General features: G+C 56.0%; 2 protein-coding genes across 5 annotated transcripts in view; one reads left to right on the top strand and one right to left on the bottom strand.

The window, feature by feature from the left end:
* The first annotated feature begins 30,953 nt into the window (after positions 1–30,953).
* On the top strand, positions 30,954–95,353 carry CRMP1 (collapsin response mediator protein 1). 2 transcript variants are annotated; one of them, XM_079153623.1, is made up of 14 exons: positions 30,954–31,457; positions 49,962–50,050; positions 54,610–54,794; positions 59,116–59,280; positions 71,464–71,525; positions 73,174–73,254; positions 79,795–79,863; positions 81,155–81,275; positions 81,599–81,755; positions 83,915–84,056; positions 84,668–84,838; positions 89,908–90,087; positions 92,298–92,463; positions 95,234–95,353. In XM_079153623.1, exons 1-14 carry the CDS (start codon positions 31,077–31,079, stop codon positions 95,323–95,325), a joined length of 2,061 nt encoding a protein of 686 aa, XP_079009749.1. In that variant the 5' UTR covers positions 30,954–31,076; the 3' UTR covers positions 95,326–95,353. The 2 variants fall into 2 exon arrangements, with proteins under 2 accessions (XP_079009749.1, XP_079009750.1); XM_079153624.1 differs by lacking the exon at positions 30,954–31,457 and adding an exon at positions 35,637–35,933.
* Positions 95,354–100,639: 5,286 nt separating this feature from the next.
* Positions 100,640–139,497, bottom strand: part of EVC (EvC ciliary complex subunit 1) — a 60,833-nt gene continuing 21,975 nt past the window's right edge. For 2 of the 3 annotated variants that reach the window (XM_079154332.1, XM_079154333.1), the window contains 15 exons: positions 137,343–137,480; positions 134,782–134,940; positions 131,439–131,655; positions 130,677–130,825; positions 129,092–129,190; positions 117,708–117,917; positions 112,798–112,907; positions 109,773–109,983; positions 108,811–109,017; positions 108,332–108,476; positions 106,949–107,060; positions 104,044–104,170; positions 103,030–103,123; positions 102,252–102,363; positions 100,640–101,803 (listed from right to left, as the gene is read on the bottom strand). In XM_079154332.1, the coding sequence (XP_079010458.1) occupies positions 101,722–101,803; positions 102,252–102,363; positions 103,030–103,123; positions 104,044–104,170; positions 106,949–107,060; positions 108,332–108,476; positions 108,811–109,017; positions 109,773–109,983; positions 112,798–112,907; positions 117,708–117,917; positions 129,092–129,190; positions 130,677–130,825; positions 131,439–131,655; positions 134,782–134,940; positions 137,343–137,480 (2,172 nt within the window). In that variant the 3' untranslated portion in view covers positions 100,640–101,721. Of the gene's footprint in view, positions 101,804–102,251; positions 102,364–103,029; positions 103,124–104,043; positions 104,171–106,948; positions 107,061–108,331; positions 108,477–108,810; positions 109,018–109,772; positions 109,984–112,797; positions 112,908–117,707; positions 117,918–118,762; positions 118,826–129,091; positions 129,191–130,676; positions 130,826–131,438; positions 131,656–134,781; positions 134,941–137,342; positions 137,481–139,497 lie in introns of those variants that run through there. The other variant, XM_079154334.1, reaches the window with a different exon arrangement.

The following is a 139,497-nucleotide window of genomic DNA, read 5'->3' as shown; positions in this document are numbered from 1 at the left end:
GCATGTGGCTACAGAGGGGTGTGGGTGTCCCAGACCTTGGGGTCCACAAGGGAGGGAGGAAGGGGATATGAAGACTCAGGTTGGGTTGTGTATTCCTGCAAGGTCATGAGAGGAACAGCAGAGGAGTCTCGGTGGAGGCGCATGGTGGGTGAGAAGGAAATAGAGGCACCCAATTTGGTTAGGAAGTCCCATCCCAGGAGGGAAATGGGACACATAGGAATTGTCAAAAAGGAATGAGTGGAGCAGATTTGTCCAATATGGTAACTTATTGGAGGGGTTTTAGGGGGTGGTATGGTTTCCCTCTACCCCAACAATAGAGGATCTGGCAGGAGAAGGGGTCCCCAAAACCTCTGCAGCACTGAGAAGGTGGCTCCAGGAAAGGGAGCTGCCTGCCTGCCACCGTAAGGGTCAGCCAGGGCTCCTGAGTGGTGATGGTCGTTGAGTGTAGAAGTCCCTTCAGTCGTCCATTGCCAATCCCAGTAAGTCACTGGGGGAGGGGGCGAGGGTGACCTGGCACTTCTGTGAGCACTAGGGATTTCACTGCCCAGTGTTCCAGTTGGTGGCATTTTGGACAAGGACCTGGGGGTTGCGGGGGGGTGGGGCAGGCTCGTGCCCAGTGGCCCTCTTTCTGCACTTGAGGCACGGGCCTGGAGGGCTTCTGGGAGCGAGGGTGTCCCTAGTAGTGGCCGGCTGGGCAGGTCTAGCTGGCTGAAAGTCTTTGACCAGCATTTGGTATTTTAGTTCTTTTCCTTCCCTTCCGTCTTACACCCTGAATGCCACCGCTAGAACCTCTGGCTGTGGGGTAAGGGGCCCCCCTCCAACTGCCTCAATTTAGCCTTTATGTCCGAATAACTTTGAGAAAAAAAAGTCATGAGTAGCTGTTGTCCCTCTGGAGTTTCAGGGTCCTGATTGGTATGCTTGAGCCTCGGGAGGCGACTCAGAAACGTGGGTGGGTTTTCAGTTTTGTCCTGTGTTACTTCCCAAAGTTTGTCATAGTTAATGGGCTTAATGGCAGCCTTTTGGAGACCTGCAAGGACACAGGTTTGGAACTCATCCCGCTGTGGACGCCCCGTCCCTGTGTTATAGTCCCACTGGGGCTCCCTATCTGGTACTGCTTCAGCCCCAATGGGGTGGGTTGGGGCCGATTGGTGAACCTCATCTGCATAATTGCGCACCTGTTCCCAGCCTCTCCTATGCTCCTCAGGGGTCAAGGTGTTGGACATGATCATGTAAATGTCATAAGTAAGATCGTAAGACTGAGTAAGATATTGAAATTCCTTGATAAAGTTCGCGGAGCTGGAGGTGAAGGAGCCTAGCTGCTTCTCTGTCTGGGAAAGATCAGACAGTGAGAAAGGAACACGGACTCTGATCACTCCCTCCACACCAGCCACCTCCTGTAAGGGGGCCAGAACGTGTGCCCGGGATCGTGTGACAGGAGGACTGGGCTGAGCGGGGCTGAGGGGGGACATAAGCAGAAACAGAACGGGCAAAGGAGATGGAGGAGCGGGGGCCAGGGGGGCCTCTGCCGCAGGAGACCGGTATGGGGCTGGGTCGCCAGCCAGGTCCCAGTCGGAGGAGGAGGAGGGATTAGGAGGGGGAGCAGAAGGAGGTGTTCGGGCTTACGGGAAGAGCAAAGACCAGATTTAATGCACAAGAAAGAAAAATGTTGAAGATAAAGAATTTCTTTCCACTTGCCCCCTCACTCACAGAAGTTGTGCAAGTCCGGTAAAACATTAGTATCCAAAGTGCCATTAATTGGCCATCTAGATTGATCATCCAAAGGATACTGTGGCCAAATAGCATTACACAAGCAAGTAAGTTTCGGTGGCTCTGGGTCAGGGATCAGGTGAAGGGATTTAAGACTTTCTAGCAGACATCCCAAGGGTGAAACTGCCGGAACGGAAGACCCAGATCCCATGGTGGAGGCTGATGAACAGCCTAGTCAGTGTCCAAGGCGTCCCAAGGTCACAGACTAGTTGGCTGGAGGCGAGGAGGCAGCACAATGGTGGGAGTGGTCACCCCCGTCAGTGGGTCCTGGGCATAAGCCGAGGGGGTTGAGGACCTGACAGCAGAATTTTCGAGAGGGAAAGTGAAGAGGAGCCTCAACCCAGAGAGGGAATCTCCACCATAAGGATCAGGGACCCGCCCGTCAGATAAGGTCAGCTCAGGGGCAGCCGTGACTGTAAAAGTGGTGGCTGGGGACCCCCACTCAGCAACCGCCTCGAGGGCGCTGGATGATCAACGGTCAGCAGAGGAGTGTTTAGTCGGCCAAGGGGAAAACCCCCAATCTGAAGCCCAGTTCTGGGTGTGGAGGAGAGCATGGGGCGAATGGAAGGTGCGAGCAGCGCCCGGGGGTCGGGGAGACAGACGGGATTCCGCTCGCCTAGGTGGTGGTAGAAGAGTCCATCCGAGTCACGGCACCAATGGAAGCACCCGGAAGCACAGCCGGATGCGGGAACTCACACGAGATTTTAGTAGGAGATGAACAGAGTGCCGCCCTTAAGGGTGAGAGAGAAGAGCGCTCATAGCAGGGAACCACCCTTAAACAGGGGGAGCCCACCGACTAATTAGACCAATGACTATGGGGAAGTTAACAATTCAGATTGAAAAATAGTGTGTGCAGAGGGGGCGGAGTCAGGGGAGCAGTGGCTACGGCCTGGTTCCTTTCAGGGGGTTCCCATGAGGGAACTCTGGGGAGAGGCTGCTCAGATGCACCACGTGATTAAAATTGTTAAAATGGGGAACAATTCAAGCCAGTGCTGGGAGCCAGAGTCCCTCTGGAGCCATAGAAAGATGGCAACAGGAAAAGAACCGGGAGTGAGGGCTGAGCCCCAGAGGTTTTTCTTTTTTCTTTTTCTTTTTCTTTTTTTTTTTTTTTTTCTGTGGTGCTGGGAATTGAAGCCAGGGCACTCTACCAACTGAGCTATATCCCCAGCCCAAGCCCCAGAGTTTTAATGAGCAGCTGAAATTAAAAAACAGTGGTGATATCTCTTATGGTCAGTCGCTACTTTCCAAAGAAATCAAAGGTGCCGTCCTTGAAGAGCAGAGGAGGGACCTTTGGCCAAGGCTGCGAGTGAGGTCCTGGGGCACGTCAGTGGTACAGTTGGGACATGACACCTCATTCTGGTCCCCTGATTCTCAATTCTGTGCCCCCCAGTGTCCAGGGCAACTCTGTCCAAGATCTAGCATTTTCCAAATCACTGTCTGGTTGTCATTGTGGCTGAAGTGTCACCAGAGTCCTGCAGACACCGGAGCAAAATTTAAAGGCCATAAATCTTCATGAGGGAGTCAACCTGTCATGTCAAAGCCATTGTATTGGCCCCTCTCTGGGAGAGCCTGGGAAGATTACCCAGGGTGGGGTGGCTCATAGTTAAAGCTGGCCACTGTCACAGCAGCTCCTAATGATGCAGCATCTTCCACACGATTTCCCTGCTTAGATAATAGCAGAGGAAGGCAATGGGGTTGAGAGCCCGCACGTCTGCTGACCCTCTCCCATCTGCGTGGGGGCATTTACAGGAGAATTCTGGAAGCACCTTTAGGCTGGGCTCTTGGGGGCTTCTGGGCCGCCCACAGCTTGTTGCCATGGACTCACTCCTTCCATGCATGCTTCCTTCTCCTGTGGGCCGGGTCGTGGAACGTCCTACTTCCATGTTCTGCTTATGGAAGTGAGATGTAGATTTCCTTTTCTTCCTTCCTTCCTTCCTTCCTTCCTTCCTTCCTTCCTTCCTTCCTTCCTTCCTTCCTTCCTTCCTTCCTTCCTTCCTTCCTTTCTTTCATTCTTTCCATCCATCTATCCATCCTATCATCTATTTTTGATGATACTGGGGAGTGAACCCAGGGTCTTGTGCCCGCTAGGCATGCACAGTACCACTGAACTGCATCCCCTTCTTTGAATTTGGTTGAGGCAGGGGCTCACTAAGTTGCCCAGGCCGATCTTGTGACCCTCCTGCCTCAGCCTCCTGAGCAGCTGGGACTCCAGGCCAGTGCTCTGGCTCCTTTGGTCCTTTTGCTTCCAAAACATGTCTCCTTTATCTGAAATGGGAATCACCACAGAGCCGGTTCTCCTGTTTCTCGAAGCTCACATTTCACATGGGGTGTAAGTCAAAAAAAACATAACGTTATACCTGGAGGAGATTGCACTTGCTTTAGCAAAGCAGAATGCAGATTCTGCCTGCTTGTGTTGAGTTCGGGATAAAGGAGTATTTTCATAACTTCCAGCCCTCAAAGTAGTGTAGATACTGCTTTGAAAAAAACACCTGCTAGCAGATGAGTCAGAAGCCAGAAAACGTCCACACCCTCTGAGTAGGAAATAACTCCTGTGGGGGTTCTGGTTGGTCATTGACACAGACATGACAAATTGCACAATTTATCATGGTGTGATTTATAATAGCAAGTGATCAGGAAGAGGGAAATGTTCAATTGCCTTAAGTAAACGATATGCCCACTCAGGGAGAGACTGGCCATTTAGCACGCATCCAGCACATCTACACTGAGCGCCTACTGTGTGACAAGGACATCAGGAGGTGCTCATTGAATGATGAGTGGCTTGCTGTGCCCTCTCTACAAGGCTGCTGGGAAGACAGCGCTGAGGGAAAATCCAACACTGCTGAGTCAGAAAGCCCGCGGAACCCTGCAATCTGTTGAAAACACACACTGGGAAGATCGACTAATTTTTTGTTTTTATCTATTTCCATAATATCTTTAAGGGGCATGTAAAACTTGTATAGTGGGGGGAAATAAGAAAGTTTTTAAAAAAAATTCCCAGCCAGGCATGGTGGTACATGCCTGTAATCCCAGCAGCTTGGGAGGCTGAGGCAGGAGGATGGCAAGTTCAAAGCTTCAAAGCCAGCCTCAGCACCTTAGTGAAGCCCTAAGCAACTCAGTGAAACCCTGTCTCTAAATAAAACATAAAAAGGGCTGGGGATGTGGCTCAGAAGGTTAAAGGACCCTGGGTTCAATCCCAGGTACCGAAAAAAAAAAAAAAAAAAAAAAAAAGAAAGAAAGAAAGAAAGAAAGAAAGAAAGAAAAAAACATTTGCCATACAGCTAGAGGCACTTCTACAAGGTTTTGTGACACTGAGTGACACAGGCATCCTCCATGGGAAGGATGGCTGCTGGCCCAGGGAGATGTCTCGTCCCCAGGCCGCAGGCAGGATGTGGGTGCTGTCAGCAAGAACTGGAGCCCACGCTGCTTCCTCAAACTCTCAGAGAGCCCTGGACACATCCACATTCGCCCTGCACTGCCTTCCAGAGGCTGCTGGAGCAAACGAAGGTGCTTCTCCGCCTCCCAGCGCTGCCCTGAGACTGGACTCCCCTGCTGCCAGAGGCCTGTGCACGGGGGAGGGAGGGCGAGCTGGCCAGCTCCCCGGCCTTTGTTCCACTCTGCCTGGATGCAGCAGGAGGACGCACTTCGCGGAGTGTACCCCAGGCCCTGCCTGGAGTGGGCACTCAATAAAGACAAGATGAACGTTGTTTGGGGGGAATTCTGTGAAAGGTTTTTATTTTTTTACCTAATGAGCTCTACCTAAATTAAATTAAATCATCGTGTGTATTATGAACACTTACAGTTTATAGGAAGCTATAAACGTTAAATTTCTTAATATTGCAAGTTCCACACAGTAATTTCAGCTCCATAGTAGCAGATGCCTCTGGGGAGTTGCAGTTGAGGCCCAGAGCGGAGTGGGCCAAGTCTCCTGTCCACGCAGGGATGCATGGCAGTGTCCACAAGCAGGGAGCCCTGGGGAGGCACCTGGCCTGGTGGAGGCTGGGGTGGGGAGGGACGTGCAGTTGAGGACGGTGTCCTGGAGGAAGCTGGGTCTAAGCTGAACAGGGAAGACTGGAGGAGTGGACAAAAGGCAGGGACAGAAAGACTGGGAGGAGCTGAGCGTGGTCAACAAGGAGTGGGCAGTGGGCAGTGATGGCTGGCGGAGGGGCAGGGTCTGGGGACACTGCCTTGGAGTGTGAGGATACCAGTGGTGGCCCCGGGCACCGGTGGCAGTCAGATCTCTTGCCACAGGACCTGTTTCTGCGTGCTGGTGTGTGGCTGCCTTCTGATGACCTCTGGCTGCCGTGACTGGGCTCCCAGGCGTTCCCTGCCAAGTCCTGACCTGCTTTGCCGTTGTTCTTGGTGTCCACTGCTTGCCACCTGCCTGCCCCTCCCCTGGTGTGGTCCCGCAGTGCCCGGGAGATGAAAGCAGGCATGTGTGAGTGTGAGTGCCTGCGTGCCTGAGCTGCAGGCACTTGGTTCTTCCTCGGCCAGGGACTGGGTGTCCTGGGGCCACGGGGAGCAGCGGGCAGGGCGGCCTCTGCATTTATAAACTGTTCCAACTGCCATACTAGCTTCCATCTGGCTCTGAGATGGGGTGGCACAAGCCCAGGGTGCAGGGGCCCCGCTGGGTCATCCACTCATTTAAAACGGAGACCACCAGTGCAGCCACTTCTGAGTGTGCCCGGCGGTGGCCTTTGGTATGTTCACAGTGCTGAGCACCTGGCGCTGTTCATTTCTGAACACTCCTCCCCCGAGGAGCCCTGCACCCTCAAGGCCCGCCCCGACCTCGCCCTGCTTCCTGTCTGCGTGGATCTGCCTGCTCTGGACTCTCAGGTAAGCAGAATCCCATTGGTCCCGACGCTTCCCTTTTCTGGCAGTTATGAAAATTTAAGCTACCAAATTAACGTGTGCTCCTTATAAAAATCTAACCCCTACGGAAAGACAGGTACACACAGGAAAGGGGACACTCCCTGGGAGCCCCCCAGAGGTCATCACGTTGGCCCGCCAGGCAGGATCTTCAGACTTCTTTGTGCTGCCGGGGACTTTCCCTAAGGAAAACTACTTTTCCTTTGCCTGTGTCGAGGACCAGGACCCGGGGCACCTGGGGACGCCAGGTTCCCTTCTCTCTGAAGCAGGAAAATCCCGTCCACCTTCAGGAAAGTGGGTCGCGCGTCCCTCCACTGTTCTGTGGCTCCCAGGGAGATAATGTGTGGAAAGTGGTTTGTAATTGCTGAAGTGCCATAAAAATGTTTATGACAATTATTGCTGATTAAAATTTAGGGCAGCCGGGAGAGAGGCGTGGGGAGCTGAGGCTCTGCTCCTCCTCCCAGGCCTGTCAGAAGCACAGAGCAAGGAGCCGGGGAGCCGTGGCCCTGGAGGGCCAGGGAGTGTGTGGTTTCCCCCCATGCCACCCCATGTCGTCCGGCTTTGCGTTTCCTCTGGCCTCTTCTTACTTCCCTGTGCTGCCAGGAGCTGGCACGCGGGCAGAGCTGGCTGCTGTCACTCAGCAGTGTGGTTCTGGTGGGGACCTTCCCAGGAGGGGTCAAGTGGAACCAGAGACACCCATGGCTGCCACTGGTGTCTACGGGGGGCCGAGCCCCTGCTGCACCCTCAGAACCATGCTCATGTGCCCGACCACCTTGTTCTCGAGGGCTGGCAGTCCGGGACCTGGGGGAGAATGGACCCAGGCCCTGCCTGTCAGCGGCTCTTTCTTCAGGAAAGCAGCGCTTTCCCGTCACTCCGGTGTGCAGGGATGCCGCTCCTGCTTTCCCCACAGAATCCACGCCTCACCCCTTCCCCGCGCCCTCCTCCTGCCCCAGCTCCACACAGCTATCCACCCACCCGAGGCTGATCTTGGACACTCTGATTCCCCTCGCCTAAACCCCTGCCCTGGTCGCGGTGGCCGGGCAGAGGACAGCAACTGGAGCCTCTCAGACGCCTCCGCCCAGGGCCACAGGCTCCCCCGGCTCAGCCAGCTCCTCCCTGGGTTCCTGGCAGGAGCTCACTCACACGTAGCACTAAGTCACACGGAATGCCTGGGGTCCGCCTGGGGATGGGAGGGGAGACACCACCTGTGCCACAGCAGGCCAGGCCGCATCCCTGCGGCACATCTCTCCTCTCCTGTATCCCCGCTCCGGGAGGAAGGCCCTGTACCGACAGGGAGTGAGCTGCTCCTGGGGTGTGGCCCAGCTCTTCCCGAACCGCCCCAGATGCTTGCTCAGGTCTCAAGGTCTCAGGTCACCCAAACGGGCAGGGCACATCCCTCAGAGGTCCTGGCTGTGAGCTCGGTCCTCAGGCCTAAGAGGACCTCCAGCCGCTCCTGCGCTTCCCCAGGTGGGGCTGGCTGGGACCCAGCCATTCTGCCCACCTGGTGGGCCGGCATTTTGTCACGGTGGGGCTGAGAGCGGTCTTTGCAGTCGGTGATTGCTGATAAGGACAAAGTTGTTCTCTGTTGTTCTGCCATCTTGGATGGAAGATGTTCTCTTCCCTCAGCTGGAATCATATTCACAGCTAATGCATAGTGTGTGCTCAGAATACCCCCAGGATCCCAGGATGCCAAGAGCACTCTGCCCACGTCAGTTCAATCATCACAGGCCATGCTGTGAAGCAGGCCTTGTCACCATCCTCTAGCCATACAGTGAAAACAGAGGGGTTTATTAATTTACCCAAGATCACACAGCCAGTGAGTGGGGTGGGGGAATCTGTACCGCACGTGGGCTCCAGACCCGAGCTCCCAACTGCTGTGCAGTGAGTAATAACGGTACAACTTTCCCTGCTTGGAGCTGACTCGTCAGGCTGCTCTGTAAGGCAGCGTTTCTGTCTCTGTGCACTCCACCCAGCAGCACTGCACCTGGTGTGGTCCTTCCAGAGCCGGCTAGGTGCCAACCAGGGTTAATGACATGACCCCTCAGGTCACGGTGGTTTGGTTCAGCAGGAGGCCCTGGAGACAGAGGCTGCCCTTGCTGTCCTGGCCTCCGTGCCTGGGACTCGCCTCCAGCTGGCCTCCTACAGGGACCTGCAGCTGCTGGAGGCAGGTGTGTCTCCTTTACGAAGGATGCCCACTCCTGTGCCTGCTCAGTCCACTGCTTCTGAGCAGTGTGGAGGTTCTGTGTGTCACCAGAGAAGCGATACTCACTCCAAGTCAGTCCATCCAGATTTCCAGAACCTTCCTGCACCCTGGTATCCATGGAAACTGGCATGGGACCCACCGACCCCGCATCCCTCCACTTCCTCTGAACTGCAAACTGGCCCTGAGTCAGGGCAGCACATTCAGCTCTGGAAGTGGCACTGTGGAGGGAGCAAGAGAGGAGTGCTGGCACCCCCCACGCCCCCACCACTCATGCAAGTCTCCCTCTGGAAAGAGGGAGGGAGGCATGTCCATCCCAGCAGGAGAGTCAGGAATTCTCCGAGAAGCACCAAGCCTTACGCAGGGCCTGAGCTTCCCAGGGTCTGTTTCCCTCCACACAGAGAGGGTGCTCACCCTGGCTGCCCACCAGGAGCCCTGGGGAGCCGTGAGAGGCAGCCCTGCTGGCCCCAGCCAGACTCTATCCGCTCCATCTGTGGAGGTCAAGGACTGACACTTTTGGAAGCTCCTCACATTGGGGGTTTGACATGTCTCCAGCTGAGAAGCATCAGCCAAATTCTGGGGCCAGCGTCCCCCAGGACCCGCTTGTAAAGGGATCAACTGAAGGCAGCCAGCCGGGAGAGGCGTGTGCTTCCCAAGTGCCCAGGGACCAATCGGGAAAAGCTGGTCTGTGTGCACCAGCTGAGCCGCCTTTGGACGTCTCCTTCCCCCAAAGCACCCTCGGAAGAGCACTAGGGTGAGCCCAGAGCTCCACTGGGCGACCTTGGAGGCGGTGCTGCCAGGAGACCTCTCCTCCTTCCTCTCTCATGGTTGTTTTGGGGTCGCGTTTCTGGGCTTCCTGACAACAGAAGTGACAATGTGTTTTTTTTTTTTTCTTCTTCCCAGCATGGCCCTTCCCCTCCACGCCTCACCCTTGGGAACGCAGAGTCGTTTTTCTTGACCTCACTTGTGACCATCCGCCCTGCTCTGATGAATGGCCACTGTGTCTCCCTGCGCGGGGCGGATGGCGCTAGCCGCCTGACACCTGGGCCTGGGGCCTGCGGTGATTTATGGGAGCCCAGGCTGGGCGACTCCTGGCGACCTGAGCAAGTCAGGCCTGGGCTGGGCGCAGCCGAAGTGCTGCAGCGCTGGATAATCAGATGCCTCTGGGGTGGTGCTTTCAAGACTCAAGAATGCAATGCGCTTGCTTCCGCAGAAACACGGGAGAGGCCCTCACACCCCGCACTGCCGTCCCGGGTGGTTACCGGAAGGTCCCTTCGTTTTTCAGTCATGCTTTCCTGCATGCTGTGCGTCCCAAACACACGTTTATTTTAAATGGCAAGAAGCTTTGCAGCCCAGGCGGGCTGAGCAGGGCTGGGTGAAGGAGGCCCCTCCCCGTGGCTCCCAGGGACCTGACTTCATTCTGCTGGCCCTCGCTGCTGAGGGTCTCTGGGGAAGTCCTGGTGTCCTTGCGGCCACCCGGCTGAGGAGCAAGGCAGATCTGGATTCGAATGGGATTCTGTTGCTTCCAGCTGGATGACTGTGGGCAAGTTATCCAGTGTCTCTGAGCCTCAGTTTCTTTATGTGTAACATGGGGTCATCGCAGGATTAGAGAATCACACTGGGAACGTGTGGGTTTGGCGGTATAGGCAGGATGCGGGTGGTCCGGAATGCCAGATCCACTTCTGTTAGACAGAATCTTTACTTGGGTTGGACTAACAGGGGCCCTTACATCTTCCAAGAAAAGCTGAACTTCTTGACCTGCAGTCCACGCCTTCGCAACCTGAGCCTGCCAGGAGACGGGGCATCTGGGCTCGCGGCTGCCTGTCAGCAGGCCCAGGCTCCTGGGCCACCCAGGCTGTGGCTCCTGCCCACGAGGCCAGTGTCCAGGCCTCTGCACACTTCTCTGCGGTGCTCTTGGAGTCATGAGCCACGGGTACAGGAGGGACCCCAGGACCCCCCTGGACCCTGGCTTCTGCTTCTGGGCTCACTGCCCAGCTCTGCTGCTTCCTCACCTGCACCCACCTCCTGATCTCAGGTTCTGCATTCGGGGAAGCCCTTCAGCTTTTACGAGCTGTAGACTTGCCCTGCCGCCGTCCCCGCCCTGAAGGAGACCTAGTTCTCCTCTGCGCTGGGAGGCAGAGGGTGATGACTTGAGGGAACCACACAGGGTCTTGCTGTGGGCCTGGCTCCCCCTTCTTTGCAGTGAGTGGAGCCCGGAGGTGCCAGGTGGTACAGCTCCGCCCCCACAGGTGACTGGTTGGCAGTCAGACACCCGGCTGAACTTTTTTCAGAACCTTAAATCCTAAGCTCAGGACTCCAGAATGATTGCAGGCCTGTTAGTGTGTCTGCCCACGGCAGAGAGGAGGCCAGTGCAGAGCGAGAGGGGGAAAAGTCATGGCTGGCCACAGGCAGGAAGATGGGCTGGGCCCGGCTCACCCTGGGTGGTTGCTCACCCTTCCGCTCAGGTACAGGAGATGGTCCTGCCAGGAAGTCCTGCTTGGCCCAGGTGAACTCAGTTTGGTTTCTTTCACAGGAGCTAATTAAATGCAAAGTAAAATACAAGTTCTATGTACAGTGTATTCCCGACAGAAGATGCAGAGAGAAGAGGAGAGGAAACTATCATGGCCTGAGCTTGGCAATTGTTCTGGGCACTGAACTCACCACTTCACACACATTTCCCCGTGTGAGGAAGAGGGAGTCAAGCAGGAGACAGCTGCCTGCAAGAAGTAGAATACCTTACACTGGAACAAACACACATGCTTATGACCTCTCTGCTCAAGGAGCCGAGATACTTGGCTTAGGTCTGGTCTAGCATCTCAGTGATGCCGTCAACCACTGAGCTGCTTTCCACCCTTCAGGTCTACTGTCTTTGACTTGTTGGCATTTCTTCTTAGGGGTTATTGCCTCAAGGTCACAAGGTGACTGCTGCAGCCCCAGGCTTCACATTAATCTTCCAAGAGGAAAGGAGAAGTCTGTTTTTTCTAGATGACTCTAGCAGACATTGCATTGTATCTTGTTGGCAGGATCTGCCCATTAACATGTCCCCTGGCCATTCCCAACTGAGAGTCAATAACTACCTTTCCAACTTCTGGAGTAGGAGGAAACGAGGGAAAAGTGGGTTGGGAATACCTGTGGACATGATGTCACGTCCAAGCAGAGGTGTCCATGATGGCATGAGGAGCCATGTTGGAGATGGTGAGGGCTGGACACGACTGGACCCTAGGGTGTGGGGACAGGGTGGACGCGAGCCTGAGGTGGCCGTGGGACCGTGGGTGGTGGAAAGGGACGTCTCAGGACGGGCTCTTGCAGAAGTGACCTGGAGAGGCTGGGGGGAGAAGGAGTGGAAGCAGGTGCCCTTTCTGTGACTCGAGGTGACGTCGGTGTAGAACTCAGGCGCTCCTTCTGAGCTGCCTACTGGATCAGGGTGTTGATCAGGTGGACAGTTGAGGCTGAACCGAAACCGGAAAGGGAGGAGAATTTACCCGCGGGGACAGGGACTCTGGATGGCATCCATAGCTGGTGAGTGATTTGGTGGGAGATCCGCACAGGAGGTCGCCGAACCCGGCGTGTCCAACGGTGACAAGGGGGATGCGATCCTTACACCCTCTTCTGCATTTCCAGGAGGGCGCCGCCGTCCACTTACAGCTGTGGGAAAACTCACATTATGGAAAGTGAGTTTACGTGAGGTGTGCTTGGCAGAGAAAAAACAGGAAGCAGAAAAGCAGTTAATATGAAAGCATCCAAGTCCTTAAAAACAAAAGCACTGTTGCCCTTGGCCCGTGTCTTTTTCTGTTTATTCCTACGGCTGTTTCCTGAGGACATTTGTGGTCATCGATACACGATCTCAGGCCCTCCTCTTCATCCGCTGCTGGCGTGGCCTTCGCAGCCATCAGTCTCCACCAGCTTCATTTTCATGTCACACAACAGGAAGCTTTCCCGATGCCTGCTGCTGAGCATCCGGGCGGCTTCCGTCCCCTTTTTTCCCTAGAATAAATAACTTGCTGATTATCTTTGGACGTGAATCTTTGCCTCCCCCCATGGAAGACTAGTTCTGGGAGAGTGAGTCTCGGGAATGGGATCGCTGTTTCAAAGAGATGAACATTTTCAGAGCCATCGATACCTATTGCTGGTTCAGACACTTTTGATGGAAATCAAACTGGAAACAGAGAGCGTGCTGAGAAAGCCTGGCGGCTGGCCCCTCCCTCTGTGACTTGTGGGTCTGCTCATGACGTGCGGGGACGATTTATTGCCTTATTTCTGAATCAGATCGATGCTCCCAGGAGCCCCAGTGTAATGAGATCCAGGGCCCCCGACTGCAGAACAAGCCCATCAATTAGGCCAGGACGTTGGAGGAGGGTGCAGACGGCCTCGGGAATCTTGAAGCACAGATTAGGGCGCACGGACAGCCAGCTTCGACCTCGCCTGAGTTTCCGCTTCCATGTGACAGGAAGCTGCGGAAGCAGACCCAGCTAGCTGCCGTGTGTGCTCTTCCCACACGCCAGCAGGCATGCCACCCGCTGCCGGCACCTGCTCGATTCCCAGGGATCATGCACACCACGGGGGACCACCTTGTGCCCAAGGAGCTCTGGGGCCTCAGGCGCCAGCTCCGCCATCTGCTCCGGTCCGAGCATCCACTTCTTCACACCAGGCCTTGGGGAGATTATCCTCGTCCCGCTGATGGAAAACAGGAAGAAAGCGCCTTGTAACTTGCCTGAAGCTGGCGGCAGGAATCACTTATTTTCTGCATTTTACTCTGATTTGCCTTCTTGGGCCATTGGCCAGAGACAGCCACCCTTGTCGGGCTGTCTGACCCCTAGACAGGGGAAGCACTTCCTGTCAGGTGCAAACTAGACCATCAGAGCCGGCACCCGGCCACCCCTTCTGAGCCGGACACACCAAACCAGCACTTCTGTCACCCCAGAACCAGGCACAGACAGCGGGAGGCAGCCCTGGAGCCCGGCATCCCTGGGACTGTCCAACCCAGGCTTGCTCACCTGGCCCGCCCTTCCCACCCCTTCCCGCAGAAGCTGTAGAGGCCCTGGGCAGCCTCCGCTGGCCCCTGCCTGCTGCCTGCCGGCAGGGCCTTCGTGCTGCCTCTCCCTGGGCAGCCGCGAGAAGTAAGCTCTCCTTCCAGGGCAGCGGTCTCCGTTGACGGTGATATTTCCACATCTGATTAACACAAAGCCGGGTGCCGGGAGCACACTGGTGCAGTGCTCGCACACACCCGCGCACGCGCCTGTGCTCCTGTGAATGCCTTGCTCCGCCCGTCAGGCCTCCACCATAAGGATACACACATTCCCTTGAAGGTAATTTGGAGTCACAGCTAAAAATGCTCCTTGTATCTATCCCAGATGGTTTTCTTCATAACATTGTATCTACTGTAGTTATAAAAATATTTTTTTGCTCATTCTGGTTTTCTCATATCACTTTTGCAAAATTAGTATCCGGCTCTCATTCATGAACTCCTTCACTCTCTCACACGCACACTCTTACTGAAGCCCCACCCACGGGCGCACTGAGCTGGCCCCGCCTGACTTGCGAGACCCCAGCTTCTCCATGACATCATGACAGTGGCTGGCACTCACCCATAGTGAGAGTGTTTACACCACAGGAATCAGCAAATATTAAAAACTCAGGTCTTGCTTCTGTCTGAGAGCCAGCTGCAGTTTCCTCTTCTGTGCCCGGCCAGGGCCTGAAAGCAGCAAGTCACCTCTTTATATTTTAACCCGTGACAGACAAGCAGGTCATGCTGCTTTGGGCAAAGGACACAGCAAAGCTGGCCTTTCTGTGCATTCTCTCCTGATCCTGGGGAGTCACAGGGCAGCCAGGGAATCACGTGGACCAGGCTCAGCATGTCTGTAGAAAAACCCTCTCCATAAATGGACCCCAATTGGCATGTGAAACATTTGTTCTGGGGGCCACACATGTTCCTATAAGTCTCAATTCATGGATCAATTTCCCAACCATTACAGCTGCCAATGGAACAGGCCTCCCTGGCAGGGTGCTCCCCGCCCCTCAGAGACATATCCAACGGTAGATCAGCAACCATCTTCATGGAGCCTCCAATGGGGAGAGACCTCACTTTGAGAAGGGCCAGAAAACTTCAAACGCTTGGTCGACACAGAGGGGAAGAACCCACTGGTTTTGCAGAAACATCTGGAAAAATAGGGACACTGTCATGCTGAAGCTGGGAGAACCAGGAAGCTGTTCCACGCTCAGCCATGATTGCACTGGGCAATCCCGGTGGGATCGCTTGCTTTCCGGGGGGCGTCTGTTTCCTCATCTAAGTACGCGATGTGTTCTGCGTAACTCTGTAGGAGCAGCCAGCACGCTAATTAAAACTCTGAGATTCACACCAAACGTGTTTACAGCACAGCAAGAATCGCAAGCACAGACAGCATTTGAAACATAAAAATTAGTGACCAGATGGAGCAAACTGAGTGGATTCTTAAATTTTGAAGGATTTTGTTTGAAAAAAAAAAAAAAATCATGAAGGTCACACTTGATTCCCTTTACCTGCTGAAAGTGCTGACTACCTGCAAGAGCACGCTGGAGCAGGGTGCAGTCGATGAGTCACGTTAGGTCGGTCCGCAGCCCGCCTGTCCCTGCTCAGGACGCGCCCCGCTCTCGGGCTCTCATGGGCAGTTCCTGCCGGCACGGGGCTATTTTCACCCTCTTCCTCTGGACATGGGTCTGGCAGGTCTCTGTAAAATCCCATGCCACCACCTCCTCCAGTGGGACCTTGGGGACATTTCCCTGTGCATCTCAGCATCCTTGTCTGTAAATGGGACCTTGATAAATATGCATCCTAGGGAGCCACGAGGATTCCGTGTGGCTACTCCTGTCCAGGGCTGAGGCGGTGGCCCACACGGGGCAGGTACCATCCAGGGCTCATCCTGTAACTGGTGACCTGTCCTGCTTGCCCCCGCTGGTCCTCCCTCCTAGAGCGCTGGGCTCACTCTCTTCGGGTCTGCCTGGGGCAGGTGCCTCCTGGGGCTCCCACAGAACCCTCCTCAGCCTGCACCTCCAGGCTCCCCTGGCGGTTCTGGTCGCCTGGCTGTCCTCGGTCCTCAGGGCTGCGAGCTCCAGGGAGCACACACGCAGCCTGCTTCTTGATCCTGAGCACTCAGCAGTGTCTACAAGCCACTTGGAGCTGCTGCAGGCTTAACTGATCAACTGGATTTCACACCTGGATGCGGGTCGCTTGGAAAGCACAGCTATTTTTGGCCCGGAACTGCCCCTGGTGCCGTCATGGAAACGGAAGCTCCCAGATCCCGGATGCCAAGAAGAGAACGACGCTGGAGATAGCCCGGGAGCCTGCCACCCTTGCCAGGAGTGCTGCCCTTGGTGGTTGGCATGTGTGCCCATCCATCCCTGGGTGCCTGGCATCTCTGCTGGCAGGTTGGCGGCTGTGCTGGGTGTCCAAGAGCCCCTGTGTCTGCTGCAGGATGTGGATGGGCCTGAATTCCAGAGACCAGCTGGGAGAGGCAGCCTGGGCCAGATGTCACAGGCTTGCTGGCGTCTGGATGCATCCTAAGAGCGGAGAGAGACCGAGGTTTGAGGCAGAGGAATGATGTCATCCTCTTTCTAGTAACTGGTGGCTGTGTGCATGGGGGTGGGGCCAGCCCCGTTGGGAGCCTGGTTAGGAGGCTGTCCCTGTGGTTCGGTAAGAGATGGTGGTTGGCAGCTGGTGGGATGGCAGTGCAAGAGAGAGGGCCGGAGCCCCAGCTCCGCACATGCAGGGGTTTCCATCTTGTTGTGGGTCAAGTCAGCTCCACTGGGACCTACAGGTCGGAGAGGGAGGAAAGGTGGTGATAAAGCAGTCCCCAGATGTGCCTTCCCCGTCCCCCGAGCTGCCTGGCCTGAGCACAGGGTCCAGGACAGACGTCTGTGCTGCTCTCCTGGAGGAGCTCTCCTCTTCAAGGGTCTGGGACTAAGTAGGGCATGGGCTGCTGTCCCCATTTTTGGCCTCGTTTTCTGATGCCCCAGGGCTTCTCCCCTCCCCGTCATGTGGTCACCTCCCTGCTCGGCCCCCCGCCGCCTGCTCACTGGCTGGCTTCCTCCGGTGGACTGCCAGGTGAGGCTCCTGCTGCCGCGCCTCACGTCGTGGGGTGGTGGGGGCCTTGGAGTGCCTGGGTTAGAGCCTTCTTCTGCCCTGGTGTCCTCGCTGCCACCCCCTACGGTGCAGAGAGCTCTCCGACCCTCAAGAAGCACCTCCTGTGCCTCCGTCAGGCCTCCCAGGGGCTCCTTCTCTGACCTACACCCCACTCTGTCTCTTCCCAGCTGGCAGTCTGTTCCCTCGTGTTAGAGCTGGTTACTGGTCCGTTGGCTCACGCAGGGAGAGGCCCTTGAGGACCAGGTGCTGGGCTTTATCCATCTCAGCACTCCCCATTGCCTTGAGCACAGGGCCTGGCACAGTGGCACTGCCAGGGAACCCGTGAGTGAGTGAGTGTGCAATGGTCCGCTCTGCACAGCTGGGGCATGGCTCCCCTTAGCCCCACTTGTGGGCTGGTCTCCTGGCTCCTCTTCTCTACAGAACCTCCACAGCCACATAGGGTCTGCTTTGTGTTCCTCAAACACGCCAACCTGCTCGTGCCGTGCTTGTCTGCCTCTTAGGCCTAGGACCTGCAGCCTCACTTCCTTCCATGACTGGGTCTCCCTTGTCTTTGGGTCTTGACTCTAAGGTCACCTCCTCAGAGAGCCCTTTACTATCCACTCCATCTCAGCAACCCTTTTTATCTGTCTGTGCTGAATTTCGGATGATTTCCTCATCATTGCCTTCGGTTCTCTAAGTCTCTCTCTACCTATGTCTAGTTTGCTGCTTAATCTGCTTATAGAGATCTTATATCGGTGACTCCATTCTTTTCTTATAGAACATATAAGTGGGTGATGTAAGCATTATTTTAAAGTCCTTTATAGAATTCCTATTCCATGTAACCCCTTAAAGTGATTTTTCTGTTTTTTCTTTTTCTGCTGACCATTTCTCAGGATATGTTTTTGTGCACTGTAATTTTTCTAAGCATAACTTTGTCAGGAATTATTCTGACAAGGATATTTTGGGACACTTGGGTTGTGGAGGGGACCCTGTTCATTAATTCTGGAGCTGTTGCATTAATTTCCTGGTCAGTGCAAGAATTTGTGTATGAACCATGTGTGGGACCCAGGCAAGGAATGATGATTGCTTTGTGTTTTGTGTCACTCAGCTGCTTCTAGTAACAGCAACATTACTTTTCTGCTTAGTCCTCAGACTGCAGCATCACTCAATGCAGCAATACCCAGATGCTGGGTACTTAGTGCAGGAGCAGAATGAATGGGAAGCCCCTGGCTGACTGCAGGAGAATGGTACTCACTGGAATCACAGGCTTCAAAATCGCTCATGGACACAGAACCCCGAAGGCCAGAATTGAGCGTAGGGATCTGAGCATTTACAGAGGTACCTGAGTGATTTGGATGCATGGGGACATGTGGTATCAGTGGCCCTATAAGGTTTGAGGATTTTGTTTAATTTTAAGTTGCTTATTCCCTCCCAAAAATGCATGTGATATGATACACAGACAGATATAAATACATTTAGGAAAGCAGACTCAAAAATACCTGCATAGATAAATGTGCAGCGACAGCAACTTCTTTCCAAGATTGGAACTCCTCACCAGTGTCCGTGGTGGACAAGCTCTGTGACCATCATTATCCAGCCCTGCAGACCCCCAGCAAGTCCTGCCCCTGTGAAATCAGCCGGGGCGACTGCAGAACCACAGAGGGATTCCGTGCTCTGATAGGTTTGAACTTTCCTGGGACCCCTCGGTAAGCTGCCACCTTGCCCAGATGCACTTGGGAATCTGGCAGCCTCCATGCAGGCTCCTCCTGGCACAGAGCTCTCTGGATCCCTCTCTGCCCACCTGACCCCCTCTGCTGAGCCCCTCTGGCCTGCACCATCTCACGCCGCTGGCTCCTACCCAAGCTCTGTTCTCTGTCCAGGAAACTCCTATTGGCCCCAACCCTGCCCAGATGTCACTGTCTCCAGGCACTCCCCACCCCTGACACCTTTCCTTTCTACCTCCCTCTCATCCTTCCATGCCATGACTGGGTCCTCGCCCTGTCCTGGCTCTGGCCTGGGACACTCCCAACATCCTCCGGCTCCTCAATGCAACTGCGCAGCCCCTTGTGCCTCTGTCCTCCTGGCTCTGGCGTCCTCCCTCCCCCAGCAGGGCCTCAGTGCAGGGGCCTGGAAATCTCTTCCGGCTCTCCCACCTCCCCTGTTCCTTCCTGCTGCCCCCCATGGCCATCTCAATCCATCCTTCCTGGCTACAGCAGGGACCTGCACTCTTCCTGTGGTTCCTACACTGCCCTGTCTTCTCCTGTGCACTGGCACCTTGGGAGGGCACACATGGAGCCCCAGAGGCACCCAGCCTGGCATATAATAGGGTCTGGGGATGGAGGAGTGAACACATCCATGAGAACCCCAATTTCTCTCTTCCTTTGGGTCAGTTGCTCTGACCTTCTGATAGCCACTGACCTCTTTGAAAGGCTCAGAAAAAACTAGAAGCCCCATCTGCATGGGATGCACAAAGGCCTGGCCACAGAGAATGTCCATATTACATCAAGGTTCACAAGCCCCAGAGAAGAGGCTGCCCCTGTGAATCACAAACACAATCTTTCCTAGAGTACAGCAGGTGGGTTCCGTCACAGGTGCCCACCACGCAGAGCGAAGGTGCCTCCCAGCACCCCCAAGGCTGATACAGGTGGACAGCGGCATGTGGAAGTCACACTGGTAGGTTTGGCCCCTCTGAGGACTCACCCCTGCTTTTGTTGTTGCAGGAAGGAAGACCACACAGAGCCACCACATCACCCCGGGGAATATTACCTCCCAAGTGACCGATGGATCTATGACCCCACCCGGAGAGCCACGTTACAAGCCAGACATCCATCTCCCTAGCTCAGCTCACTGATGGGAACATCTCTACCTGTGACAGCAGCCAGGAGCCAAAGGCCCCAGTGGACCACAGGAAGCCTGTGTCAGCGTTGGCGGGAACCTGGGGTCTGGAGTCCCGAGGACCTGCTGGCTCTGCCACTCCTGAGCTGTGTCACCTGGTGCTGATTACTAACCTTCCTGGAAAGAGCACTTCCTCACCTGTTTGAGGGTCCCCTGCCTACCAGACAGCTGTGGCTCAAAGGCACCCAAACACCGCAGCAGCTTCCCCCGTGCGGGGGCATCATTGCGTTGGTGAGCTGCGACTCCATCTCCTCCTGTTGGCCTTAAGGACTTGGTGTATCTGCGGCTCTGCATGGTTCCTCCCAGAGTGGGTGAGGGAACCTGCAGGGGATGGTTTCAAAGTGACCTCAGTGCTCACCTTGACACTGTGATGCTCCTGCCGAGGCTGGGCTGAGCTAGACGACCTAACCGGTGCAGGAGACTTGGAGGGACAGGGTCCTGGGTCTCAACAGATTCTCAAAGGGGACTGGAGCCCAATGGTCAGGTGCCCCATGTCTGGAGAGAAAGGAATCGATTGGGGAGCCCCAAAACCCGACTCTGCTTTGAACTTGCTGGTGACTTTCAGGCCATCCCTGGGCCTCCAGGGGCCTCAGCTCCTCCTCTGGACAATGGTGTGGCCACAGGCCTTCCAGGTCCCCTTGCCGCTCTGACATGCTGGCCTGCGGCTCTTCCCAGCAGCATGCCCACATCCGCCCTGTTTGCTGGTGCCCACTTGTGTAGCAGGCACTGACTGGGAAGAAGGCCCAAGCCGTCTCCCTGCTCCAGGAAGAAGGGCGAGCTCTTTCTCTCTACATGTGTCACCCCAAGCAACTTACGCTTACCTGTTACCCCCAAATAACCGCCGCACCAAAGGACCCCAAGCGCAGCATCCTGGATCCAGCACCTCCGCCCAGCAGTTGAAGGGTATCCCGGCCCAGTAGTGCAGCTCGACTGAGGCTGTCCTCTCTCTCCAGTGACGTTCCTTGTGAGCTTCAGGACTGTGGAGCCAGCTTGCCTGGATGCTGGGAAGCAGGGGTGGTGATGGGGACAGGTGAACTCTAAGCACCACCCGGAAGCTGCCTGGTGAAGCCCAAGCCACTTACTTCCTGGCCCTGCTGCTGTGAGTCAGGAGTCCAAGTCAGGAGGCGGCCTGGGGGTCGGGGTTAGTGTGGTGTCTTGGGGGCGGTGGTCAGTGAGGGGCGAGTGACTGACCCTGCAGCTTTAGGCACACAGTGCATCTTACTTGGTTTGCACCTTCTGCTTTGCCGGTTGGTTAGTTGGTTGGGTGAGATGAAGGTGGCATGAGATCGCCGTCCTAGTGAACCGTCTGGGTCGGGCACTGAGCACACTCATTGTGCCCCATCACCCCTGCCATCTCTGGAGCTTCCCAAGCTGAAGCGCTGTCTCCATTAACACTAGCTCCCTGTCCCCTCCCCGGGCCCCAGCAACACCACTGTCACCTCTGTCTCCAGGGACCTCCCGCAACTGGGATCCCACAGAATGTGTTCTTTGGTGACTGGCTACTGTGCGTGCAGGACACGTCTGCATCGGCGCATGGTGAAGCCTTCCTGCTCAAGGCTGAGTGGCGTCCTGCCCTAGGGATGCACCACCCTCTGTCCACGCTCACCATCAAGGGACAGCTGGCTGGCCTCTGCCTGGAGGCTGTCGAGAAGACTGCTGCTGGCTTGGTTTACAGACACCTCTGCCGCATTTCCAACAATTGGCAGGTGACTTAAAGACCAGGAGAGTCCTAATGTAATCTGGTGTCTGGCTGTCTTGGCTCATTGGTGACCCTGTAACTTTGGACCCTCCTTCCTGGCCACGGCCACAGCTGCCTGAGGTCAGCAACCCCCCTCTGGCAGGCACCTGGCCCAGGGGGGCCTCAGGGACCCACTGATTTCTCAAGTCACCATGAGCTGCAGGTCTCCACTGCTGTCACTTGGTGACACTGGGTCTTTGTCACCTTCATATTGTGGGTGAGGATCCAGAGGCATAGAGAGGGACAGTGGCCTGGCCTGTCCCCCAGGTGAGCAGTCCCAAAACTGCACTCTCCAGGAGTGGTCCTGGATCAGCCGTGCCCTGCTGGGGCTGGACCCTCAGCTCTGCTGCCACTTGTCCAGTGACCTGGGGCAAAGCCCCTAACCGTTCTGAGCCTTGGTTTCCACTGTGGAGGACAGAAGAGAAATGCAGCCCCCTCTTCAGCCTTATGGTGAAGATGAAGGGGGGCACATGTCCACTGAGCCTGAGTCGGGCTGGGATATGGCGCACCTGCCTAGCACGTGGGAGGCTCTGGGTATGACCCCTAGTACAGGGAGAGGGGAGGAGGGAGAGGAGGCGGGGAGAGAGATCAAGTGGCATTAACAAGATTGCAGGTCAAGTCGGGTGACTTAGTGGTGGAGGCTGGCACCCAGCAGGTGCTTCACAAATGCTACTTTCTAACAAGTGGGACCCTGTCCGAGGGCTTCAGATCTCTTTCCTGGCAAGATGCATGACATCATGGAAACAACCTGGCTTCAGAATTTTAAGCCTGATTTGAAAGCCCACCCTGGGCAGGTTAGCCTGCTGTCTGATCTGCAAAGTCCTCTCTTGGGAAATGGGGGCCATATTACTGTTCTCACAAGCACCAGAAGAAATAAGAGCACTTAGCATATGCTCAATAAAGGGAATAAAGTTTCCTTTTCTTCCCTTCCCAAGCAGAAATCTGCCCCCTAGGTTAAAAGAATGTCATGTTTTCCAAATATTAAAAAAAGAAATTAGGAAAACTCTGTCTTCTAGTGCCCCCCACTCTGCCCGGCTCCCCACAGGACTCACAGGTTCTTGAGGTTATGGGTTGTCCCTTATCAGGTTTCATTCCTTCATTCAATCAACCAGCACTGGCCGCCAGGCCCAGCAGTAGACCCTGGAGTAATAAGTGAAGGCAAATTGCTCCAAGTCCCCACCTACTGCAGTGAGAATTCACATTGGTCACTTGGTTAGCCAATTGCTAAGCACTTGGTAAGCGCCCCCAAGCTGGCTTTCTGCAGGGCGCGGCTTGCCCTCAGGGCTTGTTGCTGGAGGATGGGGTATCCTCCATTCCGGGCCCTGCCTGCTTCTTCACCAGCCCCAGATGGCATGCTCATTCGGAGTCCCCAGCCACCCCCTACCACTGGTCTTCCTGCCCATTCATGTTGTCACCATTACCTCTGTCCTTTCCAGAAGTCCTCCAGAAAGGCTTCCATGAAGTGAGTGGTCCATCCCACTGCACATGGTGGACCCTGGCAGAACCCCACCTCTCAGCTTTGAATGAAATGGAAAGGTAGATGGAAAAGCATTTCATCATACAGGAGAGGTGCTATTGACTTTCCACATGCTCCAGAGATGACAGACACCACCTGGTCTAGGAGAAGAGGACTGGGGTTTAAATCAGAGGAACTAGGCTCCATCTGAGTTCTGCAACTTACTAACTTGGAGACCAGGGAAAGTAAGTTCCCCTCCTCGGTTTCCTCATCTGGCAAATAGGGGTAACAAAATAGCTGCTTCTGCACTTGCTGTGGAAACAGTGGGTACACTGGGTGGGAAGGCACTCGTCAGGCGTAAGTGTTGTATTTTGTTCAGGTCATCAACTCAGTGCAAACTTATTATGCACCTACTCTGTGCCATTATGAGCACGGTGATGATCTGTCTTAGGACAATTTGGAAAATGTCCCCAGGCTCAGGAAGAAAAGACTCACTTGTCAGATGGTTGTACTGCACATTCATAGATTATGATTAGCAACAGCCAGCCAGTTGGCATGGTAACGTTTCCCTATGAACCACTAGGCAGTATGCTTAAAATAGGTATGCTGAAGGTGCGATGGCAGCCGGGAGCTGAGGCAGTGTGGGCAGATCACTCTGTGGACGGGGCCAGGTCATGTGCTTGGGTGGTCATTCCCTTGCCCTCCCCACGCATAGCAGGAATTGAGATAACAGATCCAGAAATGCCCTCCATTGGGACTGGAGAGGGCCTTAGACTTTAGGATCAATGCCCGCCTTTCCTCTTTCTACCAGGGAGGAAACGGAAGCCAGTGGGGTTCCCCTGAACCAGGGTTGATTCAGAGGGACCAAACCTGGCTCTGAAGTCTTTATGAGGACTCCCAGCTGTGCCACAAGGAGAGCTCCTCTGGGTTGGAATGCCACGATGCAATCCATTTTTTAGCAGGTCACAGTCTGTGTGGCTCCACCTAGCAACACATTGATGCCAGGAATTCTCTCCTTGTGTGTCAAATCCACGAGCATGTTTCTCCCTGGGGAAGCCCTGAACCCCAATGTACCTTGGAAACTCACCTGTTCTTAGCTAGACTTTTGTGACTGAGGTTCGGATCCACCGTCCACAATCTCCCCTACCTAGTTCCTCAGTATGAAAACACAGCAGAGTTGATGGAAATTTCATGAATGAGACTATTTTGGAGTCTAGTTACCCATCACTGCAGAGTGTGGGGAACCCAAATCCTCTCAAAGAATAGTTCCATTTTTTTTGTTGTTTTACTCAGCAATTTATTGAACAGACTTTATCAACTTGAGGGAGTCTTTTCTCCCTTGGGCTGTTGAGTTTCTTTTAAGAGATCACAGCTCCCATTTGACTCCAGGCTGAGATTCCAGGACTGGAAAGTGAAACTTTTTGAGAACTCAGTCAACTTCTGAGAATAGGGTGCCAGACAATTCTGCGTCTTTTAGACCATCGACCTTTCCTTCTGCGTTGAGATCATGCTGTTCAGGGGCGGGGAGGAGGGGGTCACGAGATCTGCCACCCGCCCTCCAGGCCACTGGTAGGCCGTGAAGACCTGCACTGGTGGCTCTTCACCACGATTGCACTGTGGACTGGACTGCAAGCTTTCTAGAAGGCCCAGACCTTCACCCAGGACACCTGCATCAGGTCGTTTTTCCCCTTCACAGAGCTCCCGGTGGTTCTGACAGGCACCAGGGAGAGAACCTTCAGACTGTGGCCCCACGGCCCCTTGCAAAAGTCTCCCATCCCCTGTGCTAATTAAATCCCAAGATGCCACTGCGGGTTTCTCCGGTATTCGACTCATATTCACTTTTACTCCTCAGTGGGAAAAAAAAAATGTGCTCTCAGAGTTGACAGGGGGAAGTTTCTCATCTTGGGAGTATTTCTGGCTGTGAGCCGGCTTTGTGACGGTGTTAGAGGGCCTTTCAAGCTGAGGATAATCCTTAGGGAAATGGGTTTGCAGGACACGTGATGGCACTCTGCTCCACAGGGCAGCTCTGGTGCTGGACTCTCAGTGGCTGTCACTGCACACCTACCTGGAAGTCCAGATAAAGTCCACACACTGCCACTGATGATGTGCTAGAGACACCGAGCGAGCCTTCCGGGTGGACCTCCTGCACCCTAAGCTCTTCAGAGACAGATCTGGTGAGCAGCCTTGTCCATGGTGTAAGTAAAGAGCACTAGGTTTGCATTCAGCCTGCGCGCCCGTGACCAACTTTATTCCTACTTAGCTTTGAAATAAATTCTTTGAAATTCTCTGGTGCCTTAAGGAAAATGAGAAAGAAAACCCCGGGGGCTTGCTGATATATTTAGTCCTCTTCCCTGTGTCATGAGAATTTCTAGAGAAAGAGAATTCATACCTAGGACCTAAAACTGCTTTCAGTAAGGCGGCAGACCTGGCGTTGAAGAATGGCCTTCTCTTTATCCCACCTGATCTTTCCCACACCTGGTGTCCATGCAGTGCACAGCCACGGAGCCGAAACCGCGACGCTGCGGCTGGGACAGAGCATGGACTGAGCACCTCTATATGCTGGCTGAAAAAGGATGAGGGTGTCACAAGTATCAGAGAGCTTCATTTCAACTCTGTCTCGACATTCTCCAAAGTGTCATGATGCCGTATTTGAAGCAGGACCTGGAAGTGGAGGGGAGAATGATTCCCGTGCAGTGATATGACCTCTGCTAACCTAGGCTCCTCACAGGGACAAGGACAAAGCCTGCCCCTCACAGAGGTGGGGCAAGCTCTGGGGCCGGGAATGAACTCTGGGCTTGAGTTCTGGCGGTGCCAAGCAGCTGTGCCAGCTTAGGCGTGGGCTCCGGTCCCCAGCCCCTCTGCAGGAACAGCGGGGAGGTGTGGGAGCGCTGAGGGAGCACGTGGCTGCCAGGCCCCCTGGGAGAGGAGGCTGTGCAGATGCCGCTCCGAGGGGTGCTGGAGCACCTCCCTCCACCCTGAGCTGCGGCCCATCTGTCTTCCACAGCTCAGGTTTTGATGGTCAGGCAGGGAGGGGCGTGGCACCACTGGCAGAGACGTGAGTAAGATTTGTGGGTTCATTTTGGCAGGTCCTCCAGGCCTCCTTACTCTTCCTGGATTGAATCCTAGACAGAAATCCCAGGAAGTCTGTGAAGCGCAACATCCGTTTGGAAAGCGTGTATTTCCCACTGGATCCCTAATGCACAGTACAACCGTCCACCCCTTGCAGCTGCCTAAATGTGAAGGTCCCCTAGACGTCAGCGTGGGTGGGACCTCCCACAGTGGCCGTGCTTGTTCACATGGGACGTCGAGCCTGGGAGCAGACGCCCTTCCCTTTGGCCGCTCTTTGGCAGGACCCTCCTGGGTGCTGGGGCAGTGTCTGTCCGCGCTGCCTGCCACGAGTGACGTGAACAGAGCCACCTTCCAGGAGTGCGTCTTAGATTCCCCATCCCTGTGACGTGGGCTCATCCCTCCCTTCCAGGTTTTCCTGGTTTGTAACAATTGCTCCATCTTGTGTGAAACAGGCCAGGATTTTCTCTTGTTACCCAAGAGAATGTATTTTTCTATGTTGGTTAAATGTACACTTTGTGTAATTTTGTACATTAAAATGTACGCTTTTCACAGAATTTGTTTTCCTTTTTGAATGTTTGATTGATTATTGGTTCACCCAGTGTTGGAAGCCTGACATAACACAGAGAGGCAGTGACTCCGGGACTCTTTGGTTTTGGCAGGGAACGGAGTATTTCCTCACTAGCGAAATCCAGTTTGCACAGACCGCCAGGGGATTTCCTTTAGGATCCGTCTCGTCCCTGCATTAATTTCCTCCTGCTGCTCTGACAGATGCCATCCATCCACCTAATGCCTAAAAACAACGTTCGCTCATCCTCCCACGGTTCTGGAGGTCACAGGTCTGAAATGGGTCTCGCCAGGCTGTGTCAGGGGTCTGTAGGGCCCCACTTCTTTGGGGGACTCCAGGGAGAAGCTGCGGCCTCGCTCCCCCCACCTCTGCCTGGCGGCCCCTTCCTCCATCCTCAGAGGCAGCAGCGTGGCATCTCCAACCCTCTAACTCCGACCTCTGCTTCTGCTGTCACTTCCCACGCTGCTCCACTTTTCCCTCTCTCACAGTAACAGACCCCATCTTTCCCTTGGCTTGATCCATATAATCCAGGATGATCTCCCCGTCCTGAATTCCTATTTAAGCACACAAAATATTCCCACTTGCCATGTGACATGAGTTCCAGGAATGATGTGACCATCTCTGAGGGCCGTTATTTTGCTGACCACAATTCCCGACATACTGATTTGGAGGTAACAGAAAAAGCAGACCTTTTAGAATCAAACTGGCCTGGATTTCTGTCACTCATTGCCATGCAACCCTAGGCAATTTGCTTAACTTCTCTGAACTTCTCTCCTTCTTTCTAAAATGAGCACATTAACTCATGACTTGCCTTGCAGATTCACTAAAAGTAGTATACAGCTGGCCACAAATGACATTCCCTTTTCTTAGTTTTCTGAAAAGATTCTTTTTACAACTTAGGCTTAAAAAAAAACAAAAAACAAAACAAAACAAAAAAAAAACTCTTTTGTTTTTTGTATGCCTAAACAAATTCCACCATGGAACTGAACTGGCCTCCCTTTCCTCTCCCTGCTGCTGCCTGACATGTCCCTGTCTGTCCTTTGCTACCACCCTGGAAGGCTTCACAGTCTGAGAGGATTGCTCAGATTGATCCCTCACCAAGTGTCATGGTGCAATTCGCTCTGGGCACTCCCTGGAGCACCAGCAGGACAGGAAGGGCGGTCACAGCCGTCAATAGGATAGTGCTTCTTCTAGGGACCAAGGGTGGTCTCACCGCAAGTTGAGGTGTGTATTTCCTAACTGCTGTCCTGGCTCTGCCCCTTCTCCCACCATGCTTGGGTTACTGGCCTTGAGACCAGGAGAGACTGTGCAAAGGACTCCAACATTGTATGCAGATGCGCAGTCGAAGGAGCAAATGTGTAAGACAGAACACCAAGTGTGAAAAACGAATGATGTGTGCGGACCCTCATGGACAGCAGGCAGTCCACGCCTGCCAGGCCCCTGCCCTGCAGGAGGAAGTGCGCTATGATGGGGCGTGACAGGGTGCCCCGAATGTGGCCAGCTCGCTGTTAAATGACTCGTTGCCCAGGGTCGCACAGGGGCCAAGCTCCAACCCCCAAATCCAGACCCTTCTGGCCTCACCACATCCATTCTCTCTTCTCCCTGCCCTGCTTTTGGGGAGAGGAAACGGGAGTGGACACAGACCTCAGCATGACCGAAGTGTCCAAATCCCAGCAGTCTCACTAGACCAGAGGCAAGTCACTGACCTCTCTGGCCTCAGTTTCCTCATCTGTAAAACAAGGCAGCAATGGTACCTCAGAGGTTGCTGCAAGGTATAACAGACTTGCCCTTGGTGCAGGGCCTCCAGGTGTCCCCGCACGTGGAAAACTCTAGAGTGGGGACTGTTATTGTGCTTTCTTGCTTTTGTGTAAAGACAGCTCTTGTCCACCTCCTGCTTATATCCCTCCAGCCTTGAAACTGAGCCCTTTCTTGCAACAGAGGAGTTCTCTTCAGAGCAGTGAGACTCCACTGGCACGCGCAAAGCCCAAGACACCATTTCCTTAAGCTGGTGGGGGTGGACTCTGGCATGAGTAGGACTGACCTCGTGGGGCCCACCTAACTCAGACAGTTGAATGCCTTCATATTTCTGTGGACTTTTGCCCGGATATTTGTGGAGCTCTAGGAATTTCTATGTGGTCTTCGACATGAACTTGCCTGCGATGTGCTGGGAATACTATTTCACAGGGCAGAGAGGTCTTCAGTTGACTTTTGGGAACACAAAGGACCTGGAGTCCTTTGACCCTGAGGAGTGTACCTGTGGCATAGATCTGCACAGGCACCAGGTCGAGAGGCCGGAGGACCCAGGACGTGCGTGAAGACGGTGGATCAGAGGTCCGCTCTTCCTGTTTGTGTCCGACAACCCTCTCACCCACTACAGTATGCACTTCTTGAAGGCAAGGGCTTCCTAAATACCTTTCTTCCCAGTACTAGTCTCTCTCATGCACAGAAACACACTTGCAGGAATGGGAATGTAGTTCAGCTGCAGAGTGCTTGCCTAGCATGCACAAGGCCCTGGGTTTGATCCTAAGTACCTCGAATAAATAAATAAATAAATACATAAATAAATAGATACATAAATTTTAAAAGCTTAAAAAATAAAATTTAAAAAAAAATTGCTAAATGCCCACAGAATGAATGAGTCTGGGGTGCAGGCTGGCTTAGCATCCACTTCTTCCCCCCATTCCTAACTCATGACAGGGAAAAGTACACACTTGTAGCCCAGATTGGCTTGTTCGAAGGTGGAAACAGAAAATGCCGGGAGGTGTCAGCTGCGGCCATGGATCCAGATTTGCCAGTCTTCAGTCTTTGGGTCTCAACAGTCTCAAAACACCAATCTCCCCTGGCTTGGTGCTGAAGGGACAGCTCCCACCATCCAGAGGACACACAGGCAGGGCTGTGGGGAAGGGGCACTGGGCTCGCTGCTGACGCTCTCCCCAGCAGCCCCCACATGGTCTTAGACTGCGGGTCTAGACTCGCCCGCAAAGTGCAGCCGGACTGCTGGGTCTCTGCTGGGAGTACTCATGGTCCTTAGCCTGAAAATCATGGAGAGATGAGGGAGCCTGCCTACAGGAAGCCCCCATTGTCTGGCCCCCAAGAAAGACAAGGAGAGACCCAGCAGAGGGACACCCCACGTCCGCATGCCCTTTCAGGGCCCAGCTCAGAGGACCCCTGCAAGGGCGAGCTGAACCCTGGAGGGTGGGAGGTGCTCCTCCATGGGGCATGTTTGACTGGGCGACCGCCCGGTGCTTGTGTGTGTGTGCTCTAGCTCTTTGTGTGTTCCTCTCTAGAGCGTTTCTATTTCAGCTTGGGACTTATTTCTGGTGTGGATGTGTGTGGGCGTTCTGTCGGGAGTCTGAGCTCACGTGTGTGCAGTCGCCTTTGCCTTTGGTATTGGTGTAGAAAATTTCTTTGTCATACTGTGTCACTGAAGTGTGCATCCAGTCCACGTGTGAGTTGTTGGCTCAGTTGTGAGAGGGTCTTTGTCCTCCTGTCTGCAGGAGTGATCTACTGGCATGTCCCTTGCCCTACGTGCCACCCTCTGCCCTTAGCGTTGCAAGGCACATCCTACCAGAGCTTGTGTCCTCCGCTTCTTAAAAGGTCAGCTCCTAGAGGGCAGGGGCGTCTGTTCGTGGCCCTGTGCCCAAGCCCATGCCAGTGCCAGGTACTATCAGGCAATCAACACAGTAGCGCTGAGTGAATAAGCGGTGTGTCTGATATGTGTGTCTCCTAGGTTGGGCAATTGATTTCAGTGCGATGCTGTGAATGCACAGGGATTTTTGACAATAAGAATTTCTGATTGTGTGTGGGGGGGGCGGGGAGTGCACTCCAGAATGTGTCCAACCATATACGTGTATGTGTGCAAAATTGTCTACGGCGTCCGTGAACGAGCCTCTGTCTCGGAATTGACTTGTGTGTGTGTAACAACATGTTGTACGTCTCTCACGTGTTCGGTGTAATTTGGTGTAATTGTCTGGTGTGCGGGTGAGAACCTGTGTGCCTAAGTGTGCCTTGGTGTGTGTGTGTGTGTGTGTGTGTGCATGCACGCGGCTCCCACCCCTCGTTCCGCTAGCGCCCTGCGCTCCGCCGGGGGGCGGGGAGTGGGGGTGCGTCGAGGGCACTGCGGTTCGGCCGCCCGCCCTCTGCGCTGCGGCTCCGGCACGTCACCGTCGCTCCCCGCCCCAGCCGCGGTCCCGCCTCCCGGTCCTTTGTAGCTGGTGGTAGAGCTCGGCCGCAGCCGCCTGGAGGCCCCGCCCCGCCCCGCCCCGGCCCCGCCCCGCCGCGCGCCCCGCCCCGCCCCGCCCGCCCTCTCCAGGCTGCAGTCGCGCCTGGGCAGCCGCGGGCCCGCACCGAGGCGCGGAGCGCGGCGCACGGAGGAGGCGAGGGCCGCGGGCGGGAGCGCGGGCGGGCGGCCGGCCTTGGACGGGTATGGCGGACCGGCGGCGCGCGTGGAACACGGAGGACGACCTGCCCGTGTACCTGGCGCGGCCGGGCAGCGCGGCGCAGACCCCGCGCCAGAAGTACGGCGGCATGTTCGCCGCGGTGGAGGGCGCCTACGAGAACAAGACCATCGACTTCGACGCGTACAGCGTGGGCCGCCGCGGCTCGGCTCGCACGCCGCGCAGCGCGGGCCGGCCCGACGCGGTCGGCCTGCCGGGGCCAGGCGGCAGCGAGGACACGGCCAGCGACGTGAGCGAGCCCTCGGGCTCGGCCGTCAGCTCACCCGGCGAGCGCGACGAGCGGCCGCCGGCCCTGAGCATTCGTTGCCCTGCGCCCCGCGACCTGCCACTCGGCCGGGACAATAGCCAGGTACCCTCGCGGAGCGCGTGGACCAGACGTGGGGGGCGGGGCCCTCAGGAACCCTGGGCTGGCTGCTGCCACCAGGCTTGGGAAAGCTACGGCACGGCCCCTCCCCCACCTCATACAGGAGGTTCAGAGAGGTTGTGCGACTTGACCAGGGTTGGCCAGCGTAGTCCGTGAGACTCCTAAGGGACCTCTGAGGTCCATCCCGGCTCCTCTTCTTCAGAAATGAAAAGCGAGGTTCTGAGAGGGGAAGTAAGTTGTGTAAAACTGCCGCATGGACCCTTGAGTCGCAAAGGAACCTCTGGGATGAGTTAACTCGGAGCGCCGCGTTCCTGTTCTGTGCAGAGAAGGAACGCGTCCTTCCGTGTTCTTCCAGCCATGTATTTGCTCACTCAGTAATTATAGGACACTTACTGCGTACCCGCGCCGGTAGAGGTTTTGCGAATTGTCCTGGCCACCGGGCCTCAAGCGGGAAAGGGCCTTCTCGAGTGCTCCCCTCCTGGTTTCTGGGGTGAGGATTCAGTTAAGGTCTAGGTCGTCGCGTAGTTAGAACTGGAAAACCCTCCCGGCAGGTGCCGCTGTCTTTAAGGGATACCCGCGAGGCCCGCAGCACAAGGCTGCTGTGACCACCTCACAGGGCAGGTTGGAGGCAGAGCTGGGATTTGAACTGGAGTCGATGTCCTCCTGGGCTTGGAGGTTATCGTCCCTCTGAAAGTGGGATGGGGCACCAGGGAGGAGGGACACCAGGGCTTGGGCACAGTGGTCTTCGCCCCTAAGCTGGGGACCACCAGGGAACTGGGGGAAGATGGGTGTGTGGACGGCACAGCCTTGGGATGAATGGATGAGCGGATGGATGGATGGATGAGGCTTAAATTCAGTGCCTGGAAAACAGAATAAAAAGCCCCCGAGGACAGCTGTCGGCTTGGTCCAGAACTCAGTGCCTGAATCTGCAGGGTCCCCAGCCCAGAAACTCGGCCACACCCTCCAGAAGTTCCTAGGCTGGCTTGAGTGACAGGTTCATGAGAATTAAATCAATTAATGCCGATAGACAGTGCCCATTCACGAAATGTTTGTTGTTGAGTTTTATTGTTATTTTAATTAACCCTGCCCCCTCCAGTGCTACGAGAGGCATAAAGTGAACCCAGAGGCAGAGCTTGATCCAGACGGCAATCTGGGAGGGCTTCCTGGAGTAGTAGGAGCTTGCGGCTGGCTGGCTGGTGCCGCTTGGGCCCGCATCCCTTGCGGGACCGCTCATTCACTAGCTCGAGAGCTCTCCGCGGTCCTGAACCCGCGGCCTCTGAGTCGAAGGTCTAAGCGAGAGCGTGTGGGGGGTGGGGTAGGGTGGGGTGGGGAAGGGAGATGGCAGAGTCCAGTCTCCTCTTCCCCACCCCTTCTTTATCTTTCCTGCCAACCCTTTTCCTGGGTCCGACCTTGCTTGGGATACGGGCTCCCCAGCTCCACCGGAGACAGAGAAGCCGCGGCCAGCACGAGGGAGCTAGCCAGAGAGCTTGGCCCTCTTTAACGTCGGCGCCTCCATCTGGGAGATGCGGGTGGCCCACTTCCCTCGACCTCCCTCAAGGGAGGGAGTGGCGGGGTACCGGGGAGGCGAGGGCGCTTTGTGCTGTCCGGAGCGGCGCTATGCCAGCGGAGTTTTGGTCTTTGCTGGGGCCGCCAGGCTGCCGCGCCCGGGCGACTGGGGACTCCGGTCTCTTCACCTCTCCCAGTTTCCTCCCTCTCTCCGCTCCAGTCCCCTCTGCCCTTTCTCATAGCTTTTTAGGGGCCGGACAAAAGGCGGCGCCTCTGGCGCGAAGAGGGCTCTAAAAGCACTAGCGGGTCGGTCCGAGGAGTGGAGGGGCTCGTGTCTCCCTGGGGGAGCATTTTAATTCCTGCGGAAAGAGCGGCCGCAGGGTTTGGGTTACGGAAGGCGGGGGTTCCCGGGCGGGCCTCGTTGCTTCTGCGCTTTGCGGCCGGTGCTGGGACCCCTCCCCCGCCCACCGGCTCCTTCCTGGGAGGGAGGCGGGGCTTCCGTGGCGCAGGCGCAACCTTTGCCTCTCCTGGAGGCTGAGTGGCTGCGGCACTTGGTACCCGCGAAGTCTGCTTGGGAGCAGCCATCTGTTTGGCCAGTCTGGAGAAGGTGCTCCTCCCCCGGATTCGCACGTGGTCCTGTCCCCATCTCCGCAGCTTTCCTGCCCAGGTTTCCAGCCTGACCCTAGAGAGTGTCCGATGCCGGAACCTAGAACTTAGCGCTGAGGAAGGAGATATTGGAATCTGAGGGAGGGAGGAGGCCCCCACCCGCAGTTTCGGGTCATTAGCGAGAACTTAGAAATCAGTTGAAGCACTAGCCTAGGGGCACCTAGACCCGGTGTGCAGGAGCCTGGTTTCCAAGCCCTGCTCCGCAGTGAATGCGTTTTGCACCTAGACTTGGGCCACGTCAATTTACCCCTCGAGCCTCAATTTTACCATCACACACATGATTATTTAAGAATTATTTAAGAATTAGAGATTCACACCCCCCTGCAACAATAGACTGGAGTTCCTTCATAGGAGAGAGTTGAATTTCGCCCTATTTATAATTTTGTATTCTGTAATGTTACTAAAACTCAGTTTTTTCCTTGTTTTTTAATACAAGAAACATTTACCAGATATAATGAGTAGACACTCAATGCATCTAGTACTTTCTGAATGTGGCGTAAGAGAGTAAAACTACAATTCCTAAAACTCAATAAGGATAAACTCTGGGGTTAAACAGCCTGGGTTCAATTTTGACCACAACGTGTTTTAATGCCGTTGACCTTAGAGACCTTTGTTAGCTCTATCCTTGTAAGCTTTAATTTCCCATCTGTGAAATGGGAAAATCATGGCTTGTGTTCTTGGAATACTGTTTGTTCTCTGAACCTAGAGCCCCACCCCCGTTTTAAGGCCCAACCTCTGATCTCCTGCTGTGAACCAGGGAACTGGACGAGGGAACTGACCTCTGTGGTGGTGGAGATGAGGACTCCAGGCCCAAAGCCAAAGCCCCCAAACTGAGGGGTTTTACCAAGCCCGGCCTACCTCTCTCTGGGTGGCAACTGGAAAGTAGGGAGATGTTATCTTCTAGGGGCCGCTGGGCTTTGCAGGCAGAAAATGAGCAGAGAAGGCAGGAAGGGTTGGTGTTTTGTCCTGCCCTGGTGGTTTGGGGCACCTGTCCGGTGCTGGGCTGGCTTGCCGAGACTCCCCTTTCCTCCCTCTCCATCTTTCCTCCTTTGTTATGAAGTTCATCAACTTATGTCCTAGCTTCCTGCTCACCTCTCCCTGAGCAGAATCCTGGGCCCCCTCAGCTAGTGAACACTCAACTGAGAGGCAGGAGCATCCTATTCCTTCTCCTGTCCCACAGCCTGTCCCCAGGAGCTGTGGAAACGTTGGTGCAATGGCCTAGGCTTCCAGGCACTCACTGTTGGGCAGGCCAGTCTCGGGGTGACCCTTGACCCCAAGGCCAGGCCTCTGGCTGGGAGAGCTGCTGCTGCTCACTTCCAGCAGGTCAGCCATGAATTGTGGTCTTGTCTGTTTTCTGCGGCTGCATACCCGAGGCCTTCAGGGAAGGTGATTTAATGATGGGGATGGGGAGGGTAGTGAGAGACTCTTTAGGGAGAATGCACTGGGACATGTTCGGGAGAACGATTAGCCTTTTGTCTACGGTGGGATATTCTGGGACAGGGTATAGCTTGAGTATAGGCTTCTAGCTGGAGATAGAAAAGGGTTTGGTCCATTCAGTGCGTGGCGCGGGGACCGACTAACAGAGGCTGTGGAAGAGTGGCCGGAGGGGGGCGGTCGTTGGGCGCGATCCCGGCGGCCAGGAACGCTCCTCCAAGCTTGGGGGGTCCTGGCACCTGTCCCTCGGCTTCCTCCCTCTGCACAGGATCGGGCGAGACCCTTAGATGCAGTGCTACACACCTGTGGCGCTGCCCGCGGGCCCTGTCTGTCCAGCGAAGGCCGTTTCTTGCCTTAAAAAGAACCCTGAAAAGCAGACCCTCCCATTCGCGAGAGCGAGGCTGGGGCGCAGTCGAGGGCGCGCGTGCGGGGCGGGGGTCGGCGGGGCTGGGCGGGTGGGGGGCGGGGGCGGAGTGGGGGATCGGAAGGGAAGCGCTTCCTGGTTCGAGCCGAGAGGGGCGAATCGGGCTCGGCTCCCGCCGCCGGGAGGAGCTGTCTGTCTGCAGCCCCCTCCTCCCGCCCTGCCTCTCCTCCTCCCGCCCTCCTCGCCGAGCCGGGCGGTGTTGGCAGCCGGAGCGGCGGCGGCGGCGGGCCGAGTAGCCGCGCTTGGGCATCCGTGGGCGCCGAGCCTCTGTCCCTCTCTCGATTCCTCCCGGGCCTTTGTCACTGCGCCCGCTGGCAGCGGGGCCGAGGAGCCCGACAGACCGTCAGAGAGCCGGCAGGTCCAGCGGCCGGGCCGAGGGCGCCAGAGGGGCCATGTCTTACCAGGGCAAGAAGAGCATTCCGCACATCACGGTAAGCGGCCCGCGCCCCGCCGCGCCGAGGTTCTTTGTGGCTTGGCGGTGGTCGCCGTCAGGTCCAGATCCGCGGGGGGCAGGGGCGCCCCCGAGGCTTCCTGCGTCGCCGAGGGTGGGGCGGGGCCGGTCTGGGCATGGCAGCCCCCTCCCCCAGCCTCTGGGGACAATGAGGGGGGAGCCCCACATGGCGGGGCGGGGCTGGAGCCTTGGGTCCCTCTCCCCGCGGGCGTGCAGCCCCCTCCCCCTCCGGGATGTGCCGGAGGATGGCGTGACCGCCGAGGATGCCGAGCCGAACAAAAGAGGGAGGGGCGCGGGTCCGAGCCCCCTCCCTCGGCTCCGCGGGTGGGAGGTGCGCTGAGCCCGGCGCGCGTCCCCCTGCACCTTTCGGCCCTGGCACCTCGCAGCCGCCAGAAGAAAGATAAGACGGAATCGCCTCTTCCCACTCCCCACCCGTAATGATGGGTGGAAGTCCGGCCGGGAGACAGCGCCATGATGGAAGCCGGCGCCCACCCTCCCCGCAGCTAAAAATAGCCTCTCCGCGGACACGGTGGCCGCGGCCCCCGAAGGGTTAACTCGCTGAGGCTGGGCCGCTGGAGGGTGGGAATGGTAGTGTGGGCTGAGCCGGCAGGCTGTGTCCCTGGGTGTGGCCGGAAACAAAGGATCCCTGGTCTTTTCGCTTTGTCTCCTGGGGAGCTGAGGAAGCCCAGGGCCCAGTGGTCAGGAGCTGGCGCCTCCACCCCACTCCTGCCTGACCTCAGAGTCCAGGAGGCCATTGCGGAGGGATGCGCACTGCTAGCACTGTGGACCTTGGGTGGCAGGAGGAGCACCAGGTGCTGAGAGGCAGGGTTCCAGGCGTAGTGGAATCCTCCGGGTGACTCCCGAGGATCTAGACCAAGCCTGCTCATTTATGCAGAATTCGGGGTCAGGGGAGGAAGCTGTCATTTCCCACACACCTGCCGGTGTGGCCAAGCCCTCGTTTTATTGAATCCTAGCAGTCCTTTGAGGGAGACATTGTCTACATGAAGCACCCAGAGGCTAGAAGTGGGCATACCTGAGCCAGAGGTTGGGAGGAGCCTGGACCCTTTGCCTCCCCTGCCCTGGATCTGCTTGACTGGGCTAAGCCTTGAGTTGGAAAATCCACTGGGGGCTCAGCTCTAGTTCCTATTCAAAGGCATGAACTCTGGGGATCAGGATACTTCCCATCCATCTCTGTCCTCTGCTTTAGAGACCCAGAGGCCTAAGGGCAATCTGTAAACATTAGTTGGCAAAGAGTCAGCAGAAGGAGTGTGGTGGCCCAGGCCAGGCAGCAGAGAAGAAAGCATAAGAATATTCGTCTGATGTGGTCCCTGCCTTGGGAACCCTGCCCCTGCTCCTAGGAGGACAGAGGCAGGCGATGGAGGTGGAGTCAGGAGCCCTGGGTTCCTCTGCCCCTCAGACACCTGAAGCTTAACAGATGGTCCTTGAGGCAGGTGTGTGGGAATGCTGCCCCTCTGTGTGGTTCAGCTCAGCTGTGTGGCGCCCTGCTGTGAGCTCAAACTGCCCATGCTTTTGCAGCAGATGGCTCTGGGTGGGCCTTCTGCTGTGGCACCTCTCTGCACATCAGTGTTCTGATCCAAAGTGCATTCCTCCTCCAGCAAGACTCATGGGCAGCCTCGGCTGTCCCCAGGGACCCCAACAAAGTGCTTAGGTGCATTAGGTGCACCTGACCCAAGAGGGGCTTTGGCTCTGCTGGCTGACCCCCTGCTACTTTGGTTTTCATGCAAAGCAGTCAACCTGTGTGTAAAGGTAAACCTCAGGGTTGGTTCCAGCAGCCTGAGGACACGGCTCCCAGGAGCATGGGGAGGAGAGATGCTGACAATTTTGTTTTTGTGTTCAACCCTAGCCAGAGAGAGTTGTGGTTTTAAGGAGAAAAGAAACCAGAGAGGATAGACTTGCATGGGGCTTCTTAAGACCCTTCCGCTGCCTGAGGGTCTTTTGTTGATAATGTGCATGTTGTGACAGGGACCAGGACCTTTCCTGAGAGGCCATTATGGCTTTCCAAGTGCAGTACCCCAGCCTGTTCCATCGCAGTCATTTGATGGCAAGCATCTGGTCTGTGCCTGGCCCTTGCTGGCTCCAGGGCAAGTGGGAGGGAGATGGCTTGGCACTTGGCTCTCCCAGATGTAGCATGGACTCCCCTGTAGAGGAGGAGGAGGGGAAGGCACAGGCACTTGGCTTCTGCCCCCAAGGACCAAAGAACTGCTTAAAATATTGATGAACTCTGTTTCATAAGTGGATTTATTTATTTATTTATTTTAATAAATGGCACAGCCGGGGATTAACTTAGCTGAAGCTGTTTCTATGCCCACTGAGCATTAAGCAAGGAGAGCATCCTGGGTGTGGCTCTCAGCAAACAAAGGCGCTTGGCTTTGTGGCCCTGCAGAAGCTCTGGGCTCCAAACAGAAGCACCGAAGGGGGAGGCCTGCTCCGTCTTCTGTGGGGGGGGGGTCCAGGGTTTCCACCCGGGGATTATGGTGACTGTTGTGAAAGTAAGGGCTCGTGCCTTCAGTCCTGGGAGCTCTTGCTGTGGACCCAGCTTTCAGCATGAATTTCACCATTACCTGTTCTCAAAACAGTGCTGTGAGGAAGGCACAGGTGGATCATCATTGCTTCCCAAAGAGCAAACTGAGGTTCAAAGACATTTGTAGCATGTCAAGGTTCTTGCACTGGATCGTGGACACTCAGGTTCACATTCAAGTAGTGAGAGTAGATGTGCTGCTCGGCTCGCTGAGAAAGTCACACGCAGGCGTTCCCCCTCCCTTTCTCTGCCTCTCAGTGCACTGGTGTGTGTGTCTGTAAGCGTGAGTTTATATCTTTGTTATATAAATGTGTGTGTAAAGTTGCTATTCAGTCAAACAGTGAAGATAGGAAGACCATCAAGCAGAGCTGGCACCGGGCTGAATCAGTTATTCTAAAGTGCAGACACGCCAGCATTCCTGCAGGGCCTGCTGTGCCCTGAGTGTGCCACCGTCTCCTGTAGGTGTGTGGTCATTCCCTGCCTTTTCACACAAAGGGTTTGGGATGCCTGCCATTGCATGATTTGACACGCATGTTGTGAAATCAGATGGCAGTGGAATACCAGGATGAAGGGTCCGGAACGAGTAGAGAACAAACTTGCCAATAATTAAGCAAATGCCCTCAGTCATGTCCAGTTTGTGATAGGGAAGACAGAAATGGCGCTATGTTCAGGGAAAATCATTTTGTTTACAGCAGATTGTTAAAAAGTATCTCAGAGGGGACGTAAAAGTGACTCTGAGTTATGACATCTTCCGTTTTACAACTGTACCACCTTAACCCTAAGCATGTGCTTCTTGTAATGAGCTTGGTCAAGCCTTAATCCAGGGGACACTTAGCAGATGGCACACGGGCAAGCTCGGCACATAGTGTCTGCCTGTCATATCTCCTTTCTCTCTGAGAAATGGAAATTTGGAGTCTGGGTAGAGCAGGAATTTACCACATGTCCACTGTGTTCTTTGAACTGTGCTAGGTGCCTTACAGAGCCTGCCATCCAAGGGACAGAGTGCACACACAGGAAATAAGCTGAAAATGGCCGAGGGCAAAGCGAACCAGAGCCCAGGTGTCAAGAGGAATTAGAGCAGAGAGGACTCGGCACTGGCAAAGCAATGGGGGAGCTTCACTGGGCTCAGAGCCGGAGTGGGTGCTGATTGCTGGGGAGTAGGGGTAGCAGGATACACAGGGGGAACCGGGTGAATGAGGCCTGGCTTGGGGGCAAACGTGATCCAAAGAGAGTGAGGAGCTTCACACAGCTAAATCAGAAGTTGAGCTTAAAAGGTTCTGCAGGGCTTTGGGAGTCTGTAGAGTTTACTCAGTGGACATAATACATGGGTTCTAAGTCTGACCCGGACTCCAGTGAGTTATTTCGTCTGGGGCAAATCTTCTTGGGCCTTGGATTCCATTTCTTTAAAGTGAAAGAGATGACTAATTTAGTTCCAAGTTATAGGGCATTTTGACTTTCTTCTGTGGGTAATAGGGAGCCACTGCAAGTTCTTGAGCTGGGAGGAGGGTGTGACAAAGGAAGAATGTAAGAGTGTGGATTCTGAAGTTGGACTATCTGGGTCTGGATCATGGTTGCTCCACTTACTAGCTGTGTAATTGGGAAATTTACCTATTCTCTGTTTGCATCAATTTCTTTTTCTAAACAAATTATGTTTGTAAAGGAGGAAATTTAATAACCCATAGATTTTTTTCCCTGAAAATTAAATGACTGACAATATATGTAAGTTGCTTAGATTAGTGGCTGAACATAGTGATTGCCTTGTGGGTGAGCGGTCATTATTATTATTACTACTGTGTCAGCTTTGTGTTGTGGCGCACAGCTTCAAGATGTCAATGACACGTGTCTACATCTTGCTCATGCTCCCGTGGGCTGTGGGTAGCTGTGACTTTCCCCCTGGCTGCTGGTGCACAGTGAGCCTGTGCCCTGTTTCTCCTCACTTTGAGACCTGGCCGAAGAGGTTGCAGAGCCCAGGGATTGGCAGCAACCTGATGGGCCTTCAGGGTGGCCTGATGGTCATCTGCTCATAGTCCACTGATCGGAGCAAGTCATATGAACAAGCCCTAAGTCGCCGGGGAGAAGACCTCCGTCTGGAGGAGGTAAGAAGATGAAATGTGGAAGTTCTGGGCCATGCAGACACCTGGTGCTCGGGTAGTCGGGGGTGCGATGGGGAAGAGGCTTGAGAATCGACTGGGGACAGGCGCCAGCCTGAACTGGTCAGGAAGGGGGAATTCAGATTGGAACAGGGTTGAGGGGCAAGGGAAAAGGCGGAGATCATAGGCCGCTGTATGACAGGCCTTGTAGAGGCGAGGACGATGCAAGATATTCTACCAGCCCGTGTTTCTCAGCCCATGTGCTGTGAGCACAGTGAAAAAATCCCCTGCAGATGTGCTGCTAAAGTTCGATCATCTTGTGAAGTTTGGGTCGCGACAACCACAGGTAGTTTTAGCAGCATCTCTCAGGTGCGGCTGGAGTGCTCACAAGTGGAGGGGCGCTCCCTCAGTCTACCTGCTGTGAGTAACAGGAAGCTCCCACTACAGAGAGGAACCTTCCAAGGTCTGCACCTTCCAGCACTTAAGAGAGGAGGTCCGGGCGCGGACAGCACTGTGGTGCTGAGGAGCCAGCCCGCACCATCAGGAGCTGCCGAGGGCCCCTTGAGACCCAGAACACCGTGGTGGGAGTGGCCGGCAGGGTTGGTGCTGTGTGGTCTTTAATCCTTTCAGCAATGTTACAGAATTTTATACTGTTTGAAAGTATTCCTGGAACACAGAAAGGCTAAGAAGCAATGCACTAGAGAGACACAGTGGCCAGGTGACAACTGTGTTCTGGGAGAAGACAGCTCTGAATTGGTTGGTGTTGGTGGCGGGAGGAAGTAGAAGCTGGGGCACTCGTAGAGAAGGTGGCTTAGAACACAAGCAAGCTGGTGGAGGAGGTGCCTCGGCTGTGGACAGGTAGGCGAAGCTCCACTCTCCCGCCTTGGGCCTGTGCCCCGGACATCTTTCTCCCCGACCTGGCTGCCCTCCCTGGGCCTCTGCCTTGGTGTCAGCTGTACCTGTGCTCCATGGCGCCTGCTCCTCTGGGGCTGGAGACCGGACTTCCTGCCTCAGTTGTCTCTCAGGCCTGTCAGCTCCGCTTGACTGTGATCGCTTGCAAGCCTGGGCCGTGGTCTGTTCTCAGAGTTCCTTCCGGGCCACTCCTATACACTGGTGACTCATGACAGGGACATGGAGCCATGCGAATGGGTGAGTGAAGCCAGTCACAAGCTGCACTTTTGGCCACCAGGGTGTTAGCGGTGCCTGCGCTGGCCTTCCTTCACAAGGCCCTGCCAGGGGATTCAGCCTCGCAGTCGTCACCATCCGGGGACAAGGGTGGCGGGAAGGGCTTTTGGAGCCTGAAGAATGAGAGAAGGGGCCTCTGCAGCAGTGCCGTGGCAGTGGGCAGAGGCAGGTCTGATTCGCTCATGCTGAAATGAAAACCTCGCCCCAGCGGCTTTCCTCACCAGCTGGATCGCCACGGCTCCCCTGCCCCCTCCCCGGACTCTTGGCCAACCACGACGACGTGGTGCCACAACTCGGGGTCAATTCCGTGCGAAGACTTGGTGATCTGAAGCAGAGCGGCATAGAGCAGACTGCGGCCATTTGAGGAGTCTATGCGTGTCCCCAGGTCATGCTGCCACATGCTGTTTGTGACACATTCACAGACCCTTAGGGCTTCATCCCAAATCAGATCTCAGCAGCTATCTCATTTCTGTAACCTCAGATCTGAGGGGAACTTTTTAAGTTGTGTCAGATATTCCGTTTGTGCATTTGAGGAGGCAGGGAAGATTGTCCATTGCTTTCTCCCTGCCCGCTTCTCCTGCAGGGACCCCAGATGCCCTCTCCGGCTTTCCTGCAGGGGTGGGGAGATCACCACTTCATGAGCAGCCTGCCTTGCAGAGGGCAGCTCTGTTCTTGGGTCACTGCATGGAGTGTCCTCCACGTGCCCTTGGGTTCTCTCCTCCACACTGCCGTTCCTGGAGGCCCTGGAAGGTATTCAGAGTAAAACTTTAAAAATGAAACTTTAATGATTGGAAATGTCTTCCTGCTTCCTCAAATGCCTGAACTTCGAGCAAGTGGCACAGAATGTTGAGTCACAGTGTTCAGTGTAGGGAGCACTTTTACCTGTTTTTCAAGTGATCCTGTGGTCTTGTTGGTCACTTTGGCTACTTCCGTTAACAGATAAGGAAACCAAAGCCCAAGGCCTCACAGCTGAGAAGCTGCGTGAGACCAGTGCCCATCTTGGCATCTAGACAGGTTCTGCAGTCCCTGGGGAACGTGTAAGCATGAGCTGGAAGAAGACGCCACACCACCAGCGCTGACTGGAGGAGACTCCACAGAGCGACCCGTGGCCTGGGAGTCAGACGCTGCACAGGATGGAGAGGTGCAAGTCCAGGGGCAGAGCGGGTGTGGCAGGTGGCCATGCTTGCAGGGTGGTGCAGGCACAAGCTCAGGGCTGTGCAGGTACGGCTCAGGGAGACTGAGGCATGCCGTGGGTCAGACGTGTCCCCACAGTTTTGCAGCAGGAGCGTGGTCCCTGGCACAACAGTAGGAAGCAGAGCCTAGGACGGGTGAGGAGACCGTGGGCCCACCTCACAGAGGCACCAATGTGGTCCTCATGGGGCAGGGCTGGTTACCACAGAGTGGACTTTCTATAGAAATGACTTGGCCCCTCTAGCTCTCTTGCCCCCTGCCTTCTGCCACAGGAGGACACAACACAAAGGTCTTCGTGAGGAGTCAGCGTTGTGCTCTGGCCTTCCCAGCCTCCACGGCCACAAGCCAAATACACTTCAGTTTGTTTATTCATTACCTCACCTCAGTCATTCTGTTACAGCAAAGAAAGTGGATCCGGACAGCACGTGAGGGGGCGAGGGAGCTGCAGGTGACAGCACTGCTCCCATCTCGTTTAGTCTTAGTTTTTATTTTTAACAGAGAAAGGGTTTTATTTGTCAGCAGTAATTTCTTCTTTCCTTTTTTGAATTTTTTTTTTTTTTTTTTTTTTTTTTTTACTGGTTTTTATTCCTTGTGCATGACAGTAGAACTGTACCTTTTAATGAGACCTGTCTCCCTGCATGCAAAGCTGTTAAAAAATCAGGCGGTCTTCTAAGTGCTATTCATGTATGAATTCATTTAATTTCCAAAATAACCCTCTGCACGATAGGTGGGAAAGAAGGCACAGAGAGGTGAACTTGCCCACGGTACAGGGTGGGGAGGTGCCAGGCCGCTCAGAACCCTGCTGTCCGGCCTCACACCGTGTCCTGAGCCACAGCCGGCTGCATCTTGGCTAACCAAGTGTTCAGTGGGGTAGCAAGGTGGAGGGTCTGGCTGGCAGGCCCCGGCCAGTGTCAGTAGTGAACGGGTCTGAGAGTCTTTTGAGGCCTTCAGAGCCCTCTTATCTTCCTGACTTGCTGTGACCACGTTCACAATCGTCCTGCCAGGAAGGTGGTGTTGGGCAAGGTCTGTGCTTGGTGGATAGTGGTGTTTCTCGTTCCACCTCAGAGGGGAGGAGCTGAGGCTGAGACACATCATCTAGAGTTCTCTGAGCCTCCTTGTTTGTAACCCCGCTCTCACTTCCTATGTGATTTGTGAGTGGGCGAGAGAACCACGTGCTGCAGGATTGTTGCCTAGCACGGGCTCAGGCAGTGTGGCTCTCCTACTGACAAAACTTTCCTGTCCAGACTTCTTGATGAGAGGTAAGAAGCAGAAGCATGGAAACACAGCAGTGGGTGGAGCGTAGATATCACACATCAGTATAGTTAGTATCCCCCTCCTGCAGGCGAATGAAGACCCTTCGCATCCCAGAGGTCAAAGGACAGCGTGTTATTTTAAAATCAGACACTCCATCCACAGGGAGTATTTCCTGAACCTCTGCAGGCAGGACAGGGCCTGAGGTCCTGCTGTCATGACTGCCGTTGTCATGGAAGGAGCTGAACTTGCAGCAAAGGTGGCAGTCCATGGGGACCAACTGCACTTCTGTTTCCTACAGCCTGTGGTCTTTGCCACACCTCCAGGGAAGCAGCCCAGGAGGCGGCAGTGGCGTGAGGCAGACTCTGACTAGCGGACATTCCTGCTTGCCTCCTTTCCCACGGATAGCTTGGCAGTTGCTCCACAATGGGGGATCTCTCAGACCCCGTGTGGACGCCCATGCATTGACCCCGGGTTCCATGTCAGCTTTAGTGGTACATCATAGGGGAGAGGATGTGGGGCATGCCGTCCCCCACCTTCCTGGCTGAGAGAGGAGCATTAGGGATTGGAAAGGTGGCCCTGGGGCCTGACGTATCCACTGTGATGAAACATCTAAGTCATCGTTACTCGGGTTTCGTGGAGATGTAAAGAGTACAGATTTGCCTGCAGGCTGAGACTGAGGAGCTCCAGGGCTGCATGAGGCTGGAGGGAGAGGGGCCGTCCGTTTCGGGGGCTGGGAGCAGCCTCCCTCGCCGTTCCAGTGCCCAGTGTGTTTCAGCACCATGGACAGCACATGGCCCACCTGTTCCTCACCCGGGGCACCTCACCTGGACTCTTAGGACACTGCGTGTGTTATTTATTTTGCTGGAGTGTTCTCTTTTTCTCTGTTTTTCCAGCTTGATGAATTTCTGCTCATATTTTAGAACTCAGGCCAAAAGTCCCCTCCTGGATGACACAGTCACTGTCTTTCTCTGAGTCTGTAATAACAGCTTTGGTTCTCTGCTATTTTCCAGATAGCCAAAGTTGCTAAACCAGTGATTTTTGGATAAGTGTTTGTTTGGTAAGAACAGCACATCTTATTTTCTTCTGGGGATCCCCAGACCTTAATGGATTTTGTGTATCTCCTGATGGCCACCATTGGGCCTGTGTGCAGAGGACAGGTTCCATCCCTGCTGTGTGAGAGGGAGAGGGGAGCCCAGGACACTTGAGTGCTTTGCTGGCCTGGACAACAATGCAGATGCTTCCTTGTGATCGAGAACCACCCGCTCCCAGCAGGGGCTGAATGTTGAGTGTTTTGCTGCTGGTTGGTTACAAACGGCTGATGCTTTAAAGGCTGATTTTCCTAATTGTAGCTGGATAGAATATTTAATGTAGTGAAGTGAGCATAGACACCCTGCCCACATTAGCTCTTTTCCCCATTGGGGCTGGTGGGAGACATGGCAGGTCTGGAGAAGAGGCCTTTGCTTGCCTGGGCCATCCTCCAACCCACAAGACACTTGGCAGGAGACACTCAACTGCCGGCCAGCGCCAGGCCTAGGCGATCCTCACGAGGTGGCCTTCCAGCATCACCTGTACCATGCAGGCTTCACACCTGGCACGTTTCCAGTCAGTGGGGCAGGATTTCAGGGAACTTCAAAAGCAACAAAGTATTATCTGTCTGTCTATCCTTTCCCCACGGAGGGGGCCCCTGGGTCTGCTGGGGAGGTGTCAGTTATTGCCAGAAAGACCCACTTCCCCCTGAGTTACTGCCAGGTAGAGAGTTTCGCAGTTTGCTTTTTCTCCTGTCATTTTATTGTCTTTTGTTTGCCCCTACAACTTCTACAACATATTGAGTAGTAGTGATGTGCTATACCATTGTAATTGATTCTGGATTACATCTTTGTGTATAAATCTTTGACCTTGTTTAGGGCTATTTTCCTGGGGACAGATTGACAGCATTAGATTTCTGGGTCAAGGGGCACAAGCCCTTTTTAAAATGTTAAATGTGTGAATTTTATGTTTAAAATAAAATTTGTAAATTATGTATCTATCTCTTTGTATGTGTATAGTAACATTCCCTCTGTTTGGTGTGCAGTTCTCTGAGATTTTACACATTCTTTAGAAGGTGGATCTGACCTCCGAATGTTGCTAGATTCCATCTGCTTATGGGGTGTCATGAATTCCAGGGCATGAAAATATCTGTGTGATAACTGTGACTCAGTGTGGCTTGGTGGCCTACACGTGGGCAGGGAGTCAGGAAACCGGGGCCAGGAGCTGCCGTGAGAGGCTACACCAGTCTGGAACCACATTTCCATGGAGGTCAGATCAGCACCCCCCACAATCCACTCGGGGTAGGCAGGCAGAGAATGTGACTCTCACAGAATGTTTCCTCAGGCGCCTTCTCTGGGATTTATCCCATCAGATTTCCCACACCACAGAAGGATCTAGGCTTGGAAAAGCCGAGGGCTCAGTTCCTCTTCCCATGTTCATTGCACGGGAAGGGCCCTGGAGGAGCCACAGGAGGACTGTCTCTGCTTGTGAACAGTGTGGGATTTTCTAAACTTGCTGCACTGGGGACCCCTTTCTGGGGTAGTACCTATCAAAAGGCCTTTGAGTTCTGCAGAACATATCTTTGAAAATGCTGATTAAAAGGCAAAGAGATGACTAATTTTAAGAAAGAAAATGAGGAAGTCGTATCAATTCTTGCCTTATTATGAGTTTTTCAGAAATGTACTGTCTCTGGAGAGAAGCCAGAGATAGGACCCCTTTGTGGTCTCGGTATGCAGTATCTGGGCAATTGAGCAGGGGGTGGGTTTGGACCAGACTCCACTGTCTGACTCTTGGAGTGCAGAGCAGGCGGGGCAGATCTTTTGGCATGCAGTGCATCAAAACACCCCCTTTGGGCTGAGCCTGAGAAACCTGCAATTAAATGTGACAAGGGAGGTGCTGCCTGCAGGAGGCTGGGTTAGAAACTTTGTTCTGACTGCTGATGACTCATGTGATCCCGCTTTCTGTGCTGGGGAAGCTTGGCCTCCAGCTGCCTGTGCTTCCTGGACACGCAGAGCCAGGCCTTGCCTTTCCCTTGGTCCTGGGTAACCTCCAGGGTGCTTGGTGGGTGTCTTCCTTGTAGATGCACAATCCTGGCTGGCTCCATGTTAGGGAGACAGGGCAGGTTGTTGGGCGTGGAGTGACTGCTCTGGGAGCTGCTTTCTCCAGAGCCTCTCCTGCCGGGAAGCAGGATGTGCCATTTCACACTCTTCCTTGGCTCGTGGCTGCGAGGTCTTTTCTCTCCATCTTTACCCATTCATTTTCCAAGAACCAGCTCAGGTATCCATTCATCCATCCTGCTGTTCATCTATCTTGATATTTTCCTCCATCCATTCATTCATCTGTCCATTTGTTCATCCATCCACCTACCTATTTCTCCATCTTGCCTGCCATCTACCTATCCCTCCTGCCTACAGTCCATCCATCCATCCACCCATCCATCCTTCAATAGTTCCATCTGTCTGTCCATCCGTCTGTCCATATGTCCATCCATCCACCCATCCACCTACTCATTCCATCCATCCACCCACCCACCATCTGGCCTGATGGGTCCAAGGTCTTGAGGATGCCGTGGTGAGGAAGCAGTCAGAGGCCCTCCCTTGTGCAGCTAAGTTTCATCGTAAGGGCATCTGCAGGGAGAAGAGAACTCTGGGTGGTGCCACCCACTGGCATTCACACAGGATTGGTCCCTTGTGGGGTTGTGCCTTGCACGGCCAGTGGGTAACACAGCAAGCTTGGAATCCAGTGAGAAGAGCCACATTTTAGCCAGACGGGTAAATATATGGTATGTCTAGAATACTGTGATGGCTGCTGTGTGGACCAGGTGGGTTGGGGTGCAGGACCAGCTGCGGGGCAGCATGGTATGGCGTTTCAGACGGGGTGGTTGAGGGGACGCTCTCGACACTGAGCAGAGCCAGGCCGGGACAGCGGGAGGGCAGGCTATCTGGGGTCTTGCTGACCTTGGCTTTCATACTGAGGAAAACGTGATGTTGCTGCAGGAAGCCGCCAGGGAGTTCTGCTGCAGGTTGCAAGGCCGCTTCTTCTCAGGAAGCTGCCCAGTTGCTTGGTTGGCTTGAACTCTTCTCTGGCTTGCAGAGCATCCTCTGCTACCTTTCACGGTGTATGCTGGGGACCCTCCTGGTGGATGGAGCCCCAGGTGTCCCTTTGTTGTGTTGTGGCAAGCTCTGCTTCTGAGGGGACCTCCCATCCCTGTCAGAGGTGGTTGCACTGAATTCTTAATATTTCCTGACTCTCCCCCTACACAAGGGATGGGCCCTAGGAGCAACTTGAAGATAATGAAAATAGTAAATAAACACATGGGGAAAATATTTAAGCTCCAAAATATGGAAATTAATAAATGTTAATGATAGGCAAAGACACTGGGTGTTCCCACACCTGGCAATTGGGCAATACTATTGGAAAGCAATTCAGCCATGTTTATCAAGGGCCATAAATAAGGCTCGTGCTGTTTGACCCAGTTGTTCAGCTTCTGAGAATTTGGCCTGACACATCATCCTAACCACAGGAAAAGTTGTGCACAAGGATGGTCGGTGCAGCTGTCTGCCTCGCCGTGAAAGCGAAGAGCTTAGGGGTCAAGTGGTGGGGGAATAAACAAACAAATGGCCACGTGGCCATGAGGCGTGGTTTCTGCAGACATTTAGAAATCGCCGTCCTGAAGAACATGCCCTACCTTGGGATGTGTTTATGGTGAAACGTGTAAAGGATGCAGCTCTGTTCTTTTCTGGCCTTGGACTTGCTGCCTCTGGCCTTGCGTGTCACTCCAAGAACACCTGATGTTCGCTCTTCCTGGACGCCTTCCCTTTGTTTGGTCCAGCCTGTCTTATTTAGTAGCTTTTAGCTCGCCCTGCCTGCCTCCCTGTCACCCTTGACAGCCCCTCCCATTCCTGCTCTTCCCTCCTGAGCCACCTCTCATCCCATGGCCCTCCTCTGCCACCCCGGGGAGCAGACTCCAGCCCTTCCTGCTTTCCTTGGCTCCTCAGGGCTTGGCGCTAGGCCAGGAGCTGAGACGGTCAGCCAGGACCTGGTCAACGCCCAGGTGCGTGGGCGGGTGGGGGTCCTAGAGTCACTGTGGGAAAGACAGGGAAACAAAGAGGGCAGTACGCCAGTGGCACTGGTGCGGGGCAGCTTGGCGCCGTCTTTCCATCACCCTCACGGTTTCTCCAAGGTGACCATGGCCCTGTTCAGAAACGCCTTAAGAAATTCCTGTCCTACAAGTGATTCTGTGTGTTCAGCTAGCGGGTGACATTCACACGGGAGGAGACTGCAGAGACCACAGGGCAGGTGTGCTGCGGGGACTTGGTGCACACCTGAGGACAGCAGCCAGCTGCAGAAAGACTTCTGAGACAATCCAGTAAACCGAACGAGGTCCATCCTGGGCTGAGAGGAAGGAAGGGGGTCATCGGGCTGGCTGGGGTGGGGACTGTGGCCAGGGTTGCCGAGGAGACCTTCGTGGTTGGAGACGGGTACTAGGTGTCTGCAGGTGGAAGGATCCTGTTTGGGGCTTGTTCTAAAGTGCTTCCAGGGGAAATGCAGACATCCCGAGGGGGGCGAGGGTGGAGGGGGGTTGACGTGGGGTGGCCTGGGGGCTTTTTCAGTGCCCTTCCTTTGCCCTTGAAGACATTGAGAGCTTTTATATTAAAAGTTGAAAGAAACCCATTCCCTGACTTTCCCCCAGTGACACTTAAAACTTTGCTTTGCTTTCCAGAGTGACCGACTCCTCATCAAAGGTGGACGGATCGTCAACGAGGACCAGTCCTTTTACGCTGATGTCTACTTGGAAGATGGGCTCATAAAGTGGGTGGACCCTTCCAGGCCCTGCTGGCCTTCTGCCCAGGGTGGCTGTGCTGTGTTCCTGTATTTCGGGGCTCCAGACTGGGGAGGTCAAACTGTGCCGGTGTGCTGGGGAGGGGGGTCCCTGTTGTCCTGGGCTTGCTGCTCCTTGGGGTGCCCAGCTGTGAAATGCAGATGTGGTGGTTCACTGTTAGGGATGGGAGAGGCCAGTGGGGTTAAGCAGCTGAGTCCTATTTCAGGGTGGACTAGGGACAGCCTTCCACCAAGAGCCTCTGACTGAGTGCACAGGGGTCTCTAGTCACCTCAGTCTCTGGGCTTGGGTTGAGGGGATCAGAGGAGAAATGAGGACTGTGGGCCTCCACAGGAGCCCTGGCCGGTCTCACAGAACAGAGTCCTGGCTCTGCCGTTTTCCTACTTACTCCCCTGGGCTCTTGTCTTCAGCCTGACGATGACCCAGGGTCGGAGCCCCCTTGAGAATACTGTACCACAGTGATGCAGGCCAGGTGATTCAAACAACAGAAATTCATCTCTCACTGTTCTGGAGCCTGGAGTCCTGGGTTAAGTGCTCGCAAGGCTGGTTCCTCCTGAGGCCTCACTCTGGGGCTGGCAGGTGGCCCCTTTCCCACTGTGTCCTCAGACGGCCTTTCTCGGTGATACACAGGCATCCCTCTTATAAGGATACTGGTTGGTTCTGTTGGGTTAGGGATGCACTCTGGTGACCCATTTAAGCTTAATTACCTCCTTAAAGACCTCATCTCCAAATACAGTCACTTTGGGGGGTTGGGACCTTGGCATGGAATTGGGGACAGTTCAGTCCTTAACACCAGGCAGTGGTTTCTCTGTGGCCTCTCACGTTTTACTAGCTGGTGATGGGGGGCTGTGGCCTGGGTTCATGGCTGCCTGGCCTCCTCCCTGGGCTTCTGGGAGGGCAGAGGAGACTGTCTCAGGGCCAGCTTGGGCTATTGATGCAGGAAGGAAAGCCCAGGGGACTGTGGGCAAGGGGAGGTCAGACAGGAGTGGCCTTGGTAACAAGCCAGCCTGGGGCCCATTCTCTGATGCCGGCGATGGGGAGGCTGGGGTATTGGGTGCACAGTGCCCATCAAGAGTCAGAGCCCCTGCTCCCTGTCCGCCTGCCCAACTCTGGTCCTGGACAGCAGCCTCCTTCCTGCTGTCTTCCCTCCTCCTCCCTCCTCGCGCACTCCTGCCACCATGGTGGGCACGGCCAGGCCACTTCCACCCGGGAGCCCTGCAGCCACCAGCCCCCTGCCTGGAACGCCTGTCCCTGCATTGCCAGCCCCTGGTGATGTCTCCTCAGGCCACCTTCCCTGCCCCGAGGTGGCCTGGCTGCATTCCTCCATCCCTATGACCCATGAGCTGCCATCTGTCTCCCTCACAGGGTGTCTGTCCCTCGGCCAGGGAAGTGTGACCTGCACTCCCTGGAGCATGACCTGGTTCAGAGTAGGTACCCCAGAGTGCGGACAAGGAAAAGCGCGAGGTGTCCGGACCCCGCAGGTCCAGCTGAGGGCACGGTTTTGAGCCCCGACGCAGCCATGCGGTGGGTCAGCTGAGCCCAGGGCATGAGCTGCTTAGATCCAGAGGAAGCAGCTCTGGGAGGATCCTCGGGCCTCCAGGGCAACTGCTCATGGGATTGCCATTCCCACGGGTCACCTGGTGTTTGAAGTTTGAACTGGTCACTTCTGCTTCTGTCCTTCTGGGGACCTGTGGTCCTGAGCCAGTGGTCATGGACTGAGCTGCATTTCTTGAGTGCTTGCTGTATGTAGGAACCCCTGTAGCCTTAGAACTTTGGCTTGCTGGGCTGCGGCAGAGACAGGCAGCTCTCTGAATTCAGTACCATCAACCCCTCTGACTCAGAACCCCATTTTGTTTGTGCCTCGATGTCAGGGCATCTGAGCTTTGGCATCCCCCTTCCTGCCCTGTAAGGTGGAGCAGGGGACCCTGACTGAGTGCCTTGCACTTCGGGGGGTCCTTTCCAGCATGCATCCTACTGGCTGAGTGGGGCGGGCACCGCCTATGCTGACCCAGGGACCACCTGGCACGCAGAGGCTCAGTTTTTCTTTACTTTGTAAATCGTGAGAGTCCTTCCATTCTGTGACTGTTGGCCGAGTTTCTAGGAGCTGTTCAGCTGTTAGGATGCATTCAGCTGTGATTCATTGAGGATTGCGCCTGGGTCACTGAGCACGGTGATTCAGATGCTGGTCTCGCAGGGTTTCCTCCGGCCACAGTGGAGTTGGGCAGGATGTCTGAGGCCAGCTGAGCTTCCTGTCCTCTCCTCCCCTTCCGGGCTTGATCCTGGTATGGGCCATGGATTGAGTCTTCCTCCTGATCCATGGGGGTCCCCTTTAGTTCAGTCCCAGTCTGAGGGGATCTGCTGCTCCTGTATCAGTGAGGCAGTCAGCCTGGTGGGCAGGTTCTGCTGTTAGACTCGGGGTGTCCCAGGCTCACCCTGGACTTGCTGTGTGACCTTGAACCAGTCCAGTTGCCTGTCTCAGGTCTGAGTCCTCATTTTGCATAGTGGGACCTCCCTCCTTATAGGGCTGTTGCTGGGAGACTGGAGAGGTTGGTGGAGGTGTGACTTGGCCCCTCACAGAGACCCTGGCATGGTGGCAGAGTCACAGGCTCCATTCACATTGGGCTGTCTCTACCACAGTGGTGTGTAGGACGGGCCTCAGGCCTGCAGCCCCTCCTGTCTGACTGAGGGTCCTGTGCCTTTGCTGGGGTTAGCATGCAGGACACTAGCTGTCTTCTTCACAAGGCGGTTGGGGGCTCCAGCTGCGTCAATCTGTGCATGCTCAGAGGAAGCTCATCTCTCCAGCAGGCCTCCAGAAAGGGTGGCTGTTCTTTATAAGGGTCAGTGTCCCCCAGAGCCCCTTCCCTTCAGCTCCTGGCACCAGCCCACATGTTTGGAGAAGGGTGGCAGAAGGATCTGGAAGAACAGAGTTTCCATGAACTCAGGCTTGCAGTTGGTCAGGAGAAGGGCTGGTGGTCAGAGGGCGTGGCAGCAGCAGCTGTGGTGGGACTGATAGTAACAAGTGCGGTCATTTTCTTGGTCCTCCCCTTGAGCCCGGCACTGTGCTTTGCTGGACTCTTTCCAGCTTGGAGAGGCCACGATGTGCCCAGCTCTGCAGGGGAGCCACAGCTGGAGCCCCTACTCTGTCCCCCTGGCCTGGACCAGCCTTGCTCAGGGCTTCGGCAGGGCCAGGACTTCTGCTCCTGTCCCCTGTGGGGTGGATTCTGTTTGGGGCCTGACACTTTGGTCACTGAAGCAATATTTTCTTAAGCCTTTTTACTGGTATTTTTATGTGACTGCCTAATCCCAGGAGTTCAGAATAACTGAATTTTCAAATTTGCAAATAAAAATTATTTGAGCTCAGATCTTAGATCTCAGCCAAGGGGTGGCTGCGGAAGCCATGGGGTCCCTGTCCTGGTTCTGGCTCAGACTCTGCTGGTGCCCTGACATTTCCTTACTCTGGTTCCAACAAATAGAACAGGCGTCACTCACTAGACATCAGGTAGGTCCCCGCGTGGCTCACAGGGGCCAGCCTGCTGATTGCTGAAGTCCATCTGCCTCCTGGGCTTGTCTGGGACTTCCCCCCCTCCTGGAGGAAATTTCAGGGCACAGCAGGGAGAAGTGATGTCAACCTGTCTGGAACCCTGAGCCCCTGTCCCAGCCCCTCGTGGTGGTGTGCCTCGAGGGCTCGAGTAGCTTTCCGAGGCCAGCCTCGTGCAGTTCTGCTGGAACACGAAGCCAGGCGCCCTTCTGCACACGCCTGCTCAGGCTCCTGTCACACGGCGCCTAGGCTGGGCGGCCCCAACGTCAGAAATTTATTTCTCATGAGTAAATGAGAGTCTGCAAGTCCGAGATCAGGTGCGGGCAGGGCTGGCTCCTCCTAAGGCCTCTCTCCTTGGCCTGCAGATGTCACCTCTCCTGTGTCCTTATGTGGTCCTCTCCGTGTGTCTGTGTCCTGCTCTCCTGTGGACCCCAGACGGATTGGATTAGGGCTCACCCGAATGACCTCATTTTACCTTAAGCACTCTGCGAAGTCTCCAATACGGTGACTTTCTGAGTTGCTGGGGTTAGGACTTCGTATGAATTTGGGGGGGCGCAATTCAGTCCACATCAGTGTCCCTGAAAGCTAGCAAAGGGGACTTTCCACAGCCTTGCTGGGTTGATGCTCCAGTCTGCATCCTCCTTGCCAGAAGCTTTCAAGTACCCTAGAAAGACTGGCTGTTCAGGTGGCCCCACATCACGTGGTGGATAGGCTGCTCTTGCCTCCGTTGGATCCAGTCCTGCCATGAGCCCTGGAGAAGCCTTCCTGGATAACAGGCCAGGTGAATCAGCTCGCCTGTGCTCTCGGCCCTCTGCCCTGCTGGTCCAGCAGTGTGCTGACAGTCGAGTGTGAGCCCTGGAGGCAGGCCCCGCCTGAGTGCCCTCCACCCAGCTGGTGCCTTTTCAGCCTGGTTTACTTATGGGACTGAAGCTGCTGAGCTGATGGCCCATTTTGCTTTTAAGAACCGAAGTCCCTTTTATTGTTTGTCTCCAGGCAAATAGGAGAGAATTTAATTGTTCCTGGTGGAGTGAAGACCATAGAGGCCAATGGGCGGATGGTCATTCCAGGAGGGATCGACGTCAACACGTACCTGCAGAAGCCCTGCCAGGGAATGACCGCGGCCGATGACTTCTTCCAGGGCACCAGAGCAGCGCTGGCGGGCGGGACCACCATGATCAGTGAGTCGCGGGCCCCTGCCTCTGGAGCCTGGCTGTGAGTTCTCCATCACCATGGGCAGAGCAGCACCGGGTGCCCAGTACAGACTGGGCACTGAGCTCAGGTGTCCTTTAATTTCCCTCTCACTGGGATCCTCCCGTGAGGCTCAGTGTTTTTCAAAGCGATACAGACATTAAAACTTTCAAAACTCATTTTAGTGTGTATTGAAGTAAAATTACTAGCACTTTCTGGTTATTATTGCCTAGGCTGAGGTTGAAGTTAGCATTTAGATTATTAGAAACTGAACAAATTTGAAAGTATTATGTAAAGAATGATATGGATTACAGGAAGGTAAGGAAAGACATCCTGAAGTGTGAAGATGGTTACAGTTTTGGAAACCATGATGTGGGATGTTATTATGATAGAGGATAAAGGCTCAGAGAGTTGAGGTAATTTGCCCAAGGTTACATAGCTAGGAAGTAGATGTATTATTCAGTATTGGTGTAAATAATGCTGTGATAATGCTACATAACAAACACTCTCCTGTTAAATATTTGTTTTCCATTACCGTAGCAATATACCTGAGGTTAGGTACTTTATAAAGAAAAGAGGCTTATTTAGATCACAGTTTGGGAGGCTGAAAGTCTGAGATTGGGTGGCCCTCTTGATTGATTCAGCCTCTGGCGAGGGTCCCTCTGTCTGAGTCACAAAATAGTGTGTGGCACCTTGGCATAAAAATGTGTGAGAGGGACAGATCACATGGCAAGACAGGACAGGACGCTGGAGAGAGCAGGGAGGGGCCAGTGTGGCTCTCTTGTTGTAGGTCACTCTCTCAGGACAGTGAACTCCTGAGAGGCCAGCGTCAGTTCCTTCTGAATCAGTGCCCCCAGTGGCCTGCTTACCTTCTGCCAGTCCCCGCCTTTTAAAGGTCCTGCCCCCTCCCAGCATGGCCACCCTGAGGCCAAGCTTTCAACCCAGGAACCCTTGGGGACATAGGCAAGTCAACTCCAGATCGTAGCAGCCCCCGAATCTCAAGCAGCCCTTGCTTTCAGCGTGTGTGGCAGTGGGTGGCCCCGGGGTGACGCGGCTTTGGCCTGCAGTTGGACTCGGGGTCTCCTGGCCCCAGCCTGGCAAAGCCCTGCCCTCCTCAGGGCATGCTGGTGTGCGGGAGGGTCTGAGAGATTGGCCCTCTGCCGCTTCATCTCTTCACTTACACCCCAGTTCCACCATGTCCTGTGACTGGCGAAAGCCACCTGGCCAAGCTCAGAGTCCCTGGGAGCACTCTGCTTGCAGTGAACCCACGGTGGGGCATGGGGCCACGGGGGCAGATGGCACTGCCCCAGTGCGTGGCCTGGCGGGGCAGCTGGACTTCTCTGCTGCCGTTTGGCTTTGTGTTGCTTGAATAGTTGCTTTACTGGGATTCCACCTCAGTAAATGGTTTTAATTAAGCAGGTAACAGCTGATTATAAATGCTCTTTGACCTGTCACGCTGTGCTGGTCTGAACTGGCTGGCCCCAGCCTGTCTCCACCCTCCCAGGTGGCCCTTTGGCAGCCCCCTCTGTGGCTGGTCCAGACACCCCAAGCCCTGAGCCAAGAGTTCTGGCTCAATGCAAAGGCAAAGTCCTGAACCTTTCCAGCATCTGACCTGCTGGGGGACAGTGGGAGGAGCCAGGGCTTGGCCCCGACAGGCTTGAACTTGTTGCCCTTGGGCTGCAGGAGTGTGGGCCTGCCCTGGGCCTGAGCCCTGGCTGCCTGGCCTGCAGTGCCGGCCTGGTGACTGAGCCCCCGAGGGTGCTGGGGAGACCTAGTGAGATCCCACAGTACAGGGTGCGGAGTCCTGCGTGAGGGGCTGGGCCCCCGGGGCTCCCCTTGCTCTTTCCTCGTCACCCATGCCCATGCCCAGGCCCATGTGACTGTAAGCTGTGACTCGGCTGCAAAAGAAAGGGACACAGTGCTGAGAATGGGGGACGGGGCTCAGAGAAGGCTTCCCTGAAGAGGCCCCGTCCCTTGGGGAGCTGAGGGATGGACTGGAGTCAGGTGGAGGAGGCAGGAGCAGAGCAGAAGCCGGGAGGAGGAGCGGCTCACGCAGAGTCACAGTGGAGAGACAGAGGAAGGCCCGTGACCAGGCTGGGTGCAGAGACCGAGGGACGGGACTGCGGTGGGCTGTGGGGACAGGAGCGGGGCAGTGTTGGGCCTCAGCAGGCAGGGGAGAATTCTGTGTTCTTGTCTGGTGGCTCTGGAAGGGCTCAGGGGGGGCGTGGTCCACGCGGTTGAGCAGGTGGGAGGCTCCTGCAGTGTTTCTGCTGGCAGCAGGGTGGCCTGGCTGTGGCGGTGGACGGCAGAGGGCAGGTCCAGGGGCACGTGCGGGGCGTCAGCAGTATCAGGATGTTGGACATGGGGATGTGAGGGAGGGGAGCGGCGGGGCGAGTCTTCACGTGCGTCTGTAGGACCAAGAGGTGCTGCACTCCTGTGTCCCCTGCAGCGGGCGGGGGCACTGCAGGAGGCTTGGGACATGCGATTTTGCGGCACCTTGGAGTAGCCCTGTGAGGGAGGTCAGGGCGCAGCTGGGCCGTTCGGCAGCTCGAGGCAGTGTCTGCATGAGCCAGGCGTGGAGAGGGGCCCTGGGGCCACTCGGTGTGACAGCGAAGGCGCAGGTGGACCTGGAGCCTGTGGGGACTGAGGAGAAACCCAGAGACCAGACGAGCTGACCTGGGAGACAGAGCGAGTCAGAGAGACGGGATGGTGCTGGGCGCCCAAGGGCTAGCAGACAGGACCACAGTGTCCAGCAGGCCCCAGCGCCAAGGCCTGTCTGCAGAGGCTGCTCTCTGGGGACGTCTTCCTGACGTCTGGCCGTGAGGGGTGCAGGAAGCAGGGGTCTCCCCAGCAACAGGCACGGTCCGTGGAGGTTGAAGACAGGCCTTTTGAGCTATTTTACGTCTCAGATTGTGCTTGAGAAAGAGGTGACTGGCCGGGCCCGTGGCTCAGCGGTAGAGTACGCGTCCAGCGTGTGTGAGGCCTGGGTCCCCTCTCACCTCTGCGTGTAAATAAGATAAAAATTAAGGTCCACCAGCAACTAAAAAAAAAAAAAACAAAAACAGAGATGACAGAGTCGCTTCTAAAGTCCTTTCCACCTTGGCGTTCTGGGCCAAGGCCAGCCCTGGGCACCGTGTGAGAGCGCAGACTGCCTGGCAGGTCCCCGAGGCGGTCTTCCTGCCTCCTCTCTCTAGTTGGTCTTCCTCTCCCTCCTCTCCTCTCCCTCCTCTCCTCTCCTCTCCTCTCCTCTCCTCTCCTCTCCTCTCCTCTCCTCTCCTCTCCTCTCCTCTCCTCTCCCTTCCCTTTCCCCTCCCTCTCCTCTCCTCTCTCTTCTCTTCCTGATGCCAGGATTGAACCCGGGGTGCTTCGCCACGGAGCTGCATCCCCAGCCCTTTTGTGGTTTTTCTTATTTTGAGACAGGGTCTTGCTAAGTTGCTGAGGCTGGTCTCAAACTTGCGATCCTCCTGCCTCAGCCTCCCACGTTGCTGGGATTACAGGCGTGCGCCACAGTGCCAGGCCCCAAATGGGGTTATTACTCTTCACTCCTTGGAGTGGTCATGAGAGTTAAAAGAGGTATTTATAACGCTTCCTGCTGCTGTGTTGAGGTGGAGAGCATCGGAGAGATCGTGAGGACAGGAGGGCGACGATGACAGCAGTGGTAGCCATGGAGACAGGGATGAGCGAGGCTGATGGGATGGAGTGGTGGTCATGGTGATGGAGGTGTTGGTCGTCATGGTGACAGGGATGAGCAAGGCTGATGGGATGGGGTGGTGGTGATAGTGATGGAGGTGATGGTCGTCATGGTGACAGGGATGGTGCGAGGCTGATGGGATGGGGTGGTGGTGATGGTGATGGAGGTGATGGTTGTCATGGTGACAGGGATGAGTGAAGCTGATGGGATGGGGTGGTGGTGATGGTGATGGAGGTGATGGTTGTCATGGTGACAGGGATGGTGTGAGGCTGATGGGATGGGGTGGTGGTCATGGTGATGGAAGTGATGGTTGTCATGGTGACAGGGATGGTGTGAGCTGATGGGATGGGGTGGTGGTGATGGTGATGGAGGTGCTGGTTGTCATGGTGACAGGGATGAGCGAGGCTGATGGGATGGGGTGGTGGTCATGGTGATGGAGGTGCTGGTTGTCATGGAGACAGGGATGGTGTGAGGCTGATGGGATGGGGTGGTGGTCATGGTGATGAAGGTGCTGGTCGTCATGGTGACGGGGATGGTGTGAGCTGATGGGATGGGGTGGGGTGGTGATGCGGTGGAAGAACGTGGTCCTAAGCATCATGACACGTTTTTCTCTGTCCCAGTTGACCATGTTGTTCCTGAACCTGGGTCCAGCCTGCTGACTTCCTTTGAGAAGTGGCATGAAGCAGCTGACACCAAGTCCTGCTGCGACTACTCCCTCCACGTGGACATCACAAGCTGGTACGATGGTATTCGGGAGGAGCTGGAGGTGCTGGTGCAGGACAAAGGTCAGTTAAAGCCCCAGAACTGGGCTTTGGAATCCCTGGTTCCTTGGTGGATCCAGGGGTCACGTGGGACTGAAATCTCTTTATCCTCATCTGCCGTGACTCCAGTCATGAAATGTGCTCTGCCACCTGGACAGAGGACAGGCTTTCCCTAGGCCCAGTTTCCGTGGATTGTCAGGCAAGGCCCTTGCGGGTCTCACCTCACTTTTCTTTCTCTGCCATGACCCATCTGGGTACCTGTCATCCTGGCTGCTGGCCCTGCCACTGCCACGCCGCTGGGCCTTTGCTTGAGCTATTCCTCTGTCAGGAGTGGCCTTTTTCTCTGCCTGTCAAATGCTATCCTCCTTCTTGCCCCAGGTCAATAATTACCTTCCCCATTTCCCCATCAGAACTGCTTTCTTCCTCCAAAGCTGTGCACCTGGGCCTCCCTGGGGGCACATTTTCCTGTTCTTGGGTTGTGGGACGTTGGTTGTCTGTCTGGTTCTTCTATAAGCCCCTGAGCTCTGTGAAGTGTGGGTCACCCACTTGGCTTCCTCTGCAGGGTTGCACTCCTGACCCTGCAGTGTGGATGCTCAGCGGGGTCCAGGGTCGAGGGGAGGTGCACTGCACCAGCAGGAGGTGAGGAGCAGGCAGGGGACAGCCGCCAGCCTGGGGGTCAGCCCAGGTGGAGGGGCTTCGAGGAGTGTGTAGTGTGCTATGTGTTCTCACAAAGGCGTCGTCACCTCCAACACTTCCGCCATTAGGAAACCGGGAGAAGAAAAGCAGCGTGTGCTTGTTCTGCCTCCGCTGCAGTTCCCGAGGTGGGGCCCCTGTCTTCCTGGCCTGCGCCTCTCCAGGGCGTTTCCCTGCCTGGTTCCAGCCTTGCTCTTTGGGGTCTTTCTCTTCTCCCTTGAGTTTTATGAGCAGCTGGGCTCTGCGTCGGCAGCTGCTAATGAGCCTAATGTGGAACGTAGTGGCAAATTTGCTCAGCTACTCTCTTTTTGTTGGCCGTTTAAGTTTTCTCTTGGTTCTGTTATAAATTGTATTATGGTGAACATCTTCATTTGTAAGCATTTATTTGCATTTCTAATTATTTTCTCGGATTTCTAGAAGTGGAAATCGCAAAGTCAGAGGTTTTCACATCTTCAAGGTCGTGACCCTCCTGCCAGGTTGATCTGCTGAGCGGTGTGCCCACCCGCACACCCTCGGCCCAGCCTGACTGCTCCGCCTCTGCAGGGTCCCTGCTGCTGACAGGAGGGGGCCCAGCACACTCCTTTGTGACCGATTGCACTTTCATGTAGTTTTCCTTGGGGGAAGACCCCTCGCATTCTTCTGTGCTGCCATGTGACCCTTCTGTCCAGAGGGCATCGTCCCTCCCCATGGTTGCTGTGAACCCCACGTTGACCCCACAGAATCCAAGCACGTTCACTGTTCTGTCTCGCTTTCCTCACCTGACCTGGGTCCCCAGGGGTTTCCCGCATCGCCCCTGTGGACTTCACCACGGCAGTTCTAACTGCCTGACCGTGGAAGGGACAGGAGGGGCATGCAGAGGGCTGGGAGCGAGCCCGGGGCCGGTCACTGTGGGGGTGAGTGCCACGTCCACCGGGCAGCATGGCTGTTGGGCTCCTGTTGTTCGTGGCAGTGCCCTCCGGAGGGCAGAGAGCGTTTTCCTCCGTTGGCTGGTGCCCTGAGGAAGAGCCCTGTCGGTGTCCCCAGGAGGCCTCGAGGGCAGGTGTGTCCCCGTCTCCAAGCGTGGCAAATGCTTTCTGTAGATCTAGGTTTCCACATTTGTACTTGCTCATTGAAACAACGTGGAAGTGTCTAAAATAAAAAGTGATAATTTGGAATTTGACTTTCTAGAGTTTCCCTATTTATATATGTAGATACAAAAGTTTTGAATTATACATATACTATTTGCATATGTATAGACACTGTATATATAGTTTTAACATAAATGGAACTGTAATATGTGTTATATTCTACATTCCTTTTTTTTCTTAATCAATAAAATGTGGAGAGCCAGGCCCCACCGCTCAGTAGCCGTCTCACCTGGGCCGGTCATTCAAGTGTCCCAGTTTGCCCTGTGAGTAAATGGAGGCAATTAAAAGGTTGTTTTGAAGATGAAATGAGAGGTCGTGTGACAGGTACTTGGAGTCGTGCTGGCCAGGTAAGGGCTCTCTTGAGCCATGACTACTTCTACCATTCCCTGTCAGTGCCTCCAGAGTATTCCATTTAAGGTGGAGCATGTTGACCTGGTGCCTACTGGTAATTTAGAAAACTTGTGTGGTCAGGCCTCTGAGGACAGCAAACTCTGAGGCCAAGGTGGGTCTGCAGCACAGGAGCATGTATTAGTTTTGTTTTGCTACTACAACACGACCCACACACTTGGTGGCTTTAGAGAACACAAATGTATGATCTTACAGATTTGGAGGTCTTCCAGGCTAACTCCAAAGTGTTGGCAGGGAAGTGTTCCTTCATACAGCATCACGGACCTTGGGTCCATCTAAGCAATCAGGATTTGGGGGCTTCTTGCCCTCTCTAGCTCCAGTAGAAAACCTGATTCCCACATCCATCACCTCACATGCTCAGCACTCAGGATCTATCCTCTTGGAAATTCTCTAGTACATAACACATTATCCACCAAGGTCCCACGCTGTGCAGTAGACCTCCAGAATTGATTGCTCCTGTCTAACTGAGGTTTTGTGTCCTTTGACCAAAATCTCCCCATATTCCCCCAGTCCCTGGCAGCTGCTGTTCTCTGTGCTGCTGCAAGGTCACCTGGAGTGTGGTCGTGTGGTCTTGTCTTTCTGTGCCTGGTTTATTTCATTTAACATGATGACCTCTGGTTCCATCCATGCTGTCCCAAATGGCAGGATTTCCTTCTTTGTCACGGCTGAATATCATTCTGTTATGTGTCTGTTGTGCATCTTTATCCATCCACCATCTTGGACACTTAGCGTTTTAGTCAGATTTTTTTGCTGCTGTGACTAAAACACCTGACCACAATAATTGTAGAGGAAGAAAAGTTTATTTGGTGGCTCACGATTTCAGAGATATCAGTCTACATACTGAGCTCCATCCCTCGGGGATCAAGGTGAGGCAGAACACCACAGCAGAATTGTGTGGTGGAGGGAAGCAGCTTACGTGATGATCAGGAAGCAGAGAGAGTCCACTCTCCAGATGCAAAATATAATCCCCAATGGCTCACCCCCCACTCCCACCTCCTCTGGCCAAACCTTACCTGCCTTCAGTTTCCACTCAGTCAATCCATCAGGAAATTAATTCACTGATTGGGTTAAGGCTATCATGATCCAATCATTTCTCCTCTAAACCTCCTTGTATTGTCTCACACAAGCTTTTGGGGGACACCTCACATGCAAACTATAATATTCCACCCCTCAGCACCAAAAGCTCATGAGCATCTCACAATGCAAAATACATTTTGTCCATTTCCAAGAATACCAATAGTCTTAACAGCTCCAATATTACCCAAAAGTTCAAGTCCAAAGTCTCCTCTGAGACTCAGGACAAGCTCACATCATCAGCTCCCATAAAAATCAAAAGCAATTTACAAGTATCCAGTGTATCAAGGTACTGAGCAAACATTTTCATTCAGGAAAAACAGGGGAATAGAAAGAAGGGATGGGACCAAAGCAAGACTGAAATTCAGCTGGGCAAACAAGTCTTGTAGCTCTACATAGGGCATCTGGGGCACATGGCATCATGATGTTCTGTCCAAAGGGCTTGTGTAACTCCATCCCTGTGGCCTTGTTGGTTGCAACCCAGTGCCCTTTCTGTTGGTTTGTCTCTGTTTAATTCATATAACTTTCCTTGTAGATGTCACACGTTACTGGCATTTCTTAATCTGTGAGTCTCCACAGCAGCTTTGTCTTCCTCCACACATCACGCATTGCCCTCTCAGGGGCTGCCCATAGGAACTCCAACCCTGGGGCCCTTTTCCTGGCCTCCCAGGCCTTCCTTTGAAATCTTAGTGGAAGTCTCCATGACTCCCTAATTCTAGCATACTGCATTACTGCAGAACTGGTAGTTGACACCAAGGTTTGCTACCATTTGCAGCAGTAGCCAAGCCTCCAGAATCCATGGCTGCAGCAGCCTCTGAGTACCTGGGTAGCTGAGCACACTGAAAAAACTTCCTCGACCCCTTGTGAAAGAAGGATTCCCCACTGATCTCTTCTCAAGAGAATTTTTACTTTTACTCCTTTGAGTCTGAGATGGATATGATCTTGTCAATTCCTAAGATGCCTTCAAGCCATCTTTCTTATTGTCTCTGGTCAAAGTCTTTAGCATTTCTTTAGTGGTGGTAAAGTCTTAACAACTGCAACTTCCTCAGCCCCAGTTTTACTTCCATCTTTCAAGTCCAAGTTTTTCAGACCTTTCTGCTCTGCTTTCTGCTCCTGATTATCACAATAAAGTTGGCTAAAAGCCACCAGCAATACCCATGCCACTGCCTGCATGCTATGCTGCCTAGAAATGTCTTCTGCCAGATAAATAAGTCCATCACTTTAAAAATAAACCTCAAAGAAAGTCTCAGGACACAGACAAAATGCATACAACTTTTCAGCCAGAACATAACCCAAATGGCCTCTCGTCCAATTACTAATAGAGTACTCCTCTAAACCCTCTTGAGCCCTGTCTTTACTGTCCCCGGTCCTGTTGGCATTCTGGTCTTCTGAGCTCCCACCAGAATCCACTTGAAACAATCTAAAGCATTTCCAGCTTGCATTGCTAAACATCTCAAAATTCTTCCCACCAATTCCAGAAAGCTCCAAAAGCTTCTGAACTATATGGTCAGGTTAACCACAGCAACAACCCCACTTCTTGGTACCAATTTCTGTTTAAATCAGCTTTTTCACTGCTGTAACTAAAAGACCCGACCAGAACAACTTTAGAGAAGAAAAGTTTATTTGAGGGCTCACAGTTTCAAAAGTCTCAGTTCACAGACTAAGTTCCATTCCTTAGGGTTTGAGGGGAGGCTGAACATCATGGATAGTGGAAGCATGTGGCAGAGGGAAGTGGCTCACATGATGATCAGAAAGCAGAGAGACTCCACTTGCCAGATTCAAAATAGACCTCAAAGGCACATCCCCTATTACCCACCTCCTCTAGCCACACCCTACTCATCGTTGGTTACCACTCAGCTAATCCCCATCAGGGGATTGATTCACTGATGATTAAGGCTCTTACAAACCAATCATTCTCCTCCAAACCTTCTCGCATTGTCTCACTCATGAGCTTTTGGGGGATGCCTCACACCTAAACCATAACACCTGGTTGATCCCAGACCTTGGCAGTTGTGAGTGGTACACAGCTGTCTCTTCAGCAAGCTGACTTCAGTTCCTTCGGATGTGTACCTGAAGGGGGCAAGTGGGACTTGGTGGACCTTCTCTTGTTTTGTGTGTTTTTAATTTTCGGGACATTGGTGCTGGTTTGCGTGACGCCTCTGCTCATCGACATCCCTGCAGCAGTGTTCAAGGGTCCCTTTCTCCACTTGGTTATCGACACCTGTTGTCTTTCAGATGTGAGTTTTTTAAGAAGCAGTCAACTTCAGTGGCTCCACACGGTCCCCAGGATAATTCCCAGTGCCACATGACTTTCAGGGCTTTTGCCTGAGCACACTACCCTCGTGGTTTCCCTTGTGGCCAGACTGTCTTGTTGGGTCAGGGCTGTGTGGATGCCAGTCCCCTCTCAAAGACCCTTCCTCCTTTGCTTGGAGACTTTCCTGTTAGTGGCTGAGCTGCACCTTCCCTGTGGAAGGTTCCTGGTGCCCCTGCTGGATTTAGCACCATACAGTGGCCCCTGCACATCCCTTATCATGGAGTTTCTAAATCTGGCCGTCTTTGCCTGTGTTTGTTGATAGCCCCCACCCTACCCCAGACCAGAGCTCCCTGAGGCAAGGACTGTCCTCTGACTCAGTGGTGTGCCTGAGCTTGCTCACTGCAGAGGCACAAACACCAGGTACCAGCAGCCTGCTGACTATTCCTTTCAATAATTCCCATGTCCCAGGATCTTAGCACATGCCTGGCATAAATTAAGCTCTCAGTAAATGTTTATTGCATGAATGAATAAATCAGGGAAGGGAGGAAGAGAGAGAAAGGGAAGGAGGAACATGCCTGGTTTCCTTGGTCCTGAAGCATCTTGGCACATCTTTAAGTTGCAAGGGTTTGCTCAGAAATCTCAGTGGTCACCTTGACTGTGTGACATCAAGTGCAAGACATGTTTGAGTTGGGGAACCAATTTAGAATACATCCAGTGCAGTGTACTCCTCCATTTAGAGATGGAGAAACTGAAGCCCAGAGAGACGCAACAACTTCTCCAGTGTCACACAGTACGAGGACTGGAACTCAGCTCTCCGTGACAGAGCTGCTGTAGCTCTTGCTGTCTGTGGGAATTGCGAGCAGGCACCCTTTCAGGGGGCAGGCTGGGCACGTGGGCTTAGGCTGAATTTCAGCTCTCCCGGGCGCTTCCTTTGCCAGGAGTCTTTGTGTGGGGCACAGCTCTGCAGCCATCCAAGCTGCACCGGCCCCGGACCTGCATCTTTCTGTTGCATGTCAACCCTTGAAGGCAGAGCTCTAGGACAAGCTCTGTGGGGATGAGAGCCAACCTCAGTGGTTGCATCTGTCCTTGGACTCATCGATCCCTGGCTTGTTTTAGCAACCTTAAGAGGCCAGGGAGTCATTCTGGAGTCAGCCGTGACAAAGTGGTACATGAACTTGATGAGGAGAGTGGCTGTCCCTTGGGATGGAATTGACTCAGTAAACCACTGATGAGGAAGTCCTGCACGTTATTTCTCAGCCACAGACCTCAAACACTGTTAATATTAATTTTCATTTTGATGGATGTCATCAACATTTAAGTCTCAAAAGAGAGACTTTAATTTAAAAGCCATTAAAAAGTGAAGAACAAGCTGTAGTGGAGAGGAACTCGTGGTGCCTGGGAGCCTCCCTGGACCAGACCCTTGCTGATTTAGGGCAGCAGGGCAAGGGCAATGGTATTACTTACTCTCTTGGATGGACCTCCTGATCTTCTTTTGAGACTCTCATTGTCTCTTTATCATGCTCCTCTGTGCGTCAGCTAGCTTTGCTGGGTAACAACTGCCCCGAGTCTCAGGCTTAAGATGGCAGTCGCTTATTAACATTCTGTTGGTTGGTGATTTTGGCTGGGCTCAGTTGAGCAGCCCTTCATCTCTTGCCTGGGCTCACTTGGGCATTTGGGTCTCACCTGGGGCAGCTGGGGTGGCTCCATGCACCTCTCTCCCCTTCCGTGGTCCTCTGGGACTTCTTCCCAGGTGGCAGTGATCCAGAAGAGCAGGAAGAGAGGCTGGAGGGCCACTTGCAGCTTCAGCTGGGTCTCACACAGCACTTGAGTTGCATCGCAGTGGTTAAAGCGAGTCACAAGAGCTGCCCAGGTTCATGGAGTGGGAGAAGGGACTCCGCCTCTCGCTAGGAAGCACCTGAGAGTGTGTGGCATCTTATCCACTATGTTCCTCCCAGATTCAGAATGCGCTCACCCTCCAGCAATCCAGAAGTTTCATCCAGGTATAGCACAGGATTCAGATCCTCAGTCTCACTGTCATTTACAGAGGCTGCTCTTCATCCAGAGGCCTGCGAAGTGGGAAGGGACACGTGTATCCCACTCATGGCCACTGTGCACTGGTGGACAGGGACAGGGACAGGATAGGCACAGCTAATACTCTTATTTAGAAAGGGAAAGAAAATGGGGGCCCCCTGCCATGATGGATGGATATTCTGGAATCCAGCTGGGCACACACTGCTCAGTCCACTGATTCTGGGGTTTGAGAAGTTCCTGCCCCAGGGCCTGGCTGCCCTCCTTGGCAGAAGTGCCCAAGTTCCAAGGCCAACAAACTACATAGAGCCCATGGGCCACATCTGGCCATGGACTGTCATTGTGCTGCCCTGAAGCTGGGAATATCTTTCGCATTCTTAAAGGTTTTCAAAGCAAAACAAAGCAGAGCAAGCAAATGGCAACAAAAACATGTGGCAGGGACAGTATGCGGCCCACAAGGCCTAAATCGGTTGCCAGCCTGGCGGGTTCTGGAAGTGGCTGCCTGGCTCTCGCCCTCGTTCTGCAGAGTGGCAGGCTCCACCAGGACCTCGTCCTCACTGTAGCCTTCTCAGCCTTTGAGTGTCCACAGAAGTTGGCCACCCAGAGGCCCCGTTCCTTTTGAGCTGTCTCTGTGTCTTAGTCCAAGGTGATGCAGCTTTCTTAAAAACACTGTGGGTTTCCAAGGTATGAGATGCTAATCTGCTCCTTTGGGAAGATGGTTTTTGAGTCTAGTCTGTTTGAGGTGACGGCCACTGTGCTGTGTGACAGCATCTGTAGGAGTCTGGGGAGCCCTTTTTCTGGCTGAGGAAGCTTGCTAGGTATCTCTTTAGATTTTCTGAGGTCTTCACAGAGTGAGGCTACATCCTTGATTGACTTTACCTGAGGACGTTCTCTACTTCTGTTTGTGTGTGGGCAGAGCAAGATCCTGTTTCCGTCCAGCATTCACGGGCTTCCTACGTGTCCCCCGAATCCTGTAGACGGAGTGCTTCCTCTTTTCCTCACCTGGTCCCTTTCATCACCATCTTCTTGAACTTCGTCATGCACAGCTTGCAGACGCCTAGCGATGCCTTCAGCATTATTCATGGAGACCACCTAGCTAGGTCACGAGTGCGTTTTATTAACCCAAGTACACTTATTCCATGTTACCACTCCCGGCGACGTTTCCGGTAGTTTTGCTACTCCCTGATCTGGACCGCTGCCTGCTCACTCTCTGTTCATGGTTCCCAAACAAGTTAGAGGAGGAGAAGTTTATTTGGGCTCACAGTTTCAGAGGCTCAGTCCATGACTGGCTGAATATCACTTTGGGCCTGAGGTGAGGCAGAACATGGTAGATGGATGTGGTGGAGGAAAGCTGCCACCTCATGGCAGCCAAGAAATAGAGAGGGACAGGGGCTCCAGGGACAAAGTATGGCTTTTCTCCAGTTTTTGCCTAGTTCCTCATCGCTCTCCTGCATCCCACCCACCATCCATCCCCAAACCAGTGTCACATGTTTTAGGTTTTGGCCACCACACGACCTGGCCTGGGCACCAGCTTCTGCACAGTGAGTCTGCATTATAAGAAGCAGCAACTGCCAAAGCCACAGTGAGACAACCACCATATGCTCAGGGGGGTTGCAGTATTAAAAAAACACCGGTGTTGACCTGAGACCTGTTGTGCACCCACAGTGGGAATGTAGAACGGTACAGCCACTGGAAAACAGTATGGCGGGTCCCCAAAATATTAAAAATAAAATCACCATGTCATTCAGCAGTTCTGCCTCTGGATATGAACCAAAAAACCAAAAGCAGAAACTCGGAGGTATTTGTACATCCATGTTCACAGCAGCATTTTCCATGACAGTGAAGAGGTAGAAGCAACCTGAGTGTCCACTGACAAACAGGCAAACCAGAGTGCCGTGTGCGCCGTGTGCAGAGAATTTTGCTCAGGCTTGAGAAAGGAGATTTTGATACGTACTACGGCGTGGACGCACAGTGCAGAGCATTATACCGAGTGAGATAATCCAGTCACACAGGGGCAAATACCAGATGATCCCCTTTATGTGAAGCACCTAAAGTAGTTGAATTCACAGAGAGATGGGAATGAGAGGGGCTGGGGGCCTGGGGACAGAGTTTCAGTTTTACAAGATGAAGGAATTCTCCATGTGGACAGTGGTGGTGGCTGCATATTAAGTGGACATCCTCAATGCCACTGAATAGCACTTACCCATTTACAGATGGTCAAGAGGGTAAATTTGGTTTTTGTATTGTATCTGTGTTAGTCTGCTCCTTCTCACTGTGATCAAAGTACCTGACCCAAACAAGTTAGAGGAGGAGAAGTTTATTTGGGCTCACAGTTTCAGAGGCTCAGTCCATGACTGGCTGACTATCACATTGGGCCTGAGTGAGGCAGAACATGGTAGAAGGATGTGGTGGAGGAAAGCTGCCACCTCATGGCAGCCAAGAAATAGAGAGGGACAGGGGATCCAGGGACAAAATATAATCCCTGTGGACATGCCTCCAGCCACACTCCAGCTGCCTACAGTTACCACCCAGTAGTTCATTCAGATGATTAATCCATTAAGTGGATTAATCCACTGGTGAGGCAGCTCTCATAACCTAGTCATTTCAGCAGTAGTCCTGCATTGCCTAACACCTGACCTTTTGGGGGATACCTCACATCCAAATTGTAATGGTAATAAAAGGCAGCAGTTATCTCTTTGCCTACAGCTCCCTGGGTGGGCACTTTGGCTGGGGCTCAATGGGGCGGTTCTGCTGCTCACATCTATCTTGCTGGTGCCTCTGGCCTCCACTGGGGTGGCCAGGCCAGTGGATCGCTGTCTCCGTGATCTCTTCTCCAGCAGGCTAGTCCTTGTGGCCTGTGCCAGGAACTCATGTGCAGTTCTGCTTCGTTCTGTGGGTCAGAACAAGTCGTGAGACCGCCCCAGGCCATCGGGTGGGAGATGGATCTGACTCTTGATGGAAGTCGCTGTGAAAGCTTCGTGAGCTTTCAAAACCCAAACAGACTCTTCTGTTTCTTCCTAGCAGTGATGTCCACCGGAATCATTATGTGTTTGCCTGTCGCCCATCATTCCCACTAGAAGGTGGACAGGGCCTGGCCTGCCCTGTTGGCAGGAGTGTGGTTCTAGGATGTGTCTGTACACAGAGGAACTCAGTAACAATCCGATGAGCGAGAAAATAAGCACTCCATGGCGAAGGCTTCGGGATCCACCGGTGGAAGGCGCTCCCTGTTCCTCCGCTGATTGTCTTAATGCTCATGATCATGTTAAAATCCGTGGGAAGCCCTGCAGGAAAGAGGTTGGGGTATTGTTGGGAATCCAGTGATTCTTCATCCCAGAGACATCCGCCTCCCTCCGAACAAACAACAGGATCCTTCTGGATCTTCTCCTGCTTGTCTTGTCCTCCTCCATGACCTCCCGCCCTAGACCTCTCCCGCCGTGGCCCCTGTGCTAGGAGACGGCACCCTGCTTTGTCTGGGTGTCCACCTCTGCTTTAGAGGTCAGCCAGGTGTCCTTCGTGTTTCTCAGGCTCAGTCCCTCCTCCTGGCTCAGCCTAGCACCTGCCAGGTGCACAGCCCTGGACGCGGTCTGGGGTCACATTGCATGAAGATGGCGCTTGTCAAGGTTATGGGATGGACAGGGCAAGAGGGAAGGACTAGAAAGTCTGTGAAAGTTCAGAGAGCCAGAGGGCGTGCTGAGTGAGCTGACCACAGCAGGCACTCCGCCTTGCTGGAGCCAGCTGTGTGAAGGCGGTGGAGGGTTGGGGCTGAGTTCTAAATCCTTTCTTATCTTTATCAGTTAGGCTTGTGCTTTCTCCGCAAACTGTCCCAAAACACTGTTTGCTTTTGGATTTTGGTTTTTGCTTCTTTGCTTTTGTTTTGATCTTTTTTATAGAACAGATACAGAAAACCCCACAGATTAGACACGTGGCTTTATAAATTGCTCTGCGGTTACCTTGCCCAGGCTAGTCGCAGTACTCGCCAGCCGTCCGACAGGTTTCCTTCCTCGTTGCAGTGACGTCTCCCACCCCAAGTAACACTGTCTGATTTTAAAATAGCATCTTAAAAAGCTGTCGGTTCTTTGTTATTTTATTTTGAAGTATTTAAGAATTAACTTACATTCTCCAACCCCACTTATCATCATTTTTAAAAACTATTTTTTCAGTTGTCCATGAACCTCTATTTTATTTATTTATATGCGATGCTGAGGCTTGAACCCAGTGTCCACACGTGCTGGGCAAGCGCTCTGCCCTGAGCCCCAGCCCCAGCCCCAGCCCCTCACGATATTCTAGCGATGGCTTCTAATCTGACAGCTTGGCCCCACATACCCCTCTCTGGGAACAAGCGCTAGGGTATGTTTTGATTTTGCCGTGAGTTCACTAGTCTAATTTCTGCTTTTGCTGTATCGTTCACTTCTAATGTCGGAAGGCTTCGTTTTCTCCTGCCCTCCCCTTCCTGTCCCTTCGCCTGCACGAAGCTCAGGTGTGACTTTCCTGGAAGCCTCCCGGACCGTCGCCCACTCCCAGGGTGTTCCCGGTGGCACCTTCCCCCCGCGCCGCGTGGTGGTGGGAGGGAGAGCGTGCTTCTTTTCTCTTCACACGTTTTCTCTCCTCCTTATCTTGCCACAGGCGTCAATTCCTTCCAAGTCTACATGGCGTATAAGGACCTCTACCAGATGTCCGACAGCCAGGTAGGTCCCACTCAGCTCCTCCACCTGGCAGCTCCGGCCAGCCCAGCCAGGCACGGGGCGCAGGATGAAGGAGACAGGACTGGCAGGAGGCTGGGGCTCGGCTCCTGCCACCCATGCTAATTGCAATGTGACCTTGTGCCATCGCCCTTCCTGGGTCTCCATTCCCTTTCTACTGTGGAGTAGAACGGGGATCCCCGGCAGGCTGGCCCCCGTGGGTTCATCCTCGGTGTCATTAGCATACAGAGGCTGGCAGCACCTGGCAGAGGTGTGGGGCTCAGGACACGTATCCCTGGGAGCTCCGGGCTGAGTCTGGGCTCCAGCAAGGCTGGAGACTATTGCGTTAGCCCTGAGCTTCCCTCAAACCAACCTCGAGACCTCAGGCACGTCCCTTCCTTTCTCAGTTTTCTCATCCAAAAGATGTGACGTCCTGGCCCTGCAGACCTCAGGCGTTACGTGGGTGCCAGGAACTCAGGAGGGTGCTGCCCGAGCTGTTCTGCGGGTCTGGGGACTACTCACCAGCTACCAGGTCTCCCTCTGCTGTGGGGTCTCTTCTTGGTTTCCTTACCTTTCCCTCGTCCCTGTGTGTTAGTGTGGCAGAGGGAACCATGGATGCTAGGGCCAGCCTGCGGTTTGCTGTGCAGCCCGGAGCAGCTCTCCCAGCCTCTCTGGGCTTTAAGCCCATAATAGCGCCTGCCTGGTGGAGCTTGTGGAGGACTGAGCCATCCAGTACAGGTGGATGGTGAGGACTGCCTAGCGCACAGCAGCACCACCCAGGTGTTAGGAGGCGGTTATTCCCTGTTAGCCTGGGGCTCGATGAACAGCGGGCTTCAAATAAGCACTTGGGGTGTTAGAAAAATAACCTGCCCCAGGGTGCCCGGAGCTGAAAGCTGCAAGTAAGTTCCATCTCACAGAAAGAGGGGCGCAGGACGCACCAGTTAACTGATTTCCCGCTGTTTCTTTCCAACACTGGTTCCACCAAAGCCCTGGACATGGATGGAATCTGTGGCCTCCCAGTGAGGGTCCTCAGAAGCCCCCTGAGTCCCCCGGAGTGTCCCCCACCTGTGGTCTGCATCTAGAAGGATCACCTGGGGTGTTGTTGTGTGCATGGGGAACAAAGCTGAGACCCAAGTGCCCTGAGAAGGAGCTTGGTGGCCGTGGTCCTCACAGGCCGGCTTCTTGGGTAGGCAAGGCTGGCCGTGGCTGACCGGCCTGATGCTTGGCCGGCCTGTCTTGAGGGAGTGGAGTCCCCCCACGTCCCCATGTGGCAGGTGCTCAGGTTTTGAAAAGGTGTGCCGGTCTTCTGCAGTGTGGGCTGAGCAGGTTCAGCTCAGTGAAACCAAAGACAGCTTCCTGACCCACCGTCACCAACGTCACAGGCACCCCAGGGGCCAGCAGGAGGAGGCCCGGGCGGGAGTCTGGGGTGTCGCAGAGTAGCTTCTGCCTCGCCCCAGCCTCCTGCTGGCGGGTTCCCGAGGCATCAGGCAGGGGAAGATCCCTCTGCCTGTGGCTGGTGGAACCCGTACGGTGGGTGTGCGTGCGTGGAGCGCCCCCTGCGGCGGACCCCGGTGTGGACGTGAACGGGAGCCGTCCCCACAGAGCCCGGAGCAGCTCCTTCCTCTCACTCCCACCCCTGCCTGTCCCTCCTCAGCTCTACGAAGCTTTCACCGTCCTCAAGGGGCTGGGAGCTCTGACCTTGGTCCACGCGGAGAACGGGGACTTGATAGCTCAGGTGAGTGGCGCTGATTCCCTCCTTTCCTCCGCCTCGTCCTCATAGGAAGGGGTCCATGAAAGGGGTTCGCGGCCTTGATTAGTGAGAGACCAAGGCAAGAACCATGTCGTCTCAGACCGTCACCCACACTCTCTGTGGTGTGGCCTCCGCGGGCCAGGTTGCTTCTGAGACTCAGTGTTCTCACCTGTGCAATGGGGATGACATGCCGTCCTGTCACCTTGGAGGGTGTGCATGGGGGCAGGTGAAGATCCAAATGAAACACCTGTACACCCGGGGTGCTGGGGCTTTACACACCTGGAGGTGCTGGGGCCTTACACACCCGGGGTGCCGGGGCTTTACACACCTGGAGTGCTGGGGCCTTACTCGCCTGGGTGTACTGGGGCCTTACACACCTTGGGTGTTGTGGCTTTGCTCACCTGGGGTGCCAGGGCCTTACACACCTGGAGAGCCGGGGTCTTACACACCTGGAGTGCTGGGGCCTTACACACGTGGGGTGTTGCAGCCTTGCTTACCTGGGGTGCCGGGGCCTTGCTTGCCTGGGGTGCCGGGGCCTTACACCTGGAGGTGCCGGGGCCTTACATACCTGGAGGTGCCGGGGCCTTACATACCTGGAGGTGCTGGGGCCTTACACCTGGGGTGCTGGGGCCTTACACCTGGAGGTGCCGGGGCCTTACACCTGGGGTGCCGGGGCCTTACACACCTGGAGGTGCCAGGGCCTTACACCTGGGGTGCCGGGGCCTTACACACCTGGGGTGCTGGGGCCTTACATAACTGGAGTGCTGGGGCCTTGCTTGCCTGGGGTGCTGGGGCCTTACACCTGGGGTACCGGGGCAGTGCATGTGGAAGCTGCCTTGCTCTTTGTCTTGGGGGACGGGAGTGGGCACGGTGTAGGCATGGAGCAGTGTTCCAGCCCTGCCTCCTGCACGTCCCAGTCGTGTGGCCTGAGGTGACAGACTACCCCATGAGGACTCACTCCTCCCAAAGCCCCCACCTCACGGAGCTGCTGTGAGGTCGCAGCAAGCCCACCGTGTGAGGTTCGTCCTCTGGTGCGTGACAGGAGGCTGGGCGAGGTCCCTCCTGCTGCGGGGTGAGGCCTGCAGAGGAAGCACGGGGTGGCCAGCAGCCAGGCTTTCCTCCAGCAGCTCTCGTGGGAGGCCCAGGTGGCAGAGGGGCAGCCAGGGTGTGGGAGGAGGGAGCAAGGTGGGGTGGGGTGGGCAGTGGTCCTACCGGGGTCTGGCTTCTGGTTCCTGCTTCGCTGTCTATCCTGGGAGAGGAAACCAGACTTCTTCCCTGCTTCCTGCCCACTAGATTTGGGGGCTCTGACTGCCCTTCATTTTGGATGCTTTGTTTCCAGCGGGTCTGAACTGCCAGTGTTTAGCTAGAGTGATTCTCTCAGAAACCTGTGAGCCTCCTGCGAAGCTCACTGGGGTGCACTCCCTTAGATGAAGGCCACCCACAGAGATCTCCCTGTCCCCCTGGTGAGAGCCGAGGAACACATCCTTGAACTCCCCAGAGCCCTTTGCTTGATTGACAGAATCTGTGGACAGATTGACAGTGTTAGGCTCTTCAAAGGATTTTGTGTGTGTGTGTGTGTGTGTGTGTGTGTGTGTGAGTGACTAGTGCTTGGAGGCACCGCCCTTGTCTTTATGGATTCTTAACAAATTTGTAGGATCTCACTCTTGGAGTATCAGGAGTCTCCTGTTGATCTGGCAACTCCTGATTTGAGATTGGCTCAGAAGCCATTCCTTGATTTTATATCTTTTGCCCTTTGGAGAGGCTGAGAATTTCCAAAACCGTCGTGTCCTGGTTCCTTTCTGTTTGATCTGCTGTGTTTAGATCACGTGACGGTAGGTGTCTTTTGGCATATTGTACGTACGTGGAGTGCAGCCCATTCCAGTTGGGATCCCATTCCTGTGGTTGTACATGATGCAGAGTTTTTTGTACTTCAGGGTCACTCAGCCAGTGAGCCACATCCCCAATCTTTTTTTCTTTCTTGAGAGAGGGTCTCACTAAGTTGCTTAAGCCCTTCCTAAGTTGCTGAGGCTGGCCTCAAACTTGCAATCCTCTGGCCTCAGCCTCCTGAGTCACTGGGATTATGGGCATCCAGCCTGGTTCTTTCTGATTCAACAGTTCTTCTCTCCATTAGTCTCTCCCATCTAACATTTTACTCTAAGACAGCGCCTGCCAAGTCCCCTCTACTGTGTGGCAAGGTCCTTCCTTCAGTTGCCTCACTTCTTTTCAAGAGCTCTCAGGCAGTCTCCTCAAAGTCTGTATCTCTGGGACAGTCTGTTTCAGGCAACCTACCATGCTCCTTGAAATTCTCCCAACCTCCTTCCCCTGGTTCCAAAGCCACTTCCACATGCTTAGGTAACTTTTATAGTAACACTCTGCTCTGGTGCCTAAATCTGTATGAGTTTTCTGGCTGCAGAAAAACTTACCCAGCACTCAGCTTGCATCTTAAAACAATAAACATTTACCTTATCCCCTTCCTGTGGGTCCGGAATGCAAGTGTGGCTGGGTCCTTGGCTTGGGCCTCTCCCAGGTTGAACCAAGGTGTCAGGCCAGGTGGGAGGCAACTCCCGCCCCCCCCCCCCCCCCCCCCCCCGGGGCAGGGTGAACTTCCAGCCTGGTGCAGAGGGTGGTGCTCAGGATTCAGTTCCTTGCAGACTCTCAGACTGCTGCCCCTGCTCTTGGCTGGCTGTGGGCCAGAGACCACCCTGGTTCCTTGCCACACAGGGCTACAATGTGGCAGCTGGCTTTCTTCAGAATGAACAAAGGAAAGACAGGGCGGGAAAGCCAGAGACTGTAACCTAACCCTGGAAGTGAGTTTCATCCTTTGCTCAGTCTGCTCACTGAAGGCAAGGTGCGAAGTCCAGTCCCCGCTCCCAGGGAGGGATCCCCAGGCCCTAAAGCCTGGACACGCCATCGCCAGGCGCCATGTTGGAAGCTTCCCACTGCACACATCTGAGTTTTGCTCAATTTTAAATTTCATGAGAATGGGGTTAACCAGGTGAGCGGCAGGGACTCGTTCAGGTCTGCTACCTGTTGCTCGCTGGTGGCTTCATTGTGTGCAGTCACCTTCTGCTTCTTTATGAACAGACCACATTTTATTTTTCAGTTGTGGGGTATTTGGACAGTTTCAAACTCAGGACTGTTATAAATGCCCAAAAGCATTCTTGAGCATTCACGTGTTCATGTGTGGTTAACCTATCCCTAGGAGTGGGGCTGGGGCCCTAGGATTTGCAGGGATTCGACTTCCATGGTTTTCCAGAACATCCCAGTTCCCACTCTCCCCGGGGTGTGAGGAGCCAGCTGGGCGCTCAGCCCTAAGTTCTAAGTCAGGGCTTCTTCCTGCTCCTCGTTCCTCTGCCAACTGAAGACAGCATTCTGCTCCAGGGCCTTCTGTACATCCGCTCGCCAGCTTCTAGAATTTTCTGTCTTCTCTCTGCATCTTTTAATGTGTGTGTGATTCTTGCACATCTTTTTGTCACTTTAGCAGGGTTTCAGGAGGGAATGAAAATAACGCATGTGCTCAGCCCATTGAAATCTCTCCGTCCTCTTGCCCTGTTTCTCCCTCACCCCTTCCTCCCCGTCCCCTTGCTTCTTTCCTCTCAACAAAAACGGTAACTGATATTTAAACTATTTAGTGTAGAGCTTTCTCTCTCTCAGAAAATTGTTTTGTAAACAGTTTCCAAAAATGCTCTGTAAACACCATCTTTAGTAGCTGAAATTATTCCATAGTTTGCTTCAATCCGCCCCAGCCATCGGACCTTGAAATCGTTTCCAATTCATGTTCTTATAATCAACTGGGGCTTCATAACCGTAGATACACAGTTGAGATTGTGAGTTCTTTGTGTTCAGTGGGTCCAGAGCTCAGGGCAGGGCTGCATCCAGGAGTGATGACCCAGAGACACTTGGCAGCCACACAGTAGGCATCTTGACAATGTCGAAGAAGAAAAAAGAATTTTGTTTTTTAGTGAAATTAAAGTGTTCCTGGGGCCAGGAAACCTGTAACAAATGGGTTTGAATCTGGGCTGTCAGCTCAGGGAGGCATTATGTTACAGGAGAAATTCAAGGTGGTGTTTTCCTGCCAGAGAGAGAGACAGCCAGCAGGGAGAGGAGCCTACGTGGACATGAGGGTGCTGCTCATTCAGTCTCACAGTGCTCGGGGGTCGAGACAGGCACCTGTGATGTAAAGCACTGTCAGCTCCCGTGTGCAGAAGAGAAAGCTGAAGCTCAGAGAGCACGGCCAACTTGCCAGCAGTCACAGAGATGGTCAGCTTTGGAGCAGGACTTCCATTCAGAATTTACTGAGCTATATATCCTTGTAATAACCAAAGTTCCATATTTCTTTCCAAAGGGCAGCCTGCAGGGAAACTCAGAGATTGGAAGGATGAACAGTGTTCTCTGAAGCTCATTTCTTATAAATCAATGTCTCAATTGATTTTTTTGTTGTTGTTGCTATAACAGAATAACCAAAGCTGGGAAATCTATAAAGAAAAGAGGTTTATTTGGGCTCATGTTCTGGAGTCCCAAGAGCATGGTGCCAGCGTCTGCTTGACTCTTGAGGACAGCCACGTACTCTCTGTGCATGGCGGAAAAGTGGGAGAGGGAAGCAGGAGCATGTGGAAGGAGCACAGATGCGCGGGAGACTGAGGGGAGGTGCCAGCTTGTTTTATAAAGGCCGCTCTCACAGTAACCACTCCAGGTCCCTGAAAACCACCCCGGACAAGTGTCGATCCCTGAGTGACCGGGTCACATTGCGAAGGCCCCAGTCCCTCTCAGCGCCGTCATACTGGGGACCACCCTCATGCATTCCACCATAGCATTCTGCCCGTGTCCCCCTCGCATGTGAAACGCATGCTGTCCCAGTGGCCCAGAGCCTTCGTTTGTCTCAGCATCAACTCGGAAGTCCAAAGCCCAGCCATCTAAGGCTCGAGGCAGACTCCTTCCCGCTGCCAGCCTGCAAAAGCGAAACCAAGCCGTCCACTTCCAAGATCCAGTGGAGGAACAGGCAAGTGTCACTACTCCTGTCCCCCAAGGTAGAGGTGCTCCCAAGTAAGGAGTGATTGGCTGGCCCAGACCCAGCAGGGAAGATGTCGGATCGTAGCTGGAAGAGCATCTTTCACTCCAGGGCCCCTCTGAGTGACACTCGGGTCCCCACGGCCTTGGGTCAGCCCTGTGGCTGCTCCTGGGGTTGGTCGGTGCCTGTGGCTTCCCAGGCACGCTTCACACCCTGTGCTGGCACTTCTCTGCTGTGATCCCGGAGGCGAAGACCCCTCTCCCAAGGCTCCTAGGCATTACCCAGTGGGGGGCTCTGAGCGGCTTTGTCCCTGAAGTCAGTGTCCTCCTGGCCCTGCTGTGGTCAAGACGTCCTTTGAGGTCCACGGGAGCCGCCACGACGCTGCAGCTTTTCCATTCTGCCCGCCTGCAGAACCAGCACCCTCTGGAGCGGTGGCCCAAGCCACACTGGCCTGCGTGAGCCGCGGCTGGGGCACAGGCTGCCCTGGCAGCTCACCCTGCTGCCGCTGAGGGCCCAGCGTTCTCAGCCTGTGCTGCAGGGCGAGCCCGGGCCTCTCGGAGATCCCTTCCGGCCCTCCCTCTCCCTGCTGCCCATCTCAGGAGCAGCGCTCGGCCTTTCTATGCCAGCCTGCTTTTTTGTTCTTCCTGTGACCTGGCTGGGATTATTCCAGATTTTTATGCTCTCTTTCCTTCTGAGTGATAAATTCAGTCTTTGAAGAACCTCTTTTCTTCTTAATCCCAGTTATGTGGTTTCTTCTTAATGTCACCTTCTATATTTGGCTTAGAAATTTCTTCAATCAGAAATTCTCTTTTATGGCTCATGAGTCCCTCTTGGGTAGAGTCCTGGGCCATGACACCGTCATTATAGCAATGACCCCACTTCTTGTACCATTTTCTGTCTTCAGCCATGTTCTGTTGCCCTAACAAAATACCTGAGGCTGGGTTTTGGAGGCAGGAACAGTCAGCAACCGCTCAGCTTCTGGTGCGGGCCACGTGCTCCTCTGGCCAGGGTGGGAAACGGAAGGGGGAATCAGGCCTGCAGCAGAAGTTCCTGTGCAAGGGGAACGGGGAGGGCCAGGCTTGCTTGGGACACCATTCCCGGGAGGAGTGACCCCCACGCCGCAAGAAGAGCATTAGTAGCTCTTAGGGACGTAACCACCTCGAAGGCCTCAGCACCTCTCCACACTGCCACTTCGGGACCAAGCCTCCACAGGAGTTTTTGGGGACAAACCATATTCACACCACAGCACCCTGCTTCCTTCATCGATCCCAGGAAATTGAAATAAAGCAGATGCGGAGCCAGGGGTGCCTGGGTGGAGCCAGGCTGCAGGGCAGGGTCAGGTGGCCCGTGCAGACTGGAGGGAGCGTGGATGAGGTGGGGAGGCCCAGGCTCACCCCGCTGGCTCTTGGGCCTCAGGCACTCCTGCCTCAGCCCTGACCCTCCAGCGGGAGGTGGCAGGAGCGACTTCTTCCAGCTCTGACGTTCTGTAATCACTGACTCCTCTGTTTCTGTCGCAGGAACAAAAGCGGATCCTAGAGATGGGCATCACCGGCCCCGAGGGCCACGCGCTGAGCAGGCCTGAAGAGGTGAGACTGGCACCTCTCCAGCGTTGCTGCCGCTCACCCTGACGGCCTGGCTGCGCCCAGCTGCACCCAGCTCCTCTGTTCCCCTCTGGGGAAGGCCACAGGCCATCAGCGGGGCCAGGAAGAGGCCCGACCTGTCCCAGGTCCAGGAGCTCCAGACAGGCCCTGGGCACACTCCAGTGTCCAGACTGGAAAGAATCTGCCCAGGGCAGCAGGGAGCTGGAGCCACGGGCCCCAAGACTCGCACCTAGGAGACGACCACCCTGCCTGCCGCATTCCTAAACTGGAAATGGATTGTTTTCCCACAGTGGCTGTGTGTAGGGGGGGCCCAGATGGAAGGCTGGCAGGTGGGGCATGGAGGTCGGACTGCCTGAGGGTTGGAGTCGAGGGCGTTTTCCACGCCCCTAGGAAGTCACTAACAAGTGTCCTGGACCTCCCTCCACCCCCGTCCTGGCCCTTCTGGACACAGGGGACACACAGGAATAGTGCAGTGGGCATGAGCTCCACATTCCTGGCCTGTGGGGACATCAGACACGACTGGAAACGGTTTTATAAGCTTTCATAGTGCTTGAATGTGGTTGACACATCAGGGCCTGTGACCAATGACTGCCCCAGAGAGCAGGGCGGGGACCCGCTCAGGTCTTGTCTGGCTCCAGCAGGGCCACTCTTGGAGCCACACCAGGCTAAACTAAAAGAAAAAGTATGGCCGGGCACATGGCGCATGCTAATAATCCTCCCGTGGGAGGCTGAGACAGCAGGATCAACTCGAGGCCAGCCTCAGAGACACCTCCTCTATAATAGAGGACTGAGGCAGCTCAGTGGCAGAGTGCCCGAGTTCAATCCCAAGTACCACAAGAAGCCACCAACCAGTCCTTTTGTTAACTGACTCCATGCGCGTCGGCGGGGCTGGGGTGTGGAGATGGACAGAGCCTCAGGTGCCCCGTGGGTTTACTCAGGGCAGGAACAAGCGGCTGGTGGCCAACATGAATGCATGGGCCGCTTCCTGTGCCCTTTGATTCCATCTTCTGCCCAGTCTCTCCCACTCGCATGTAGAACACTCCCAAACACACCCAAGAGCCTGGGTCTGTCCCCCGACCCTCTAACCAAATTCATTTTGACTTCTTTTAAAAACATTTGCACTACTTTACTGCTTGATTTGGTAGCTTTCCCTTCCGATCACATTTAATTGAGGAAAGTCAGAGGACACTGGTTCAGAGAGCCCTGGGAATTTGGGGTGGGTGGTGGCTGCCCCCCGGCCCTTCCCTCCCATGACCCTTGTTTTTGCTGTCCCCAGCTGGAGGCTGAGGCTGTGTTCCGGGCCATCACCATTGCCGGCCGGATCAACTGCCCTGTGTATATCACCAAGGTCATGAGCAAGAGCGCGGCGGACATTATCACCCTGGCCAGGAAGAAGGGTATGCGGTGGCTGGGCCTCCTGAGGGGTGGCTGGGTGTTCAACAGGCTGCAGCTATTTCCAGGGCACAGACCTGCCAGGAGCCAGCAGCCGGGCCTCACAGCCCACTCAGGAAGAGGGGGACATGGGGAAGGTTTTCTGGGCAGCTCAGCTGCTGCAGTCCCTGTGGAGCACTTGGCAGGTGCCGGGTGGTGGCTGGCAGAGTCCAGGTCCCTGTGCACAGCTGGCTGACTGTCCCACTCTCCCCTCCCCTCCTGCACCCTCCGCCTCTCCTGCAGGCTCTGTGTGCAGTGACCATGCTTGCTTGTGTTTGTCCCTCCCAAGGTCCTCTAGTTTTTGGGGAGCCCATTGCTGCCAGCCTGGGGACTGATGGCACCCACTACTGGAGCAAGAACTGGGCCAAAGCAGCGGCGTTTGTGACCTCCCCACCCCTGAGCCCAGACCCCACCACGCCTGACTACCTGACCTCCCTGCTGGCCTGGTGAGAGCCTTGGATGTGGGGAGGTGGCCGGGCCTTTGGGGACAGACTGGGTTGGATGCGGGGTGGAGCAGGCCTGGGACTCGGCGCTCTTCTGGAACGATAATCATGTGGTTTGCAACAGGCCTTGGGGACCTGAGCCTCTTGTAGCCAGTGACTCTATTCCCACTGATTGACTGGCTCCTGCTGTTCAGCCCTTTGCACGCCCACTGTGTTCCAGGCCTGTGACATGGTGGCAGCCCAGGGTTAGGGAGAGAGGCCAGGATGCAAGTCCTGACTCGCGGGCAGTTGGCCATGTCTCCCTGGGCTTGTTGCGTCCCTGTCTCTCTCGGTGACACCTTGGCAACATGGAGAAGATGCAGGAGCGGCGGCTCTAGAGCTGGTTCTGAGGCTTGTTCCAGGCCCGGCACTCGGAGCTCAAGAAGCAGCCGCTGTGCTCGCGAAGCTCCTGCTGTCGGGCATGCACACCGCCCAGCCGCCACCTCAGGTCTGTCCCGCCTGTTGGCCAGCGCGAGGGAAGAGCACTCTGATGGCCAAGCCCGCAAGGCCACGTGCCAGGGATGCAGCTGCCTGGGAGTCAGGATGACGCTCAGGACTGGTGGGGACACGGAAGCCCGTGGGGCAGGCAGTTCAGGACTGGCCTCGGGGAGAGCAGGGTTTGCACAGCGTGCGAGACTGAGGCGGGCTCTTCGGGAGGCAGAACCGCACGTGCAGGCAGGCGGGTCCAGGGTGTACCCTGTGGCACCTCGCACCCTGGGCCCTGCAGAGGCCCTTGGCTTGCGCCTTGGCAAGGGCTTGCTCAGCCCCTGCTGCTCGGCCTCTGGACGGTGGCTGCCACCTCCTCACTCCCGGTAGAGCTCCCGTCTTCCCTGCAAAGCTGCTGCCTGCGGCTTTGCCAGCTCAGAAAGGCAGAGCCAGCGACCTGAGGACTTCCTGGCCGGCTGACAGCGGCCCTCCTGGCCTCCTGAGAGGCCTGTGTGTCTCCACGCCCGCCTCCGGCATGCCATCTGCTCTCAGCATGCCCCCGGGCATTTCAGGTCGTGAATCGGACCAACCGCCCTCTCACAGGACTCCGGCCACTTCTCTCCAAGTGGGACCACGGGCAGAGTGTGATCTGGCCCTCCCTCTCACTTACGTGGCCTCACTCCAGACCAACCTCGCTGGCCTCCTTGACTCCCTCACGGGCAGGTCATGTCTGGGGCTCTTGCACTGTGCAGCCCTCGTGCGCTCTTAGGCAGCCCAGGGGCTCTTCTTCCCTGCCTACAGATCTTTGCTGGAAGGTTCCTTCCTGATGAGACATTTTTTGATCCTCCTGTTTAAAATGGCACTGGCATCCTGTCCCACTCTCCTCCCATCTGCCGTCCGCATCCCTCTTGTCCCTGACCCCTGTTCTTACAACAGGCTGCGGGCCCCATTCACTGCTGTCGATTGCTTGACCTCCTGGCCTCACTGGCCTGTCAGCCGAGGACTGCAGGGACCCTCCCTTCTCTGTGCTTAGATGGACCCCGTTGCCTCCCATCCGACCAAGCCGCTAGGGCATGCGCGTCACCATTCCACTGCGGAGCGTGTAGAGCTTTTAAAGGAACCTCCATGCCTCCAGGCACTGATGACGTGTCCTGGGCCTCTGAAGTGGAGGACAGCCTCAGCCTCCATTTCCAACCACAGAATAAGGGTCCCCCAACCACAGATTCAGACTCCAGATCAGGGCTCCAAATGCATCAAAAAGGTGTTTCCTTTCAAAGTCCCGGGGGACTAAAAGGCAAACCTGATGAACTGTGTCACCAAGGAACAGTATTTTGTTCTGTAAGCCCAGGCCATACCTTAGCCAGTAGCCTCAGATGGAGAAGACAGAGGTCAGCATGGGCGAACCTCTGAGGGGCACAGAGCCACAAGGTTGGGGACATAAATGGGGCATCGCTGACACGCAGGCTTGTTTTGGGGGCTCTGAGCTGGCTGACTTCTGTGTTTATTCACTACTTATTAGTTGTCATAGGGTTTTCCTTCCATTAATATAAAACTCACAACATCTATCGCATCCTTCAAGGTCCTCCTCCCAGAGCCTCTGGGCTTTTAGGTCCCAGGGTCTCCTTGGTGACTGAAGTTGGGGTTTGCCCTTCAGAGTGATCCCAGGTCTGAACCCCGCCTTCTTTTGTCCTTGCCAGCGGAGACCTGCAGGTCACAGGCAGCGGGCACTGTCCCTACAGCACTGCCCAGAAGGCGGTGGGCAAGGACAACTTCACCCTGATCCCCGAGGGCGTCAACGGCATAGAGGAGCGGATGACGGTTGTCTGGGACAAGGCAGTGGTAAGGTGTCCCCCGCCTTTCCCCGGGAATATTCTAGAAGCACCCTGCCTGGCCCGGCAAGGCCCCATTCACTGTGCACGCCAGGCTCTTAACCTTCCTTACTGGAGGCCTGGCAGACGCACAGGAGAACTCAGGACACGTGCTGGCGAGAACGTCCCGTAGAGCCCTCGGCGTTCGCAGGTGTCCCGTTGTCCTTGACGCGTTAAGGATGAGGAAGGTTGTGTCTTGATCCGCACTTTAGTTCCTTACAGGTGGCTCTGTCAGTTCCACGTGTGCACACAGGTGCCGGGAGCTGGGGTGGCGAGTGGGTGGAGAGAGCTCTTGTTGCAGAGGAAGTCCGGGTCACTCACTGTGAGCAGTGACCTGAAGTCCGAGGTCTTCTTCTCACTGAAACTTGGGCCCAGTGACACTGACAAACTGCCACAGGGCCCTTGGCAACATCACTCAGTTTTGCTCTGAGGCCAGGCCTGACCTCTCGGGGGGCGGCACATTCTTAGCTGGGAGGAGAGCTCGGCCGACCCGCTGGAGGACCCTGTTGGCAGGTCCCATCTGCGCCTGCTGCCCTTCTCCCTGCTGTGTGGCTTCTCTCCTCATTGGGACTTTCCCTTTAGGCTACTGGCAAAATGGACGAGAACCAGTTCGTGGCTGTGACCAGCACCAACGCAGCCAAGATCTTCAACCTGTACCCAAGGAAAGGGCGGATTGCCGTGGGCGCTGATGCCGACGTGGTCATCTGGGACCCAGACAAGGTGAAGACCATAACAGCCAAGAGCCACAAGTCGGTAAGTCCTGGCCCGCCACGCCTCGGCTGCCCGAGCGGTCTGTGCTCGCAGTCGTACTGGAAGCCTCCGGTTAGAAATGACTCGTGAACTTTCCAAGTCTGGCATGGCTCCGCACTCGGATTTCTCCTTCGGTTGGCGAGATGGAGAGGGCTGAGGGCAGGGGCTCCCGAGTCTCAGGCGTGTCCCCCCACAGCTCCTGTCTGCAGGCGTGTGCTGCTCCTGATTCCAGGTAGTGAGCCACCGGGCTCAGAGAGGGGAAGTATTAGGCCCACGCTCCTCTCTCCAATTTCACTGTCAAGCTGGGAAGGATTCGATCTGATCCATCAGTGACCTCCCACTTAGCTTTGTGGCTGATTGCTACAGTGGGCAGGAGAGGGTTGGCCCTAAGGTACAGCACATCTGGGCACGGCCGAGGGGCACAGCGTTCCGTGTTGCGTGTGCACCCAAGCCCGTGGTTTGGGTTGTCTCTGCTTTGCATCTTACATGGCCTGGATTTCTCCGGGTGCAGAGATGGCATAGGGTGCTGCCTCCAGCACTCACTCTGCAGGACCGGCCGTGGTCACACACCAGAAGAATGGCACAAGAGGCCATATCCTGGTCTCTGCTCACTGAGGTCTGTTCAAGGAACAAGCCCGAAGCAGAGCTGTGCACAGTGTTGGTCTGCTGTGGGAGTCCTCCCTGTCCCCGGGCCACTCTCTGGTGAGGGTCGAGGCACCACATCAGCACAGGGAAGACTCCTATGGAAGTCACCGAAGCCACTTGCAGCAGCTCATGGCTGTGGCCCACAGGTCCCTGCTCAGCTACCAGAGGCATCCCGCGGGAAGCAGAGGTTTGGTGGTTGATCGTGGTCTTGTCCAGCTCACCAATCCAGGGTCATTCTGAAGAGAAGCAGTGCTTCCGGTAATACCACGGGGCTTCACCCTCCAGCTCCCTGGATCAGAGTCAGGAGGAAATAAGGCTGAGGTCATCCTCACTGGAAGAAGTGTGTGCTGTTGTGTACATTCATGGTCCTGCGGGGCATGCAGCTGGACCTTCAGTTATTAGGCAAGCTGTGCACACTGTGGAGAGGCTGTAGGAGAATGTTCCAGGTCTGGTAGGCAAGAGGGTGCACCCTCCACCCCCTCCTCCACCTGGCTGCTGGATTGCTGCTTACTGCTCAGGGTGGTCCTGACCCCGAGGGGAGGATGAACGTCCAAGCCAGCTCCCCAAGGCCACGGGAGGACCGGAGGGGAGCGCGCCTGGCTGAGCTCAGGAAGGCCTTGGGTTCGCTGCGAGTTCACTGCCCTTCAGTGCTCGGTGACCCAGCCAAACGCGATTTTGCAGTTGGTCTGTGCTTTGTGTTCTGCATGCATTGTCTCATTAATCCTCACGGTCCTCTTCCAGGTTAGGTACGTTGTTATTAATCAGCAAGAGCAGGGACAGCCAGGGCAAGCACGGCAGATTTTACAGCTGCCATGATAAGCACCACAACCTGGGTGGCGTACTCGACAGAACTGGTTTCTCTCGGTTCTGGGGACTGGAGGAGCATCCAGTTGTTGGCGGGGCTGTGTGCCTTCGAGGCCCCGGGCAGAGCCATTCCCTGCTCCTGAGCTTCTGGCCTGCCCAGCCATCCTCCTGGGCTTTGGGGTGTCCTCACTCCTCCTTCTGCTTCTGTCCCCACAAGGCTTCTCCTTCCATGAGCACCAGCCTTTGGATTCAGGGCCCACCCTACTACAGGATGACCTCCTCTCAACCAGTCACATCCACAGTGACCCATTTGCAAACGAGGCCACATCCCAGTTCAACTCAGAGCCTTAAGGCATGCACCCGGGGTTCCCCATCTGGGAAGTCATTGTTCAGAGCAGCAAACTCGGGGACATATCTCCTCTTGGTGCCAGGGCAGACCTGAACTCCCATAGCAACGAGGACAGTGCAGGGTCCCAGGGGCAGTTTGGCTGAAGGGTTTTGTGTGTCCTCTTCTGTGGGACAAGGGTACTCAGGCACTGCAGGAAGGTCACGCGTCTCAGACCGTGGGTTGAGAAGTTTTAAGAAATGTGCTACTCTTACCATCTAAAAAGAGATCACTTCTTAAAAACTGAAGTGATTAACTTTCTAAAGTATTCTCTGTAAAAAGAAGGTAACTTCTATTTTTCATATCTTGGTAGAAAATGTGGTTGCTTCTGAGTGCACGGCACAGGGTCATGGGCGCAGTATGCCCGTGGGTGGCACGGGTCTGGAGACACCGACAGTGGAGATGCTCTGGGTTCATCATGTGCAGAAGGTGCTCCATCATCACTAATTCCAGAATGTTTTCTTCACCCCAAAAGAAACCCTGCACCCCTTAGCAGTGGCTCCCCGTTCAGCCCTCTCCCAGCCCCCAGCTACCACCCACCTACTCCGTATGGATTTTCTCATTCTGGACACTTCATACATGGAATTGTGCCCATGTGACCCACTGCCACCGACTGCTCTCGCTTGGCACGTTCAGTGGCTCCCCAGGCCAAGGCTCTGATTAGTACTTGGTTCTCGAGGCTGAATCCTCGTGCCATCTGGCCGCTCCACACTCTGCTGTTAGCATCCATCAGCAGACAGTGCTCTTGAAAGGGTATAAGAGACACATCCCAACAGTTACCCCAAGGTGGGGTCCAGGGGACTGGGGCTCTCGGAGGGGGAGGCAGACTTTTTATCATGGTGGTATTATCTGACTTTTTAAAAAGTTGTTCATAGTCTTCCTTTAAGAAAGGAACAGGTGGAATTCTGTGCAGCTGCAACATAGAATGTGATGTTTGTGAGTAACATGCCGAAGCCTCTGAGAACCACCCCCGAACACCTTGTGGCAGGTGGCCGTTGCCTAGTACAGGGGCGCTGTCCCTTTAGTACCTCTGCAGTCACCAATCACTGCCCAGCAGGCCACTTCAGGAGACTCAGTGGAATGCAAGCGCATGGTGTGTCTCTCCTGGGGGCAGCTGCCGTCCCAGGATGCCACCTGGGACTTGTGTCCAGGTGCCACCGTGGCCTGGAACACCCCATGCGTGCACCGCACAGTCCTCAAAAACTACGGGAGAATCTGTCGACTGACCATGAATCAATATGAAGAATCAATAACTTGTCTTAGAAATAATCAAAAACCACCTTGGAAACCAACAGTAGCAGCGGTAAAACTGAAGACTTGTGTAAATGCCAGGACTTGGGTACTGAGAAGATGCCACATCGCAGGCTTGTCAGATTCTTTCTAATGAAGCCTACGAATTTGAAGTAATCCCATCAGAAATGTCAACAGGTTATTTTTTCTTGATGGTAGATGTTAGAATAATCAAAGTATTCCTGGACAAAGGGAGCATTGAGGAGGGGCTATCAGTCATCTCAGTTATAAAAACATGTTACAAAACTACAGTGATCCGAACAGCATGGGATTGGTGAGAAAGAAGAGAGCCGAGAAGTGGACCAACCACAGATGAGAATTGGTTTCAATAGAGGAGGCACTTAAAACTAGTCAGGAAAAGCTAGTTCTCAACAATTCTAACAGAATTCTGTTAGAACACTGGTCGGGAGGCTGGACCTCTGCCCCACTCTTTATTACATAAAATAAAGGTAAAAGAAAAGAAAAAAAGCCCCCAAATCATCAGAGATTGAAATGAAACTGGGAGGAATGAGAATAAAGCATGCCTTTGTAAAAATGATCATTTCGAAGAGGAAGCAAGATACCAAACTTAGAAATTGTAAAGGAAGAGATTGGTCTGTTTGACCACTGACAATATAAAAGTGAAACAAAACAACCCAAAAGAGCTTACTTCCTCTGAGAACAGAAGACAGTGGGCCAGTGGGGGCGGTTTTTGCCGCACACGTAATGCAGGAGAAATTCTTTACCGTCTAGTGTGTACATAGAAATCAGTAGGAAAATACCAAGACCCTGGTCCACGGAGCAGCGTGAAAGACGCCATGACCCAGTAAGAGATGTAGGAATGGCGTCTGTTGGTCTTCAGAGACCTGGCGTCACTGGCCTGCAGCACTGAGACATCCCAGGGACCACGGCCCAGGAGCTCCTGCGCACAGGCACTGTGATGGGAGCGGTGGGGCTGGGAGACGGGCGGGCGGGGGTGGGGGCCGTGGGAGGGAACCTCGGGCCGCCTGTTTTGAGGGCCGATCCACCAGGGGCGAAGACCCGCTTTCCCTCACCCGAGCTCCACATCTGGACCCGGGCTGGTGGCAGGCTGTGCTCGCACATGCATGTCCTTTACTGTTGCTTTAGCACAGGTACAGAAATGGCATGGTCCCTCCGTGGGACCTGGGGGTGCGTCCACGTGGGGTCGCAGGGCAGGAAGAGCGCTTCAGACCACGCCCTGGGTGGACGTGGCATGGTCTCTGGGCCAGGGAGGGACATCAAGGCGCGGGGTCCCTGGGGCCCGGCCCGTGCGCCGGTGTTGGCCATAGGAAGTGCACGCGGCAGCTCTCCGAGGTGCTCGCCTCTGGAGCGCAAGAGACACTGTAGTTGAATTCCCCGCATTCGATCTTTTTCAGCCACGTACCTGACCTACTTAAAATAATAGAGGACAGCCGTTGGCTCCGGGCAGTCACGCAGAGGGCGTGGGGACAGAAGCGGGCGCGCTGAAGAAAGCGTTCTCTGGTCTTTGAGCCCCACAATGACAGGAGCACGTCTGCCCAGCACTGGTGGGGAGTGCCAGCTGTCCCTTCCTGTGGCCCTGGCCTGACCCCTTTGGAAAGTGTTAGGTGATATGCAGCAGGGGCTTTAAGTAAACCCAAGCCCGAGTCCTTCCACCTCGTAGATTGAATTTTAGGAAGCTATCCTACAAACGTGATTTAAGACAAACGCCCCCCATAGTTGGAGCTGCCCCACCTCTTCCCAGGCCACTGGTCCCCTTCAACACGCCCCAGGACAACAGGACTGAGGGCACAGGGTCACCAGCAACCTCGGTGCCCTGGGACGCCCTGTGGCGTGGGTGGCACTGTGCCCAGGCCTGACGACAGGAGGTGCCGGGCATGAGGTCAGGCTACTTGGCTGTTCCCTGGCGTGGTTCCTGTGGAGAAAACCCTGGAGCCACGGCGGGTGCAGCGCTGCTCTTGGCACGCAGGCCGTGGAGTACAACATCTTCGAGGGCATGGAGTGCCACGGCTCGCCGCTGGTGGTCATCAGCCAGGGCAAGGTCGTCTTCGAGGACGGAAGCCTCCTGGTCAACAAGGGCGTGGGCCGCTTCATCCCGCGGAAGCCTTCCCCCGAGTTCCTCTACCAGCGCGTCCGAACCAGGAGTAAGGTGAGCGGGTCTGGGGGCGCTCGGCCTTGGGTCAGAGTGACACACCTTCCTGGGGAGTTGGGTTTGTCACAGCTCAGTTGACGGATGTCACAGCCAATGTGCCGCCCCGTCTGCACCCGTCGGCGGCTCTCGTCCCAGGACAGCAGCGGGCTCCCGATGAGGCCGTGCAGACTGTAAAGGGTGCTCGCTGTGGGCGCGGGAGGGCCGGGGGAGGGCCACTCCCAAGCTGAGCTGGGTTCTGTCCCGCATCCTCTCGGGAGCCTCAGTTCTCAGGCCAGAACCCTGATGCCCACAGCTGTGAAGGACTCACCGGCCACACAGCACGCAGGCCTCAGGCCAGGCCGTCTGCTGGGGACGTAGCCCCAGCGTCCTCCAGCTCTGGCTGGCTTCCCATTCCTGGCCCCGTCCTCCCATCCTTGCCGGCAGGCTTTGCTTCTGCCTTTCCCTCTTTCCTGAAGACCCTCAGCCCTGGTTTGGGAGGGCCTGGCACAGGCAACAGGCGGCTCTGCCTCCTCTCTGCAGCTCAGAGCAGGAAGCTCCTCACAGCTGAGATGAACCCCTCTGTGTCTTGCCTGCCACTCTCCCATCACCGTGGCAACCTGCTTCCCACTCCAGCCAGCAGATGTGTGCCAGAGGGCCACCTGTGTGTGTGTGTGCGTGTGCACTGTGCATGTGTGCACACTTACACGGGTGTGTCGTGTGTACGTGCTAGCGCGGGTGCGGGCAGTGTTGGGGTGTGTGCATGTGTGAGCGCCCCCTCCCCTTGGTCTTTGTCAACAGCATCACCTCTGCTGTTCCAGACAGAACAGTCCAGACCCTGCCCCCCCAGACCCCAGCACCCAGGGCTGCTCCCCGTCCATCTGCTGGCCCTCTACCTCTCCCGTGAGGGGCAGCGCCAGTCAAGAGACACCGAAGTGCACAGATGCTGCCATCAGGGGGAGACAGGCGTGGGCAGCAGCGAGGCAGATCTGAGAAGTGCGGGGATCTGGCCAGGAGCTGAGTGGGGACTGGGGGAATCCGTGACTGGCTGGGACAGCGACGCCCTGGGGCTGGCTTCGTCCCTTCTGAACCTGAGGCCCATGTGAACAGCCTGCTTCTCTAAGAACAGAAGTCTGCCCTCAAATCCCGAGTCCTGTTTGCAGGAGGAGGGCCTGGTCCCTCTGCTCAGGGTTGCCCTCCCGCGTGCCCAGGGCAGGTGGGGAAGGACCTGCACAGAGCCTGCTTCCGGCTAACCTGAGCTTGGAGGTGGGTGGAGGGGGCTGGCCCAAGAAGCAGGAGGCCCAGGTGGCCATGGGTAGGGCTGCATGACAGCGAGTGTTGTCAGCTGGCGCCTGAGAGCTGGGGCTAACATGAGCTGGGGGGGCTGGGGTCAGGATTCTGTCACCTGCTGTCTCTGACCCCTGGTGGGCCCTGCACATGTCCCTGGACATGTTCTCTCTGAGGCCTGGAACACTTGCCCTGTCCCCTTGCCAGCTCCAAGGTCCTCTGCAGGCCCACAGCTCCTATTTAGACCTGTGGCTCAGCCTCTCTGCTGCAGGATTCCCTCTTCAGGGCAGCCTGTGCCCCTGGGCCTGGGTCCGCGTCCTATCCCTGTCCTCTGGAGGGCTGTGCAGGCCCAGCCATGCCCTGAGCCCCGCTGCCCACAGGCCCTGCCCATCTGCTACCCCTCTCCTTCCTTTCTCTGGAATCATGTCCCGAACAGACTTTCTGGCCCTAAGTCCTTGTCTCACTGTGGACTTCTGCTAGGACAGAGGAACACTGACCCTTGGGTATGGCCAGTGTGGGATTCAGGGCCCTTGGGGGAGAGTGCCTTCCTGTTGGAAGGGTCTTGGGTCCTTCTGCATGAAGCTGTGTGCACATCTCTGTGTATTCATGCACTTGATCTGTGAGTGTGTGTATGCTTCTTTGTATAAATAGGTGTGTATAGTGTGTACATGTGTGCATACGTGTATGTATGTACATTTGTGTGTTTTATGCATGTGTGTGAATATATGTTACTATGAGTATATCCATGTTCAGGTGCATACGGGTGTGTGTCTTGTGTGTGCACTAGTGTGGTTGTGTTTACCTGTGCTCAGTGGGGCTCAGGTGAGTGTGTGCGTGTGTGCATGAGGAGCTCAAATTCCTGTCTTGTGGCAGGACTCAGCCTCTGAGCCGAAGGCACAGGCGGGCCAGGCACACAGTGTGGTCACCCTCCTCCCTCCGTCTAGGTTTCTGCATTGCAAGGGGTTTCCAGGGGCATGTACGACGGTCCCGTGTACGAGGTGCCAGCTACACCCAAATATGCAACTCCCGCTCCTTCCGCCAAATCCTCGCCCTCCAAACACCAGCCGCCACCCATCAGGAACCTCCACCAGTCCAACTTCAGCTTGTCAGGTAGGGACCTGCCCAGGCTCTCCAGGCCCTTCCTACTGCACCTCCGGGGAAGGGACCTGTGCCTCGGGCAGGTGACGGTAAGCAGAGCAGGGCTGGGCGCCCTTCCTGTTGTCCTGTGCAGGCAGCGTGGGCAGGGAGGTCACAAAGCACAGGGGTCCCTGGGGCAGCATGTTGGTTCCTGACCTTGGTTTTTGCGAGTCCTTGGGGACGTCCGTACACTACACAGGTACCTGTGAGTTAAATGTGGTTCAGGGCTGAGCAGGGCAGTCCATGGTGGGGAGGAAGCAGGTCTGTCTTCTGTGATTTTCCAGTCATTTGTGTGGTCCACGATCTTTTCCTTATTTAGAGAAGAAACCCAGGCCTCAGAAAACTTGTCAAACTACCAGGACTCAGTGCTCAAAAAGCAAAACTCAGGCATTTTCTTAAGACCCCTGGAGCATGTGCCTGCAGTTTCATGAGCCGGCCACGTGAGGGCGCTCTTGTCACTCTGGAGCGATGGAATGGAACTTTGTCCACAGCCTGTGGGAGGTGTCCACGTGCCTGCTGTGCGGGGTGGTAGGAGCGCCAGGGGGTGATAAATGGACAGCCTCAGTCTAGCTCTGGAGCCAGCATACTCTGTTAAAGGTCCAGATAGTAAATATTTCAGACTTTGTGAGTCACAGGCAAAAATCCAGTGGTTGCATCAAATAGCCATTAAAAATGCAATCATTTATTTAAAATGTGAAAACACTCATGAGCTATGTAAACACAGGCCCTGGGCCAGGCATGGTGGCACATGCCAGTAATCCTGAGACCCTGTCTCAACATAAAATGCAAAGGGTCTGGGCTATGGCTCCATGGTAGAGTGCTTGCCTAGTACGTGAGAGCCCTGAGTTCCATACTGAAAAAACAAAAGAAAAGAGAAAAAACAAGCAACGAAGGTCGTGGGCCGAGTATGGTTCATGGGGCACAGTGTGCACCTCCTGGCAGAAAAGGCGATCAGCCTGGCAGCAGCGTGGGAGGGCAGAGGGAGGTAGTTAGCAGTTCACACTGGGGACAGGGCCCAGAGCGGGTCTCCTTGATGAGGCAGTTGGGCCTGGGCCGTCTCCTCCCACCAGGCTCTCGGGAAGGCCTGCCTGCACCCGAGCTCCTGTGTTTAGAGGTAACCACTGTCGCATAGCACGGACCCCAAATGCCTCTCCAGTGTCTTGCTGGATACTTGACCAACAGTGCAGGGACTGTTTTAAGGCCGGGAAGAGCCACTGGGGACAGCACAACCTCTCAAGGACTTTGCAGACTGGACCTCTGTTCTCAAGTGAGATGAGACATTGCACAACTGCAGTTAGACGTGCATAGGAAGTTCCCTTCAGATGAGGGTAACAAACTGAAGGGCTGCGAGAAGGGTGCACACACCCTCTCCTCCCTGCTGTGCTCTGGGTCCTCTCTGAAGCCCCCCACTGCCTCGGCCAGCCGCGTGGCAGTTTGACGAGTGATTTCATTTGCATCAAGTGCAGAGGTGTTTGCAGCACCAGGGGCACCTTCACAGAGAGCTCCCACCTCTGCAGACCTTCATGCTACACAGACGGAGCGCCGTTTGCTAGTAGCCTTCGTCCAGTGTTTTCAGAGCCCGGACACCTAACCTGCGAGGCACAGGTGGTTATGAGGAGGAACGGTGTTACATGCTGATCCTGACCCCTGAGCCTGAGCAGATTCCTGAGTTACCAGGAAGACGAGTGTCCAACAAGTGGAACAGTGGGAGGATATAAAAGCAGCCCTCCAAGCTGACTCTGGTGACTTACACAGACCGGCCACGCGATGTCCGAGTCAGGCGGGGCCTCCGCCAGGCTGCTGATTTAGTTCTCAGAAAAGGAAATGGGGCCCGGGTCGGGGAGGGGGTGACTTGCTTCAAATCAGCCAGGATCGGAGCAGGATCTGGATTAAAACCTGAGTCTCCGGCTGGACCTCAGGCTCGCTCCCCGGCACTTGCACCTCAGCGACCTCTCTGCGCTGTCCTCTTAGGCGTGAATATGTATCAAGTGCCAGGAACTGGGCATCCTGCTGAAATTTTAAGTCTGTGTTTAACTGAAAGAGAATGCATAATATTAACAGTTGGCTTTGAAGATTTCAAACAAAATACTGCTCCCCATGTGCAGATTTGCCCCTTAGAAATGAAGGGGTAAGTCCGTTCTGAGTAATTAACACACTTAGGCACACGCCCACACACGCTTATGTAGCTGCACCCCTCACACATGTCATCCACGGAACACTTTTGGAGAAGGGGACACCATGCACAGGAGGAGGGGCTTTGGAGACAAACCAGCTTGGCCCTGAATCCTGCCTGGCTTCCCTGCCCACTAGCTCGGCCCCAAGATAAGCACCTTGAGCCTCGATTCCTCCTCTACAAAGGGACAAAACACACACCTGGCTCTATTGTCATGTGCTCCAAAACAGTAACATTTGCTAAATCGCTGAGCCTGTGCCTCACACAGTAGGCACTCAGTAAGTGTTTGCTCACCTGTCTCAAGAATGTCAGATTCTCCTGGGGAAGCCAGAAGAGAAAGAGCATGGGGTGGACAGGGCTGTAGGAGGGTGGCCCAGGGACCGTGAGGGTGGAGGAGAGAGCAGTCCACTTGGGGCTCAGGTAGGCTGTCCAGAGGTGACCCTGGACATTTCAAGACAGGATACAGCACGCCCCAGGTAGGGACACGGCAGGACTCAGCCTGCAGAATCAGCAGGTCGAGCTGGCGCTGGCAGGTCTCATCCAGAGACGGTGTCTCTTTGTCCCTTCCAGGTGCCCAGATAGATGACAACAACCCCAGGCGCACGGGCCATCGCATCGTGGCGCCCCCCGGCGGCCGCTCCAACATCACCAGCCTGGGCTGACGCGCGCGCGCAGAGGCGCCGAGTGCCGGCTTGGGAGGCGCCGCTGCTCCCGCCGTTTCCGGAGCCCACGGTTTCAGTTGGTGCTGATGCGGGGAGGCCGGATGAGGCTCTTCCCCTTCGTATTTAGGAAGAAGTGGTCCCAGTGTGGTGTGTTTGCTTGGAAATGTTTGCCCACAGAAGCGTGTCACTCCGAGCCACCTCAGCATGGTGTTTCCATCCCCCTCCCCCGTGACCCGCAGGTGTAGCCTCGTCTCGTCCCTCCACTTCCGACGGCCGGCGGCGCCCGCGGCGGTTGCTCCGCGCCCTGTAGCAGTTCTAGGATGTCCATGCATGTTACCGAGTTCCTGCCCGAGCCCGCGGCGTCGCCAGCGCCAGGACTGTCGCGGTCCCAGGACTCCTGAAGTGAAGCTGTGCCCTCCTGCCCCACCGAGCCGCCGCCAGGCCCCCGGCCCTCGGGGGAGCCTTGCACCCGGTCACGTCCTGCGTCAGAACCCCGCCCTGTGGCGCCTGCCACTCACCGCCGTGCCCTTCTGGCCCGCGTGCGTTCCCAGCCGGGCTCACGCTCCGAAGGGGCCTGCGTCCCACGGGGCCAGTGACGGTGCGCTGCCGGCTGCCCCGGTGGCCTGCGGCCTGGGTCTCAGGAGGTCGACGGGGCCGTCAGATTTTTAAAGTTTTGTACAGTTTTCCTTTGTAATCACCCCCATTTTTACTTAATAACTAACTGATCGTGGCTCTTATTTCTGAATTCAAAGCTTGTGAAAAATAAAATAAACTGCCCACCGACGTGCTGGCGTGTTTGCTCGGGTTGGGTGAAAGGCTTGGCTCCCGCAGCCCTGTAATAACCCACGGTGGACGTGGCTTCCAGAGGATGCGGGAGGGAGGAGAGTGAGCTCAGGCTTGTCCAGATGGAGACCCTGGATGGGAAGACCCGGAGGAGGCCAGTGGGTGGGCTCTTGCCTCATTCCCATGAAATACACACACGTTCTAAGGAGAAGTAAAAACTTGGGCAATGCTTGGCTCCCCTAGCTATAAGTAAATGAAGACCATGATGACAGTGACAATGACTACAATGACACAGGCCAACAGCTGTATTGCCCTTGCCGTCAGTCAGGCTGTCTGTGCAGTAGTGACTATTATTTTCCCCTGTATTCATCTGTTTTCATGACTATAATAAAATGCCTGAGGCAGTCTAACTTATAAAGAAGATTTTTCCTGACTTGGAGTTGGGTGGAAGGCTTATGGGTCTCCTCTGGTGATGGCTTTCCTACTGGTTGTCCCCAGGTGGTGCAGGGCATCACATGGCTCGACAGGAAGGACATACATGCTTCTCTGGTCTCTGCCTCTTCCTATAGAGCTCATGTGATTCCACCTTGGGGGCCCCACCCTGATGACCTTGCCCAGTCTGATGGCCTCCCACTGACCCCAGCTCTGCACACTGTAGGGGATGCTTTCCTCCCTCTTTGTGCCTCATGGTGGGCATACATTTCAACACAGAAAGTGTTGGGGACACTCAAACTATATCCAAACCATGGTGCCCCTTTGACGGGTGGGGAACCAAGTCGGACCGCAATGGCTCGTCCAAGGTCACGGTGCCCGGCTGAGTCCAGGACCCAGGCAGTTTGGCTCAGAGCCAGTGCTCCTGCCCCTAAGTCCTGAAATTTCTGTCACTGGAGGCTGTGGCTGTGGGTGGCCCTGCCCTCCCGCCCTGCCCCTCAGCTTGGCGAGGGTACCTTGGCTGAGGCCCCAAGAGGTGTTGACTCAGGTCCCTTACAGACCCTTGAAGCTGACTACTCAGAGAGGTGGAGAATGGGTGTTCAGTCTTGACCCAAGTGGACCATCAAAGAGCCCCAGCAGAAGCTTCCAGAAGAGTGAAGCTGGCAGCTGTGGTGTGCCCTGCTCTCTGGCCTCACAGCCTCAGTCCTACCGGGGTAGCAGCAGGAGCCGGAGGCTTCCCAACACCCTTCGCCTTCAGCAGACTTTTGGAGCCTCTGCCTGAGCCCCGGGTCCTGGAGCTAGTGCCCAGGAAGCCTCACCTGGAGCCCACGGCCAGGGCCAAGGAGCCCTGCTGCAGGGGATGGGGACAGGGGTCCTGGCAAGGCATGGCAGTTCTTGGAGGCCGAGCTGGAACATGACTTTCAAGGCACATGACACTGTTGCATCTCCTCAGGTCCTGGGGCCTGGTTCCCTCATCAGGGGACAGTGCCTCACAGGCTCCAGGGGCAGGGCTTGGCCTGGGTGGTGCAGGGTGGGCATGAGCTGCCTACCAGGCCGTCTTCTCGATTTCGTCCTGGTCTTTTGCCGTTAGGACCGCCGCTGTGCAGTGTGGGTGGCTCCAGGGTCGCCTCCCGCCGCATGCAAGAAGCCGGCAGTGTCACTGGCCCCTCACGCGGTCCCAGCAAGCAGCAAGGGGGCCTCTCTGACTCCGCGATCCGGGGTGTGCAGGCAAACGGGGTTGCAGGAGGGCTGTGGGTGGAGGGTCCTGGCTTGGTGCTCGCTGACGTGTGTCCATCTCCCCACAGCCAAGGTCATGCCCCCACGAGGCCCACCAGCTGGGACTCCTGAACACGTGAGTCAGCTCCGCCGTCCCGGGAAGGCCACTTGTGGCCCTACTGTGCAGGTTCGCTCAATACTGAGTCTTCAAAAGCCGGGCGAACCGGCTGCCTGGGCACACCTCCCACCGCGTGCGGCCGGGTGCTCCAGGGCCCCTGTGCTGCCCGGCTCGCTCACACCTCACAGCTGCTTGGGCCACTTTGGCCAGAGTGCGCTCAGCTTTTGCCCGATGTACAGCCACTGTGGAGCCACTATCCCCACAACAGCGCAGAGACCCTTCCTGTTCCTCTTCCCAGGGAAGGCGTGGGCGGCACGGCGAGCGTTCACAATGCCCTTTAGCCCAAGCTTCTCCGCATGAGCCGACCCAGGGCTGAAAGCAAGGAGAGAGGACTGCGAACCCAGCGGGACTCAGCAGATGCAGTTCGTGTTTTTCTCTGTAGACCTGCAGAGGTTCCCATAGGCGGGGACCCAGGCCCTGGCCACAGGGGAAAGGCCTCATTCCCTGGTGGCCTGTTCCCATGAGGAGAAAGGTGGTGTGGCTGTGCTGGGTGTCCAGGGCCCATTTGGACACTTGGTGGGCCTCCCATCCCGACGGGCAGTGGTCCAGTCTCCCGTGGACTGGGGACTCCTGCAGGCGTGAGCTGTGTGGGGCAGGCGGCGTGCAGTGCGGAAGAGCCCCCACGCCCCAGCGGAGGCTCAGTAGCCAGCACACTCCGTGCCCAGGACGGCGAATTTGGAAAAAACAAAGCTCCCTTGACCTCCATGGCTCCTGCTTCCTGGGGGTGTAGCCACGCGGGTGGGGCATCCCTATGGCTTCCAGGCTGGGTCTCAGCCTCCCTGACTCCCGCAGCGACCTCCCCTGTCTGGTCATGGTCGGAAGCTGCCACATGGTTTCTGGACTGTAGGCCGGGGCTGCTCTCTGGATGGGCTGGACCCAGAGTTCTAGGACACTAAAGGGTTGCTGAGCCTGGGATGGTCACTGCCTCTGCCAGGTCCTCTGAGTCACAGACACCGAGGCTGGATTCTGTGTGTTAAGGATTTATAGGGGGAATTACCCCCAAGGGAAAATGATGGGGGTGGAGAAGAGCGGGGCGGTGGGAGGCTTCTGCCGCCACAGCGCCAGCCCCTCCTGGCCAGGGCTTCCGGAGTGGGACCGTGGGACACTGGCACCCCCCAGGCCAGAGCAGTCTGCAGAGGGCGAGCCCCACTGGCTCCGTCTGGAGTCCCGGGCCCAGACCGAGGACACCACCGCAGAACAGGCTGATCCACTCACCTCCCCTTCCATTTCCACCTCTATCGAACACCATAGCAACACGCAGCCCATAATGAGGACAGGGACCAAAGCCACGGCGGGCCAGGGCAGCTGGCTGCATCCTGGGCTTCCTCGCCCACCTGCCTGACTCAGCTCAGCCCTCCGGCCCCTCACTCCAGGGTGTACCCAAGCATGCCCCCCAAGCCTTTGTGAAGTTGCGTGCCCAAATCTGTGCCACGCGGAACAGGCGGGCAGGAGGGTGGGGGCAGGACACATTCCCTTGGGCTGAGGAAGCCACACTTGAGAACAAACCCACGACCTGTGAGCCGGCACTGTGAATGCCACCTGCAGGGTGGGGTGGGGAGCAGCGGGAGCGTCCTTGGATGGGAGGTGGGGGCTGGTTCGTCCTTGGATGGGAGGTGGGGGCTGGGTCTGTGAGCCTTAAATTGGCACCTTAACTAGGCCTGGATCTTCTCAGAGATCTAATCTCAGGTTAACTGGCCAGACCTGCTGCTGCAGGGATGGGGGTGGGGTCTGCATTTGGCACACGTGCCACCAAACAGGGCATCCAGGACACAGATGCCATCTGCCTTAGGGCACCTCTGTGCAAGGACCCTTGAGCAACACAAGTGATAGTCCATGCAAGCGTCCTGAGAACCCTGCACAAAGGACTCAAGCTGCTTAGGAGACCCTGCGGACGGACGCGGTGTCTCCTGGCGCCGCCAGAGGGCACTGTTGGGTAACTTTAGAGATCCCACTGGAGCCGATTAGGGCTCCAGGGTCTCCACCTCCAGCATTAGAAAACAGGGCTGCACAGCTGCTTCCGGGAAGGAGCAGCTCGTCCACCAGCAGGGTCTAGTTCAGGTTTTGAGAAAGCAAAACTCACAGCCCAGAAAATCCCCGACGGGATCTGAGCCACCCAGGCCCCAAACCAGCACCCATCACTTTGGAAATTTGTGGAAACACATTTGTCACACCCTGGGCTTGGCCGGGACAGGCACACTTTGCCTTAGACCTGTGGACAGTGGCCCCCAGGACACTGGGCAGTCCTAGAGACATCGTGGGTGGGCCTGCCATCTCATGGGTCGAGTCCAGGGACGCTGCTAACCACACCATGAGACACAGGACAGCTCTGGGCCCCGTCCGCCTAGAGTGACACAGCGGGAGGCTCTCCACATCCATGGGTGTACTCAGGACTGAGATCTGGGTGCACCTGTTAGGAAGGTCACAGACACACCCAGGGAGGCCAAGGTCCCGGGAGCTTTGAACAGGTGGAGCTCATGGACGCCATTTGAGAACCAAGTTCCTCGATCACAGAGGCTCCCAGCGAGCTGGTTGCTGGTCGGTAGCACTGAGTACCCCCGGGCTCCTGCTGCACAGCCTGTGACGGACAACTCTCCCAATGGGCCAGCAGGAGCTCATGCCCCCAGGCACCCTGGTTTTGGTTTGGGTCTGAGATAAGCGACCCCATCTTCCAAGGGGTGATCTCACCAGTCTCCACAGGGCCGAGGCGGGAATCTCCCACCCTGGTGGTGGTGTACATGTGGCTGGTCTGGAAGCTTCTGGATGTTCTCACCATCCATCAGGAGAGGGAGGTGCCCCCCGCGACTCTTCTCGGAGGGGCTATGTCTGGTAGAAGGACTTGCCCCTCCCCGTGAAGCCTGGGCTAGGCATGGCCTCCTACTGTGTGCTTCCCTGCGCTCTGAAGAAGAGGCCTGCTGTGGTGGACATGCGTCTGTGGGTCACTGGGCCCAGCTGGGTCAGGACAGGACTAGACCCCAGGACTCCATGGTCTGTGTTATGGTTTGGATGTGAGGTGCCCCAAAAGCTCCCGTGTGAGACAATGCAAGGAGGTTCGGAGGAGAAGTGACCAGGTGGTGAGTCTTAACCACATCAGTGAAGTAATCGCCCGATGGGACTGAGTGCTAATTGATGGCGGGGTGTGGCTGGAGGAGGTGGGTCCCTGGGGGTGCCTTTGGGGTATACACTTTGTATCTAGTGCCTTAAAGGAACTTTTCCTCCCATAGAGTTGTTCTGGCAGGTGCCTTAGTCACAGCAGTGGAAAGCTGACTGAAGCAGCCTGAAGTGCGCTGGTCCAAGACACAGGCTCTGCCTTGCTGACCAGTTCTCAGTGCTGAGCTGGACAAAAATACCAAAGCAAGGAAGTGATCCTGATGGGAATATCGTGGCAGCCAATGGCAGGGTGGGGGTGTGGGGGGTCAGGGACAGTGACCTTGGGTCTAGGAAACACAGCAAGCCTGAGACCCTACCTGGCAGCATGGGGCAGAGAAGCTGGGGAGCAGAGCCCAGGGCTGTACCCAGGTGAGCTCAGCTTATGGCAGCCTCTGGACACGGGGGTAGAGCTGGGTACAGAAGGCCAGGGCAGGGCGACCCTTGGGAGGTCGCCCAGGGCAGGAGTCGAATGGGTTGGCACCCAGCTAAGAGCACTCCGAGGCTGGCCCCGGCCTCTCGGGTGTGGCCGTTGGGGGCAGGCCTGCACCCTCCTCTGTCCTCTCCCAGCATTGCCATGTCCCCAGGCTGTGGCGGGGGGTGGGCCCTGCACACCCAGGCCCAGGCCCACGGGCTGCCTCAAACTACAGGTTGCTCCTCCTCTTCAGCAGCCTCCTCGCGTCCTCGCCGTCACCAGCCTCGCTTTCTTGCTGACCCGGCCTTGGGCTGCAGGGCGCAGGAGAGGGTGGCGGTCAGCACTCTGCCTGCGTCCAGGCGCAGTGACCCCACTAGCGCAATGGTAGCACAGCACGGAGGCGGTTTTCACAGTGACCTGGGTGGCGATGAGGCAGAGCCCCGGTTCCGGGGCACGCGGGCTCCCACACCAGGCGCCTGGGCCCTGCCAGCCCACGGCAACTGGCACAGGTGGCGGCCAGTGCTGACCCTGGAGGAGGTGGCTGGGTGGTTCCAGCTGGACAGCAACAGGGTGGCGGCAGAATGGCTCCCCTCAGGGACAACTGCAGCAGCTGCAGCAACGCCCGCACCCACGGTGTGGCCAAGCCTCGCACTCAAAGCCCGGCTGCCCATTCCTTCTCGGGCTTCCCGGGGGCCTTCTCACCCAGAGGCCACAGGGGGTGGTGAAGAAGCACCTGAGCGAGAGCTGGGGACCCTGTACCTGAGCGATGTGGAGGCGTGGTCCCCTGAGGCAGGGTCGCCATCGCTGGGCAGCCCCAGGTCTCCTTTCTCCCGAGGCAGAGGCTTCTTCCTTTTGGTCCGTAGAGGCTTCTCTGGAAGAGAGAGGACCCAGGGCCTTCAGAACCCCTCCCGGCCCCAGGCTGACAGTTCTCGAGCACCCCAGTGGCCAGGCGCGCCCTGCTTCTCCACGGCATCATGCCCATTTCACTGACAAGGAGACTGAGGCTCAGAAGACGAGGCTTTCCCAGGCCAGCCGCGCTGGTAAGTGGCAGAGCCGGGACTTAACCAGATCTGCCAGACCGTGTTCCCAGCACACCCAGCAGCCTTTGAGACTTGGGGTGCAGAGAGCAGCTGGTGGCGGAGCGGCTGTGCTGGAGTGTCTGCCTTCGTGGTGTCTGGGTGAGCACACCTTCAGTTACCCTCCCAGGATCAGGCCACGACACCCTGTGACGTCCCTGATTCTGTCACTGGCAGGGGAGGGGCTTACCTTCCCACTTTACAGAGGGGAACAGAGTCAGGGGTGAGACATGGCGAGCAGCAGGCCCAGCAACTGGCATCATCAAATGCGGAGAGCCAGGGCCTGCCCGGGTGCCCCTAATGAGCCTGCTCCTTTACAGATGAGGTCATGGAAGCCCAGAGAGGTTGAGTATGAGCCCGAGGCCACAGAGCCAGCCAGTCGGTGGTGGGCAGGGAGGTGGAACCCTCCCCGTCAGCCCCGAGGGTTCCAGGGTTCCCCTGTAGCAGACACCACCACTTACCCGGCGGCCCGCGCTTCCTGGAGAGCGGTTTGTTCTCAGCAAGGGGCACTCGGGCCAAGGCTGCCAGCTCAGAGACGAAGCTCTGCTCCGCGTCCTGATGTGCAAACCGGGAAGGATCAGCTGGCCCCTCCCCGAAGCTCCTCGGCCAACAGAGCCTGCCCTGTGCAGGAGCCTGGTGGGACACGTCCCCAGCAGGAGGAGGCTTTCCATGAAGTGCCCCGAGAGGCTGTGGGGCCCGGCACAGATATGAACAGGGCGAGAGCCACAAGGTGGTGGCAGCAGGACAGGACCTAGCCAGTGTGGCCCGACTCCAGAGCTGAGCGCCTGCCACAGACAGGCCCAGCCCACTGCTCACTGGCCCTGTGACCCTGTCAGTACCCTCCCCTCCGCCAGCCCCAGGTTCCCCACCTGTCATCGGGACAGTCGTGGTAACTGCCCCCTCGCTGTAGGTGGAGGCATGGGCCAGCGCGTGGAAAGCGGCCAGCCACTGTCCACCATGGACCTTCCAGAAGTAAGTGCCAGTTTCCACAGTGGCACGCTTGTCCGCATCCCTGTCCTGGCTGCCCTGCTCTGGAAGACCTCCGACAGGGCCAGCACCGTTCCCGGCATCCCCTCAGAAACGCGGGGACGCCCAGGCTATCACTTTCTGTCCTGGGTTGAGCTCCCATGTGCTCTGGACAGGGTGCAGGCCTGTCGCCCCGCAGGGCCCACAGGACAGACGGCAGTCCTGATGCTGAGCAGCCCGCCTGGTGGTGATCTGCACACATAAGATGCTCAGTTTTCTGCGCCTCCTGGGATGTGACCAGAGGCCACCGGGGCCGTGCCGCCCAAGAGGCTCCTGATCTCTTGGGCAGCTGCGCAGCACCAGCCAGTGGGACGGGGGTGACCATGCACAGACGGCTGAAGGCTCTGCACCTGGCACAGGGCCCCCACCCAGAGGCCACGCTGGCCCATGACCATGACCTGGCCTCTGCTCCTCTCGAAGCCGCCTGCTAAGGCCGCTCGGGCTCTCACCTGCAGCTGCGCCTCTAGCTGGGCCTCCAGCTGGTCCAGAGCCCTGGCCTTCTGCCTCTGTGCGTCCAGGCGGAGCTGCTGGGGCGTGGACAACTGGGCCAGGAACTGCCTCTGCCGCGAACACAGCCTGGTGGGGAGGGGTGGTCAGCACTGCCGAGCCGTGGGCACTCGGAGTCTCCACACCAGCCCTCCCAAAGGGCCACCATGCTGTGGAATGAGTGACCCGTAGGTGCCACTGATGCCTGGGGTCTGGGGACCCGAGAGCAGCTGGCCCAGCGTGGGCCCAGTTTACAGCAGCCACACACTGAGGCCACCGTCCAGGCCCTGAAGAGCAAGGAGCTGACAAAATTCTGCACACACGTTTGTCTCGATCCTCAGGGTAGCTTGGGGACATCAGCAGGACAGAGAAGAAAAGCCAGGGGAAAGGAGAAGCTGAGAAGCGGGCTTGCCTGGGGTCACGCAGCTGCCAGGTGCTGGCAGAAGTGGCATATTGTCCTGAGAGAGCCATCTTGCCCAGGGAGGAGCATTCTCCTGAAAGGACCAGCGGCCCGGGCCACATCCTGATCTAAAATCTCAGAACGGCCCTGCCCGTCCCTTGGGAAACAAACAGGGGGCTCTTTCCTAGAGGGAAATCTGAGTGAGGCAGCCCCTTCCTCTGAGAGGCAGGAGACAGAGCAGGGCAGAGTTGCATCCGCGAGCCCAGGGGCCCCGCCTCCCTCTGGGGAGCAGACTGCTCCCCTGCCCCTCAGCTGGCTCATCTGGCCCTCAGCGAGGGGCCTTCAGGCCCTCCTCGCATTCCTCGGCCTTCCTCCTCTTCGTCTCTGAGGTGGACTTTCTGAAAAGGCTGAATTTCTGGACCTGAAGGCAGAAGCCCCTTTAGCACCGGCAGGCGGCTGTCCACACGGTGTCCCCAAGGCACAAGATGCCACCCGCTTCACGCTGTCTTCGCACGGCCCGCTCAGCCCCTCCTCTGAGGCCGCCTTGCTCTCCACACCCCTCTGGCAGCACCACCGACCCTCCCGCCTGGGGTGACTGGCGGACTTGGCCCCAGCCCTCAGCTCTGCTAGGAGCGGCAGTGGAGCATGAAGGAGTGAGCCTGGTGACAGCCCTGCGGAGGCCGAGCCTCACCAGAAACCCTGTCCGTGGATCCACGAGACAGGCAGAGAGGGAGGGAGGGCCTTGGCGCCATGCCTGGACCCGGCACACCCAGCTGACGTCCCCCTTCCCTATGCCAGGTGGGGCTGGCCCAGGGGGCCCGGGGGCCTCTCCTCTTAGGTCGCCCAGGGCAAAGTGAAGTCCTCGGACCGCAGCCTTCCGGACCCCTGGGTCGGGGTGTGCGTGTGAGCAATTCAGATGCCCAGGCTCCCCTCCTCCCTGAGTCCCAGTCTTCAGATGTGGGGCCTGGAATTTGCAGGCCCAGTGAAAGCCACCTGATGCTTCTGTGCCCAAATCTGGGAGCTGCGGCGCACAGGTGTGGAGAGTCAGAGGCAGCCCAGACCTTGCAGTGCAATAGCGGGCCTTTGCTGACCATGGCTAATGGCCAGACGGAGAGGCACGGGGGGTGTCAGGCTCAGTTTGATCCAGGAGCTCCAGTGCTTGCCATCTATGCCAGTTGCCGATGAGCAGCTGGCCTGGACTCTGCTACGTGCCAGGGGTCCCTCTCCTCCACTCCTATGGCTGTTGCCTTTCTGCCACTTTTAGTGGCAGGACAAGGCAAGAGATCCTCTGTGGTCCGGCATGTCCCCCAGCACCCCCATGGATTGACTGCTGATTCCTCACTCATGTCGCTCTCCCCAGGCCCCGAGCTCCTGGACAGATGGCAGGCACAGCCCTGGTACCCACCTAGTGGCCAAGAAACAGCAGGTGCTTACGAGGGGCACACTGGCACTGCACCGGCCTGCAACCCACAGGAGGTTGCCTGCACGCGCCTGCAGGGCTGTGGCCTGCCTGGGGACACCGGGTGGGCAGGCGAGTCGGCACCCCCAGGACAGACCCTGACCCCGTTCGCGCTGCCTGCACTGGCGTCCCTGGAGACCGTCTTCTGCACAGCTCTCCGAAGCTCCGGGGCAGGTGGTGCCTCGCTGGCCCTTAAAGCCACAGGCGTATGGCCTTCCCTCTGCTGTGCGGGTCACACGACGTCCCCAGAACTGGCCACTTCCCCGTTCATGTCCCTAAGCATGCTCAGATCCCAGAGCCCTTGAAGATGGCAAGGGAGGTGTGCAGGCGTGACGAGGCACAGACGCGAGACTCCTGCCTGAGCCCGGTGCCGGGCGGTCCGGCCACAGCGGCTGAGCCTTGGAGCAGAGGAGCTCCGCCCACCCAGGAGAGGGCAGCAGAGGTGGCAGAGGCAACCCCAGGCGTGAGCAGTGTTTGTCACTGCTGCTGGTTCCCAGCCAGGGACCCAGAGAGGACCAGAGAGAGGGTGGCCCCTGTGACAGCCGGCAAGGAAGTGGCTCAGTTCTGCAGCAACTGATCATGCTCGGAAATGGTCTCCCCAGGGCCTCTAAGAAGAGCCCCGCAGGCTGACGCCTCCGTCTCCATCACGTGAGACCCAGAGAAGCCAGGAGTCCAGCCTCCTGAGCCACGGGTGAGGCTGTGGTCACGGCAACAGCCACGTGGGAAACACCTGTCTCTGCTCCCTTCGGCTCCCTCTCTGCTTCCCAGGTCACCCCAGATGAACACCTGATCCCACACCCACCCCAAGGTCGGCTGCTGGGGGAGCGAGAGCAGGAAGGAGAGCGGAGGGGCTGCTGGGGCTGTAGGAGCCACCCGAACCCGGATGCCAGGCGCTAGTGCAGGTGCCACTGTGCACAGGGGGCAGGCAGGCCCAGGGCCTTCCCTGCTGGATGGGGGACAGAGGACCCCGCATCACTGCCTGGGGACCCATGGCCTCCGCGAGCCTTACCTCTGGTGGACAGCTGGGGAGGTTCCGGGAGCCGCGCCTGCCGTGTGGCTCCTGGGTCCAGGGTCGCCGAGTTCTTGCTTTCTCCACAGCTTGTAGCCGTCAATTCTGTCACCTGGACCACAGGAGATAGGACAGTGGGCCACGTCACAGCAAGGTCACAGACTCTGTGGCTGGGCAGTGCTGGCACCAGGGCTGAGCAGGACACACTCGTGTCCACCCTGCATTGCTCACCCCAGTGCTGGGACAAGCGTGGCATGTGCAAGAACCCTGGGGACAGCCACAGGCAGCTCTGGACAAAGCAGCCGCCCCTCCAGCTTTTCTGTGAGTCTCGGGAGGGAGGACAGAGGATTCAGCACTAAAGCACCAGGAGCAGCGAGCTTGAGGAGCGCAGGGCGGGCAGAGGCAGGCAGGAGCGCCCGCAGTGAGCCAGGGTGCCGGCTGGCACGGGCTCTCCAAGAAGCTGGGGCTCTGCCCTTCCTCCCTGCCCGTTCTTGTTTGTGGATTCAGATGCTCAGAAAACGCAGGTTTTAAAAGCAATTCAGAGTGCCCAGGTGCCCTGGGCTCCTGGGGCCAGCTCAGTGCACGCCTGTCCCCAGCAGGGCTGATACGGCACCCCACCCAGGAGGGCGCCTGCTTCAAGGCCCCACCTGCCAGGCAGCCCAATGCCCAGCAGCTCTGGGGCGACGTGGGGGTACTGCCCTTCCCTGGCTCTCGGGCGCCCAGGGGCCGCTGACCTGGCTGGGGTACAGAAGCTGCGCGGGGATGAGCTCGGCCCACCCTCTCTGTGGCTCCCGGGAGGGGTGGGTTGATGGGGAGGGGTCTCCGTGGACCCTTATGTTCCACGGTCTCCGGGTGCTGGCCGTGAAGCTCCGCGTGAGTCAGGGTCAGGGAAGGGCAGTGAGAGCCCGGAGGATGCCCAGGGCAGTCCGGCCCCTCCCACAGAGCGGAAGCTGAGAGCTGGGGAGGGGAGGTGGTGTGCCCCCTTTCCAGAATGTCCTACAGTGGCCCGTGGTCACATCTGCCTCCTGCTAAAGGAACCCAACTCTTCTCTGGAAAGCCGCGATGGGGCATCTGGCGCCACCTGCCCATGTCTGGGTGAACCCAGAGACAGAACCATTCACCTCTAAATGGGGGCTACTGGCCTGTCCCAGACGGTGACCTTGCCCTGCCTTCCCAGGGTCCTATCTCCTACTGATTCTCTGCATTAAAAACCTTGTTGTACTGTGTGCATGTTTCTTTACATGACTTTTAAAAAGCATTTGGGGGATAAAAAGAGGGGGTGAATAAATACATGAAAACATTTCAAAATTAAATCGTGCCCAGTTTGGAACACTTGACCCCCACTTGTGGAATCTGGCGGTCTCCCGGGCCCAGGCAGCTCACCCTGCAGGGTCTTCAGGAGCTGCAGCTTCCTCTCCTCGTGGTCCTGCATGACCCTCCCCACCTGCTGGTAATAGGCCTGCACCAGGTGGCCCACGCTGGCGCTGGTCACATAGACGCTCTCCACCACCATCTCCACCAGCGTCCTCTGTGGGGAGGAGAGAAGGACGGGCAAGGCGGGAAGGTCACGGGGAGCCACCGTGCCAAGTTGGGGCTGGCTCCCCCTGCCCGGTTCACATCTCCCACTTACTCCCAACCCAGACTGGCTGGGGACCAGGCAGAGCACAGGGCTGGTGGCAGGCAGAACCCTGCCGTCGGGGGACACTGGGCCTCGCCAGTCTCAGAGGGAGGGCAGCCCACCCTGCAGAGGGGAAACTGAGGCGGGGGAGGCAGGCAAGCTCAGCAGGACGCCTGAGGACCAGTCTGGGTGTGCCCGCCCGCCCACCCAGTCCCTCCTGCCTGGGGACAGGGCTGGCACGTACCCTGAGGTCATCCCTGTCCTTGGCCCGGCTCTTGGTGGCCGCGTTCCTCGCGTGCCCCAGCAGTGCCTGCCCAAGGGCCCGCTCCGAGTGCTGCTGCAGGAGCTGCCCAGCTTCCTGGGCCTCGGCCAGCAGCTGCTGATGGAGCTGCAGCCGTGTCTGCTGTGCCTCCTCCTCCAGCCGGCTGGCCTCCTCCAGGACGCGCGCCTCCTGCAACGAGGCCAGTAGCTGCCCTGCACGGCGGAGGCTGCGAGACTGGGAGACTGCCTCTCAGTGGGTGCAGACTCGGCTGCACCTGAGTCTCAGGGCCATGTGCGTGAGCCGGGGATCAGCCTGCTGGGTCTGAGCCCAGCTCCGCCACCTACCTATTATCCTCCTTTGGATCTGTTAAGACCTTCCGTGACATCCCAAAGCCCCTCTGTGCCCTGATGGCAGTACTGTTCTCCCTCTGATTGGCTTAGGTCTCCTGGCGCACCTCACTGTGGCACCAGGGCACCAGGCCGTGGGGCGCTGACAGGTGGGTACTGTGATGCGCTCAGCCGTTCCTCCCCAAGGTCACATGTTCAAGTTCTAACCCCAGGGCCCCAGGACTGACGCATTTGGAGACAGGATTTTTAACGAGGCAGTTAACTTAAAATGGGATCATTAGGGTGGTCCTGATCCAAAGTGCCTGGTCCTCAGTGAAGACAGGGCAGGACACAGACAAGCACAGAGGGACAGCCACATGAGGCGTGAGAACAGAGGGGACTGGCCTCCCAGGAGCAGGCACGCCACTCCGGGACCTCCTTTGTGCGGCCTCCAGACTGAGACCGGAGCTCTGCCGTGTGGGCTGTGGCCGTGACCTTGCTACAGAGCCCGAGCAGGTTCACAGAGCAACTACGGGGGCAGGGTCTGGGTTTGGATGGACACGGCCCAAGACCCAGTGGGGCGCTTCCGGGGGCGCTGGGGGCTGGGGTCGGGCTCACCAGGGCCTGGAGCAGCTGCCACCGGTGCCCGTCCCGACAGTGGGAGGAGCCCTGCTCCAGCGCCTGCTGCTCTCGCAGCTCCTGCAGGAGGTTCTTCTTCCCAGACAGCCTCATCTGGGCCAGGGAGGCCATAGTGCCGGCGCGGAGAGCCAGCCTCCGGAGGGTGGAGCACAGGAGCAGCTCGTGGCCCTGCAGGATGCCCCGCGTGGACCTGTGGGGAGAGCAGCCTGACAGGCTGGCGCCCAAGAAACGCCCTGGTACCCCATGGAGCCCACCGCGCGGGACGGGAGGAAGCCCCTGTGCTGCCTCTCAGCCACCTGGTGGCCACCTGCACCTGTCTTCAAATTACTCCCGCCCACGTTCCAGGGCATCTGGGCAGGGCCCTCAGCACATACCCAGTGGATTTCAAACTGAACACACCCCACACTGAAACTGTGAGCCAATCTGAGTTCACATCCCAGTGACTCAGGGAGACAGCCTGGGTCCACCCAGGAGGCCCAGCATTTGGTTTCGTGACGTAAGGTGTTGGCTATGGGGCTGGCAAGCTGGAGAGCGCCTGGGCAGTCTGCATGGCAAAGGGGAGGCCCGGCAAACAATGGGGCTGGGGACAGGGAGCTCATCCTAGAGAGAAGGACGTGTCCCTCACGAAGACCTAATGTGACTGGGCTAAACTCCCCAGGGGGTGGAGCTCATCTGCCACCGTCTGAAATTCCTGCTGGAAGAAAGATAAATCCCCTTAGACGATGGCCTCATTCAGAGTCTTATGTTCTCTCTACAATTGTTCATGGATAATGTCCAGCAGTCAATGAAAATAACCAGACATGAAAACAGATAGAAATTAACCCAAAATAAAGGGAATAAAATGGGCAGCAGAAAAATAACCATAAGATACCAGATTTTGGAATAATCAGGCAAGCATTGCAATAATTATAATTTATACACTCAAGGAATGGATAAGATGAAGAATCTTAGCAGATCATTAGAAAGGATGTAGAAAGTCAGAAACATTCTAGAACTCCCAGCACGACAGCTGACATTTAGAACTCCACAGACTTCAGAGCAGAGAGGACACATCCAGAGAGACAGGGAACTAGAACTCAGCTCAGAAGAAATCCAGATGTACCAGCGTGCCAAGGGATGAGAAATACTGAGTGTGTGGAGTCACGTGTGTGGAGAGGCTGGAGCCCAGCAGGACAGTGGCAGAGACCGGCAGGAGGGACCAAAAACGCTAGGGGTGAGCACCGGAAAGACACCGGTGACACCGGTGGCTTCCAGGGCTCTGCGGATCTACCACGCGAGCACAGACACGAGACTCCACAGGCTGGTTTCTATTCCACGACTCCTAAGTGGGACGACTGGGTTCTCATGCTGTCAGAGAAAGCTCACCCAGGTGGGTTTCGGGTGGCCTCCGCACACGGCGCAGCTGATGTGGCTTTAGAGAGGTCACACAGGGCCTGGGGTGGAGCTTGGGGGTGCAGCACTAGACTAGCACGTGTGAGGCACTGGGTTCAATCCTCAGCACCACATAAAAATAAGTAGAATAAAAATTATTCTAAAAATTATTTTAAAAGAAAAAAGAAAAAGAGAACACACACAGACCACACAGGCGTTCAGCCACACCACACTCAACGGGTGAAACCGAAGAACAAAGGAAATCTCAAGTGCATCCAGAAGCAACGAAGTCTAAGACAAGGGACCTTTTAAAGAACTGAAAAACAACCAAGAGAAGATTGAACATATGTGCTGATCTGGGTGTTGGAACTGACCCCAGTCTGTCAGCATGGGGGGGGGGGGGGGCACCCCTCATGGCTGGGTCAGGGCTCTCATCAAAACAGCATCAGAACTTGCCCCCCTCACCCCCCGGCCCCCGCCATGCAAGACAGAGCAAGAGGGCGCCACCTCGGAAGCTGAGAGCAGCCCTTGCCAGGCACAGAAACTGCTGCCACTTGATCTTGAACTTCCAGGCTCCAGAATTGGGAGAAATCAATTTCTATTGTTCATAAACTACCCAGTCTCAGGTACTTTGCAATAGTAGCACACACATACCCACGGAAAACATTCCTTACAAACGAAGGTTAAGCCATTTTTAGACAAAACCTTAGAGAATTTTTTACGAGTTGATCTGAACTGAGAGGAACCTTCAGGCAAAAATGATCCCAGAGGGAAACTTAACAACGAAAGGAAAGAATCAAGAACAACATAAAGGGTAACTGTGTGAATAAATCTAAACGAACATGGGCTGGGTTAAATAATGACGACCACGCCCTGGGACTGGAAGTAGAGAGCCAAAGCCCACGAGGACAGAAGAGCGACCTTCAGAGAGGACGAGCAGGTCAGGTGCTGGCACCGCTCAGCAGGCAGTGACATCTGACTGTGTGGTCCATCCTGACAGGTCAGAGAGGCCGTCTGAAATCTCCAAATCACCGAAAGCACAGACGAGCAAGACGTGAGGAGCGGCACCCGCTCATCTGTCCCTCTCTGCGGTGCCTCTGGGTTACCCCGGCCTCAGCCCCATTCCTGTGTCTTGACTAATCCAGACTGGGTTCCTGGGAAAGGCCGGGCAACTAAAACAGCATATCGGTCATTTTTATCATAAGAAATAGGAAAAAGAAACATTTCTCAGCAAGTTGGAGAAATCCTATTGTACTGCTAGAGCAAAAATCTGAAAAGTGAATACAAAAATTGGTAAGTGTAGCTTGTTGTAAATGGATGCAAGAGGTCTCTGTGGGGAGATGGAAACGTAAATGTGGATCCTGGTGATGGGTGTGGAGATTCACTAAAAAAATCTGTGATGACGTGTAAATTACATCCCCAAAAGCTGTTGCAAAAAATTCCTACAAAACATGACCCTGGGAGGTAGAATCATCAGCCCCATTTTGCGGAGGAGGAGACTGAGGCCCAGAGGCTGAGAGCCTAGTCATTCACATTCAAAAGAGGCAGGCGGGGAGGCCAGCCTTACAAAGGCGAAGACTGAGGGGCGCGGGCTGTGCAGAAGGAAGCCCCCTCCCAAGATGGCCCCACTCACTCTTCGCTGAGGCCACCCAGGCGGCCCAGGACTCCCTGCAAGGTGCTCTGGTGGTCGTCCCGCAGCTGGGTCTGCAGCACCGTGGACAGCGCACACTCCTCCATCCACACCTGTGCCACGGGGAACAGAAGGCACTATGGTCACCGCGCAGGAGCCAGGCCAGCTGCCTGCGCTGGGGCTGGTTTGTGTCTTGCTTTAAAAACCCTTCCTCCCCGATTCTGTTAAAACCTTCAGCTCCACCCTGCTCCTCTCTGGGAGGTCGTATCGCAGGGAGAGACGCGCACCTCAGGCAAGATCAGTGCACCTGAGGACTCGGCCATCCAGATGAGTCCTTCGCTGTCCCCTTTCTGCAGCTTTGCAGAAGGCTCTCTCTCCAGCAGCCTGGCGGGCCTCCCCCACCCACAGAACACCATGAAACACAGTGGACGAAGCCCCTGCCGTCCACTGCCATTCTCAGCCTGGGGGATTCCTCGCACGCCCAACCTCACAAAATGACATGGCGTCACCCAGAAAATGTTGTTTAGATCATTCTCTTGAGTCCTTTGAGGAGTTAGAATAATCTAAGGGTAAACAACATTCTAGAAAATTCGACACCATCTTGATTCCTTAAAAGGCAAATTAACGTCGTCTCTAGAGCACGCAGGGGTCTCGGCTGTGCTGAGTCTGCAGAGAAAGCCAGCAGCAGGACTGGAGGGTGACAAGGCCAGAGGGATGGAGCTGCAGCGGTCACGCCAGCCCCAGCAGGGCCACACGCAGGCTGCCGGTGCCTGGAGTCAGCAGCTGCTGCAGGGCCCTCGGCACCCACCCTGGACATGGCTACCAGGTCATGCTGTGGCTTTGTGCTTTTGGTTCCAAACTTCCACATGTTACTGGGGGACAGGAAAGGGCACTAAGGGTCATCAAAGCTGGGTACCTGCACAGGACTGGACAGCGGGTGATCCGGAGACCTCAGGTGAGTCCTGAGGTCAACACTGGGGTAAACCCTGGAGTCCAGGGCAGGGAGGGACTGGTTTTCAGAATCCTGCTCGAGGTAGGCCTCACTGTGAGGGAGACCTGGGACAAAGACCTGGGGAGCATGGAGCCAGCGCGGCCAGGGAGGCGCCAGGCAGGGAGCCAGCAGGTGGGGTTGGAGGCATCAGGTCTGACAGGACCTGAGGAGGACACTGACCACCGGGGTTTTGAGCAGAGACGTGACTTTGGCTTGTCATTGGTGGTGCTGATGATTATAAGATGCCGACTATTTCAGGCCTCACTAAGACAGAAAAATCATCGCTGGTGAAATTAAGATGCACTTCAATTTGAGGGATGTCAAAGGACTCTTCAGTGTGCATCCTAAAGATGAGTGACATGGGTGTGTCTTGGAAGTTTCTCTCTGGCTGGGCATTGAGAATCCAGGGAGGGCAGTGCTGGCTGCTGCAATGAGCTGGACAAGAGGCCCAGTGGCTTTGGTCACTGTGCTGGGCCAGAGATGATGGGAAGTGTCCACCTTCAGGGCAAGGCTGAACGTAGGGCCAGCCAGTGGGGTGCCCTGTCCACAGCACACAGGGTGTGAGAGAAAGGGGAGCAAGGTATTTGCCCAGGTAAGGGGAGAGTGTGACGGGCAGGTTGGCAGGAAGAGCAGAGGTGCTGTTTGGGGTGCGCTAGATCACACGCCTACTGACCACCTGAATGAGACTTCATCTAGAGAGTCAAGTTCAAGGCAGGCTCGAAGCTGGACATGAAAGTCTGGGAGTGGCGAGTCCTCAGTCCAACAGCTCCTCAGGCTCCGAGTCCTGCCCGACAGGACTCCAGCCTGTTTGAGTTCGGAAGAGGCTCTTCTCAGCCCAGCCTTCAGAGCAGACCCAGCCACTGCTGTGGCTGCAGCCTCGAGTGAGACCCTAGGGGGGACCTGGCCAAGCCTGGCCTGGACGTCCAGCCCACAGACACTCCGCAGTAAACAAATGCTGCTTTGCGCTGAGGGGGAGTGAGCCAGGATTCTGACTGGAAGACGACCCCAGGGCTGGCGTTGTCTATGCCAGGCCGAGAGCCTCACCTGCCACCCTCCCTGTTAAAAACGCAGACTTCCATGCAGAGGTTTAGTAGTTTCCTGCAGCTGCTATAACAATTGACCACAGACTTAGTGGCTTAAAACCGCGCATTTATTATCTCACACTTCTGGACATCAGTAGGTCCTAAGGGATCCCTCTCCTCGCCCTTTCCAGCCCCTGGAGGGCACCTGCTGTCCTGGCTTGGAGCCTCTTCCCCATCACGGCATCAAAGGATGCTGCCTGAGTGTTTCTTACACACGCTCCACTGTCACTGCAAGGACCCAGCGAGCACTCGGGGCCTGGCCAGCTAAGCAGTGAACTCTCTCCACCTCAAGGTCCTGATGTAATCACATCTGCAAAGTCCTTTTAGACTTGAACCTGACTTTGGTTTTAGGGAGCAGGGTGTGGACCTCCTGAGGGGGGCATTGTGCTGCAGGAGCCCAGAAACCTGCGCCAGAGTGGATGAGGACCTGACAACACCTCTGTGCATTTCAGCAGTTCCTCAATTTCACCGACTTCCATGAGCAACAGATCATGGGGCCACCACTGTTAGATTCTGGGCAGAATCTAACGTGGAAGGGCTGTTTGTGGTCTGGGTCTGCTTTTGGTTTTCCACAAGACGAAGCCTCATCTGAGCCACAGAAAGTTCATGTCTCACTTTCTGTCATCAGTGAGGAAACATGGCAAGTGGGAGACGACTCGGGTCTCTAAATGCCTCGTAGTAATTGAGTAAGTCAATCACGACGTGCACGCCTTGAGCAGGCTGTCTTCGTTAGACCCGAATCCTTCCACGAAGTCATCAGCTCTTCCCCTTGCTTCTCGAATGCAAAACGACTCTCGAGAAACTTCCCCACAAGCCCAGGGAGAATCACTATCGTGTCACCAAGTAAATACATAAAAGACAAAAGAGCTAGGCACAACTGGCACGTAAATCACGTAACCGGAGAGCTGTAGATGAATCGTGGGTATTTTGTGGGAAATAAAATTCAGGGTTTCTTCAATGCCAATATCATCAGGTGATTAAATGGACATTGTGCAAGAGATTATCACATGATTGCCTCATGGCAACCTGCTGGGTATTTTGGTCCCTCATTGTCACACACGAGCTGGAGTTCTGAGACATTCCCTAAGCCATGCAAAAGCAGTTGGAGGTCGGCTCGCTGGCAGTCTCCAGCCTCTTGTATGTTTGCTCTGGCTCACACCCAGGTCTTGAGCTCTGAGGTCAGGGGCCCATCTGCAAAGCCCCGGTGGTCACTGGGGCCCTTGGTGAGCTCCAGGGGCACGCTGACTCACCTGCCAGCTCTCCAAGCCCTGGCCTCTCCACTTAGCAGATGGGACATGGAATGGCCTCGGTTTGGCATAAATTGGATGACTTTGACTTCATTTGGATCCCTGGCAGAGCACAGGGTCAGGGTGACCCTATGGTCATTTCCACAGTTGCACTGCTATTGCTGGAGACACGACACAGTCCTTCCAGAGCACCTGCTACATCTGGGCCACCGGATCTTGAATCAGAGAGTGCAAACAAATCAGGGGAGCTGTCCTCAGAGGACGCACAGCCAGGTGCAGGAAACGGGCAAGTGACTGGCAGGGCCGACGTGAATCGAGGGTCCAACAATCCAGACAGCAGGCTGCAGGAGGCCACATGCTTGCCCAGCTCTCTCCTGCTTCCTGGGCACTTCCTCCTGCTCTTCAGAGCCCCCGTCACACGCATCCATTGTCACAGCTTTTGTACGGATGGAAAACCCAGTGGAAGGAAACGGGAGTTGTTCCCTGTAACAAGCACCCAGGTGGGGGGTCCAGGGCATGGCTGTGGTGCACCACCCCCCATGGACTCCAGCTGCCCCTGCTCACTCTGCTCGCTCCTGCCAACGGCCTCTAGTCAGGGCCAGGCGGTGCCTGTGTTCCAGGCAGGAAGAAGGACTCCGGGGAGGGCCGTGCTCCTGGCGCCCTGGCTCTGGAGCTAGGGAGGAGGCGCCCTTCATGGAGCCCCAGCTTGTCTAGCGGTCAGAGCTGTGTCACTCGGCCACTGCTGACTGCAGGAATCCTGGGATAGTCGACATCAGCCTCTCAGCCTCCAGGGTGCAGGAAGCAAGGGAGAGGGAAACACGGGTGGGCCTGGTGTCCGCCACGCTCAGGAATTCCTTCTTTCACTTGGTAGTTTCTATGTTTCAAAAGTAAGACTGATGGACGTCACAATTGTTTTCTTGGCACTGAGGTCAGAAATCATCGAATGTGTCTTAATGGCAAAAATCCAGGTGCTGCAGGGCTGGTTTGGGCAGGAAGTTCTGTAGGTTGGGGAGGATCTCTCCTGTGCCTCTTTCAGCTTCTAGAAGCTGCCAGTGTGCCCAGGATGAGCTGTACCACTCCGAGCCCTGCTAGCACCTTCCTGTCCCCTCCTCTGGCCCTGACCCTTCTGCTCCTACTCACAGGATCCCTATGATGACGTTGGTCCAGCTGAACTATCCAGGATGACCTCCTTGTCTCAAGATGGTCAACTTAATCACAGCCACAAAGCCCTTTTGGCCACATGAGGTCACATATGCCCGGGGTCTGGGGATTGGGATGTGGACATCATTGAGGGCCATCATGCTGTCCATGGCACATACCCTTGGTTTTAATAATGCAGAGACGTGCACTGGGGCCCTGTGTGCTGCCCTTTGGCCACTCCAACACCCACCTTCCTTCTCGGCCCCTTGGATTCACAGCTGTCTCCTGAACGACTTGGAGGAGCAGGTCCAAGCTCTCGCACCGCCCCTGGGTGGGCGTGGCCAAAGCCTGGGGAGGGTCTTCGCAGAGCGCCCTGAGGCACTAGGGATGCCCACACCACGCCCTCCATCTCTCCTGTTTCAAACCCTCGCCGACCCGCACCGGGGCGCCCACCTGCTGGTCTCGCTCCAGGAGGTCCTGCAGGAGTCCCCACTGCCGCCGCCGGAAGCGATCGGACCTGCCCAGCCGCCTCGCTGCATCCTCCTGCACCTCCTGCTGCAGGGCCTCACACTCCGCCCTGGGGAGGCCGCGAGCGCTCAGCGTCTGCAGGAACAGGGCATCCACGCACTCCTGGAAAGTGCCCATGGTGCCACGGTACAGCTCCTGAAGCGAAAACCACACCAGGGCGCGGTCACGTCCTGCCCTGCCCTGGCCGAGCTGGCCTCTGGCCTAGGCCTCCCACGCACCCGGAGACCTAGGGTCCCAAGACTCCTGTGGCTTGTGCCTGTGCACACACATGAACACACACGTGCACAGACGCACTCCGCAGTCTTCCAGCCCTCTGCCCACCCCTGCAAGCCCCAGAACTGCCTCCTGAGCCCTCTAACCCCCACCTGGACCTCCCAAGTCCCCACCCAGATTGAGATCACAGGGTGCCCCTCCCCCCTTTCTCCCCGCCCCCACTCCTGGCATAGGAAGTTAGAACCTCAATTAACTTGGAAGACCCTTGTTCCCATCACAGTGGAAATTCCCTAGCCGGCCTTCCAGGCAGTTCTGAATCCCACCCCAGGGTCCTCTGTTGTCTTCAATGCCATCTCCGGACCCCAGTCTCTTTCTAAAAATGGTTTTTATATTATAAAAAATGCCTGGCGCTCTAGATAATAGTATGTTTAACACCTGTGAATCCACACTCTGATTTTTTTTTTTTTTTTTTACACATTTAAAACACCAAACCATACAGGCCTAGGTTCAGTGGACCCACTGTGTCCCCACCACACCTTTCCCACCCTCTGGGCACGAAGATGGCCATTTCGAAGACGTTGGCGTCTCCCTGTCCAGCTCACATCCTGTCCTGTCTCCATACTTACGATGCCCGCCAACGCGCTTGCTGTGTCAGCTCACACACCACTGGCATCTCGTGGCCTGCTTTGCTATGCAGTCCCTTACCCCACCCGCAGGTACTGCACACCTGGAACAGGCCCGCCTCCTCTGCAACTCCCCCCCCCCCCACCCCAGTCCTCTCTCTACCGAGCCTTCCTTGGGCCATGGGCTCCCACAGTCCTCTGATGAGCCTACCAGGGCACGGGAACCACCCCTTCACCCCACCGACCACGCCCCCTGTCGGGCCACGCCCCCTGCCGGGCCACGCCCCTGTCAGCAGAGACTGCATCCTCTCAGGTCTGCAGCTGTGTCTAGCAACCTCCCCAACCAAGCACCTGGCTGCAGTCCCCAGTACCTCATGCACCACCCGTACTCATGCCCGCTCCCTGTCCCTTTCCAGGAGTCTCCTGTATGTCCCTAAGCTCAATTCCAAGTCTCCTTCACTAGCAAGACCCGGGGCCTCAGGGTTGGGTGGGGTGTGAGTTAAACACCTCAACTGTCCTCTGGAGTTTGGCATGGTGGTGGACACCGGGCAGAGGGCACCCATGGGCTGACCCTGACAACACCCTGGCTCCTGGGTGGAGGCCATCTCCCCTGGTAGACAGCATCTCCCACCATGCTGTCACAGGCCAGCGCTGGGGAATGAGCTTGTGCCACACGACTCTACAGGGAGTGGACTCTGAAGCTCGTGCCGGCCCCTGGACTTTACCCCATGCACCTTTTTCTTTGCTGGTTTTGCTTTGACTCCTCCCACTGTACCAAATATTAGCCATGGGTGCACCATGTGCTGAGTTATGTGAGCTATTCTGGGGAACCCCCCCTGGGGTGGTCTTGGGCATCTCTCTTTGCTGCCATCCTCCAGCACTTAACACCCCTCCCAGCCACTGGTTGGTCATCCTTCTCATGGCCTAAGACTTTCTGAAGTACCACACTCCCTCTTTATCCAAGTTTTCCTTTCCACCATCTCAGTTGACCATGGGTCAAATATATCAAATGGAAAATTCCAGAAGGGAGCAATGCATAAGTTTTAAATCGCACTTTGGTCTGAGAATTGTGTTGAAATCTCACACCGTCCAACTCCACACTGCCTGGGATACAAATAATGTCTTTGTCCAGTGTATCTGTGCTGTATATGCTACCCTCCCAGCAGCCAGCCAGTGTCTTAGTTATCGGATACACTGCTGCAGTATCATAATGCTTGTGTTCGGGTAGCCTTTATGTAGTACTTAGTACTATGTCACAATGCCTTTGTCACTCAGCTCAGTTCAGCTCATCACATGGACGCTGTGTCATCTCACGTGACTGTGAGAATGACTATGGTGCCGTGAGAGAACAATCTTAAAACTTTTATCGCTGTATGTTTTCATAATTGTTCTTTTCTGTTATTGTTGTTAATCTCTTACTGTGCCTAAATCATACATTAAATTTTATCAGAGGTGTGTATGTATAGGAGAAAACACAGCACATACAGGACTCAGCATCATCTGAGGTTTCGGGCATCCCATGGGGTTCTCAAAACGTAGCCTCGAGGATGAGTGGGGACGACTGTCAAAATTTTCCCTGGTTACCTCTGCACATGCAGGGTCCAGCAGAGTGGCAGGCAAATTGCAGGTGACAATTATAATCATCAGTATTGATGAATTCTTACCTTTGCCGGTGTCATTGACCCTGTTCCTCTCGAAACTCATGCAACCCTCATGGCAGTCCAAGAAGGGGGCTGTTATAATTGCCACCATTTCACAGGTGGGGAGCGGAGGCACAGAGCAGACAGCCGACGGCCGGCCCTGGCCCCTGCACTGTGGGACTCATACTTAGCTAATGTGCTACCTGGATAACTGTTTTTTTGAAAATGGAATAAACGTACTGTCAGCCCCTGGTGTGATGTATGCACCTAGACCATAACTTGCTGTGCTCAATGAATTTAAGTTAAATTTAATTCAAATCGCTGTTCATCAAATTCAATGAATAGCTGGACCTTTGTTCAGAATAAAGTGACAATGTCCAAGGAATAAAGGTCCTGCATTCTTCTGAAGAATGCAGAGACCCTGCCTGGAAATGACTGACCACGTAATCCGAACTAACCCTCCAAGAAGATGAGTGAAGAAAATGTCAGGACTCCTGAGTAAGCCAACATAAATGTCCCTCGACAGTGAGACCACGTGGACCCAGGCCTGGGGGCAGACACCGTGGGCTGCTCTTAGCAGCTGTTCTGCCTGGGGTCCTGCCTAGCCCAGCTGGCTGGTAGGGCCAGGGGAAGGGGGCTGGAGTTGCGGCCATCATGGGTGGACCTGGTGAACCGCTCTGTGCTCAAGCTCAGGAGCCGGAAAGCCGCCCTGGAGAAACTAGAGTGACGTGGAAGGAAACCGGCCCGCAGTGACCTCCACAGGGCCGTCAAGTCATTCAGCTGCCGGCACTGTAGTCTGGGTCCGGGACGCCCAAAGGTCCCTGTTTTAAGGTATGGGTCCTCAGCCTGGTGCTTTGGAAGGTGGCAGAAACTTGAAGACGTGGAAGGGGTTACGTCACTGAGGACGTGCCCATGAAGGGTACTGTGGGACACTGGTCTCCTCCTCTCCTAGCTTCCCAGATGCCACCAGGTGAACAGCTCACTCCCCTGCAGGCTCCCCCCTGAGGTGCTGCCTCCCTGCAGGCCCGAGAACAGCAGGACTGACTGACCATGGACTGAGATCTCCAAAACTGGGAGCCCAAACAAACATCTCCTGTGTAACAGTTGTTTGTTGCAGGTATTTTGTTATAAAAATGAAAATCTGACTAGCACATCCAGGATACCCAAGCCTTGATTTCAAACGAAGGCGACACTGGACCATCGGGAGCCCTAACATAGAGCAGAAGCAGGAGAAAACCCTCTTTGGAGAAAGAGGATCATCGTACACTGGACCAATTCTACGGGTAAATGTGCAAACCTGGAATATCGTACATGAAATATACAGAAGACAAGACAGCATGAGGAGACGGGGCACTATGACCAAAGAGCTACACAAACAACAGGCATGAAAGCAAACCCACAGGTACGGCAGAGCGCAAAGACAAGACGCAGACTTCCAGTGTCTGCCCTTCCCGTGCTCAGTGTGCTAAGATCTGCCTTTAATCCTTTAAGCAAAGATCCGGAAATTATAAAAAGTAATATTGTTCATTAAAAAGAACCAACTAGAAACTCGAATTTGAAAAATACTGTCCAGTGTTAAGAACTCAACATACAGGTTTAATTGCAGTTTGGAAGTAGCTGAAGAGAGAATTAGTGCACTGGGAGAAAAACCAGAAGAAACTACCCAGAACAAAGCAAGGAGATCGATCCTACAGGACGGAAAATGTGGCATAGGCGATGGCACAGAAGGGATGAGAAGCTCTGACATGTTTAACTGGAGTCCCCAAAGAGAAGGGAGAGTCGGAACGGTTTAGTTCAGCAGAAAAATGAAAAAGTTCTACATTTATGTGCCCCTGGCATTACCTGAGTCAATGCAATGTGCCACATTAACAGGATAAGGTAGACAAGATACCATGATGATTACTTCAGAAGATGAAGGAGAAAGCATTTTATAGAATAAAATTCTTTGCATGAGAAATGCTCTTGGTAAATTAAAGATCGAGGGAAACTTCCTTAATCAAATGAAAAATAGCAAGCATAGACCTATTATGCCACATGAAGAAAAATCAGACCAAGCACCTAAGCAAATGCAGAGAGAACCATGTGTCTGGGTTGGAGGATTTGACGTTATGAAGTCTTTCGGCTCCCCAGCGTCACCTCTAAATTCAAAATCCTGGTCAAGTGGGTGGACCTGTCAATAGCACAGAGGAAATTAATCCTCTGCACAGGACTCTTCAGCCCAACACTCCCTCCTTGGTATATACCCCAGAGAAATGTGCATGTGTGTGTCACACAGTGCTACCAGACTGGGTGAATGCCAAGTGCCTGTGTGTTAAAGACTTAGTGGCCAGAAAGACACTATTGGGAAGTGGTGGGACCTTTAGGAGGTGGGACCTAGGGGGTGGTCTTTAGGTTAGTGAAGTCCCAGCCCCTCCTCATTCTCTTCTGTGTCCTGGCTTATGATGATGTTGAGCAGTTTTGCTCCACCATATAGCTAAACGATCGGGTCCACTTGATCACAGACCAGAATCTCCCAAATCATGAACCAAAATACACCTTTTCCCTTTATAAACTGATTACCTTCAGCATTTGTCATAGTGATGGAAAGCTGACGAATACACACGGCATGTAGGAGAGAGTCCATGCCAGCCAGACCCGCAAGGGGCTAAGAGGAGCAGACACAGATGGCCACCTGTAGACCCTACGGTGGAATATTTATACCATGGAGCACTACAGGGCAATGAGGAAGAACCCCCACTGCCACATGAAACCACGTGAGTAAAGCTCACAAATATAAAGTTGAGTGAAAGAAGCAGGATGGGAAAGAGGACATGCTGCACAAGTCCATCTAGGTCAAGTTCAAGACCCAGGGCAGCCGTAGGCCATGTCTGGGGACATGTCCTTCCTGAGGTGCAGCACTGGACTCCAAGCACACCGTGGGTTCCAGGTTGGCGGGAGACACCCTGCAAGCAGGAGGGGAGGAGAGGAGGAGGAGCGGACTCGGGTCCTTCCCTGGTTCTCCTTGTTCTGGCTGGCGGTGATGCGACGCCTCCCCACGCGGACACCTCCCCACGCAGACACCACCCCACGTGGACACCTCCCCACGCGATGCCTTCTGCTCTGCAGGGTCAGGCCTCATCTGCTGTTCACCTGTTACATTCTACAGTGAGCCCAGCTCCGTGTCCCAGCAGGGATTTTCTTTTCCAGCCCCTTGGGCGACAGGGGACCAATTCTGGTTTTGAGTCCTATCCTGGAGTCTGTCATTCCACACGGGGGCCAGGACAGCCAGCAGTGCCTTCTTTTCCTTCACAAGTGGCTTCTAGTTTGCAAATTAGAGTAGTCAGCCCTGAGAAGGCCGCAGGGTCCACTAGCCCAGGTTCTTCCTAACCAAACCTGTGCCAGGTCCCGTCTGCTCTCCTCTTTGTGGCCTGCCTTGTTTGTCCACGAGCCCTAACAGGCTCCCACAGCTCTGGAACATACCCGAATGACAGTGTTGTAAAAGGGTCCAGGACAGCAGGGGACCTGGTGCTTGGGGTGAGGCCAGCCCCAGGCCTCTGCACTAAGCTTAGGAGGACGTCCCCGTCCCTCCAGCAGGAGCACACAGAGCCCAGGCCAGGTGAGAGCCCACCTGGCTTGCAGTCCTCTGGGTCCCTGCATCTGCAGCATCCCTGGGGTCCCAGGGCCCAGCCTCGCCTTCTGGCAGGGAAGCCCCCTGGGGCAGGAGAATGGCCAGCCTGGAGCCCTTTCAAGACTTGGCTGAGCAGGGTGGCACCTTCTCACCTGCAGAGGGAGCCGGCCCGCTAGCACTTCTCAGCCCTGAGGCCGGCCATGAGGCTCAGAAACCACTGATGGGCATCGACCAGCCCGCGCACGTGGCAGGCGGTTGCTGAGTGTTGGGGAGTTGGCCTGTGACCCAGGTGCGGGTTATCTGTTGCTCCGTCCTTCTGGGAACACAGCATTTTTGGGGGAAGGGCTGTCTCAGAGCAGAGATATTTGCTTTGGTTTGCAGGGTGAGCAGGAGGTGGAGGGGACAGCCACACCTGGGGGACAGATGGGGCACTAACAGGTGCCCTTTGGAGAAGGCAAGCAGCGGGGCAGGGCTGGAGGGCAGGGACTAGCTGGGGTTGGCATTGGGGACCTGAGTGAAGGACACGCGGTGCGAACAGTGCACGGCTGGAGCGAGGAAGGGTGCTGCAGAGCGCGGTGGAAGCCAAGGGCATGCTTCAGAGGCTAGACCTCTGTTACTGCTCTGAGAAGGGCGAGCCCAGGCTAGCCCCTGCCCAGGCTCGGGGGAAGATGCAGGCTCGTGGAACGTGGCCAGGTCACGCCATCAAGTCCAGCCCAGGTCAGTCAGTTGCTGGCCAGGCAGGTGCAGACTGAGAGTCTACCCTGCCCTTTCCACCATGGGTTTGAAGGGTGTGCTCCATGGCTTCCCGTGGCCACTGTCGAGTGGCACAGCACTAGGTGGAAGGAGCCCTGAGTGCAGGCTCCAGAATAAGCCTGTGCTTGGTCCCCACATCACCGCTCACTCTGCGGGTGTCTCCAGCATCTGCCCCAGGCAAGGCTGTGCGGGCACTTCAGGAAGGGGAGACATGGCCCGGACCTCAGGGAAGGCACAGCCCAGTGGGGCACAACAGGCCGAGGAACTGCAGGGGCTGAAGCACCAGGACCACCTGGTCCAGGGTCAAAGTCAGAGGGCTCCTTGAAGAGGGAATATCCCAGCTGAGACGCAGAGAATGAGAACAAGACAGCCGGGCGAAGCTGAGGGCAGAAGGGACTGTGTTGTGGTTTGGGCGTCCCCCAAAAGCTCACGAGGGAGACGGTGCAACAAAGTTCAGAGGTGACGTGACTGGGTTGTGAGTCTTAACCCAATCAGTGTGTCGCTCCCCTGGTGGGATTAACTGGGTGGTGACTGGGAGTGTCTGGAGGAGGTGGGCCACTGGGGTTGTGCCTTGGGGTTTCTATTTTGTCCTTGGTGAGCAGAGCTCTCTCTCTCTCTCTCTCTCTGCTTCTGGTTGCCATGTCCTGAGCTCTCCTCCACCACACCTACTGCCATGATCTTCTGCCTCACCCTGGGCCCAGAGCAATGTAGCCGGCCGTCTGTGGACTAAGGCCTCTGAAACCACGAGTGACAAACTTTTTCTCCTCTACATTGTCCCTGCCGGGTCAACGAGAAAGTTGACTGAAACAGACTGTTTCAGGCAGGGGAAGAGCACATGCCAAGGCACCATGGTGGGAGGGACCAGGCACCCGAAGACAACTGGAAGCAGAGAGCAAGGGATGCCACTCCAGAAGGGGATGAAGGTCAGGGTGGTGGGCCTGGTGGGCCCAGTCCAAATGGTCCTGTGCACCTGGTTATAAGGGAGCTTCCTGGGCCTGGCCAGGAGCCTATTGGACAGGTTGGAGCAGCCCCATGGACCAGGCTGGTGGTCACTGTGAGCTAGGTTGTACTAGGGATGGACTGCATCCTGAGAGCCGTGGGTGGCATTTGGGGGTATTAAGTGGTTCTTTCTTACAGTCCAGAGCCTGAAAGGCAGGCAGCCCTGGGCTCCTGGCTCAAGGTGGTGAAGTGCCAGGGACCAGGCCATACTGTGGTTTGCAACTAGACGCCCAACCTGGTCTGATTGGTTCTCAAGTTCTCTGCTGTGCAATTCCTGCAGGGAGCGAGGGGCTGTGGAAGCTACTGAGAGGAAAGTGGGTACAGCCGGGTAGCATGGGACACCACAAGGGTGTCAGTAGGGTTCACTTCTGCAAATAAAAAAATATCAGTGAACCACCCAGTGGTTTTAGTAAGTCAGAATAAGAAAGCAAGTCCCCTTAGTCTTGCCATAATGACAGGTAAAAACACGAGTCTGCTTTTCTCAGTCCCTGTGTCCCCGGGGGATTTACCACCTTTCAGTCCTTAGAACCACAGAAGCCACGGCCCACTGTATCCGCTTTCCAGAGATGTCTATGCACTCGGGACCCACGCTTGCTGCTACTCAGGATGTGGCCCAAGAAACCACTGCTGTTCTGGGCCCCAAACACTGCTTTCCTTAACTCTTAATAACGGTATCCCACTCGGGTAGGCGAATCACGGTCCCTGGAGCCTTGGAACATGCATCTGCACGTGGGTGAAGAGACTGCAGGTGGAGCGTGACTAAGGATCTTGATGACCTGGAGGGCCCAGGTGGGCCAGGGTCCTCCTAAGTGGAACAGAAACAGGAGGGGAGCAGAGAGCAGGTGTGGCAGGAGAAGGGGACATGAGCGACTCCATTATGGCCCTGAAGAAGGAGGGAGGGCCAGGAGCCTGCAGTGCGAGAAGCTAGAGAGTGTTGGAACTCCTCCCAGGAGCCTCCCCACGGCCCGGCCCTGCCAGCCTCCCCTCTGGCCCAGGAGGACCCCTCAGGTGCCTGAGCTCCAGCCCTGTGGGGTAATAACTGTGTCATTTGAAGCCACGAGGTCTGTGGTGATTCCTTACAGTTACAGGAATCCTGTGGCACCTTTGGACCGTGGGACTAGTGGTCACCAATACCCGACCAATCGCTGATTCCTCCCTCACCAGTCCTGCCTAGGCTGGCCACCCCCGGGCCAGGCTGTGGGTAGAGACAGGACCGGGTCTCAGCCCTGGCACCAAGCCAGTCCTGCTGCCTTCCCTCTGGCACCTGGCTCTGCAGCTGAGCGACCCTGAACAGCACTTCATCTTCCGCTGCCATGTAGTAAACACTCATTTCCAGGAAGGGGGTCTGCCTTTGCTCAGCTCCTGGGAGGTGGCCTCTAGGCCCTGAGCACCCGCACTCGGCCCGACTGCAGCTCCCTGGAGGCTCGAGTCTGGCAGATCTCTATGCAAGCAACGCGACTTAGGTAGGGGCTGGGGCTCGCCGTGTCAGCTCGCCATGTTGCTGTGCAGGGACCACGGGCTGAGGGCAGCCGGTGCTGGACAGCCAGCTAGGCGTGGGTGGTCGGCCACGCTGTGTGTGCTGTCACTCATCATCACCTAGAGGAGTTGGCACTGCCCCCGCCTGGCTGGCGACACCTCGCAGTTCCGTGCATGGGGCTCTCCCGCCTTTCCTCCTGGATGACTCATCTGCAGATGAGCAGGCAGGTGTGCAGGGTGCCCTGGTGTGGGAGCCGGGTCTGAGCTCAGAACCTCTCCCATCGGGCTGGCTCTGGCTTGGCTCAGGAGCCTCCGAGGCGCCGGCCAGGCAGCTGGAACAAGTGAATGCTGGGAGCTTACTCTTTGTTTATAGATGGGGTTGAGGGTGTGGAAGAACACACTTCTCTCTGCAGCCCTGGGAACCTTCAGGCGGCCACTGGATTTGTGTCACAGTCACTGTGTCACCAACACTGAGATGTGTCATGGCACAGAAAGGGTGATGCTGTAGCTCTAGTGACGGGCCCTGGGAGCACCCAGGCAGAGTGGCCGGCGCACACATAACTGTGTTCTGCACACGCCTCCAAGACAGTGAGCTCGGGCGGCGAGGGTCCTAAGTGCGGCTGCGCCTCAGCTCCTCCTCCACGTGCTTCGCTGAAGCTGTTGCCGGCCAGATGCCCGTGCTGGCTCCGCTTTGACAGAGGAGCCGGGATGCGGGGCATCCAGACAGACCCAAGCTGTGCTTTCTCCGCACCTGCCAGCGCTGTCCTTGCTCAGCTCCAGGGTGTGTCTGGGCCTCTGCAATGCCATCCTGTGCCCCCAACAGCCTGTTCAGGGCACCGCCCCCCGAGGGACCGACGTAGAGCACAAAGCAAGTTGCCTCCCGACCCAAAGCACGACAGTCACTTCCTGCCCCACTTGCAGGAAAGGGCCACACGTCAGGAGGGTCCCCAGCCCTACAGCTGACCAAGGTCTTGGATTCAAATCCCCTGAGCCAGCTGCAGGGGGCCAGTGGGTCAGGAAGGGACACACAGCTGAATCTCCCCCGTGCTGGGCAGCGGCAATCACATCGGTCACTCCAGCCACTCCAAGACGGGGACTGTCAAATGGCAGGGCCCTGAGCTGACAGACTGCGTCCTGGAGGGGGACATAAGCCGTGTGGCTCACCAGCGGGGACACGGGAGAGGGCGGCGTCTGCCAGCCAGGAAGAGAGGCCTCCCGGCGGCACTGCCGCCCCTGGGTCTGGACCTGCAGCCCCAGCCAGGACACAGTACCTCCTGCCGTTTAAGCCCCGTCTGTGTGTCTGGCCACGGCAGCCACCATCACCCAACCCCGACGGCCACCCCTGTGATGGCGATTCGCACATCCTGCTTGGTGGGCCTCCAGGAATGCCCCAGCTCCTGGTCCACTGGGACCTGTCCCTTCAACACCTGCTTCAGGCATCGCTTCCTGCAGACAACCGACCTTGACCTCACCTTCACCCTGCACATCCCCACCCTCTCCCCCCTCTGTGCTCCTCAGCAGTTATGGTGGCGGGAGCCAAGGTGGCCTGGGACGCCCACAAGCCAGCTGCGTCCCTAGGACCTCCCACACACTCAGTCCTCACTGTGAAGGAGCCCTGCCGTGCCCATTCCAGAGGGGAAAACTGAGGGTCAGAGGCCAGGCGGTGTTCCCGTGGCCGGGCAGTGAGGGGGAGGGAGGCCAGCGTGCTGACCTGCCCTGAGCTGCTGCCTGTCCCCTGGAGCTGACCCCTGAGGCACTCCTGCCAGCCCTCACAGCTTTCCCACAGCCCTGGCAGCCCCGCAGGCAGGGGCTCCATCCCGCCACCATCGTGTCCCCAGCGGCGAGCAGATGGCAGGGCTGGACCAGCTGCCCAGGAGCACCCACAGCTGGGTGCGACCTCCTGGTCATCCTGAACCTGCCTGGGTCCCTGCCCCAGGATGTGCAGCTCTTGTCCCCACAAAGCCTGAGGTTTCTCTGCCAGTAGCTGAGGCCACCTACCTGGCAGAGGGCGACCATGGCCTCTGTGGTTCTGACCTCCTCCTCCTCCTCCAGGTCACTCCGCATCAGCCTCTGCCTCTCCAGGACCCCGTGGAAAGCCTGTGATTGAAACAGGAACTGGATCTGATGGGAAATGCAGCCTTATCTCTTCTTGAAAACTCTCCTCAACCCATCCTGGCCGCTCAGCTGGGAGGGATGTTCACCTCGATTTACGCACGGGGAAACTGAGGCCCAGGATTGTGGCTGAGGCCTGACCACCCGCCTGATGCAGGGAGCCACCGGTCTCGCTCTTGTCACCCCCGTGTGAGGAGGCCCACCTGCTACCTCGTCACCCTTTGTCCTGGCTCCTGCCCCCAGCCATTTTTCTCTGACTCCTGCTGTTGGGGACCACCCCAAGGACCACTGCAGGGGTGATGCAGAGGTCAGCACGACCAGCGCCCAGGCAGGCCCTGCTTGGGGGATGGGGCAGGCCTGCAGGGCCTCAGAGCCCGACATGGCGGAGGTTCTGGTGGGCAGGGACAGAGAGTAGACTCCTCCCGGGGAGGGGCCAGAGCAGGGCCTCTGCCAGGGGAGCCACCGGCTCAGTTGCTCAAGGGTCTGCTTGTTACCCATGAGTTCTCTTTGCCCCTCCCTGCCTTCATCCTGCTCCCCCAGACACCAGGAATGTGCCAGGCCCATGCTGGGTCTTGGGACAGACACCTGGCACCCCACACATACTCAGGGCTCAGGCTGAGCAACGTGGTGCCCAGTGCCCCAGCTCCTCCTCAAGCGATCTTCTCACGGGGGAGGGAGCCCCACTCTTTAGGGCAGGCCCCAGAGCTCCCAGTGTGGCCCTGGAAGGGGACACTGCAATGGGGCCAGGGCCTTTCCTCTGCTCCCTGGAGTCCCCTCCTGAGGCCCCTCACTGAGGTGCTGCTGGCCCCCAGTGACCTCTGTGCCTGGGTTCTGGGCTGAGGCTGGACCAGACCCTGTCCCGCCAGCCCCTGAGCAGACCTGAGACAAACTGCAGCCAGTACTATGTGGGGCAGAGGAACCTGGACACAGCTGGACTGGGCTCAGCCCTAACGACACTGTCACAGGCTTGTGGTCCCATATCACAGGGGATGAAGCCACTGCAGGGGAGGCCAGGGGCCAGAGCTCCCTTGGCTACCTGGCAGCAGAGTCAGCATCCACACCCGGGGAGGCTGGTCCCAGTACCCACACCTACTCCCTGGGACGGGTCCCTGGGGGTATGGGCCTGACGCACACAGGCACAGGCTGCCCCTCTGACCCATACAACACTCCACTGGTGCCACTGCCCAGGGCCACCCTGAGATGTACCTGCCGAGAACGCACTTCCTGCAGATTCTCCCCCCTCCTGTCCTCAGCAGCCAGTGGGGAGCCTGTGACTACCACCACTAGCTGACAGGGGAGTGGGCAGGGGTGCAGGGGTCCAGGCTATGGCCACTCGGCTAACGCACAGGAGGCAGGAGTCGAGGTCACGCCCGATGGATCCCAGTGCCTCCCACGTGCAGCAGGAATAACCGAGCCCGCAGCTGGCCCACCCCATATACCCAAGACCAGGCTAGGGGCAGGGCAGGGCCACCTTGAGAAACTCCTCGGGGTCGGAGTTCAGGCGGGAATCAGCCAGGAAGCTCCTCCGCTCCTCTTCCTGAGCCAGTGTGAGCATTGCTGTCCTCTCCGCCTGGTGAGCCAGGGACTCCTTGACCAGATCTTTGGCTCTCTGGATAAACTCTGGGATTGAAATGAGTCATGGGACAGGAGGTGACTCTCCAGCCAGGACTTACAGAGGGGCCATGCGTGTGCTCTACCCAGGGGGCAAGGAAGCGGGGGCTGCTGGGGGGATGGTCCCCACCCTGCGGTGACAGACCTGGGTTTCTTCTAGTGGGTCCTACTAATTGTGCTACCTCAAATAAGGTCTGGACCCCTCTAAGTCTTGACCCATGCCCTGCCCACTCCTAAAGGCAGCTCCAGGGCAGGGACAGGTGTGGGGACATGTGGCTCAGCCACACTAGACCCCTCTCCACGCTGGCCTGGCCCACCCTGTCCCCTGTAGCTGGGCATGCCAGGCCTGCTGTGTGGTGGGCTCAGCAGAGGCGCATGGCTGGCTCCTGGCCACTTCCACGTCCAGCTCTGGCTGAGACGCCGCCCTCTCCGTCGCCTCTCTGGATTGGATGGGGAAGGTGACCCTGGCCTTACGAGAAGCCTTGGTAACTGCTCTCCAGAGCAGCAACCGAGCCCTGGGAGGCAAGTGCTCAGTCCCCAGGGCAGGACGGGAAGGCAGCCTGCACTGGTGTGACGGGCTCTACATCGGTGTCACCCTGGCCCGGGCATGGCCACCTCTCACCCCTGCTGAAGCGCTCTGCCTCCTCCCAGAAGGCCTTGTGCTGCCGGGTCAGCAGCTCCTCCTTCTGCCGCCCGGACAGCTTCCCCTGGATGCTCAGCAGCTCCAGGCCGCGGGAGATGGCGGCCAGCCGGCACTTGGCCTCCTCCTGGACCTGCATCCTCAGGAACTGGATCATTTTTGCCATGTGCACTCGGCCCATGGCTCTCTGCAGGGCGTCCTAAAGGGAAGCACATGGACAACGGCCCGGGCATCAGGGCTGCACCACGAGGCTCCTCCCGGCTTTGGAAGAGGCAGCGGGCTCTACCATCAGAGCCCGACCCTGAACTCTCCCGCGCCTTCTGCACCTGATGCTGGGTGGGTGGAGGCTCTGGTGGGCGGCTGGGCACTTGGCACCCGCCAAGCGCTCCCTAGAGGGCTGCCCTCACAGGCAGGAGTCCAACAGGCACACACGGAAGAGGCAAACCCACTTCCCTTAAGGTCACCCCTCCCCAGTCCACGTGGCCCACGGCTCCACAGCCCTGGCAAAAACAAGATCCAAGCCACAGCCATCTTGGTTTTGGAGCCTCGAAGAGCCCGAGTCCTGGGGTCTCAGGGATTTTCGATGGCAAGGTGGCTTTAAGAGCCGCCCCCTCCCTGCGTTTACAGCAGGCTCCTGCCTGCCCTCCCACCGTATCGGTCAGCAGGACGGACTCCGGGAGTAGACAGTCGGAAAGCTGACGGGAGGCGGAAGGGGGTCCTGAAGTCTCTGAGCGTGGAGCTGGTCAGGTGCAGGGGCCGCAGAACGCACTGGGGCTGCGACACCACTCCACCCAGACCTGTATTCCCTTCCCTCCCGCCCACCGTCATGCCCAGCTCAGGACTGGTCAGCACTGGCCTGGGCACTGCGGGCGGCTCCTGCTCTCCCGCCTCCCACCTCTGCCTCTGGTCTGCCGGGCATCGCCAGCAGAGGGGTCTTTCAGAGATGCTGACCTGGCTGTCACCCAGCTTCAAACCCTCCAATCTCCTAGACACAGGCCCTTGGGGACTCGTCCTGCACACTCCCCTGCTTCTGGCCATGGGGTGACAGGCCCTCAGCTGCCCCAGGCCTTTGCTCATGTAGGGCGGTGCCCCGGGACACTCACTGCCTCCTCTCACTCACCGCCTGCCCTGTCTTCCTCCTCACCTTCCACGCCCTCCACTCAGGTCTGAGCTAGGAGAGCAACCCCTGGTTGGATGGAGACCTTGAAGGGAGGGCCATGCCTGAGTCACAGTGTCCCCACCGGTTCTAGCCAGGTGTGGAAGTGGGGAGAGGGCGACCCCCACTGTGCCTGGGAACCCGGGGTTCATTCCCAGGCCCATGTTTGCTGTGAAGCCTCCTCTCCAACTCTGTCTGCACTCAGTGGCCCGGACCCCTAGGGGGCGCACCAGGACAAGCAGCCACCACACCCCGCGGAGCGCGGTGCCTTGGTCAGCGAGGGAGGATGCTGAGAGCGCCCTCCCCAGAGTGGGGCTCAGCAGGACAGCATCGCCTTCGGCTTAGACTCTGGGGGAGAAGGTGCGCAGGGGCGCGGGGGCCACCACTGCCCTGCTGTAGCCGTAGGAGCCCTCAAAGTTGGCCCGGCTGGAACCTGGCTCCTTTCCCCAGACTGCTGACCTGGGCTGGTTCCTCACCTGAACACTAACGAGATTAAGATAAAACATGCCAGGCATTTGGAATAACAGCCAGAGAAGCCCGTGCTCCATAAACAACCATTTCTAGACCTATCCACAGTGACCCCCATCTCTTGACAAGTGTTTTTTCTGTCTGTCACAAGAGACTGACTCTAATGACCTCTGGGTCCATTGTAAGGGCTCTCCAGTTTTGAGCGATGGTACTTGACACATTCCAGGTCCAAATGCCCAAGGCAGACCCACTCAGGCGCCAGCCCGAGAACCTGGCTCTCCCAGAGTTCATCCAGGAGTCCTCAGATGCCTGGCTGCGTGTTTCCTCTCTGGTACCCAGGCTGCTGGGGATGGAGCTAACCTGTCCCTCTTCTGCACAGTCACAGCCTGTAGCCCTTTCCACTCATCATACGGTGACCTGCTCATGTCAGCATCACCTGCTGATGTGTGGCAAATCAGGAAGCTTGGGACTCAACCATGTCATTAGAGCAGGACCCTAGGTTTGTCATGAAGCTACTTAGCTGGCTTCTTTCCTGTCCACTGGAAATATCTGCTGTGTCTATCTTTAGTGGTGCCAAGGGAACAAAGGAGACAGAGCTGGGGCGTGCCCCGTGGTAGAACCCCTGCCTAGCACACGTGAGGCCTGGGCCAATCCCCAGCTCTCCCACCCTTGGCCGGAAGACCACACATGAATATGGTGACAAAAGCACGGAAGGTCCCTGCACCACAGTGCACCCCTGGGAGTCTTGTTACAGTGCAGACTTGAGTGTCACAACATGAGTGCTGTTCTTAAACCTGGCTGCATGTGAATCATCTGGAGAGATTAGAAAAGGCCTGAGGCTTGGGTCCCAGGCGGCTTCCACCTTGAGGTCAGGCTTAATCAGGCTGCAGTGCAACCTGGCATCAGGGTTTTAGAGCCCACGTCTCTGGTGATGTTGAGCAGCAGGGGTGATGACTGCTGGTGTGGACAGGGTGTCAGTTTTCCCTCCTGACTGCCCTGTGTGTCCCTGGGGACTTTTAAAAGATGCCTGTGCTGGGCCTCGCCCCCATGGTTTCAGATCTGATTGCTCTGGAGTGCAGGCCCTGGCAGCTTGGGGTTGAAAACTCCCCAGGGATTCTGATGTGTAGCCAAGGATGCAAACCACTGGTTCAGAGGAATCTGTGGATCCACCTTTGAATCCAGGCTCAGCCACCTGGACCTGTGTGATTTTAAACATAAAACTTAACCTCTCCAAGCTTCTATTACTCTACTGATGGAGGATGGGTAGATGGATGGTGGGGACATGAATGGATGGATGAGGGGATGGATGAGTGGATGATGGATGGGTGAATGGGTGGGTGAGTAGATGTGTGAATGTATGGGTGGATAGATGGGTAGACGGGTAGATGGGAGCAGGGGTGAGTGGATGGATTGATGTGTGAATGAATGGGCGAAGAGATGGGTGGGTGCATGTATGTGTGGATGGATGGGTAGATGGACGGATGGTTGAGTGGGTGAGTGGGAGGGTGGGTAGGTAGACGAATGGGTGGATGGGTGGGTGGAGGACTGTGTGGGCAGGTGGATGGGAGGGTGGGTGGATTCGCTGGGGGTGCTATTCCCACCTATAATATGAAGGTGTTCAACTAAATGCTCCCCAAGGTGTTTGGGCCTCAGGATTCCCCGCCTCTAGCTTGCACGGCTCAGTGTCCCCGCCCCCATTACCAGCGCCTGCAGATCCTGAGACTCGCACAAGAGCCCTTCAGCTGCAATCATCCGTTCTGTCAGAGTCGTCATGAGCTGCCGCACTTTGGAGCTGGAACATTTAAATTGGTCCACAAGAAAGTGCTGGATGTTTTCCATCTGTTTCCAGAAAGCTTCCATCTGTGAAATGAGCATGAGAAGCAAGTGATGTGGTGGCAGGGGGGACTTATTTCAGAGAGCTCTATGGCCCGTGCTTGGGAATTGCAATTCGTTCCTCGCAAAAGGAGATCCCGAGTCCCTCGGCAGTACCAGCGAGACTGTCTTGGAACACTCGCATTCTACAGAGGGTCCCCCAGCCCACTGCGGGTGCCAGTCAGTCCCGAGGTGGCTTTTCAGAGAACACCAGTGCGCTGCCAATCAGGAAGGAACGCAATGAGCTCACCCCACTTAAGGGCTCTTAGACTGGTTGTGACGATGAGCAGGGGACACATGAAATGCCACAATGTGCTCCTGGAAGCTTCCAGGTCTTTAAAAGGAACTAAACATGGTTGGAAATGAAAACATGAATGGCCATGTAAATATTAGTTATTGTCTTTAAAGTATGAAAGAACAATTTGGCAGAGATGATGCTGATCATGACAACATTTTGCTTTTAAAGTCTCTCTCTCCCTCCCATCATATCAGGAGCAAGGGTGTATGCAGATCATCACGTCGCTCAGACAGTTGGGGGCTTTAATCAGCAACATGGAAGACTCTGAGCTTTGAGAACAATGATTCCCGCTGTGCTGCATGGCATATGGGTGTGGGCGACTTGCTTCTGGTACTGAGGAAGTGGCTCAGGAGAGCTGGGGCCCTGACAAAAGTCCCAGAGCTCAGGAGAGTCAGAAGCAGAACTTGGTTCGGGTCCTTTAAGTCCTCTGCCTGGATTTTCTCTATCTCGGCTGGGTCTTTCAGATGCCTTTATGTTACTTCTTGCTGGAGGGGCCAGAGGTTGGGGCACCAGAAATTCATGCTGACCTTGTGGCTGTGACCACAGGTCATGACACATCTAGCTCTTCCACCCTGTAGACCCTGAGCTCTGAGTCAGCCGGCACCTAGGAGAACAGCCTCCCAGCTTGGGGGCCTTGCTGCAGCTGGGAAGCCTGTGGTCTGCCAGCGGTCAGCTCCTTCTCCATCGGTCAGCCCCCAGCAGGGCCCCCGACCTCCCCAGCTCCCTCCTCTCTCCCTGCTCTCACCCTGCAGAGGACACAGACATCCACCATGCCCTGCGTGCTAGGCATAGCACCACCAGCCAGCTCTGCCTCTTCCCTGCACCCCCTTGGGGCCGGCCACCCACTCACTTCTCCTCAAACACTGGTCACTCTGCAGTACCGGCAGCATCCAGGGTCGGTGCCGCCAACCCTTTCAAGATCTCGTGAAATCTGCGAACTCTCTCTGACGCTCCACTCGGTGCTGGGGAGCCACGGACAGGAATCCAGGCTGAGCGCCTCCCCCTGGCCCACAGCTCTAGGGACATTCCTGCCCTCTGCATCCTCTTACCCGGGCCTTTGTGGAGTCCCTGCAGCCCGGCCTCTCCCACAGGAGGCCCAAGCTGACCTCACCATCTCGATCCTGGCTGGGGCCCTTACTACAGCAGAGCTTCCTCCCCTCCACCTCGCAGCTCTCAGACCTTCGCTGACCTCTCTGCCCAACCGCACCTGCCCCATGAAGTTCCTGCTGGACTTGCCCAACAGCTCTTATGATCCTCTGTGCAGATCCCGGGGTCCTTTGAACTTTGGAGGTGGACACGGCCACCCTGCTTCTCAGTCCATGACTCCCACCTCCCCAGCATGTGACAAAAACTCCCAGCCAGACCTCTGTGGCTTTTTCTTGCTCTCCCAGCTCACAGCCCTTCCTGGCTCCCCTCTGCATGTCTGCTGGCCAGCATCCACCCTGTCCCCAGCTGGCTGCTTGGGTCTCTTCCTCTAGGGATACACTCCAAGCCCTGGAGTGGAAGGACTCCTCACCCTGCTGTGTCCCGGTCTTTCCCTGGGTACCTGTCACAGCGCGGGGAAACCTGAAGTTCTCCTCTGCTCACCCATGGGTCTCCCCGACACCTCCCGGGCAGAGCCACATGGAAGTGAGTTTCGAGTCCCCAGTGCCCAGCAAAGTGACTGGCCAAAATTGAGAGTGAGGAAAATGTCATTTGATATATGATATGTGGTTAGGGGGAGATGAGACCCAAAAGGGGGGAAGTGATTGCAGGACGCCACCCTCTTTGGAATCCCAGACATGCACTAGGCGAGATGCCTGGGGCTGAGGAGGTAACAGTGGCCATCTGCTCTCCCCACAGGGCAGTCGCGACATTGAGGGTCAGGGCAAACCGTGCCTTGAATGCTACAAAGGTCAGTTAAAATACAAAGTAAACCTCCTCCTCCATGAGTCCCATCTCTGCCTCTGAACTTGAGAGCCGATCCCCTGCCTCCAGGGCAGGAGGCAACAAGGAATCTAAGTATTGAGCCTGCTCCCAACACCCTCTCTAGTCGCCGGCGTAACTGTCCCAGAAACCAAGGATCTCCTAAGGGGAGAAAAGCCACACGCACGTCACCCAGGAGCTGCTCCCCATGCTCCCTCTCCTTCTTCTCCACGTCTGCCAGGGTGGCGTACCCAGAGGCACCAGTGCCTGGTGTCTCTGTGCTTGACAGTTTGGCCTGAAGTGCCTTCTCCAATTCCTCCAAATCCTGAAGGAACAGAAAGAAAGCAAATAAGGAGAAGTTCCACTGTATCTTCAATCCCAGAAAAATAAATGCTTTATATCTCTTACCACACTATCAAGAACTATTTCTTACTGGTAGTTAAATGTTCAGGGCATTGCCCTACTTAAGTTTTGATGATAAAAATCCATTTTCCTCATTCAACATTGAACATCAAGAATAAAGGATTATTTTCTTCTATCCTCAAAAATAAAAGGCCATCCTTTAAAAACAATGAAATCCTATTATGCCCGTCATTATAAAGTCCTAGGAAAACTCACGACCTTAGGAGTAGGAGGGAAGGTTTCTCTCCTACTCACCTAGTTTCTGTGGGGAAGGATCACGAACTAGCCCTCAGGGGAAAGACCTGCTACATCCTCCCTGGGCCAAGAGGGAAGTGAACACCGGGCCTCAGCTTGCCCAGTCTGCCTCTTTGGGATGGACCATACAGGGGAGGCCATGGCTTTGCAGTGGTCTCAGCATGGAGTGAGCCAGACAGCAAAGGCCCTGCTTCCAGGTGGGGAAGCCCAAGGTGGTCAGCTGTGTGGGCAATGAGGCAGGTGATGGGCTGATTGGGGTTCAGCCACCTGTGGTTGCTGCGTCTCTAAGCCACATCCTCCAAGTTGGCCTCTGTCAGTAGGGTAGCCACACTTCCATAAATGGCTCCCTGACCGTCTCAACTGGTTCTGAACTTGGGAAGAAATGCAGGAGTCCTGTGCCTGGTTCCCTCCCACCCAAGGTGGGGCGAGGGACAGCCTTCTCTTTTCTCCAGGACTGTTTTTTGCCGCGTAACCAACACGGCGGTGGGGGGGGGACCCAGCTCCACCAGGAAAAGTCACATGGAGAACACGCTACTGTTGGACCCACGCCAAGGCCACCTGTGATCTCCAGTCCTCACGGGAGGCAAGTGACGGCCTTTCTCCTGATGAGGAACATGATAAATGGAAGTTAGGACTTGCTGCCCTAAGACTCCTGGGCAGGAAGCGGCAGCCAGGCTTGTACCCTCTTCCACCTTCATATGCCATGGGGCTTCTCTTCAAAGGGCAACTGGCATTTCCAAGGACTCTCATCCTCCCCGAGAGGTTTTAAGGCTGCTATGAGCACCTTCAGGCACTTGGCCAGACTGTCTCAGTAAACAGTAGCCACTACTGTAACTAAGGTGCTTCCCAAGGCCAAACAGCAATGTGAGCAGGAGAGGGTGTGAGCTGAGCTGGGATCTGCAGTCTCCAAACCTCTCACTTTCCATTATAATGTGTATTATTGTATTACTATTTGTATAATTACAAGTATTGCCACTATTTTTACCACTGGAAAGTTACTGAAGCACAGTGAGCCTCAGTTTCCTCAGTCATAAAACAAAGACAAAATAGTCACTCATGGGGCTTGAAAAAATTAAATAGGGCTGGGGAGATAGCTCAGCTGGTAGAGTGCTTGCCTCGCAAGCAAAAGGCCCTGAGTTCGATCCCCAGTACTGCAAAAAAAAAAAAAAAGAATTAAATAATGTAGGTTGAGCAGTGGTCTATGCCTGGTGACGGAGGTCGTGGTGGTACAGAGGGTGAGGCTGGAGATGAAGGTGAGACAGTGAAGAGGCGATGCAGATCCTCTCCCCAGGAAGGAGAGAGTGGAACCCAGGAGTGGTGGAGACACTTCCTCCAAGCCCCACATCATGGTGGGACCAGGGATGATGATGATGACGACGATGGCGACGATGACAATGGAGATGGAGGTCCTGGGAGCAGTGATGGGGATGAGGAAGCCGGGGGGTGGCAAAGCTGACTGATGACGATGCAGAGGACGATGTAATGGCAGGAGCAGTAACAACAATGATGGCAAAAACAGCCAAGTGACGAAGATGGTGGTAAGGTGGCAGGAGCGAGTGGGGGTGGGAATAGCGATGAAGATGACGTACTGGTGTTGGTCACTGGGAGGGCGATGACAAGAGCAGAGGTAGCAAGGGTGACCACGGTGATGCTGATGAAGAGATGGTGGTGGTGATGGTAGAAGT

Source organism: Sciurus vulgaris (genome assembly GCF_902686455.1).
Source record: "Sciurus vulgaris genome assembly, chromosome: 9".
Lineage (NCBI taxonomy): Eukaryota > Metazoa > Chordata > Mammalia > Rodentia > Sciuridae > Sciurus > Sciurus vulgaris.
The sequence above is the reverse complement of the archived record's forward strand: the minus strand, read 5'-3'. Positions and strand labels throughout refer to the sequence as shown.

Bases quoted from the DNA above. Each gene is read 5' to 3' on its own strand.
- CRMP1 (XM_079153623.1), top strand. From the start codon at position 31,077: ATGGCGGACCGGCGGCGCGCGTGGAACACGGAGGACGACCTGCCCGTG. The intron at 31,458-49,961 runs GTACCCTCGCGG...TTTGCTTTCCAG, and splicing joins TCGGCCGGGACAATAGCCAG to AGTGACCGACTCCTCATCAA. The intron at 54,795-59,115 runs GTGAGTCGCGGG...TCTCTGTCCCAG, and splicing joins GGGCGGGACCACCATGATCA to TTGACCATGTTGTTCCTGAA.